Source organism: Panthera uncia, chromosome B1 (assembly GCF_023721935.1).
Source record: "Panthera uncia isolate 11264 chromosome B1, Puncia_PCG_1.0, whole genome shotgun sequence".
In the NCBI taxonomy this organism is placed as follows: Eukaryota; Metazoa; Chordata; class Mammalia; order Carnivora; family Felidae; genus Panthera; species Panthera uncia.
Genome location: NC_064811.1, coordinates 178,740,813 through 178,884,991, shown reverse-complemented (window position 1 = coordinate 178,884,991; position 144,179 = coordinate 178,740,813). Strand labels below are relative to the sequence as shown.

Below are 144,179 nucleotides of genomic sequence, written 5' to 3'. Positions count from 1 at the left end.
GCCCAGACCTTCGCTACCTTTGCTCACACCCAGCCTGGTGTGCTCATTCAGGTTTATGGAGGTGAGCATGCCGCGCCCCAGGATACCAACCTATTTGGCAAGTTTGAATACACAGACACACCTCCTGCACCCACACCGTTCTTCAGATGGAAGTCACGTTTGATACTGATAAGCCAGTGGCATCCTCGGGGCCTCTGCCTTCCAAGAGCTGGCTTGCAATCTGTACACGCAGCGTGAAAGCAACAGGTTGAAGATGAAAACCTTCGAGGCAAGATCTACTTTGGACAAACAAAAAATCCTCAACACGTGTAATGAGCCATTAACTGGCTTGATGAGAATCAGACGACAGAGAGGGATTCAAACATCAGCAGAAAGGGCTGGAGAAAGCCTGCAGCCTCAGCACTCCCACGCATCACCACAGCGCAGGAGGCATGTCCGGGAGGAATTCCTGGGGCTCCCCTGGGGGTGGAGCACCTCGGAACAATGGTGCCTCTCTCAGGCCCTTCACTGAAGAGATGGATTCCGCCAACCTGAGCAGGGGTTTACCCTTGTTCCACGCAAAGTATTGAAGGACCCAAACGTATACCAAGTTCCACGATAATTGTAAGGTTGAGCTGCCATAGTAAATAACCAGACATTCTTGATACTTAAATACAGAATACGTACACGGGGAGAGGAAATACCGCAACGTATAAGCACACTATCCTACGTGGAAAATGCAATGTCTTCTATAAAACCGCATTTAAAATTGGCACAAACGAACAACAAGCCATGTGGGTGAGCTGAGAAGCTGCTGCTCCAGCGCCGGTCAGCCTCTTGACTGCAACCCGGTTTTCTGACCCGTAGAGACTGGGGCACAATAAACACTGGTTTCTGAAGCCACTAAGTTTGGAGGTGATTTGTTGTAGAGCAATAATAAATAATATAAAACTGTATTAATGAGACCCTTTTTCAATAATTTGAATATTGAGGGACACGGGATGAGAAAAGCTTGGAGCTCACCTTCTGTTGGGGAGGGAGCCTGAAAGAAATGCCCTTCACTCTGTTGTCCACACCACTCCCCTGATTCGTGTCCTCCTGGAAGCCCTCTTGCCTAACTTCTCATTTGAGCTGCTCCATATTTTTCCAAGGAATTCCTTTGTACTTCATGTTATCCGGAACATATTTCTCGCGTACCCAGGACAATATCCAGAAGTACCAGATGTTGCTAACTGATAGCTTTAAAAGAGATTAACAATTTTTCTAAGCAAAAGAGAGAGAGAGAGAGAGATCGAATAATAGGAGAAATGAGAAAGACTTTATAACAATAAAGAAATTTTATAAACTAGAAGCAAATATAAAGCTCCTACTAAAATACTTGGATAAATTGAATGGAGGACTATCTGGAACAAATGAAACAGTCAAAAAGGCTCAGAAAGAATTCAACGCCTAAATGGTTAAATAACTGGCCTACAAGGTCAGATCATTTTATTGCTAAGTTATTTTAAATTTAATATTTTCCTTAAAATTCTGGCTGATTCCATAAACTCAAAGTATTTAATAAGGTAAAACAATTGGAAAATGGGAAAGAATTTTTAACTCATTGTATAATTATCTAAAAATCCCAGGAGAATATTAAGCCTAAAGAATATAAATAAAAGATCTACACAGACACACAATACACGCCCCAAACACGCCTCTGTGTGAATGCCTGTGATTTACTCAATATCTTTCCTATCATGAAGCAAAACAATAGTTGGAAGATATTTTATCAAAGCAAAACAAACCTTACATTCAAATTTTAAAATAACGTGCATGATTGCAGTGATAACAAGTTAATGCCCAGGTCTAACGGGATTCCAAGCAAAATTCCAATTACCTGAAAATTAACAAAATTATTTAAAAAATTTTTAAATATTTATTTTGAGAGAGAGAGGTGGGGGGCGGGGTGGGGGGGGAGGGCAGGTGTGAGGAAGGAGAATCCCAAGCAGGCTCCAAACTGACAGCACAGAGCCTGACACGGGGCTCAGTGTCACCAATCATCATGACCTGAGCCAAAGTCAAGTCAGATGCTTAACTGACTGAGTCAACCAGGCACCCCAGATTCTAAATTTTATCATGAATAAGAATACCTATAATTTAGAGTGATTACATAGTCTTAATAGTTTAAAAATATATAAAACTGTAATAATAAAATCATTTGTTGTCAGCACATAAACTAGTACATGAATTAATTGGGACAAATTTATATTATTATTAATATTGAGTATTATTTTATTATTTAATATACAACATAACCTTCATAGAACCAACTTATTTATTTATATATTTATTTATTTTTGTTTACTTTTGAGAGAGAGGCAGGGTGTGAGTGGGGGAGGGGCAGAGAGAGAGGGAGACACAGAATCCGAAGCAGGCTCCAGGCTCTGAGCTGTCAGCACAGAGCCCGACGCGGGGCTCAAACTCAAGAGCTGTGAGATCATGACCTGAGCCGAAGTCAGGCGCTTAACCGATTGAGCCACCCAGGTGCCCCAAACCAATTTAAAAACCACATAATAATCTCAAACAAAAGCTGACATTGTTTCTGATAAATTGTTTATGGCAACAAGACTTTCTATAGAATAACCATAATATGACACTCTTAAAATCAACTTCTTAGTTTTGAACGGGTTTAAGAAAGCTTCACAAACTGAGGAGGAAAAACAGTGGTACTCAACACTTTTTCTTCTGAAAAAAAAAAAAATGTGCCCACCATAAAAGAGGAAAATTCAAGTTAGTTCTTGGCTTGCCACTATATTCTAAAATATCGAGGTGGATTAAACATTTAAATGCACTGGTAAGCAGAAGCCAGCTTCCACAGGCTTGCAAATGCTGATGGTTAAATTTCCAGAAAGGTCATGAATGGTTTTGTTAGTAGCTTGGAATCCGTCAGGAGGGCAGTATTTATACCATGGAATCAGCAACCGCTACTAATCAGCCTACACCCCAAAGTCAGTTTTTAAACATTTGCCAGCATCCCAACCTCATCTTTCTATGTAAAAAGAGGAAATTGTTATTTTCTTAAACGTGGAAACACACCCAAGTAATTTTAGGAGCAGTGAAAAGTTGCTGAAGTGTGAAATCATAATAGAAATGACAATAGAAAATACTAATAGATTTGTAAATATAAAATTGTTTAAATTTTTTGGATGCTAAAGAATGGCAAGCAGTAGGTAGCAAGGAAAGCAATATGTAAAAACATGTTTTGTTAGTTTTTTGAAAAAGAAGAGAGTGCCAGCAGGGGAGGAGTAGAGAGAGAGGGAGAGACAGAATCTTCACCAGGCTCCACACCCCGCACCCGGCATAGGACCCAACTTCGGGCTCGATCTCATGACTGTGAGATCATGACCTGAGCTGATATCGAGTTGGACTCTTGACCGACTGAGCCACCCAGGCACCCCAATACAAAGCATTTTGCATTTAAGAGTTACTATAATACATGAAGATATCAGAAAAACACTAATCTTAAAAAATATTAAGCAAACAGAAAAATACTGAAAGTTCACATAATTAAAGCTTCAAATTAAATTTAAATTTGTGAAATACGAGGCACTGCATAGTAACCAATAAATATAACTTAAATATGGGTCACCCATCAAATTGGCAAGTACTGTTTGTAAATAATTCATGGTGTGAAAAACTGCTGGGTAAAACAGGCAAATCATATCTTGCTGGTTGAAATGTAAATTAACCTGAATATTCTGACATGAGGTCATGGCTTTAACCAAGAATTCAACTTTTAGGATTCTGTCCTAGTAAAATAACTAAGTGTATGTATGAGAATTTATGTGTAATAATTTTTATCAAAAAGCAATATTTATGCCCCAAAGCAATCTATTTATCAAAAAGAGAGGAATGTTAAGTAAATCAATAAAAATAGTGGCATAATAGCCAATAAAAATGTTTTTTTCTACGACTATTTAGAGATGTGGAAAAAGGGGCACAGTGCAGGATGAAATATAAAAAGCAATTATACACATACTGTGATCTTAATTAAATAATATCTTATGAACTAAAAAACGATGAATGCCAGAAAATATGCCAAAATATTAATCAAATTTATTTTTAAAGGAATGCAAATGAATATATAATATACACATTTGCAAATTATCTGTGATGTTCACATATTACATTCGGAACATAAAAATACAAGATAATTCTCAAGTTTTTAAAAAATACTGTCAGTTGAATATATACATTTCTATCATTTGCTCTTATACATAATTACAGAGAATTTTTCCATGTCAATTACAGTATTACTAGTTGTGAAAACATTACTCACAATATATGTAGTCTGTTAGATATCATAGCAATAATAAAATTTATCATTCTGCAACTATCTTATTTTCAACAATTTGTCTTAAAATATTGTAGTTTTGAGGCACCTGGGTGGCTCAGTCGGTTAAGCGTCTGACTTCAGCCTGGGTCTTGTGAGTTCGAGCCCCGTGTCGGGCTCTGTGCTGACAGCTCAGAGCCTGCAGTCTCTTTCAGAGTCTGTGTCTCTCTCTCTTTCTGCCTCTCCCCCACTTGTGCTCTGTCTCTTTCTCTCAAAAGTAAACAAAATGTAAAAAAAAAAAAAAGTTTAAAATATTGCAGTTTTAATACCATTTTCAAAACTTAAACCTACTCATTGTTTGAGGCCTATCTGCACACCAAGATTTGGGGAAGGAGGACGTTACTTTTTAACTTAATTTTGAGGCAAAACGTTTCAACTCAGTATTTGATAAATGGCTTGAATATTGCCCACCCAGAATAATCCCCCTCCACACTTCTTGGGATGTTAGTGACGGACAGCAGGAGAAGTTTTGTGTGATGCTCTCATGTGGACTTCGGAATCTGAGTTTCCATGATTGTATAACCAATATCGTCATACTATTTCTCATAAATAAGATATGATCCTGTAGAACAATTACCACTAGAATGATGATAGAGGGATACATGTCTTTATTGCTTCTTAATGAAAGCAGTTATAAGAAATAAACTTTAAACCATGGTGACAAGGAGAGTAAACATGTGTTGAACTAAATACAAAATAGTCTTTTATAAAAATGATGTGTATAAAAAGACAAGACATAAAACAATTTAGAGGAAAAATCAGTGATACTTGGATATTTTCAAAATAGATGTCTGAATGAAAATTAAGACAAAGTATAGTTGTTTAAATTTTTTTAGAGGTTAGATCTTGAAAGAAACAGAATCAAAACAAAACAAAACAGGGGCACTTGGGTGGCTCATTCAGTTAAGCATCCTACTCTTGATTTCAGCTCAGGTCGTGATCTCATGGTTGGGTCTGTGAGATCAAGTTGGGCTGAGTTGGGCTCCGCGCTGGCTGTATAGAACCCGCTTGGGATTCTCCCTGCCCTTCCCCTGCTTTCTCTCTCTCAAAATAAGAAATTAAACATTAAAAAAAATTAAAAACAGGGGCACCTGGGTGGCTCAGTCGATGAGCGGCCGACTTCGGCTCAGGTCATGATCTCGCACTTTGTGCATTCGAGCCCCTTGTCAGGCTCTGTGCCGACAGCTCAGAGCCTGGAGCCTGCTTCAGATTCTGTGCCTCCCTCTCTCTCTACCCCTCCCCTGCTCACACTCTGGGTCTGTCTCTGTCTCTCTTTCTCTCAAATAAATAAAAATTTTTTAAAAATTTTTAATTAATAACAAACCAAAAGGAAAACCGATGTGTTTAGCATCTTTTGCAATTAATGAAGAAGATTTAGAAGAAACTGATTACCTGTGAGAGTGCTGTAAACATAGGACTGTCATAAGAGAACATGCATTTCTTACATTGCCTTAAATTAACTTATTTCTGAGCAATCAAAAATATCTAAATTTTAAATTTAGAGGGCGAAAAAGGATCTTAAAATTTCCATTTTGTTTAAGTTCATTAAAAATAGAAAAAAACAATGAAGACAGGAAAGAAGAAGACAAGGAGATGTCCTGGAGCTCACAGGTTTACAAAGTTATTTCAGGATTCTGTTTTAAAGTGCCACTCGAACAGGAGATAAAGCACAGGATAGAACTCACTTCCTACATGGACAACCACATCGGACTTTCCAACTAGCTCAGGGTCTAGGTAAAATTCTAAAGTGAAATGTGTGTTCACCGTCTATTACGGCCTTTTAAATAGCTTCTTCTCCCATCAGGTACCCAAAACCATCTCTTGTTAACCCATTTATCCTATCTTTACAGCAGCCACAAGGGGGAGTCACTTACCTCTTGGATCCAAGGTCCCCAATTTGCCGTTAACTGCCTAGATCCCAACCGCTGCTGCTTTATTCAGTCATCCTGTCGCTCGCCCCGAGTTCCCTCCTGTTGCCTGTATTACTGATGCTGAACATCAAACATGCTGCACCTACTGTCTGTAGGGATTGTCTGTTGAATGTCTTCTGGGCTCTGAATTCTGTTTTTTATTGTGCGCGGTGTTCTCTTAGATTGTGGTCTCTTTCAAGTTCTTAATTGCTTTTTGAGAGTGTTTTCCTTCCTCTGTTTTGAGTTATTTGTACGGATTTGGTGTAGGAAGAGGAGACTTCAACATATGATCAGTCTGCTGTCCTGAATTGGAAGTATTGCCTATGTTTCTTGAAAAAGACACAGCTAAAATAAGACAAGGCATGGTAGCCCTGAGAATGTACCTCTCAGATCTCTGACTACAGTGATCAGAACAGACTGGGGTCTGAACTCCTCCGAAATCCCAGTGCTCACTCTGAGGCCATGCTTCTTACAGGCTGTTCCCCGTAGTCACTGGGCATGATGGTGGTACCAAGGCAGCTGTTCCTGGGAGAGACACAGGACTCCTCTGACACACAAGGTTGGCTTCATGTTTGCACCAATGGCCTCGTTGAGTTCTCTTCACAACAGCACTGTAGTCTCAGATGTTTCCATTCAACCTTCCTTCTCTGTCTCCTTCTCTGGGAGCCCTTGCAAACCTCTCTTGGCTTTCTTCCTATATTTTTCTCACAGTTGTTGACATAATACATTTTTTTAACAGGATTAAATCCTGTTTTGATGTCTATTTCTCAAGGATATGGACTAACACACAAGGAAACAAACTACACACACATATGTGTATATGTATATATGTGTGTGTCACACACATAGATATATACACAGTTTTTACAAGGGCTTGTTGGACTCTTAGTCCAGAAATATGCCATCAAATTTCGTAATGAGTAGTAGGGACCAAAGGTTCATATAACTAGTGTCCTAGAGAAGCCAGGCTTCTCTACTACAGGAGACTGAAGGCTGAGGAAAAGCTCCTCTTACGTGACACAGACCTGAAAAAGGCTGGAACCACTGCCCTGGCCTGTGACTACAGAGAGCTGTGAGCCTCATCGGGTGGAGAAAGAGTAAATGCCTCAGACAGGACTGAAGTGGGATCACAGACCGACAAGGTAAATGGATCCACTGTTGTTTGGATGAGAGCCCATGGCTACCAGCCAAAGGTCAGGTTTCATACTTTCTTGCTGGTTTGGAGGCAATGAGGGGACTTTTAGACAAGAGGGGAAGGTAGAAAAAGAAGAAGAATGTTCCAATCCAGATAAACTTTCTGGCTAAAATTACAAATCATGTGAGAAGACTAACACCAGGGAAGACAAAAAATCAGCAACACGAAGTCAAATCATTTCAAAGTAAAAACTTTTAAAAGCACAATGCTAAACAACTTGAAAATAAATGCACTTAAAATCTTCAGAAATACAAAGGTAAGAATAACATCTATGAAAATAAACAAGAAGATGTGAAAAATTACCCTGTGTCCTGTATGTTTTTATTTACCCCATATTTGTATAAGAAGATAAATAAATACGAAATAAATTAAAATGAGCAAACTTTAAAATTACATGGAAGATAGACTTAGAAGCTCCGATAGAAGCCTAAATGTAGTTCCCAGAACCGAAAAGCAAAATTGGAAGGGCAAAAGTTAGGGATTTCCAGAAAAAAAAGAAAGATGTGAATTTTCCAAGAACACACCAAGTAATAATAAGGAAGGATTAAAAAAAAAATGATAACCAGACACATATCATTGTCTACGAAACACCAAGAAAAAAGAGACAATGGTAAAAAGCTATCGAAGACAAATGAGAAAAAAAAAAAAAAAGGACTGCGTATTAGTCATCTTGGGCTGCTATAATAATAAAATACTGGGTGTCTTAATCAACAAACATTTATCCTCACAGTTCCAGAAGCTGGAAGGCTGAGGTCAGGTGTCAGCATGGTGGGCTCTTGCCGAGGGCCTCCCTCTTGGTCTGTCATCACATGACCCAGAGCTATGGTATCTCTTCCTCTTTCAAGGACACTTATCCCATCTGGCAATTAAGCCAAACTTTCTAGCGGTTTAAAACTCCCAGATTTAGGACATGGTAGAAAGCAGTATACATTCTTTTATTTGAGTTCTTTTTTTTTTTTTTAATGTTTATTTATTTTGAGAGAGAGAAAGAGGGAGCGAGGGGAGGGAGCAGAGAGGGAGAGAGAAAATCCCAAGCAGGCCCAGTGCTGCCAGGACAGAGCCCAATGCGGGGCTCGATTTCATGAACCATGAGATCATGACCTGAGCCAAAACCAAGAGTTGAAAGCTTAACCAACTGAGCCCCCCGGGTGCCCCAGTAATACTTGAATTCTTAAAGCCTCCAATGAAAACAATAAATTTTATATCCTTGATATGTGTAGACTTCCCGAGTCTACCTTGAATGTTTACATGAAAAGGAAATTAATTTTGTAATTGAGTGGGTGCAACATGTAAGAAATCAGAAGGAAGGAGAAACCTGGAAAACCACTACCACCTGAGCGAAAATCAAAGCTTGGCAATTCTGTGACATAAAGGGAGTCTAGGGCCAAAGCAATCTTAGAAGCCAGGGGATTAAAAGCTGACTTTTGTCTTTTAATCTACGTGCACACATCTGCAAAATGTTGAACAAATGCTGTAGTGGTGCCATGAGAACTGTCAAGATTGATCTTGCTTATGGATAAAGGGAGATCACAAAGTAAAACGGACTAAGCAAACCAACTTCACGGGGTCAAAGAATTCCAGCATTTTTGTACCCCCATGCAACGATCTATTCATTACGCCTTTCATTAAGTGTATCATTATATCTGTATCATTTTGTTCTCATTATAAATTGTTTGATTTTAAAAGTGATGTATTTGTATTTAGTTTCTTGACCATGCTATTTCAGATCACAACTTCTACCGTGATCCCATCTTGCTGGCAGAGTGCCATCAGACAGAGCAATGTGTTTAATTAGTTTTCTTCGTGTCATTCTGTCTGATGTTTTAGAAGGAAATTGTCTACAAATAACATTTTCGTTCACATAGATTGTCGTTATATGTTAATTGCTATTATGTGTTATGTTCACACAATATGTACAGACTGGCGGTTAGATAAGCCATCATCCCACTGTCATAAAAGCACCCGCTTTAAATATAAGCAGTCCTCACTTTGAATGACAGTGTGGGACAATGAAAATGACCATGCCAGTTGAAAATGCGATAGACAAGTTTAGTCAATGAGAAAAATTAGCATAGTTCCATTAACTTTAAAATTAACTTTTGTCCAAACATTAACTCTGTTACCAGAAGCTACAAATATACAGGAAAATTAAAAACAGAATAAAACTGTTATTTCTTTAATACACTGTAATTTTAAAAATGGAAACGAAGACTTAAGTGTTTTGCTCCTTTATAAAAAGAAAATATACCTGGAGTAGTATCAATAATGCTTGCTCCTTCTGATTGCCTAACATTCTACAGAGGAAGCATCTTTTTTTATATGTTGCCAATTTTTAGTATCATTTTCTATGATGGAATAGCTTCATGTTATCTTTTGCTTTCAAGCCATGAAATATCTCTGAGAGTTCCTTTAATGTGAAGTTTGAGCCAGTATCAGTTTCTCTAGAACATCGTAATTATTTTTGTCAAAAGCCACTTTCTGAAGTTTTGTTAGTAAGTTGGCCTTTGCTGTGTCCCTCTAGCTGCATCTCTAGTCTCTTGAATAGTAGCTGTTTGAACCCTCCCTACTCAACTGTTTCTCCTACAACTCTTTTTACACTTGATTTGAATTTGACTTCTAGCCTGAACACCTTTCATTTTCCTGTTCCTCCTTTCATCTTTCTTGGCCAGTTTCCTCGTCTGATATCCATTTTTGTAAACTGTCACGTGGACTTATCGCTAGGGAACAAAGAGGCAACACAACCATGTGCTTCGCTGCCTGTGCGTAAACCTGATACCAGATATGCGGGGATCGACAAAGACATTGTGGGAGATGTGCCTTTTATTTGATGTAATGGTATGTGGGCTAAAGATTTATTTATTTATTTTGAGAGAGGGAGGGGCAGAGAGAGAGGGAGAGAGAAAAATGGTATTTGGATTAGAGAGCGAGCTTTGAGGTGGTACTTTACAAAATTACTAGGAGTGAATAGACCACCGTAACTGACAGCTGAACCATGTTGTTGAGGGAGTAACAACAAGTGTATTTAAGTCAACTGTGGTGCTAAAGAACAAAATTTAACTCGGTAAATTTCAAAGATCTTATCAGCTTTATTCAGTGAGTCATAAATTGTGCAGTATCCAAAGGATGGAAAGGAGCTCTAGGGATCTGTGCAAGATTAGAGATGTTTATAGACCTAAAGAAGCAGGAAGAATACTGGGCATTTGCTGGTATGTTAAAGCAGAGTTACTTTTATTATAGAAAGCAAAGGGAAGTCTTGCAACAGAGTTAGATAATATGCTGAGCCCACAAGCACTGATTTATTGACACAGGCCTTCCTTTCCTGGAATATCTGAGCATGGAAATTCAGTTAAGTTTTGATTTCCTGATGTGGGGCTTAGAATGAGCAAGCCCATCGTGTCCCCACCTGGTTACTTCACCAACGGTAACTGAAAATTACTCATGTCAGAATTATTTAAAGTCAAGACAGCCTGTACAAGGACACAGACAGGTTAAAAGTTAAAGCATAGAAAACAATATTCCACGTCAGCACACACACGTAATGCACACGCACATACGCACATGCATATGCATGCTGGCTGTACTGATATCAAACAAGTAGATTTTAAGAAATATGAACAGGTTCAATAAAGCTCCTTCATAACAACATTTTAATACTTGTTTATTTGCTTGTCGTTTTTTTTTATTAAAATATTTTTATAGGCCAAGGAGCAGGTGCTAGAAAAACTGAAATAGTTGAAAGAACAGACAAGAGAGAGCACCAGTGATGGGGCAGAACCCAGGCTACAAAAAGGGATTGGATACAAAGATGAGATGCAGATGTACTTGTTTAATATCAGGGATTGGAGAGACAAAGCCACCCTCTGCTATGAGGGGCAGTAGACATCTATTGCTGTAGACATCTATAAGGAAATTTGCATGTGGGAGTCAGTAACTGGAGGAAGTTCAAGCTTCTGTTCACGTTTCTATCAGGGATGCATGAGTGTAGATAATTTGCTAGAATTTGCTAGAAGTTCATTAGACTCTGAGGGGAAAAATAAGAACAAGTAAAAAGATTGAGATTTGTAGTACAGCCTTCTGCAGCATCTTATCTGTCCCTCACCAACCCCACAGCCCAGGAAAAGGAGCTGAGGAGTTAGGTCATAGGTTTGATTAAACAAGGAGATTCGAGGGGCAGCCACTCAAAAGATAAAGGAAAGTTTGTTGAAAGTGTTAGCGATCAAGTAGTTCTAATAGTTTTTTTTTTTTTTTTTCCCTCCTGATCATCCACAATGATAAAGGCAGTGGAGACTAGTAAAATAAGGACCAAGGACAGCATTGCCTACAGAAGTGACATTAAGTCATGGGTGGTCTTGGGTTAACTTGACCATTTCTTTCATTCTTAATTATGCCCGATTATATTGATGATATCTGACAGACATTTTTAAATGAAGATCTGTCCTCTGAAATATTACAGAATTCTATTTTAAAACTTTTGTTTCATATCTGGAATATTTACCCTTGAATTATGAGATTTTTTAAAAAAATCACAGCTCTATAATTATTATATAGTCAATATAACTCACATGCAAATACAGTAAATTTGCACACAGGTGTCTCAGATCTCTGAAGGGCATTAGTGAATTATAAAATAAGAAATTTAGAAGTTGTCAACCCTCTAAGACTTAAATGAGAGCTTGAAACATGATATTGCAGTTTAGGAACAGCTAAATTGTTTATGTTTAACAGTAGTTGAAGGCAAAGGTAACAAACCATAACAGCCCTTTCTTTATGTTGAATTATGGAAAAGTACTCATTTTTCTCTTTATTCTAAATCTGAAGTTTCCATTTCTTTTTTTTTTTTTCTTTTTTTGAAGTTTCCATTTCTTAAACAATACTGAGAGTCCAGTGATTTAATTCAGAATCATTGTAAAACAGGTCTTTGTCCTACCTGGAAAGAAAGAAAATGTGTGTATTATAATATGAGTATTATACAACTATTTCAGCTTCTGACTTCAGAAACTGACTTTCAACTATTATTCAACTTCTGACTTAAGAAACTTTATATTTATTTCTGATATTGATACACATCATATGTCAACTTCTAGAAAAAAGGCTATTAACTTTATTGCCTCCACTTTAAAAGTCCGCAGTTTTTCAGTGTGTTTTTCAGCTTTCATATAGATTTACAATATGTCTTAGTAAGATATAAAATTACTACATTCAGGCAACAACCTAAAAGGAATCAGTATTGTTTATTAATGGTTGCAGAAAAAAAAATGAGATTATAATAATGAGAAGATTGAATTATCTGTTAAAATACTTTTTTTCCTCAGCCAGATTTTATTTCTAGATTTTAAAATATATCAAGAAATCACAATATATTCTCATAATTTGAAACTCCACAGGGTTTATGACATGACATAAAACTTGATATAGTTTGATTCGATTTACATTTAAATTCAGAAAATTTTTCAGAAATATTTACTTACTATCTTTACCAATATTAAAATAGGCTAGTTCATGTTTAATATAAATTTAAAACAGTGAGAATATTCTCTTCTTTAGAAAGACTAATGGCTCACTAATTTCAAGCTTGACACAGGTGTTAAAGGAACGATAACCCTTTTTGCTCAACTTCTGACTTATTAACGTTGAAATTCTCCCCTAACTTGAAGGTTAACAGGATCTAGCCAAGTTGTTACTCTCAGCGTCAGCTGAAATTTCAGTTTCAAAACGTTACCCAGGAATTATTTAATTAAAAACTCTTGTCAAATTGTATAATTAAAAGAAGACAAGTCACTCCTTTTCCTTCACTTAGAACAGATTTCTTTCATTTATACTAGGGATCTCATGGTAGTGAAATGTTACAGAAACTAGCGAAGGGATTTCTTTACATGTCCAGGAAATATTTTTAGTGACTATCACAGGACCGTGATTACTCAGCTTACTACAAAATCGCAGGGTGTGACGTCTCCACAGCAAGTGCACATCTCTGAAATCTTTCATTTTCCTCCTAATATTTTGATGAGTCCCTTCCTGAATCTCCATAGCCATCCTTTCAAACTGAATTGTTGAATTCGTTTCACAGCCTTATTCCGAAATCAAATGCTCTCCAATTCACCCTGTCTACATTCTTGCCTCCCTGCCTTCATACTATTGTCCTCAAGAAAGTCTACCTACTAGGTAAGAGTCAGTAACTGTTCATGCTTTGGTCTGGCCTAATTATCAATGATCTCTTCGTAGCATGTTCTATGTCAACTAACATGGCAATAATCATATTTCTATTAATTCTATGGAAATGCTCCTACTAATAATATTATTTTTTACTACTCAAGCTTGCAAGGGGACTTTGCATGTTTTCTGATTTGATCAGAATCAAACTACTTTTAAATAAAAGCTGTCATGACTATAAGTATGAACAAACGTACCAATGGATAGCATCACTGAAACCAGTACATATATGCCAATCGTTTAGATTAGGATTATTTGAACATAAGCTGAGGTAACGTTTAATGTAACCTAATAAATTCCAAATATATTACTGTTGAAAAGTAAGCAGGAACAAAAATGACAAGATCCAGTCCCTACCCTCTAAAACATGTTAGTAACTAAATGGTAGTAAAAATCATGGCGCCACGTTTAGGTTTAAACCCACTAAGGTCACCAGAGAACTCTCCTAATTAAACACATACATTGGTTTCCTTCTCTGAAATAAAATTTCTCATTTCTTTTTAAAAAAAAATTTTAACGTTTATTTTTGAGAGAAAGAGACAGAGCCAGAGCATGAGCCAGGGAGGGGCAGAGAGACGCGGAGACAGAATCTGAAGCAGGTTCCAGGCCCCGAGCTGCCAGCACGGCTCGCGGGGCTGGAACCCATGAACCATGAGATCATGACCTGAGCCGAAGTCAGACCCTCAACCAACTGAGCCACCCAGACACCCCTAAAGTTTCTCATTTCTAATGAATTAATGTTCAGGTGGACTTTACAAAAAATTAATAAGAATTAAAAATTCACAGCAAAACCATCTTCATATATTATCTTTTAGTTTTAATATTTATTAGTTTGACATTCACTAAAATAATTTTGCACTATTACCCAAGTTTTCATTTTATATACCCGGCATCACTTTTCCATATGAGCTCCAATAAAGTACATCATTTTCAGGGATCCTGTTTAATAAAATGAAGAGTAAATTAGACATTTGCAGTCCTGAATAATTAAGTCCTGAATAATTAAGTCACAATGATGATGTCACATTAATGTTGCTATGTGATCCATGAGATTTTCTCATTAACTAAGATATGTTCCTATACAACACCCTCCCAGCCGTGTGTCATCTAAATTTGTGCCTCTGCTAATTTACAAATTACTACATATTCTGAACCCTCAGGCTATTTATAAATATATATTTATATTTGGTATTTTGGTCAAATACCAAAAGTCTACTGTATCTTTTCTTATACAGGCCAGCTTTCTCTTGATCTTTATAATCTATCGCCAGAGAAGGGTTAAAAAGTAAGCTTCTTTTTTAGACACGCAAACTTACAGAACATATGGTTAAGGGGCCCTCATTATGCAATCTTTGGAACAGACAAGAAGAATATATGTGGGCTGCAATGGCCCATGATGAATAATAGGTCAAACAAATTAAGCAATAACTCTCTGGGCAAAAAAAAAAAATTCAACGTGAAGTAAGTTGACTACCACAACTATATGAAATTTTACTCCACATGCAGTGTTAGACATTGCTTTGGAAAAGGGAAGAGTTACAAAGATCATAAACGTTCCTTATGTGACTTTTCAAATCAGTAGAGAAAAAATAAATCATCTAAAAAGGGGTGGTGGGGCGTATGACTAATATTTGGGAAAGAAAGGCTAGACTCCTTCTCTACACCAACAAAGATTAGAAAATAAGAACAAAAAAAATGAGAATAAATGAGAAAAATGAGAATAAATGTCCATGCACCAGTTGTGTTACTTAATTTTGCATACGCTGCACATACAGAGAAGTAAATGAAATGGTATATATAGTTTAATAAATTATTAGCAAATGAACACGCAGAGCCACTCCTCAAATTTGGAAATGGATCGTTTTACAGCCTTTGAGAAGCCCAGCCTATTCCTGTCCCCATTCACAACTGCATCACTTTCCCAGATGTACAGAGGTAACTACTATGACGACTTTTGTGATGAACGTGTTTCTGCTTCTATTTTTTACCTCATGTATGCATCCCTAAAATAAGGGTTTACTTTTGCTTGTTCAGAACTTCATATGACTAGAATCATATGTGTTATTTGGATCTTGCTTCTTTTTTAAACAAGTTATAGGAGGTATACGATTAATCTGTACTATTAACCTACATCTTTAGTTCGCCCATTTTCATGGCCGACTACTACACCATTATGGTAATGCACTAAGAGAGTATACCACTTCAAAGTGTGGTCTGTGGATACCTGGGGTTCCCAAATCCCTTTTAGGGGGTCAAAAAGATCAGAGCTGTTTTCATTGTAATAATATGATGCTTCTTGACTTTTTCACTGTGTTTCATTTGCATTGATATGTCAAAGTCACAACTGGGCAAAATTGCTGGTGCCTTAACATAAGTCAGTGCAGTGGCACCAAATGGCCTTACTTCCCATTGCTTTCTTCACTGCCCCACATTCACAGGAAAAATAACCCTGGCACTTTCACTACAGCGTATCCTTGATGAAGCCCTTAATGTTATTATTTTTTTAAACACAAAGCTCAAGTACACTCTTCAAAATATTCTACATGTTAAAATGGGAATATGTGAAGCACTCTTTCAGATACCAGCATATGAAAGAAAAACACTTGTGCAGTTGTCTGTGTTGTTAGCTAAATTAGCCACTTTTTCATGAAATACTTTTTTACTGGAAAGAACTATCGGCAGACAAAATATGGTTGTTGAGACTTGAGTATTTAACAGACATGTTCTCAACAAAGAACAAAGTGAGCTTATACTTCAAGGGAGAAGGGGGGACATATTTGTTGCCAATAATATAATGAATACTTTAAAGCAAAAATTAGACATTTTGAAAATGTGAACTTGACAGATTCCCCAAACTTACTGACTTTTAAAATGAGACCAGCCGTGTGCTTGCTTCCGCAGCACATATACTAAAATGAGATCATTAGTGATCCTTTTAAAATGTATTTTTTTTAGAATACTGTATGAAGACAGGTATAGATATCTGGAAGATATGCATAATAAACTATATTTTCCAAATCACCTTACCTAATGTTACAAAATCAGGCAGAGTAAAAGTTTTGTTCAAAGGACAAGACAGGTTGGTCATTTTTAATCTAACAGAGTAAAAAAAAAAAAAAAAAAAAAAAAAAAAAAGCTCATTCCACCCTGCAGTTAATCATCAAGGAACCATCACTTATCAAGGATGTCTGGGTAGCTCAGTCAGTGAAGTGCCCAACTCTTGACTTCAGCTCAGGTCATGATCTCATGGTTCATGGTTGAGCCCCACATTGGTGTCAATGTGGAGCCTGCTTGAGTTTCTCTCTCTCTCTTTGTCTCTCCCCACCCCTTTCAAAATACACAAATAAACTTAAAAAAATGAATCATCACTTGTCACATTTTGGTGTAGTGTCAACATAGGATAGCAACAATAGTCTTAACAGTTTTTAAAATACTTTTCACTTTTCAAATGATATATCTGTATGAGACTGGTCTTTCACATACTTTATTACATGTAACATATTGCATCAATTGAATGCAGAAGCCGATATGACAGTCGCCAGCTATCTTCTAATAATCAGGCATTAAAGAGATTTATATTTGCACAGATGTAAAACGATGCCAGTTTTTTCCTGTGTGGAAAATATGCTTATTTTACATAAAATAAAATATCAATATGAGTGCATACGATGGATTTATTGCTATTTTAAATCATTTTTTAAATCGTCAATTTTAATTTCTGATATGATAAATACTGACAGATATAACTCACTAAAGGAAGCCCTGAGGTGATCAGTAATTTATAATAGTATGTCATAGACTCTAAGTCTAAAGTTCTCTTTTGGCCAGCAAAAGAGCGGTCGCAGGATTAAAGCGAGAGATGGCTAATGTCCGGGAAAAGACAAGAAACCTGAATAAGGGTCCTTGCCCCATATTTATTCAGATCAGAAGGCTTACAAGCGTGATGGGTGTGTACAAAGAGACAAAGAAACTAGGAACATTAACTTGCGGACATGAGGGGGGAAAAGGGGATTTTGAAGATATACAGTGTTTGGGGTTTGGGTCAATATAAAACAAAATCCAGGAGCTGGGCAGATGGGTAGGTGGTTGTTCACAGCAGACAGGAGGCGCCATGCCTGTTTATCTTTGCTGGCCTAAGGGATAAGACAGATAGGAAGGTAACCTCAAGGTTAATAAGGCACCTTTTCTTTTGTTAACGCTCTCCACTCCAGGCTGCTTTGCCTGCAGCACAGCGGTCCATAGTCCAGTTCACCAATTTACCTAACCTGGACCTATCTTCTGTGAAAGCAGCTTTCTGCCATAGTACTAAATTGGGGGTGCTTCCACTCTGAATATCTAATCTTCTTTATTTCATATACCTATGTATTGGGCACCTTTGCACCATACCTATTTTAGGCCTTTGCCTCTCCCTATCTATTCTGGGAGCTCTGTCCCCCTCTCTATTTGGGGGTGCCTTTGTACCTCCCTATTCCTGGCACCTTTACATCTCCCTATTCTCGGGGTGTCTTTGCACCCCCCTATTCTTGGAGTGCCAATCTGGTTTACCCAAACTCGGGTGGGAGCATTTTATGACTTTGTATTTCTTTATGCCTTGTTAACCCGGTATAAACCCGGGGGATTCCTAAGCTTATCCCCCACAATAGTATAAAAGTTTCCTGAGATGAAAGGGTTTGGGAATCAATGCACCACGATATCTGTTCATTTTATTCCTAATGGATGTTTCAGTTGTTTCCAGTTGGAGCTGTTACAAAACCACTTATTTGAAGATTATGGGTAGTTACATCTCTTTGTGCATATATGCAGGAATCTCTTTGAGGTATTGGGATGGTTAATTTTATGTGTCAAGTTGGCTGACCACAGGGTGCCCAGATTAAAGCTTATTGCTGGGTGTGTCTGCAAAAGGGTTTCTGGATGAGATTAGCATTTGAATCGTGAACTCAGTAAATTGCTCACCCCAGTGTGTCAGCTGGACATCAGCTAATCCACTGGGGACCTGAATAGTATTTGCACAATTGGCTCCCCTCTTCTCAGGCCTTCAGCCTCGGACTGAATTACACCACTGGCTTTCATGGATCTCTCGCTTACACATGACAGATCATGGGATTCTCACCCTCCGTAATCACATGAGCCAATTTCTCTTAATAAATCTCCTTTACATAGCCATGTTACATCTATATACAGAGAAATCTCCTACTGGCTATGTTTCTCTGGAGAACCCTGATTAATACAGGTATATACTTAAAAATGAAATTACTGAGCCAGAATATCTTCTATTCTTTCATATCTTTTATTTACCAGGTAATTATTTGTACGAATATTTCATATGGTCTGGATATCATTTTTTTTTTAATTTTTAAAGTTTATTTATTTTTGAGAGAGAGAGAAACAGAACATGATCAGGGGAGCAGCAGAAAGATAAGGAAACACAGAATCTGAAGAGCCTGACGCAGGACTCAAACCCTTGAACCGCAAGATCATGACCTGAGCCAAAGTTGAACACTCAACTGACTGAGCCACCCAGGCACCCCTGGGTATCAGGTTTTTTATATTAGGTACATCACAAGTATTTTTCTCTCATTTTGTGGCCTTTCTTGTCATTGTCCGTACTAAAACATTGTTTATATGACAATGAGTTAAGAATCTTTAAGAAAGAAAAAAAAAGCAGAAAATAAAATCATAAAAGACTGATAGATTTGACTACCCAAAAAGTTTTAAAAATCATATTATAAAAATACCACAACAAGCATAACCAAATGCAAAAAAAAAAGAAGGAAATAATTATAATAATAATCAAAACACAGGAAGTCATGGTCCTCAGTACATAAGATCTCATAAAATCAGTAAGGCAAAAAGAAAAACTTCAAAAGACTATCCAATGGGCAAGTGATTCATAAAATAAATGTAAATAACCAATGCACTGAGAAAATCATCTAAATGCACAAGACATATTAACAAGAAGAAACCTTACTTGTTAAGTGGCAAAATTAAAAATAACAGAACAGTGGCGCCTGGGTGGCTTGACTCTTGATTTCAGCTCAGGTCACTATCTCACAGTTTGTGAGTTTGAGCTCTGCATTGGGCTCTGCACTGACAGTGCGGAGCCTGCTTGGGATTCTCTTTCTCCCCCTCTCTCTGACCCTCCCCTGCTCGAGCTCTCTCTCTCTCTCTCTCTCTCTCAAAATAAATAAATATTTTTTTAAAAAAATAACAGAACATGGGAATGCAAGCTGGTGCAGCCACTCTGGAAAACAGTATGGAGGTTCCTCAAAAAACTAAAAATAGAACTATCCTACAACCCAGCAGTTGCACTACTAGGCATTTATCCAAGGGATACAGGTGTGCTGTTTCGAAGGGACACATGTGCCCCCATGTTTATAGCAGCACTATCAATAATAGCCAAAGTATGGAAAGAGCCCAAATGTCCATCGAGAGGGATGAATGGATAAAGAAGATGTGATATATATATATATATATATATAGATATAGATATACACACACACACACACACACACACACACACAATGGGGTATTACTCCACGATGAAAAGGAATGAAATCTTGCCATTCACAACTATGTGGATGGAACTGGAGGGTATTATGCTAAGTGAAATTAGTTAGAGAAAGACAAGTATCATATGACTTCACTCATCTGAGGACTTTAAGAGACAAAACAGATGAACATAAGGGAAGGGAAACAAAAAGAATATAAAAACAGGGAGGGGGACCAAACAGAAGAGACTCATAAATATAGAGAACAAACTGAGGGTTACTGGAGGAGGTGTGGGAGGGGGAATGGGCTAAATGGGTAAGAGGCATTAAGGAATCTACTCCTGAAATCATTGTTGCACTAGATGCTAACTAATTTGGATGTAAATTTTAAAAATACAAAATTAAATTAAAACAAAAACAAAAAAATAACAGAACAAACTTCAGAGCAATAAAGATTTAAGGAAACAGGTATTTGCTTCCATGAACTGCTAACAGAAAACAAAATAGTATAATTCTGGAACACAACTTTGGTACCTACCAAATTAAGTTTTAATCTTAACTCAATGAAAGCTATTCTTAACTATATACATAATGTGATTAAATGCATGTTTTTATTTCATAATGTTGAAAGGTAGATGAAAACCAGCAATAATTTCACCACATAGGCATAATCGTTATAAATATTTTGGTGTATTTACTTTTATTGTATATGTGTAATTTTCAGTGGAGGTAGCATTGAAACAGTATGGGGTGAGAAAAAAAGAAGGAAAAAAAGTAAAAGTGTCAGAATTGCCTGGGAAAATTTTAAATTCACATCAACTCTCCCTTTGCTTTGAGATTTTAATCTGTTGTGAGCTAAAAGCACTACATTAACTGAAAAAAAGCAATATGTTAACCAGAATATATGATTGCAATCCCACTGATGGAATATTAGCATTTGACTATTTATAGATGTAGGCGTGTGTGTGTGTGTGTGTGTGTGTAATTTTAGATATGCATTCTAAATATCCTGTAATATTTATCCTCTAATTAGATAATTTTAATGAGTATAATTGTTTTTATTATGTTATCAGGTGAGTTCTCCGTATTGTCTCTTTCAACAACTGTCCATTCCACCCTTCTTCTAGAAGGAGAGATTGAAAGCAAAAGACAAAAAAACAAAAAAGACACATTTAACATTTTCCAGACTCTCTTGCCTGGGTGCAAATTTCCCAATTAGAACAATTCTTTTGCAAATAAAGCAGAAGCAAGGTAGAGGCTGTCTTCCCAGTGTCCTGACCCATTGCTTCCTGCAAGCAGATACATGGAGCTTTGTACCCCATTCCTGAAGCAACGTTCTGAAGAATGGTGTTTATTCTTCAGTTCTCTGAGTGAGAGAAACAATTGAGGAGGCAGAGGCCTGCGCCTATTTCTTTGGGCCCAGAAACCTCCACTGGACACCTCCAAGGCAGTAGGTCCCCAGGGAGGTCGTTTCTAAATTGTTCTGGGAGAGGTTCCATGAGCCCCTACATAGACTTTTCCCTTTCAGCTCTTCTGGCAATTTTGTGGATACCTTATTCCTTGAATTAAATACTTTTCTGCTTGGGGGTGCCTGGCTGGCTCAGTATGGTAGAGCATGTGACGTTTCATCTCAGGGTCATGAGTTCAAGCCCCACATTGAGGATAGAGCTTACCTAGAAAAAACAAAAAAAACAAAAAAACAAACCGTTTTCTGCTTAAAACTCCTAAATACACTAAAGAGTATAGGTTTCTGTTTTAGTGCATCGAACTCTGAGTCAAATTAAAAATATTTAAAAGTTGATAAATTAATAAAAATTCTAAGTCTATAAGCAGAGCTAGTAAATTTGTCTCATTAAGGGTCATACAGCAAATATTTTCAGCTTTGTAGGACATACACTGTCTGTCACAAATACCCATCTCTGGAGTTGTAGTAAAAGCAGCCATAAATAATATGTAAGCAAATTGTCACACCTGTATTCCAGTAAAATTATATTTATAAAAACAGGCAGTTGGCCATAATTTCTTGACCCATACTATAAGGATAAGATCATTCAGGTTATAATAAAAATTTGAGTAAAATGTCTTGAGAAACTTAAATCTGTTTTTAAATGAGATTATTTTATTAAATTCCATGACTTAATATAGATACCCACATTTCTATAATTTTCCTTTTGTTTCAGTAAATAATAGAAAATAAGATTTTGAGTTCCTGTGATTCATGAACAAGATGGCATTCTTTTTCACAGAGCCTGTAAATATAATGAAGTTGCTTTCATTCTGAAGATATTTCAAAACATTTCTGAGGGTTCTATAAAACTCCTTTTATTTGGATTTTTTTAAACTATTCACAGTGACATTTTGCAAAACTAAGATTTTAAGATGTTCCATTTTTTTTTGAAAAGAGACAAAGTTGCTACTCTAAGAAATGGTATTTTTAATACTAACATAAATGAATTGTATTTTTATATGACATGTTATTTTTGATGTCATGTCATTTTCTTTGCAATGTGTAATTCATTATTGAATAACCTTTGCAACTGTAAGATTCTAGTGTGCTTTCCTACCTGAACTCACACTTTGCATTGCCTTAGTCCAAAAGTGACTCAGATGAAAGTATGATCTCCCAAGGAAAGTAAGGAGAACCTAGTGTTGATGAGTGCTAACACTGTCTTCCATGAACGTGTCTCCCTTCCAGATTTTAAACCTAAACACAAGGGTGTTTTATGGTTACAAGTATTTCACCCACAAGTCTTTCAAAGTGTCTAACTCATAAAAGATCCTCAGTAAACATATTTTTGAAATGCAGGTGATGTCAAAGAATTTGACATCTACCAAAAACTACAGCAAATATACATTCCAAAGGTCCAGGAGTGCATAAATCACACCAAGAATTATTATAATGATGCCAAAGTATGGATTATTCACTCTGTGAAAGTGATGAGGGCAGGCTGAGTCCAAGAATCTAGGGGAGGACCCCACAGGACCAGCCAGGAGGGTCCTTGGCTTCACACAGGAAGAAATCAAATGGGAGCCAGAGAAAGGGAAACAGAGTTTACTGAATGCTGTAGGTGACAGGTAGAGAATCGAAGCCAGTGTCTGGGAACTCTGAAAGGAAAGGAGAATGGGTCTTGTTACTGCTTGGGGCTAGGGGTTTATATTAGAAAAGGGTCTACAGTACACGCTCCTCGAGGAATCCAGGGTGGGTTCCAATCAAAGGGTAATGTCAGGTGAACGATAGGTGGTTCCATACCAAAGGTAGGGGTGTTCATGCCAGCATCAGGCAAGATTTGTTTGAAGCTAATATCCTGGGACATGTTTGGGATCTGGCTCTTCTTTGTCATCTGGTTTTGGAGCCTGAGAAAAAATTTTTTACTTCCACCTTGAAGTGGAAACATAGCTTCTTTGGCTACTTTACAGGCAAAATAAGGAACATGGGTAAATGGGGCCTAGCAGAAACATAGCAGAGACCAAATGGAGTCCCTTCTAAAGTGGGACTAAAATGGAGTCCCTTCAGATTCTCTACTACAAAAGCACAGCTGTAAACTCATTTATTATTATTATTTTTTTAACGTTTATTTATTTTTGAGACAGAGAGAGACAGCATGAACAGGGGAGGGTCAGAGAGAGAGGGAGACACAGAATCTGAAACAGGCTCCAGGCTCTGAGCTGTCAGCACAGAGCCCGACACGGGACTCGAACTCACAGAACGCGAGATCATGACCTGAGCTGAAGTCAGACACTCAACCGACTGAGCCATCCAGGCGCCCCGTAAACTCATTTAATTTTCACAGCACACCTATGATAAATTGCTCTTTTCAGTAGTTTCCATTCCCAGCATGAAGCCCAAGGTGAGGCCGAATTCAGGACCCTGAGATCAAGACCCTGAGTCAAGACCTGAGCTGAGATCGTGGATGCTTAACTTACTGAGCGCCACCCAGGTGCCCCAGGAGCTTGCTCTTGTATTATTTTATTTTAATTTATTTTTTAATTTTTTGTTAACGTTTATTTATTTTTGAGACAGAGAGAGAACATGAGCGGTGGAGGAGTAGAGAGAGAGAGGGAGACACAGAATCCGAAGCAGGCTCCAGGCTCTGAGCTGTCAGCACAGAGCCTGATGCAGGGCTTAAACTCACAAGCCATGAGATCATGACCTCAGCTGAAGTTGGACGCTTAACCTACTGAGCCACCCAGGAGCCCCTCTTGTATCCTTATTTTATAGATGAGAAAAGCAGAGACACAATGAAGTTAAATACATTGCCCAAAAGCACATAAGTAATAAGTAGTATTTCTGGAATTTGAAGCCATATAATTTGGTTCTAGAATCTGTAGTTTTTCCCATCACGCTAGATTTGATAAGCACATAAATCATGATGATTTACATAACAGGAATCTTTTCAACCATTATAAGATTTAAATCATTAATTCAAATTGCTGAGTTATCAAGGACAAAAAAAATTCTGTCAGAGGATAAAAGTAAATAAGAGAATAGAAAATACAACAACCCTTCATTTATAATTTTTTCAGTTCAGTTTACTCGGTAAAATGGCATGTCAATATTAAAAATCAGCTGCTGAAATTAAAAGAATATGACTAATTAGTTAATATTTCCTGAGAAATTGCTCTTTTGGGGAAAAATGTAATATTAATAAAGAAGATTCAATGCTGGTGTTACATTTTCAAATTTTAACATTTCAATTTGCTGTTACCAATTCAACAATGCACTTAGATAGGAGGTTCTAGAAGCCAAGCACTACTATATGTGCTTTACAAATATGAATTTATTCAATTCTAATAGTTTGTTTTAATCCTCATTTTACTGCTAAAAAAAACAGGTAAAATAATTTGCCTGATGTCACGGTCTGTAAATTCCAGAGGCAGGATTCAACTCTTGGAAGCCCATATTAGCATCCACACTTAATCTTGCATGCTATTTAAATAAGAATTCTGTGTATGATAATGAGTAAATTAGCATAAGAAAATAAAAATATTTAGGTCCTGGAAACAGTGAGGATTTCATAATGTGTTTCTTGAATAACTAACACCATATTTCTTTATTGACTAGTTTGTTACTAGCTGCTTTATATAATTTTGTCATTAGAGGTCTCACCTTGCTCCTTTTTTTCCTATGTTGTGTGAATATAGAAAGTTATCTGAATGCAGGGAATATATTTCTAACATAAATATAATGTTACTAATGAATTTCCTAACAACTCTCCTTAATCTGTGTTAGCTGGTCAATATTTTTAAATGTAAGTACTGTAATGCAATGTTTTTTAATGTACTTTTAAAGACCAGCTGGAATATTTAAAATGCCAGTGTCCAATGTAGTTGAAACACACACGCATACATACATACATACATACATATAAACGGAATCTCTTCCATGTGATGTAAAAACCGCCAGGGAAGATTGTTCCCTTTGGTGAAGATCAATGCCATGTGAAGTCTATGTAAATTTGTTGTAAGCATTATGACAGATGAGAAAGAACTCATTTAAATTTCAAAAAACTTTTGCCTCACAAAGGAATTTCCCTGAGATAATGTGTATTCGTATCTAAATAATAGAAGGCTCAAGATTAAGCACTGCAATTGCCATTTATGTTACAAAGAAAAATGCAATCTTGAGCAATTTACATTAGTTCTATTTCTTCATTTTTCTGAATCATCTGCTTCTTTGAACTATTATTCAAAAGATGATGGTGCTTTTTGTCCTTTGTGGGGTATCCTTCACTTTGGCTGATGATAAAAAATTGCTATTTCCTTTCATCCTTATTATCATATTCATGGTTCCCCTTAGTTGGGTGCTTTTTAGATGACATCTGTGTCCCACAGAGAGCTGCAGGACTCCATCAAATCTGTTCAGGCACCTGAACTAATTAACACAATTCTAACTATTCTTTTTATCATAGATTTGGTAAATTAAAGTGTTTACCTCTATGTTGCTAAGGATTGAGTATTTTTAAATGGATCATTACTAAAGATCACAAAGCATATCTCATATTCATATTATGTTTCTAATGAGAGGAAATAGAATATGACCAGTCTCCATGTATGAAATCCATTTTTTTCAAACTTGCCTATGATTCGGGAAAGATAGCATGCCGTTTATAAAGCTACAATTAGAATAGGGTAAACTATTAACATTTTAACTCTTTACAACAGATTGAAAAAAAGGAGAAGAAAGAAAAAGAAACAAAGAAATAAAGAGAGAGAGAGGAAAAGAAAGAAAGAAAAGAAAGAAAGAAAGAAAGAAAGAAAGAAAGAAGAGGAAAGAAGGGAAGGAAGGGAGGAAGGGAAACTTCTGGACAATGGTGATTACCCAGAGAAAAGTAATCAGGATTCTTGAGACTATCTGGTTTCTCTACATCAGCTTCTATTTGATTACATCAAGTATCATCACCATTGTAGTAGTAAGAACTCTGTTTAATGTAAGCAGCAATGAACTTTACTGGAAGACTATCTGGTCCCTCACAGAGTCAATGGGAAGGCTAGAGAATTCAGCTTGAGAAAAGGGCACAAAGCAAAGACTTAAGCACACAAATCCAAGCCTCTTTGAGTTAAGGACGATGCTGATAGCACTACCAACACGGGATTCTTGATAACAAATCTTCCTCTAGACCCTCAGTCCTTCCACTGCCATGGATTGTTTCTTACCTATCCTAACATCTTTGTCGTATTTTCTCAAGACTCCAAACCCAGGCAGGGTTCAGTCTTGCCCCGGCCTACCTCACAGCATACACCCTAGTGATCAAGAGACAGGGAGAGACAGCCTTGGAGCTTGCCTGGTTGGGGAAGCCTACCTGTTGAAAAGACACTCACAGTGGGGAATTTACAAATATGGAAAGGTTCTTTAATGCCATTTTGTCAGAAGACAGTGGCCCACATAGATTATCATTATCATATTTACAGATAATACAATGTGGCAAAGAATCATCAGTTATTCTGATTCAAACTGAATCCTTTACCTTCCTCGTGATTGTTCCTAAAGCAGTACCTTCTCTTAGACTTTGTTTCCTCAGTTTTAAACTAGGATTATACTATTCTGTCCAGAATATAAAGTCATTATAAAAAAGGAAATGAGATAAACTGTGTGCTTTCATTTTTTTTTCCATGCAAAAAAAGTATTAGGGCCTATTATGTGTGAGACCAAAAATAAATAAATAAATTAAATAAATAAAGGGATAGTAACCATTTATGCCCTAAAGAATGTATAAATGTGACATATTATTAACACTTTAAAATACATTGAGAATATGCATGCCTTTATTTATTCTGTTTGGAAAATAGGACAAAGAGATGAAAAGTCAAGTGACAGATTAATATGAAACTTAGGAGCACAGAACATTACTGCTGAAGTGTCCCCTCTACTAACACACCTGAGACATATTCCTTCTCCCAATCCAACCATCCATTTTTTTTGTGAGAGATCGTCTTACAAAACCCCACCTTTAGACAAGAGTGATTGGTCTAGCAGCAGGCTCCTCACCAAACTTAGCCAATCAGAGCTCATTCCTGAAGCCTTTAAACTTGGAACCATTCATAAAATATGCTCCTTGGTCAGAAGCAATATTGCGTGGCATACATTAGTGTGGAATAAGGGATCCAGTGTATCTGCTGACTTGGTACTGAGAGAGATGCTGAAAGCAGGAGAGGAAACTCCACATCCTAAACAAGTGTTTATCCCAGTGAGATTGGACGTTCCTCTCTGGAAGAGATCCAGTGTGATCAAGGTGCCCTCACATGACTGGTTGGGTCATATCATGATGCTTCAGTGTTTGCATCTGCTGTTGACATACCAAAAACCCAGCAGCAGCAGTATCCAGAGCAGCCCCGTTGAGAGAAAGCTCATGTTGTTCAGCCCATGAGTCACTTCCATCTCTGTTGCATTACTTTGTGTATACAGTGACTGGAAGAAAAAGCTGATTGACTTTCACCAAAGAAAGTCATCTTGTTAACAAGATCATTGGACCACCATGGTGGATGCCCTCTAGTGGACATTTACATGGGAAATGAATGTTTTCATGCCCTTGCTCATTCTGAAAATTTCATTCACATGTCATTCTCCCGAAATCACTGCTTTGCAGTGTTAATATTTGATTGTGCCCTGATCTCACTAGTCTTCCCAAGGGTCTGGAATGGCTTTTGGATTACCATCCTGGTGGAAAGGGAGAAGTCTCTAAGGCTTCTATTTGACCCTTCCTGCCATGAGAGTTTCTACCCCACAGATGAATAATATGTGGATTCTGCCAAATGTTTAATGTGTCTATTTTCAATACACATTTTGTGTCTGAGGAAATAACCACAGGGTAGATCTGTAGTCCTATAGTATCTACTATGAGATGAACTTGGGTCACGACAGTCCATAGGCACACAAAGTGGCATGAATTCTGAGCCTCTATTTAACAAGCTCTGGTAAGTCACCTTAGTATATTGCTTCAGGACCCTCTGGAGAGGGCGTCAGGGGAGGTTTATGATATAGTTGTCGTTATTAACTGAATTGTGTTCTCCTAAAATTCATAAATTGAAGCCCTAAGCCCTCATACCTGAGAACGTGACTATAGTTGGATATAGATCCTCGAAAGAGGTAATTAAGTTAAAAAGAGGCCTTTTTAAGGCCTTTTTAAGTTAAAAATCCAACATGACTAATGGAAACTTGAACACTTAAAGAGATATCAAGGGCAGTGTAAGCACCAAGGGATGACCATGTGAAAAAGAACCAAAAGGAGAGAGACCTCAGGAGAAATCAAATCTACCAACACCTTGATCTTAGACTTCAGCCTCTAGAACTGTGAGAAGTAAATTTCTACTGTTTAAGCCACCCAGTGTGGTCTTTTGTTATGGCAATCTTAGCAAACTAACACAGTCGTGTACTCGTTTTCTACTGTTGGAATAACAGACACAAACTTAGTGGCTCAAAAGAATGCAGATTTATTTTCTTACAGTTCTATAGGTTAGATGTCCAAAATGGATGTGTGAAAGAAAGGAGAGTTAGTTAGCTCTTCATATTAATGGTCCAGAAATGAAATAAATATTGATAGTCTAGGAATGTTGAGTGGCCTCTTAAGGAGCTACATGACCTACATAAGCAGAAAACTTCTTAGTCTGCTAGGCAGAAACCTAGGGATTTTAATGTCTAAATGGGCTAAACGGCAATGTGGGCTAAAACCACACTGCCAGCAGGGCTGCATTATTTTCTGGACACGTTAGGGGAAAATTTATGACCTTGCCTTTAAAAAAAAAATAAAGGTTTATTTTATTTATTTTGAGAGAGAGTGCACTGTGGAAGGGCAGAGAGAGAGAGAGACAGAGGCGAATCTCAAGCAGGCTCCGTGCTGTCAGTGCAGAGCCCAATGCAGGGCTTGATTTCTTGACTGTGAGATCACAACTTGAATTGAAATCAAGAGTCAGAGGCTTAACCAACTAAGCCACCCAGGCACCCATATACCCTGGCCTTTTTTAACTGCTAGGGGGCACCCCCAGTCTTTAGCCCAAGACCTTCTGCCTCCATTATCAAAGCCAGCAACCCTGTGTCTTTCTGGCCATTCTTCCACCATTACAACACTTTCTCTGATTTTCTTCTTCTGCTTCCCTTCTCTACTTTCAAGGATCCTGCTTATCACACTAAACCCACTCAGATAATCCAGATTCGTCTCATTTGAAGGTCAGCTAATTAGCAATCTTAATTCCCATTTACCCTGTAATATAACATTGTTCCTGGAATTAGGATGTGGATATCTTTCCGGGGGAGGCCATTATTCTGCTTACCCCAAGTCCTATGACCAGGTTTCTGGATTGTTTCTCAAGGGACCCATCGTTTAAAAAATAGTGGACTTTTGTTAACTATCATAGTTGTTGAGCTGGCTAAGACATTAAAATCCCTAGGTTTATGCCTAGCAGACTAAGAAATTTTCTGCTTGTATAGGTCATGTAGCTCCTTAAGAGGCCACTCAACATTCCTAGACAATCAATATTTATTTCATTTCTGGACCATTAATATGAAGAGCTAACTAACTCCGTTCTTTCACAAATCTGCCCGGCTGCCCACATGCCCAACCTCATCAAAAGCCAGAGGTCAAAGAAGCCATTTGTTTCCATATAAGAAGGATAGGCTCTTGGGGAAAATAGAAGGGGAGTGGGTTTGTAGTTGTACATGAGAAAAGCTCAGGCCCACCATCTCTCACCATCAAGTCCATTATCAAGTCCCATTACATTTGCCTTTTAATATATCTCTGTCTACTCCTCCCCGTCACCACTGACACCAACACGTCCAAGCTGTCATCACCTTCCCCTGAACTTTTGCACTAACTTTCTAACTTGTTGACATGTGCTCAAACTTCCCACTTTCAAGTTGTTCTCCACGTGGCAGAGGCAATTTTCAAAATCCAAATGTGTCTTATTCATCCCACCACAAAATGAATGTCTTTCCACTGCTCTTAAGGTAAAGGAAACCTCCTCCACCCGCTGGCCTCCTACCTAACTCTCTGCCCAATCTGGAACCTTGCTTGCCACCTTCCGCTTTTTTTCACCCCACCCACATTGGCCTTGCCTCGTTTTTGATGTTTTTCCTGTTCTTATCTTCCTTGGTCATTTGAATGCACAATCTCCCCTGTGAAGTTCTTTCTTTTCAGCAATTCAGCTTCTCCTCCTTTTCCGGATGGTAGGTGTAGCCAGACTAAGTGGGTCCGCAGTGTTGTTTTTGCCTTGTGACACTACACTACCACGCATGACCCCCTCCCCATTGTTACTGTCTTCTCTGTGCCCCAGAGGAGATGCCAGAAACTACACTGCTTAGAATCACCTTCCCCATATGGCTCCTGGCTAGGGTTTGTGGTGCTCTCAAGAGATGTGAAAGGTGAAAGACAAAGGGATCTTCATTCTTTGGCAGCCATGTTGTGGGGAGATCAAACAGCAAAAGAGCAGAAGCGCTTTGGAAGCACTTCTGGAAATCATCAGCAATAGCGTCTGAAGATATAATGGAAGAAAATGAAGATGTATAGAAAAGCAATTATGTGTGTTCACAAAAGTGAAGGATCTTTGTGGTATAGTGGAAAGAACATCAGAGAATATAGACGCTTGTTTGTGTTCTGTCACTAGCCGGATGCCCCTAGAAATATTTGTGAACAGTCTTTAAGTTCTGCATTTTAAATTGGAAATGTTTCACTCTAAAAACAGGCTATGGAACATGAGAAATTGCTATACAGTAAGTATCCACCTTGCTATAATTCCCTTGGCTAAGGTACAAATCCTGTTCTCTCGTAGAGTGCGTGGGCTCACATCTCGACAATGCCAGGAGACTTCTGGGTAAGAATTTGTTTAATGAACTTTGCTCAGGCTTAAGTTGACACTTCCACCACTTTTTTTTTTTTTTTTTTTTTTTTTCCATTTTGGAGAGAGCGCGCGAGCGCAGGGCATAAGGAGAGACTCTTCAGCAGTCTCCCCACTAAGCATGAAGCCCAAAGCGAGGTTTGATCCCACGATCCTGGGATCATAACCTGAGCCAAAATCAAGAGTTGGAGGCGCAACTGACTGGACCACTTAGGCACCCAACACTTTTACCACTTTTAAACCTATTTAAATCGCATGGGTTTGCCACTTTAATTCTGAAGCCACGCTTCCCTAAACCCCAGGCAATGTGCATTTGTGTTTTTAAAATATCACTTAAAAATGAGCTCACATTTACTTGTTTTCTTAGCCGATATCTCTGTGTCATTAAGACATGAATCACGAGGAAAGGGTGACTTGTTAATGTTGCATTGGGGAGACAGCTGAGATGGCCAGGAAATTAGTCACTAGTATTTTGTGCACACTCTACCCCCTCCACTTCCCTAACTACCCAAGGACTGTGTGACTTTTAGGACCTGGCATGCACTTTCTTGACTTTTAGCCTGTCTTTTAATTTTGTGTTGAAAGTTAGAGATGATATATCATGTAACAGGAACCGAGGCTAATAGGCCTGGTAGGGTGAGCTTTTAGGATGACCTGGATAGGAATTTGGTTGGGCTGAGTATTTGCCGCATCTGTAGCTGTCTTTCCCTACAAACTTCCCTTTAAAAAGAACTTTGAAGTTTTTTCAGCCATAATTCACTATTATCATAGGGGAGCCACATTGCTGGGTGGTGAGGTAGTGGGGAGGGAAGTGTTCCGTAATCCAGGACTAAATCCCAGGCCCAAACCATGTTGATAACTTGGTTTCTTAGCTCCCCCCCCCCCCTTAAAATGGACCGGAAGAAGCTGGAGTTGGGTAATTGCCCTTCAGCCTTCCCAGGTGAGATAAGTTTCTAATAAAGCCTTTATTGTGGAGAATGCTTCTGGGTGTGTTTTAAAATGGTTACTTTTCCCCACTCCCTCTGCCTGAGGCACCAGGTGATTCTCCTTGGCTCTGCATTCTCAGAACCTGAGGGGCGTTCTTGGAGGCAAAGCCCAGAGAATTGCAGAGGTCCACTAAGACCGCCCCGGGAGCCTCTGACACCAGCCCTCACTAGTCCTCCCAACAGTCTGTCAAAATTGCCACTTAAGTGTCCTCACTATTGTTGGATCCAGCGGCCTCTGCTCCAGGTAAGCTGCGAGTTTCTGTATTTACCTCTCTAAAATGTGGGTGGGAGTTTGCCCCAGGACCTCAATCCTCTGAGGGCTCTGTGAAAAGTCATTGATTTTCAGTTCGTTTGGCTTCTTCCTTGGTGTAGGGACCTGCATTCGAAGCTCTTTGGATATTGAGGCTGGACCTAGAAGACTTTCATGCCCTCCCTTAAAAACGAACAGTGTGGTAAAGTGCATTCTCAAAGGAAAGTAAATATATTGGTCCCTCCACCTCACTGAGTGTTGATATATTGTTTTATTGTAATTTTATGTTAAAACAGAAACAGAAATTTAGACCTAAATTGCATGGGTGTATAGCTCCTAACCAGCTATGGAAATACGGTGCATTTGTAAATTAAATTAAAATTCCTGCAAATATCCTAAAACTTTAACCAATAATAGGACTTTAAGATGGTGTGGTTGAACCAAAACATTGTTATTAGATTTAATAGAAAGAAGATACCGTTCAGTTCTGATACCACACTTAGTCCATTTTAACTTTAATGAGTACTTCTGTAGAAAATTTCTGTTTATATAAAGTTATTTAAAATGTTACTGATAACATCAAGGGTTTTTTTTTTTTTTCTTCTGTTTATAACCATCAAACAAAAGTCTGCTGGAATGAAAGTTTTCAATATCCGTTTGGATGAGGTATGATAGTTCCATAAATGCATTATATTCACATGGAGAGATGTGTCCATTGCAACATTATTGTATTTAAATCACTGCTTTGGGTTCTGAATAAGAAAAAAATAATATCTTTGCAAATTGATCGCATAAATCTGTGGTATAGCTTGGGCCCATGAGACTTAAGTCATTTTTTCTATTTAATTGTAAAACTTTATTTGAATATTGGCTTAATGTTATATAGCCTTCACACTAGATACGTATGTTCATAAGCAACCCCCAGCTGATAGTAAAGCCACTATGTAGATGGTCTGGTATGGACCCATGTTTGTGGTTTATTTTCCATATAACATTTGGGATAAAGACCCCTGATAATACATACACCGAGAAAATGAAGAGAAAAATGTCTATTTTGCTTAGTTTTGAAATCAGACTTAATTGGGTTTAAACACCAGCTCAGGTGACTCATAGTTCTGTGATCTTCACAGGTTTACTTAATATCTCTAAGGCCCAATTTCTTAATTGGGAAAACCACCTGACAAAGTTACTGCGGAATCAGATGGAATGATGAATGTTAAGCCCGACTCCTGGACATTCCTTCTGTTCTTTCAATCAATCATTAGCTTGACCTGAACATTTTCCACCTGATCCTCTGAGGAGACATCATACATAGAGTAAGCCCTAATAGCGAATATGTAATATAGTATAAGATTAATATATGCATATATATATAGTTCACCCTTAAATGATGTAGGGGTTAGGGGCACCGACTTTCCAAACCCCCCCCCCACTTGAAAATCTACATATAAGTTTTGACTCCCCCAACACTTAATCACTAATAGCCTACTGTTGACCAAAGACTCAGCAATAACATAAACAGTTGATTAACACATATTTTGTAATATGTATTATATACTGTATTCTGGCAATAAAGTAAGCTAGAACAAAGGAAATATTAAAATCATAAGGAAGAAAGATACATTTATAGTACTATACCTCATTTATTGAAAAAAATCCATGTATGAAGGAACCCATTTTATTCAAAGCCGTTTTGTTCAAGGGTCATATGTGTATGTGTGTGTATATGTATGTACATGTATATATATATTTGCGTGTATGTATATATACCAACACAGAGAGTCTGGCTGAAGATCGTGGAAGGAATCAAATAGAGAAGTGGTTAGCATTATGGCAGTAAAAATGCATACATATCAATATTATAGAGACATCCCAAAAATACAGTCCACTCTGACAGAAATAAATCTCATTAGCATAGAATTTTGGAAAGTTGATCTTAGCCTGCTATTCCCAGAGTCTGACTTCTAATCACATAGTGTTGACAGGGGCACATAAATTTAACAATATACAAAGGAGTTCTTAAGCTGCAGATTTTTTAAAGATGCCGAAAGGACCATATTCTATAAAATGATGTATTTACAAATGATTATAAAGGAAGTAGAGTGAGTTCTGATGTTCACCTCCAGTTCTTCTTCCCTAAGAATTTGGTGATAAATTTAAACTAACGTGGTTAAGGAGTAGCCTAACCACCATCCGTGTCTGTGATCCTGACTTCTTGTCTAAAGCTACCTGGCTAAGTGGCTTTGCTGCTTGATTAAATGTCTCTGTTACGATTACTGTTAGCCTTTAAGAATGGCTGTGCGACACTGTTAATTTCCGTCTCCCAAACACCGTGTACTGTTGCTGCACCTGCATTCTTTCCACCAGGCCTGTTGCCTTCTGAGCTCGAGTTCTTTGGTGTCCACGGGCATCATGGCAAGGCCGTTTTGGCGGTCTTTTGTTAGGAAGTATGATCCCTCCCTGTTGGGAGCACCAAGAAGTTTCCATGAAACATAAAGAAGCACTCTCCCTCCCTCAGAGGAATTAGATCTAAAAATTAATTCATTAATGGAATGGTGTATGCTTTTATGTGTGTGCTACTGGGATTTGTGATTAAGTGAGATGTATAGCAGAAATGCTGACAGGGCGGTAGAAGGTGAAGGCAGTTTTTTTCCTGGAACCCATGTGTGAGACCTCTTTGCTTCACTGCACTGCTGGGGAAATCAACAACTTAGGTGCTCAAAAGAGATCTGTAAATAATGTTAACATCACTATAGATAGAGCTGAAGTGAGCATTATTGGATGATTACTTTTACTTAGTAGGTGTCCATATTCCTTCCCTCCTATGTTTTGTGTTTGAAGCTCGAGGTGAGAGTTACAGGAAAGAGGGTGAAATAAAAATTACTTAAACATGGAGTCTTCCCTCATGTAGAATATGAAAGAGGAGATAATTAGAATTAATAGAAGACAGTGAGATTAAACAAAAATAATAGTGATAATGTTATAGAAGGCATACGTATTTTATAGAAAGGGAAAAATTAATCTGCCACACATCATGTATCCTGTTAACCATAACCCTTGTTTCTTTTTCCTTTTACTTCTCTTTTCTTTTGTAATGTCCTAAATGGGAAGAGGAATGAGTTATCTTACAAATTTAGATTTTGCAAACTTGTGCACTGATGAGAGTACTATTGAAATGCATTGTTAAGAAAAATTTTCAACACACCAATGTGTCATTTCCTTTCTTCATGGACCAGATGCTGAAATACTATGTGATAAAGATTTTAGGTCTCAATTGTAAAGAGAGGGAAGTGGATAAATCAGTGCTGCCGTCTTTAGGACAAACGGTAAAAGAAGTTTATTTTAATGTTTTTCCAAAATTGCTTCTGTTGATTGTATGTGTCTACTGTGTGTGTGTGTGTGTGTGTGTGTGTGTGTGTGAGATAGGTGACATGTATAAACGTGTGTGTATATATGTATGTGTGTGTGTGTGTGTGTGTGTGTATATATATGTATACACATATATACATGCACACACATACATATATAATTGATTTTTTATAGAATTTTTTATCCTAATCACAAATTATCTCGTCTGGTTGTTTCAGTGATTTTAAAAAAAGATTTCTGCTAGGTTTTCTGGGAGCAAAAAATGTGTGTGTACATAAATATATATGAAATATATTAAATACTTTGTAGGCTAAACTAGCAAGAAATTTTTGGCATGTAATTGTCCATATTTTGTTTAAGAGTTGTTGATTTTATTCAAAATGGGATTGAGGATATTTTAATTGGTCTCATTTCCTTTTCTTATAATACTTTCGGCTTTAACCTAATATTATTACCTGTTTTTGCTTATATAACAAATATTGGCCGGATATTTACTATAAGCACTTTACTGAACTATATGTAGGGAAGGGATCAGAAAAATATAATCTATCTCCGGGAAGTCCATGATCTAAGGCAAATAGGTATAATATGATTTGAGCACCTTAAGTAGCTGTAAGAGTGCCGTGGATAACTACTATGGTGAGGTAGGAGAGGCCAAAATCATTTAGGAGGAAAGGATTTGCAAAGATCTTCATGGAGATGTGTGAATTTAGGTTCCTCTTGAAGAACGGGTAAGATTTACACAGCACAAAATGGGGGTTAGCATTCTCACTGGCCATGTGAGAATAGTGATAGAAAAGTCACAGAACTGAGATTGTAAATGTTTTATGCAGCATTTAGGAGGCAATACTCTCTAAGACAGTGCCTGTCTTCAAATCCAAACCTCCCTACTTCCTAGTCGTGTAACATTAACTAGTCACTTAAACATTTTACGTCTTAGTTTCCTAACCTCATAAAATGGAGAAAATACCGTGTGTCTCATGGAGATACTACGAAGGTAAAAGAAGAAAAGTCCATATTAAAAAGCAAAAATGGTATTTAAAAGTGATTATGTATGGATATTACCCGTGTACCAGGAAGTGTATAAAAAATATTTTAAGTGTTCATAATTCTTAAACCGACACTTTAATCCTTTTTACATATACAAAAACATCCAATTAAAATATTTGCCAAAGGTCACATGGCTAGGAAATGGCACAGCCAATATTCAGACCTAGACTTCCAATTCAAGGATGAATTCACTGCCAAGGTTGGGTGTCAGTAGCATCAGGCACGATATGGATATGTCCATCCAGGCCTTAATCCCTTTTATGGATATATTCCCTAAGTGTAGAGCGCTTGGAAACCTATTAACTCTGTTTTCATTCATATATACTTTTGACTGTTCATACAACACCCAACTTTTTGTTTTTAAATAATAAGGCTACAGAGTTATTATTTACCCTGAATCTTAAAGATGAAATTAAGAGTTTGATGCTAAATCTGAATAAGGAACACTCGTAGAAGAAAGAATATACATTAAATATATGTTACATATGAAGACTTTATTCATATCTACACAAAGAAACTCCTACTAGGGATGTATAAGCAATTGATAAGAAAAATAAAAAACCCGAGAAGAAAAATAAACAATAATTACTTGAAAAAATCTCCACACTAATAGGTAAAACAAATAAAAGCCACTTTGAGGTATCATTTAACGCCTATCAAAATCTAAGTGATTCTAAAATATTATTACTGAATAATGGTAAATTTGCCTAAAAACTGCCATGTTCCTCTATGACTGGAATCTTCGTGAATTTGTATAACCTTTATTCAAATTCATTCATTGATTCATTCAATCATTCCCATGATCTTTTTAAAGAGTTGTCAGGCAATAGATACCAAAAAGTTTAAATAGTTTTTCTTTGATCTGGTAGTGCAACATATGCTGAATTATCCTAAAGGAACAAAAGGGGCACCTGAGCGGCTCAGTCAGTTAAGTGTCTGACTTCAGCTCAGATCATGATCTCATGGTTCATGAGTTCTAGCCCTGCAACGGGCTCTGTGCTGACAGCTCAGAGCCTGGAGCCTGTTTCGGATTCTTCATCTCCCTCTGTCTCTTCTTCTCTGCCACTCACGTTCTGTCTCCCTCTCTCTAAAAACTAAATAAACATTAAAAAAAACTTATTTTAATAAAAAGAACAATGCTAAATTATGCAAATATTTGTAATATCATCATCTATATTAGTGAAACATTGCCCTCCAAAGAGAAGGGAAAAATTTTTTTAAGTTACATTATAGGTAAATAGGTATATAAATAAGATACATACATTTGATGAATTATTATTTGGCCCATCTGTTTAATTTGAAAAAAATAATTTGAAGTATAAAAATACTGATAAGATTTTAAGGGAAATGTGTGAGACCAGATGGTAATATACACTGTGATATTAACTATATAACATGGCTACATATGAAGGTATTTTTTCTTATATTAAGGTGATGAGGTGACCATTTTTTTATTGAAGTATAGGTATAGTTAGTTGACATATGATATTGTATTGATCAGGTATACACTATAATGATTTGGCATTTATGTACATTACAAAGTGATCACCATAAGTCTAGTTACCGTCTGTCACCATACAAAATTATTACAGTGTTAATAATGACTGTATTCCCAATGCTGTGCTTTACATCTCTAGTTACTTAGTTACTTTATTTTATTTTTTTAAATGTTTCTTTTTGAGAGCGAGAGAGCGAGAGCGAGAGCGAGAGCGTGAACGTGAGCCTGGGAGGGGCGGGGAGAGAGAGAGATACAGAATCCAAAGCAGGCTCCAGGCTCTGAGCTGTCAATACAGAGCCAGATGTGAGATCATGACCTGAACTGAAGTCGATCGCTTAACCGATTGAGCCACCCAGGTGCCCCTTACTTCGTTATTTTCTACTGGAAGTTTGTACCTCTTAATCCCCTTCACCTGTTTTGCCCAAACCCCTATTCGCGTCCCCTCTGACTACTACTGGTTTGTTCTCTGTATTTATGAGTTTGTTTCTGTTTTGTTTTGCTTTGTTTGTTTACCCATTTTGTGAAATTATGGTAGTTGTCTTTGTCTGACTTATTTCACTTAGTATAATATCCTCTAGGCCTATCTTAGGCTGTCACAAATGGTAATATTTCATTTTTTATGGCTGAGTAATCATCATATATATATCTTAAGCATGTCTTCTTTATCCATTTATCTATTGATGGACACTTAGGTTGCTTCCATATGTTGGCTATTATAAATAATACTACAATGGGGGCTCCTGGGTGGCTCAGTCGGTTAAGCAGCTGACTCTTGGTTTCAACCCAGGTCATGGTTTCACAGTTTGTGAGTTCAAGCCTCCCATGGGGCTCTGCACTGACAGTGCAGAGCCTGCTTGGGATTCTCTCTCTCTCCCTCTTTCTCTGCCCCTCCCCTGCTTGCTCTCTCTCTCTCTCTCTCAAAAATAAACAGACTTAAAAAATAATACTCTAACAAAGTGGTGCATATATCCTTTCGAGTTAGTGTTCTTATTTTCTTCAGATAAATACCTAGAAGTGGAATTGCTGGATTATATGATACTTATATTTTTGATTTTTTGAGGAAACTCCGTACTTTTTCCACATTGTCTGAACCAATTTACATTCCCACCAACAGTGTACGAGGGTTCCCTTGTCTCCACGTCCTTGCCACCACTTGTCACTTCTTATCTTTTTGATACTCGTCACCCTGACAAGTATGAGGTGATACACTCACTGTGGTTTTGGTTTGCATTTTCCTAATAATGAGTGATGTTGAGATTGTTCTCATATGTTCGTTGCTCATCTGTATGTCTCCTTTGGAAAAATATTTATTCAGTTCCCCCACCCGTTTTCTAATGCAGCTGGTTTTTGTTTTCGTGGTTTGTTTTTGTTTTTGGTGTTGAGCTGTATGAGTTCTTTACATACATCGAATATTAAGCCCTTATCAGATGATAGGATTAGCAATCTTCTTTTATTTGACCCAATGTATCTTTCATATTGTGTTAATATTTTTAAAATAAACACAGGAAAAACTGAAGGGTATGTTTCCAAATAGATTAACATTGAAACACTTTCATTATGGTTTTCCTATTGTAGCTTCTGTAAACTTTTCCTGACTTTATAAAAAGCTGATATTGCAGAGATGTGTTTCACTTCTCATGAGAACATGCTTTTAATAGATTATACAAACTCAAAAGATTTCACAACCCTTTTTCAGTGCATTGACATTTGGTAGGAATTGCAACTTGAGTCAGTTTACTTTTTCTCTTAACGTAGGAAATGACATTTAAAGACACATTCGAATTGTTTGAATTGTTCACCGGCTACTGACAAAACTTTACATGAGTATGTTCTCTAACATGTCCAAAAAAAATTACAATGATAATAATCAGAGTAAAGAACTAAAGTAATCTGGCAAGTCTAATAAATGATTTGAAGGTAAAGTGAGAACGTTGGAGGTGAAAATTTTTGTTTCAGTTTCTTATGCACAATTCAGAGAAGAACCTTTCATTTCCCAATGTATAACAGAAGAACTTTTAAAACTTCCACATGAGTGAAGTATGAACTTATTTTGAGGAATAACCCCAAACATGAAAACTAATCATCTTGCAAAAAATTCTTTATTTCATTTATTTATGCAATTTCTTATAATGCATTTATATATGTGCGAAATGGCAGGAACTTAGTTTATTAAACCAAAGAGAGAAAAACTCCTGAATCCTGGATCTGTGGTGAAAGGAGACAGACAATAGACAAGATAAATAAGGAAAACGTATGGCATGTTAGTCGGTGATAAATTTGGGCAGCAGGGTGCCTGGGTTGCTCAGTCGGTTGAGTGAGTCTTGATTTTGGCTCAGGTCATGATCTCACAGTTTGGTTTGTAGAATTGGGCCCTGTGTTGGGCTCTGCATTGGGCTCTGTGTGGGTGGTGAGGAGCCTGCTTGGGATTCATATTCTCTCTCTCTTTCTCTCTCTCTCCCTCTCCCTCCCTCTCCCTCCTCTGCTCCCCTACTTGTGTATGCACGCATGTGCTCTTTCCCAAAATAAATAAAGAATAAAAAAAGGGGGGGGGAGGACTGGAATCCAGCCAGGAAGGAGAAGAGGAAGTGAAAGAGGTAGGTTATCATTTTAAATGTGATGCTCAAGAAAGGTATGAAACAGTGAGGTTTTAGTCAGGACCTGAGCAAGATGCGAAGGGGTTCACAAGTTTGGAGCGGATGAGTAAACCTTACCAGTTAGGGAGCTATTAAAACAGTCCAGGTGAGCAGGATCATGAAGCTTGAGCAAGGATGGTTGTAGCAGAGGTGATAAGAAGCGGTCAGTTTTTGCCGAGGATTTGAAAACAAACTGACAAGATGTGATGGTAGATTGGATGGGAGGCTAAGAGAAGGTGGGGGACAAGGAAGACCTCTAGGTTCGGGTCATACTAGAAATCCAAATAGTGACGTTATTAGGCTGTTGCGTATACACGTCTAGACAGTTCCGGGCTAGATATTTCTAGGAGATAAAGAGGGGATAGGTTGGGAGATGAGGAGTGAGCAGGGAAAGTAAAACTCCCCTCAGTGTACGGTCTTAGCGCCTTCATTCTTCAGTTGTCCCTTCTCAACAGAAAAGCTTGGCTGTGGCCAGATTTCTGATGTACACTTAACACCTTTCATTTGTACTCATTACTCCTTTTGGATTTCTCAAGTCTGCTTCTGCCTCTACCATACAACCAAAACAGCTCAAATTCCACGTGGCAGGTTATGGATGTCCTTTTATGTCTTGAAATTCTTTTTTTTATTTTCCATGACTCTGACTTGCTTTTTTTTTTTTTTTTTTTTTTTTACCATGATGTCAAAGGTTCTTGGCAAAAATACTTGCTTTTCTTCCTTTACTTGCCCACTCAACCTGTTGGTTGTCAACTTTATGTCCCTCAAATTTTTTTTTTCCTGAAAGATATTTTCTCCTCTGATTTTTTTTTTTGTCCCATTCTTTAAGTGCTACATTCTTGTGCTTGTTCATCAATTCTTTTAATTTCCTCCTCTTTTCTAATGCCTCTTGGATTCTCCACTTAATTGCCCACCCCATTGCTACTATCCAAGATGCAAGGCTGGGGTAGATAAAAAATGAGCTGAAATCGAAGAATTGAGGTAGAGACGAAGGAATGGCTCCAGGGAAGTCAGAAGTTGTTTTACAGTCAGATATGGGTCCTGTGGGTAACAGTAATCTGGAATAAAGCCCTAACTTTTGGTTTGGGTTATCATGCTTTGCTAGCACCTCCGTATTACCAATATATATACCCATATGTCCAGCTGCATCATGTATGTCCCAGTACACAACGAATAGAAGGTTATAAATAATTATAATAACAGGTAATATGAATGGATGATATGCCAACATAAAAAATTCTAGAAAAAAGAAAACTTAGGTTAATGTGGAAAATATACCATTGTGACCAGTTGTATTATTTTTAAAAATATGATTCTGAGACTTGAGATCTGAGCTGAATATACTGGCTTGGTCAGTATGCAGATAATAGTCTAAGCCACAGAAGTGGATGAGATTCTTGGAAAGAGTATGGAGTCTAAGAACAAAAGAAAGTAACAATAGAAAATACCAGCAGTCCTATGACAGCACCATCTATGATTAGCCTAAGCAGCTTTTTAACATTTTTTTTCTGGAAAAGCCTACGCCAGTGTTTCATACAGTTCAAGATTAACCACCATCTCTCATACACTGTCCTGGAAAACAAACAGAATTTCCCATGGTGCACAGGAGTAGCCAGAGGGGAGTATTTTCACTCACCATTCTACTCCACAGATTTGAGTGTTCATCTCCCTTCCAGCCCACCACCCCCCCCCTTACCTCTCAGGGGTTTTATGTAGCCCACATATGGTCACTTAGACTAGTCTACTTGTAGATACATCTTAGAGGATTTTCTTTTTCAAGGTTTTAAAATATCGACTCAAAGAAACTATACTTTGAAATACAATAACTTGTACAATGTCATCTGCATAAGTCCATAAAAGGTAGATGAAAGGTTAGAGGCCTAAAGAAAAACAAAATTGAGCCTCAGCTCTATTTCAGTATGAAAGGGAGATAAATAAGATATTTAATGGGTGGTGTGTATTTTATCACTTGTAAAGTAAACCAGATCACAACTGCCAACGCAAAGAATAATTTTTTACTTAATTTGTATAGGTACTTCCTCAATAATATATTTTGGGTAAGTTGTGAAAGCCAGATAAATTTATGCAATCAACAAAATTAAAGAAGAAATTGATGAATAGAATTACCCAGCCACATGCTTCTCTAGGCTCGTCTGCTCAGCTGTCCAGAACTGCTGCTTCTGTGATGCTGATCCACTCAAGTCTCAATGCCGTCCATGCCCTTGTGCCCTTTAATAGATTTGCCATCCCTGGGATATTCTTCTAATTCCTGCTCACTTATCAAAACTTGGATAAAGGCATCATCTTTTCTGTGTTCTCACCTTGACCACCCACTTGATGACGAATTAATAACTCCTTTTTGGACTGTGTCTATGGTGTGTGTGTGTGTGTGTGTGTGTGTGTGTGTGTGTGTGTGTATCACTGTCAGAATATTACTTCTAAAGATTTTACTCTTCCATATTAATGCATAAGAACTTTAGTGGTTGTGAATATTCTATACACGTTGATCTTGGCATATTAGTGCTTTGCACAGTGCTTGATATAAAGACACAAAATAAGAATTTGTTGGACTGGCCTACATGAAGCGATAGGTATTTTGGGGGGAGGAGCGTGGGAAATAGGTATTTCTGCCTTAAGGTCATTGATTGAAGATATCCTAGAGGCACCTAGGGTGGCTCAGTCCATTAAGTGTCCAACTCGATTCCCTCATCCGGCTCACTGTGCTGAGTAGAGCCTGCTTGAGACCATCTCTCTTTCCTTCTGCCCCTCTCCCCTGCTCACTCATATTCTCTTTCTCTCAAAAAAAGAAAATAAATAAAAAAAGAAAATATCCTAATATCATCTTTTTTTTGTTTGTTTTCATGGTGTAGCATCTAGCATTCTAGAGCCACTTAAAAAAAAAAAAGTGGAATTTTTTCTTTCTCCGAAGAAAAGTCCTTTAAGCCTATGGGTTCTAAATTACAAATTTAGTTGAAAGAACATGTGGCACTTCTAAACAAGTATATGGATAAAAATAATTCATCCTGCTTTATTGAGGGCAAACTTAGATCAGTAAATTATCATTCTGGACTTGCCACCTTCTTTCCTCTTGAACAAAATGTGTACGTTTTCTATAAGAGCATTTATATAGACATTAAGAGTTGTCGTATATGTATACATAAACAGGGAATGATTTGAGAGATACCTATCTCCAAAAAGCAATTTGAGCAATCTGTGTTGTTGCTGAAGTTCATGAAGATGTTTTTTTTTTTTTTTCATGAAAACAAATCTTCATTAAAGACATGTTAACAGTCAGATTGCTCACGGCAAATATTGCAGAGAGAAAGTTCCCGACCTTCTATCCACATTGGGGATTTATGTTGAAGAGCAGTTCTCCAAGACAAATTGGTATTTGGAAATGTTATAGGGATAAAATTTTTGGAATTGTTTTGGGGGGGGCGGGGAAGCAATAATATAAGGACTAGGAAACATTATTGACACGGAGAGGGTGGCAACCAGGGATGATAAACACCCTCTACAGCAAAGATGGTCTTTTGCAAAGAAGACTTGTCCCAGCCACGATGCTCATAATCCTCCCTTGAGAACTACAATGAGGTGTGGCCGTAGCTAGGTGCCTACTGGAGCTGACAAAATAAAAGTGGGTGCTGATGAGGAAAAGGGTAGGATGAATGGCAGTGTCTCAACAGCATGACTTAGTCACCCAGCCCTAAGATGTGGTTCACGTTCAAGAAAGCTATCAAAAGAGTAGGAATGCAGGAAAGGAAGGAAGTGAGGGGAGAGAAAGAAAGGAAGGAAGAAAGAGAAGGAAGGGAATGAATCTGAATCGTGGACACAACCTATTTTACTAGAAATTTCTCTGTTGAAAGAAGCACATCTATTTTAATTTATTTTGAGAGAGAGACTCCCAAGCAGGCTCCGCACTGTCCGTGCAGAGTCCAACGCGGGGCTTGAACCCACACTGTGAGATCATGACCTAAGCCGAAATCAAGATGACTGGCCACTCAACGGACTGAGCCACCCAGGCACCCCCACCTCTTTTTAAAAAAAATTTTAATGTTCATTTTTGAGAGCGAGAAAGGGAGCATGTGAGTGGGGGATGGGCAAAGGGAGAAGGAGACAGAAGATTCAAGCAGGCTCAGTGCTGTAGCACACAACCTGATGTAGGGCTTGAACTCTCCAACCATGATATCAAGACTTGAGCTGAAATCACTTAACTGACCGAGGCACCCAGGTGCCCCAGAAGCACATCTTTGTGGTCTCAATAGCTACAAACCTCCATCTTGTTTAAAAAACAAAACTAGTATGTTTAAGTCTTCCACCTTACCAAAAAAAAAAAAAAAAAAAAAAAAAAAATCTAGACCATTCATTTAGCAAATATTTATTTATTCTTTCTTATAGGTTGCTATAGGTTCTTGCTAATTCAATATTGAATGAAAACAGACATGGTCACCCCTCTTATGTAGCTCACTGTCTAGAGAGATATATCAGATTCAAGAGGTTTCATCTTTTTTACAAAAATATTCCCATCTAGAAGACCAAGTAATATAAGAGATATTTCTTTTGCATTTAAGTGAAAATGAAGTTGTAGTACCACAAATATTAGGGCAAAGCCATGGTCATGGCCAAGGACAAGGGGACAGTAAGCAGCCTGACAGGACAAGATTTCTAGTTAAATGGCAGGGTATGTATAAATGTGTACTTTTTGAGCTCATTCTTTATAAGCTGAGTTAAAAGATAAAAACCTTTGCTACATAGTCCCAAGTGCTTTGAACTATAGTTTTAAAATGAATTCAGCTAAGCTTTCTTGTCGTCTCAGGTTTTAAAAGTGTTTGTTTTGCTTGGCAAGTAAAGCTATCCTCCCAATCAAATAATAGAATAAATTAAAACCAGGGAAATAGCAGGAGAGGCTCCATCTGAATTATCCAGTTTGGGTTTCTATAATGGTCAATTTTCCTAGATAATTGTCTGTTTCTTTTTCTTTGTCTCTGCCCTAATGAAAGAGGATCTAGGGCCTTCCCTTCCACCTGTGTACCCTTTGTCCCATGGCCAAACCATTTAAAGATGGTCCTTGGTCAAATCATCAGGGTTTACAGGAACTACAACCAATCCAGAGAATGATGCTTACACAAGGAGTGTCATTGCAAACTGCAAAACAAAAAATCACCTGAGTAATCCTTAAAAATATATATTGACAGTGAAGTCACATCCTTACTTGCCAATCTCCCCAGAGCAGGATGAATGTTTGCGTGTGAATGATTACCCTCCATTTCCCGGACAGGAGATGAGTTTGGTGCCCCAGAGATGCCTGTGCACTCAGTTAAAACTTCAGCTGTACTAAATCCCTAACTCAGCATTACAGAAAATAAGAAATGATCAGAAGATGTTGACTTTATGCTAAATTTATCAATCAAGTGAACTGAACTGTTTCCAAGAAAAAGTCACGCAATTTTTTTTTTTTTTTCCCCTGCAAAATGTTCTTCAGATGTGGTCCTCAGAATGGTGGCTGCAGCATCATTCAAAAAACTGGTTGGAATTGCAAATTCTTTTTTTGTTTTAATTTTTTTTAATGTTTGGGAACACAAGTTGGGGAGGGGCAGAGAGTGAAGGAGACACAGAATCCGAAGCAGGCTCCAGGCTCTGAGCTGTCAGCACAGAGCCTACCTGGGGCTCAAACTTACGAACTGTGAGATCCTGACCTGAGAAAGTCGGACTCTTAATGGACTGAGCCACCCAGGCCCCCCAGAATTGCAAATTCTTGTCCCCCACCTTAAATATCAGAATCTTTGGGGGTGAGGCCCATCAGTCAAGCCTCTCAAATGATTCTGATGCATCTTAAAGAGACATAGGCATAGGTTGTGTTACAGAATATAAATGTGCTTAAGCTGAAAAGACACACTTGTGTTGCTACCAGTCTATAACGAGGGAAGCCCTGAAAGAAAACAATATAGAAAAATTCCGTTTTTTTCCTGTGGTTCCTACTCTAGTGACTAGACTTTGTCTCTCTAAAGTGATAAACAGATGTCCTGGCCCAAGAAAACCTGGCTCATGAAGCTCTGATAAAAGATCACTGGAAATACTTGCTATAAATCATTCATAACTCTTTGTTCTATCCAGAACCTCTAATAAAAGATCACAGGAAATATTTGCTCCAAGTTTTGCACAACTATTAGCTCTAAGGGAATTTTTTTTTTCAGCTAAACAGTTGTTTTCTGTCACGTGAGAAAAGTTGTTTTTTGTGTTTTGTTTTTAGGTAAGAAAGAAATGTCACTTCTCACTCTCGAAAAACACACATCTACAAACACAGATACACATCTGTCCATAGAACGATACATGAGTAGATTCCATGTAGGGTAGGTCTCTCTTTAGTGTTAAAATTAAAACTTGGTAGGTACAATATATTGCGGTGGATATGTAAATTTAAGTAATTAATGATACTTGTTTCCTTGCTAAAATTGAACTGTAAGTATAAATTTCAACCTGAGACATTCTGCCCAAGGGCCCTAGACATTTCATGGGTAACGAATGTCTTTTTCCACATGTCTGCTAGAAGTATGGAACCGTGGGATAGGTTTCCCGATCACCAGGATGATGCTGATAGCTGCTCAGAATCTGTGAAGTTCGACGCCCGCTCCATGACAGCCTTGCTTCCTCTGAGTGAGTAGAAGGGTGGGGTGCCCATGGAAGTTGTGTCCTTGTAGTTAATGACACTACGTAAAACTATAGCCCTGGGATTTACCTTACTTGTGCATGAGTGTTAACATAAGACTTATTGGATGAGTAGATCTTCTCTTCTTTTGAGACAGACTGGAAACTAAGCTTAGGTTCGAGTAAGGAAGCTTTGTCACGGGTTAAATTAGTCCACAGGTTGATGGAGTCCTCTGATTTCTCAGCCACTGACTGGACTAGGTCCTGGCAATGGCAATACCCTTTGCACCATTAATTAATATTTGAAAATCAGGGGTGGTATGTACTTGTATTAGTTTCCTAGGGCTGCTGTAACCAATCACCAGAAATTGGGTGGCTTAAAATAATACTTATTCTCTCATAGTTCTGAAGGCCAGAAATCTGAAGTCAAGATGTGCAGGCCGTGCTCCTTTCAAGGCTCTAGGGAATAATCCTTCCCCACTTCTTGCTAGCTTCTATTTGCTTCTGCCAGTTCTTAGTGTTCCTTGCCTTATAACTGCATCATTCCTGTCTCTGCTTCCATCTTCACTTGGTCTTCTTCCTGTGAATTGATGTGTCATTTTCCTGTAAGGACACCAATCATTGGCTAAGGGCCCACCTTACTCCAGTATGACCTCATCTTAACTTGATTATACCTGCAAAGACCCCATTTCCAAATAAGGTCACATTCACAGGCAACTAGTGTTAAGTCTTCAACAGTAACTTTTGTGGGGGAAACAAGTCGCTGCACAACAGTACTGCACCATTTTTGCACAGGTTACAAGAGCTCAAAAGAATCCACATTCGGCTAGGTCTGGACAGGCTCTCTTAAGGCAGCAGGACAGAGTTGTGTATGATTCTGCTGAGCTTCAAAGGTTGAATACATTTCACCAAAAGGTTTGGGTGGGTGAAAAGGATCCACAGAGAAGTCTGAGTCACCGGAAGGAGCATATGCAAGTGACAATATGTATGAGTTCTTCTATAGACAAACCTGAAGTACAGACCACAACCCCAAGGCGCGACGGATACGGCACCACCAGTGGATGGGAGAACATGGCACCCATGAGGCAAAAGGAAAAAGACCCTAGTGAAAGCTGTTAAAGGTAGAGACGCAGAGAGATTGAGGAGGGAGGACAGAGGTATCGGAGACAGAGGAAAGACGACAGAAACTGGAGAGCTACTGAAAAGGCACAATGCAGAGGACTGATTGTAAATTGAACATAAGGGAGATGACTGGGTTTCAGGCTCATTCAACCTGACAAAGCGATCGCCCATCTTACCTGTATTGTGGGTTGTTCTTTTTCTTTTTCCTTAGATCTTTCTCTTCATAACTTTTTTTTTCTTATTTTTACTTTTAAAAATTTTCTCTAAGTTTCCTTTCAGTCTCTCATAGAACATTATCAAACAATAGCTAAACTTGAAAACAAAATATTGTTTATTGTGTAATGAAAACAGTAGCCACAGGAAAGAATTTTTTAATGGACGTTTTATTCACTAATCAGAGAAAATGGCTTCGTTTTCTAACATTCCCCTCTACATTGAGTTAACTTTTCCACAGTTAGTATCCCACTATGTGAATCGCTGTTCCAAGTAAATGGATAATATAAAAACATTTTCTGAAACACCCAGAGGATCAGCTTCATCGATCCATTCCAAAGTTTAGTCAAAATGTGAATAGTTTTCTCTTTTTTTTTCTTTTTTAGTGTATTGAAATCAAAAGAGATCTCCAAATACAAAATTATTGAGATGAAATTGGAAAAGAAAATTTGCATAATTACCATTGAAAACAGATGTCTTTTACCTGATTTAAACTCTGAAAAAAATGCATAATTATGTAATGACTTGAGAAATGTTATTTTTACTCAGAATCTATTCCCCAATGAACCAGAAGAATAGCATTTATGTTTGAGTATGTTGGTATCATTATTAAAATTTATCAACTAACTAGTGCCCCAATATGAGACAAGTCGTGGAGGACACTAACTTTGTCATAGATATTTAGTTAATGGAAAGTAAATCAGATGTTCATAGTGATAGCTGTATTGGCTTATCCGGTGACTGTTCGTTTTGCTTCCTAGTAAATACACAACGACCTACTTTTGTGTTTCCCTGTCATTCCAACAGGCTTGGTAGTAATGATAGAATTGGAGATTGCAAAAATGTTAAGTAAATAAGAAGAGTAAGTTTTCTAACAGTAGGTTGGGCTTTTGTTGTTTTAGATCCTAAAAATGGTCCTACCCTTCAAGAGAAACTGAAGTCTCTCAAAGCTGCACTGATTGCCCTTTATCTCCTTGTGTTTGTAGTTCTCGTGCCTATCATCGGGATAATGGCAGGTACAGTATTCTAGAGTTTTGAAACTCAACAACGCATCTAGTTCTTGTAGAAACAAAAGAAAGCATTCAGTCTTTCACATATGGGAGATTCATAAGGGAAACATCATATGACAAAGTATTCCTCAAATTCATAAATAAAAAGATTCTTCAAAGTTATTAAGTAAAAAATATGAAATTGAGAATGGAAGATGAAGGTAAAATATAGATATGTAGAAAGGAGATGGGATGGATTAGACAGTTTCAAAAAATAGGTTATCCTCTGGAGTTTTATGCACTTCAAGCGGTGGGGGCACACATTTTATGATCAGTATTTCAGGTGCCAAGGTGAAGATATAAACAGGATCGTTTACATGAACAGTGCCTAGAACAAAACAAAACAACAACAAAACAAGCCAGTTCGAGAAAAAGCTTTTTTGTTCATAGCATTGGGAGGAGAAAGAAATATTCCTATAAGTCTTCAAAGGGAGTAAAGCTTGTAAAATAATGGTCTACGCTTCAGTAAAATCTTTGTGGTTTATGTGGTCACATGTTTCATAAGGCTATTATTTTAAATATTTCTAAAAATAACCTGATAGCATCCCTCAAACTACTTAGGAAGAATATTTTATAGGCACATGTTTCTTTGGCAAGTCTGACTTGAGTTGGGGATAGATTTGAGGGTTTCCACAGGGGTGGGTGGCCCACTTATAACTGAGTCAGATCCGTAAAAATGACTCCCTTTGGTAGCCTTTTTGGTGGATTTGATTGGCATTTGAACTTCTGTGCCTTGTGGCTGTCCTCATCTCTATGACTGGCAAAATGTCTGGATGTAGGCTCTAACAAGCGAGGGGTAAGATACATTTTTATGTGCATACTACTCAGCTTAACAAGAAAGTGCTCCTAACACAAGGCCAAACCTTCTTGGCTAAGGGGTAACCTAAAGGAATATTCTAGGACAGAGCCAAAATTTGCTAAGAAATGATGATAAAACCACAACAGTTGTGACAGTAGCTGTCATTTGGGAGCATTTACTACATTCAACGCACAGATTATCTTAATACACCTTTACAATTATCCTTGAGCAGACATACCATTATCCTCGTTATCCACAGAAGGAAACTGAGACTGTTGAGTAGTAGAACTGGAGTTCTTATCCATGATTCTTGACTCCTAACCTCTTATGGTCTACTATCTCCCAGTATAATTAAATTTTTAGAACAAAATGTGTCTGGCCAATTAAACACACACACACACACACACACACACACACACACACACACACACAAACAGAACAGTCTCCATAATTTTAGCTGAGAAAATATTTCCGCAGGTAAAAATTAATTAATTCCTATTTTGGCCATTAAAAACAAATAAAAACAAAAAACAACCACAAGAAACTAAACTGACCAATCAAGCCAACCACAGCCATCTACATAAAAGGACCTAATATAGTACGTCTGTCATTAAACAACTGACTTCCTGATGAATTTAGATTATCTGTATGTTGATCATGTATATGCTTGTTCACTCAAAATGCACAATTGAAAGGTACTTCACTGCTTGGAATAATTAGCTATAAGCCAGTTAGAATTTGGGTAAATTTCATCACTTTTATACAAACCATGGCCTGCAGAGTCAATGGCAGGTAGTGCAACTTCTGCCTAACAGGCATGTGCAGAATGGATCCATAAAGTCTGGAGAGAATTCAGTATTCTAACCAAGTTCAAAATCTTTGGGCGGTTCGAAAATACTACCAAGTTTCCACATTCATTGTTGGGTTGAAATGACTGATCTAAAGTACTTTTGTTTCCTAAAACTAAGCAGGCACTTGTAGGATTGACAAGAAGTTAAAAATGTTCAAATCTCCTATGTTCACATTAGCATTCAAATTCACCAGAATTTGGACTAGATGTCACTATTTCTATCATACTTGAATAAACAATTGACAATCCATTTTCAACTTAAGTTACCGATCAGAATATTTTCCAAAAAATAAAAAACACCCAAATGTAATACAGATCTCTACTTGAGACAGAATAATTACAAATAAGGGCAAAATATATTCCTAAAAGATAAAAATTACTCTGTTTTTGGCAAACAGGAATTGATGGATGAAATAAGATGTTGTGCATAAAAACTCTTTTCAAATTGAAAATGTCTTACACAGTGGAAGATACTTTTAATGATGAAGTCTACTCCATATGCTGTCATCTCTTAATGAAACTACTGGATCCTTGTCCTAGTACAACGAAATAATATCTCTGGACAATAAAATACAATCTAGGATTAATGTATACATAATTGTTGCTGAAATACTGAAGATTCTTTAGTTCATAATAATACAAATTTTTGGCAGGAGAAGATATTAGCGACATGAAGGAGTAAATGTGATCTGTGAAATCAAATATCACTCTCTCCCTGGGGGTTTGCATAAGCCATAAAAGTTTGTCTCCTTTCAAATGTGAAACAGAAAAGTCACAAAATGCCATCTCCCCAGTGATAATGAAAGAAATGAACATTTGAAAATCTGAACTCTGACGTTTTTTACCTAGATTTATGATACAGAGTTAAACAGTTTTTTGAGAACTTAGTTCGAAATTAGTTTTTATACAGGATTTGGGAAAACAAGCAGTGTTGTGTTTGTAAATCTGTAAGCAAAATGTAGCCTTTATTGTCAACTGTATGTTGAGCTCAATGTCAGATAGAAACCCTTGATCACATGATACTCTGTCAGCTCAAGTCTTCCCTTTCCGTACTGGGGGAAAGATTTGCTCTCTCCATATGAATTAGAAGTCATTTTCAGTGAGCGAAGAATTCCATGGTTGAGCATTAGATCACTACGCTGAGTAAAATAAAGTGCAGAAAGTACAATGCTCATTGCAACGCCCCACCTTCCCCCCTGCCATGTTTCAATATTAAACGATATTAATTCCCCCATCGATACTTTCAGTATTGTACATACAGATACATAAGTCACAGATTTGGAATCCAAAATATTAATAACAAAAAAGCTCAAAGTTAACAAATGCTTGTTGTATGCCCGGAAGTAGTGTAAGTACTTCACCTCCATTAGCTCATTTAATTACGTGAACTCTGACTGGTCGTATCCTGTCACACAGGTAGTAAAATAGAAGCATTGACAGAGGATCTTGTCCAAGATCACAGATTAAAAAGAAAAGAGCAGGAGTTGCTAACCCAGGCCATTCTATTCCAGAAACTGGATTCTTAGCTGCTACTTAAAAAAGCAATAATCATCGTGAAATGAAAATTTTTAAGGGACATCTTTGAAATAGTTTTGTAAGAATTGTTAGTTTGAGTCTCTATTACAGTCAAAATCCATTCCCGGTATGATCCTCCCAGAGTTGCTCAGACAATGCTTTATACGTAGCAGGTGCTTCATAAATAAACCAGAGAATTAAATGTATGAATGAGGCTGTCGGTCCAGAGCGTGCTTCCCACACTTAATGTAATAAATGCGATGAGATCCAACTAAAAAATACACTTTTTGTCCACTTTCTTGATAAATTAAGTATAAAATAACACACACTCTGGGATCTTGTCAAAGTGTAGTGCGAGAGTTCATTCAAATAAGCTAATTTTGAAGAGAGCATAATGAGGAAAATATAATGTGCTTTTTAAAATTGGGATTGGGGCACTTGGGTAGCTCAGTGGGTTTAGCGTCTGACTCTTAATTTTAGCTCAGGTTGATCCCAGGGTTGTGGGATCGAGCCTGGTGTTGGGCTGCACACTAAGCATGGAGCGTGCTTAATTAAGATTTTCTGTCTCCCTCTGCCCCTGTCCCCACTTGTGCGCACATGCTCCAAGTGTATGTATATATGTATATGTATACACACACACACACACACATATATATATAGTTTTTAGAATTATATATAATACTTCTAAAAACTAACTTGGGATTTAATTGCATATATAGTTTCATGCTTATTCCTCATATGATAATAGTTACAATAACAAACATTATCAAACAGCTTTTTTTTTAAATTTTTTTTTTTTAATGTTTATTTATTTTTGAGACAGAGAGAGACAGAGCATGAACAGGGGAGGGGCAGAGAGAGAGGGAGACACAGAATCTGAAGCGGGCTCCAGGCTCTGAGCTGTCAGCACAGAGCCTGACACGAGGCTCGAACTCACGGACCGCGAGATCGTGACCTGAGCCAAAGTTGGCCACTTAACCGACTGAGCCACCCAGGTGCCCCTATCAAACAGCTTCTTTAAAGCTAGTGAAGACAGTCTCTAAGATCATATCTTTCATGGATAAGGCACTTTAATTTGAATAGAATTTTCATAGAGGCCATTTATATGCTATGAGATTTACATGCCTTATCTCACCCATCCTCCATACCACTTAGAAGTAGTTACTACTTTTCAATCTTCGGGGAACTTAAGCAAGAAGAGAACTTTCCCAGAGTGCCTAAGCTAGTCATTGAGAAAAGGAGCTAGATTCTAGAATCAGGCAGCTTGTTCCTGGGTAAATACCAGCCTCTCATTTGTTTAAGTACCCTTGAGCTTGGAGTGGAAATAATGATCTTTTATATGTTATCTCACTGAATTCTCAAAAATCTATAAGGCTGATCATATTGCCATATCATTTTTATTAAAAAAAAACTGGCAAAAAAAAAAAAAAAAAAGCGGGGGGCACCTGGGTGGCTCAGTCGGTTAAGTGTCTGACTTCCACTCCAGTCATGATCTCACGGTCCATGGGTTCGAGCCTTGCATCGGGCTCTGTGCTGGCAGCTCAGAGCCTGGAGCCTGTTTCGGATTCTGTGTGTGTCTCTCTCTCTGACCCCCCCCCCTCCCCCCGTTCATGCTCTGTCTCTATCTCAAAAATAAATAAATGTTAAAAAAAACATTTAAAAAAAAACAACTGGCATGTCAGGTATAGCTATTTATGTAGATCTATTTTTAAACTATATGAAGTTACTCTTTTTATTGCTCAGTAATGGCCACATATGAAAAATCAAATGTATTCCAAATAACACAAAAGACTGAGAGACATGTACATAAAATAATATAGATAGATACAGAGGGAGATAGGGAAAAAAATCTCACTGGCAGGGATCAAATGATACTTAACATTTTCTTTATTAGGTATAATTTTGTATTATTTTTGTCTGCAAAGCTAATGTTTATGCTTTTCATTATTTGAAACTATAAACATAGTGCTCTAGATCCTTTCAGAAGGACAGTTAGCTTATTTAGAGAACATATGCCAATTTGGAAATCCATATCAGCGGCTCTGTATATCTCCCAAATACCATTTAGTAGATTCTTTTTTTTTTTTCTTTTTCAGGAAACGATTACTTAAAAGATTGTTTGTCAAAGCATTGGATCTCTTAGTAAAAACAGAACAAATGAAGTGTGGGGGGGGGTTGTTAAATAAATCTGGGAGTCCATTCAGAGAATATGGCGTAGGTATTAAAATTATGTTTGTAATAATTGTATACTAGTGAAAAAAGACAGATTTGGTATACACACACCAAAATGTTAGCATTTAATTGAGGATGGTGAGATTAGTGGTCGATTATTCTTCTTCATTACCTGTCTTTAAAATTTTTTCTGTCATGAGTATATATTTTATCATAGGTAAAGAGGAATCTTAAAAGAACAACATTTTTTAAAGTGAAAAAAATTATTTGCCCAATTTCCTGTTCCACCAATAATAAATGAGGCCTGTATAAACTGAAAATGACAATTCTCTGCCCGCTGAAGCGACTGGATGAGGAAGATGAGCCAAAAATTTGTTCATACAGTGGTTAACACTGATACTTCTACTTTTACTATATAGTGTTTTTGTCACATCATTTATCTTAGTAACAGCTAATGTATTCAACATACTTGCTTCCGACATTGTGTTAAGCATTATCTCATTTTATCCTAACGTACCTTGAGGAATAGGATACAATGCACTTCACAATCTGTAGAATTTACTCCCACTGTCAAAGCCAAATGCGGTGGCTCGGAAGATGCATAGAAGCAGCAATTCAGAAAGAATGACTTGATCCTGGAATAAATTCTAAAGTAAAGTGGGAGAAGGAGAGTGTCTTCCTCTCGGCGATAGGTGTAGTGTGGTTCACACATTGTGTATTTAAAATAAACACCTGGTGGGGCGCCTGGGTGGCGCAGTCGGTTAAGCGTCCGACTTCAGCCAGGTCACGATCTCGCGGTCCGTGACTTCGAGCCCCGCGTCAGGCTCTGGGCTGATGGCTCGGAGCCTGGAGCCTGTTTCCGATTCTGTGTCTCCCTCTCTCTCTGCCCCTCCCCCGTTCATGCTCTATCTCTCTCTGTCCCAAAAATAAATAAAAAACGTTGAAAAAAAAATTTAAAAAAAATAAAATAAACACCTGGTTTAGTTTGGATGGCTTTCGGAATGTTACAGTGGATTGGAACGATATGGAATGGAATGGTGTGTGCATTTAAGGCTACTGGTCATGACTTTGTGTATTTTTCCTTAAATATACAGCACAAGTCCTGAAGTGGGAAATGAAGAATTGCACAGTTGGTTCAATTAATGCAAACGATATGTCTCAAAGTCTCGCAGGAAAAGCAAATGACAGTGAAGAAGAAATGAGATTTCGAGAAGCTGTAATGGAACAAATGAACAACATGGAGAAGAGAATCCAATTTATTTCAGATACAGAAGCCAATCTCATAGATTCAGAGCATTTCCAAAATTTTAGTCTGGTGACTGATCAAAGATTCAATGATGTTCTTCTCCAGCTGAGCACCTTGGTTTCCTCCGTTCAGGGACATGGAAACGCAATAGATGAAATCTCCAAGTCATTAATCAGTCTGAATATCACATTGCTTGATTTGCAGCTCAATATTCAAACACTGAATGGCAAAGTCCAAGAGAATACATTTAAACATCAAGAGGTAAGAGTTTTTGTATTAGAAGGTCACATGCCAGCACTGAATCCATCTAGATTCTATCTCCTCAGTTCAAGAAAACACAATATGTAAGCCCTGTTTCAACGTCATCTGACTTACCCTGATTCCTCTGGTAATCCTACCAGAAGATTTTATGTGAATTTACCTAGTGCCTTCTCCAGATTCCCAACAGAGGGTGATTTTTTTCCATTAGATATAGACTCTCTTAAGGTATTTTAATTTGATAAATCCTGTTATACTATCTCTTGAGACTGTCTAAGCCAATTATAATTTTTAGGTGATCTTTGTAGCTACTCTGTATTTGTGAGTTTTACAACAGACCCAGATTTCTTCATCATCAAAGAAATGGAAACATCATAGATACATACAACATCTAAATTTAAAATAGTCTATTTTGTCATTCCCAAGAAGTATACATACGTTTTAATGTGTAAAGATAACTATAATTAGAGTTGAATTTGGAATGATAGATACAACATCTTATTTTTATCGTAGGATCAAAGACACAGGATAAGAGAGCAAGACGTGTTTAGATAGACCAGCTTGTCAGCAAAAGCTTTTATGCAAAGAGCCAGATGTAAACATTTTAGCCTTTGGGGACTCTAAGGTCTCTTTTCAACTACTTCACAAAAACAGACTTTGACCCTTGGATTGTAGTTTTCTCACCTCTTCTATGGACTATTGTGTGGCCAACCTGCTGGATTACTTTGTACTGATGAGAAAGAAATTAAGCAAGCCCCTTATTTCAAATTGTGGGGGGGTTTGTTGTGAAATAATTATAATTGCTCCATCCCATGAAAAATAAGTAGACGACTAAAATTTAACTACTCATGTGAAAAAATGATCTTTACATCACAAAATATCTAGGACCTAAGAACATAATTAACGTGAAGCCTATCAAATTTCTACCCTTAGCGAAGCAATGTTGGCATCTTGGTAGTAGATTTTATTTGAATAGAACCCTTTTTGATTAGTGAAGTTGTTTTCTGTATAGATACAGTATTAGCTGTAGTGATTTTTTAAAAAATGGATTATCACTTACAGAGCATCAGTAAGCCTCTAAAGTTGTAACATTAAATGAAGATCAACTAAAATATTGACTAGAGCATAGACGAAACAGTTTAAGGAAAAATAGCCTACATATTTATTTGCCAGGTACAATCACTCAGAACTTTTGAATTTCACATGATCCTGATCTTAAGGTGTCAGAAGACAATGGCATGGCTATATAATTAGGAGGACTTTGTTGGTAAACCTCATGCCAACACCAGCCTTGATACTCTGTTTCTATTCCGTATCATCTCTTCCAAATCTCACTGTGTTTCCCACACTGTTAATAAGTATGTAAGGATATCAGCCACTTTGAAATATCATTGACTTGGGCTACAAAGGGGTAGAGATTCACTAAGAAGCAGCTGTCTACGGCGTAGATGAGTATGGGAGACGGATAAGTAAAATTTCAATGGTAAGAGTAATAACTGATTAACTTGGGGGAAAAGAGGAAAGGAGAAGGTATATTACTTTATGTAAAAACAGAAGAGCAGTGAGGTAGGCCCCCAGATTCAGTAGAGACTGTAGAATATCTATGAATTCACATCAAGAGTGGAAACCAAATTGGAAACCATATGGAAGACAGTAAAAATCCTGAGCTTGTTTAAAGTGATAATCACTGGAAGTGATCAAAATGTGATGATCAGTGAACTGTTTGGGTTTGGATAGATTGCACTTATGTTTTGGACTGGGTCCCATCATTAGAAACGAAGGTACAAGGGAATGGGGGGACTTCCAAAGCTGTTTATTTTTTTAAGGCAGTAATCACTTGTAGAGATTTAGAAACTAGGTCACTACGAGCGTGTGTGTGCACACGTGTGCTCACGGAAAACAATATTCGGCCTCTTATCCCGTGGCTTAAACACTTTTACCATCTTTGAATCTTTAACCTAATTCAGGAATAAGTAAATTAAATGAATGCCCAAATCAGTAAATGTTGTTTGAGAGAAAGGCTTCCAAAAAAAAGCGATACCAGCATGATGCCTATCAAGGACAGACCAGACATCAATTTGAGGGAAAAAAAGAACACCGGCACAAAATAAGAGAGGTGGGAATTCATCATGTCCATTGTTCATAGAAAGGGCTGTAAGACTGCAAAATTAAATGCCAGTTTCCAGCAGGGCCACTGGTGGTAGAGTCTGGAAGGTGTGTGTGGCCGCTGAATAGGCTTCTTTAAAAAAAATAAAATGCACTTTCCGTCTTCCCCCTAGAAACAATTGCAAGTGAAATCTGGCTAATATGAGCACCATATGCAGTTTTCAGAAAAGGGAATAAAAGACAAAAAAAACAACTTCAGCTTTGTGTGTGAAGAACGTGGGCAAGGAGTAACTTTTTGGTAGCAAACTCAGCTGCCAGTCCCCTGACCTCTGCTCCATGGGCATCTTTAACTACCTAACCAGCCTACAGCAATCTGTAGGCACCCAGATTAAGCTGGGCATGTTTTTATGTTGCTATGCTTTATGAACGTCCTTGTTCACTATTCTACTTTTATACATATTTTTCCAAATTTTATTTCTTTTATTTTACTATCGAAGCACGGTTGACATACAATACTGTACAAGTTTCCGGTGTAGAGCAGAGTGATTTGACAACTCTATACGGTACTCAGTACTCACCATGAGAATGTAGTCACTGTCGGTCCCCATACATCATCACAGTGTTATTGACTATATTCCCTGTGCTGTACTTTTCATTATCATGACATACCATATTGCATGGGAAATGCCAAATAGTCAAGGAAGGAGGACACAGAGGGTAGAGATAACAAAGAATAGGGTTTTGGATGGGGGAAGGCAGAGTTAGAGAGGTACAATTGGATAAGCTTCTCTGCTTGAGTATAGTGCCACTGAAGAGACAAATCTAGATATCTGTTCATTTATCTCAAAGGCTTTACACCCGGACTGCCTTGACCCCCTCACCTCAACTTGTCAAGTCAAGGCAAGTGTAATTTTCTCTTTGTACTAGGATTACAGAGCAGTGTGTCCCTGGTTGATTTCTATATGCCAGTGGGAAATAAGAATACATCAGCAGTTAAGTAGAGATTTCCTTAGAAAAGTATAGAGCATACCATGAAGACAGAGGATGCGACCAAATTAGAATGGAGAGACAGAAAATGTAGCCAGAATGGAAGAGAAAGGTTGCCGCATCAGAAACAAGGCCCAACACCCAAAGGAAAACCAAGCCAATGTCTTGAAAGGAGAAGTAATAAACATTGTGAAAAACTTTATGACTATATATTTAACCTCATCATAATTCAAAAACCAAATAAATAGAATGATGTATTATGTATTGACTCTTAACTCTGCAAACCTAAATACGTTGAAGGTACCCAGCATATTTGGGTGCAAAAGTAGACACTGATATATGATGAATAAGGTTTAAAAAATAGTGCCATATATTTGGGGACACTGTGGCAGTATTGAACAAAAAGCTTAACATTTAGTCCCTCTGATCAGACCTACTTTCAAGCAGCTGTCCTATAGAAGCACTTGTACAAATGTGTTTAAAATATATATATATATATATAAATATATATAATTCATTACAGCATTGCTTGAAGAAGTAAAAAGAGAGTATGCAGCTCAAAACTTGATCTCTAGGAATCTTGCATTATGAAAAATATATAAATATAATTCCACTAAATTGTTGAACATAATCTAGTCTCTGAATATTTTAATAGGTAAATATCTTTAATATGTTATTGAGTGAAAAGTGAAAGCATATTCTAAAATGTATGATATCGTCTGTTCACAATCTATGTATACACGTATGTATATAAATACAATATATAGGGGCACCTGGGTGGCTCAGTCGGTTAAGCATCCGACTTCAGCTCAGGTCATGATCTCGCGGTCCATGAGTTCGAGCCCCGCGTCGGGCTCTGTGCTGACAGCTCGGAGCCTGGAGCCTGTTTCAGATTCTGTGTGTGTGTCTCTCTCTGCCCCTCCCCTGTTCATGCTCTGTCTCTCTCTGTCTCAAAAATAAATAAACGTTAAAAAAAAAAAAAAAAATTTAAATACAATATATATATGTACTTGAAAACAAAATGATATCTGAAATACATAAATAATAAACAGTGAAAGTAAGATATTATTAAAATTCTAGTTGGGATTTTACTGAATATTTTTTTAATATATTTAAAAAAAATTTTTTTAATGTGTATTTTTTTTTAATTTTTTTTTCTTAACGTTTATTTATTTTTGAGACAGAGAGAGACAGAGCATGAACGGGGGAGGGGCAGAGAGAGAGGGAGACACAGAATCAGAAGCAGGCTCCAGGCTCTGAGCTGTCAGCCCAGAGCCCAACGCGGGGCTCGAACTCACGGACTGTGAGATCGTGACCTGAGCTGAAGTTGGACGCTTAACCGACTGAACCACCCAGGCGCCCCGAATGTGTATTTCTGAGAGAGAGACACCAAGCAGGGAAAGGGCAGAGAGAGAGGGAGGCACAGAATCCAAAGTTGGCTCCAGGCTCCGAGCTGTCAGCACAGAGCCCGACGCGGGGCTCGAACTCATAGACCGCGAGATCATGACCTGAGCTGTAGTCGGCCGTCCAACTGACTGAGCCACCCAGGCACCCCGAGATTTTACTGGATATTAAAACCTATCTTGAATGTTCATTATCACTGAGATAATGAAAATCATAAAGTTTTCATTAAACTCATACAAAAATCATATAAGTTTTTGTTTCAAATCACACAAGTTTTTATTTCATTTTCAGCATTTTGACATGTATACATTTAGGAATCAAAGCATACCTTGGATATATTCAACTAATTTTGTAGGGACATAGGGTGTAAAAATTCAGCCATTCAGTTAAAAGAGGAAATGCTTCAAAGCCAAAAAATTACTGGCTTAGCACAGTTCTCTAATTTCTACATTCTTATTCCATAATGTTCTATAGTATTCTTGTTTAAAAAAAAAAAAAAAAAAAAAACACCTGACTTCCAGGGCTTCTTAAACTTACATATTGATAATTATGTATGTAATAAAAATTGTGGGTGCTTGCTTATGTTTCACAGGACATGAGTAGATTAGAAGAGCGTGTGTACAATGCAACGGCAGAAATTGTGTCTATGAAAGAAAAACAAGTGAATTTGGAACAGGAAATAAAAGGAGAAGTGAAACTACTGAATAATATCACTAATGATCTCAGACTGAAAGATTGGGAACACTCTCAGACGTTGAAAAATATCACTTTAATTCAAGGTAAAATATTTTCTCATTCCTCCAGAAAATGACATATTAAAATGTACTGATATGTGCAGAGATTTGGTGTTTGAAATCTTATGGTATAAATTAGTTTTTGAACATATGTTTACTACAAATGTCCAGAGAAAGGAAGTTTGAGATCTCATCGAGACATGGTAAGATATCAGCATCTTGGTATTCTTTAAATGAAAAAGTTAAAAAAAAAAAAAAAAAAAAAAAGTCTTTAAGGTCTAATGAGTCATTATTCAAAATATCCCATATTAATGAAAATGAATACGAGTTTTCTGTAAGGCACCAAATTCTCTTCCTGTCCACATATCAAACCTGTTAATTCTGTTTTTCAAAACTTCCAGATTCTTTTTTACTTCTTACCTGACTGTATTCTTTTTTTCAACGTTTTTTTTTTGTTTTTTTTTTTGGTTTTTTTTTTTTTTTTTGGGCAGAGGGAGACAGAGCATGAACGGGGGAGGGGCAGAGAGAGAGGGAGACACAGAATCAGAAACAGGCTCCAGGCTCCGAGCCATCAGCCCAGAGCCTGACGCGGGGCTCGAACTCACAGACCGCGAGATCGTGACCTGGCTGAAGTCGGACGCTTAACCGACTGCGCCACCCAGGCGCCCCTTACCTGACTGTATTCTTAATTAGAAAGGCTTTTGAACTCGGCAAACTAACAATAAATTTGTCAATTTCTTCTTTCGTTCCTGTTGGTAAACCACAGTAAATTGAATCTTACTGATTTTTAAATTAATATATACATACTATATATTTTTACTCTAAATTTTATTTCTTTTTTAAATATTTTTCCATATTTTACTTTGTGTTAGGTTTGTCTTCTATAAAGAACACTTTTTTTTTTATTAAAGATTTTATTTGGGGGACACCCGGGTACCTCACTTGGTTAAGCATCTGACTTCAGCTCAGGTCATGATCTTGTGGTTCGTGAGTGTGAGCCCGCCTACACTGGGCTCCCTGCTGTCACCACAGATCCTTGGTCTTCCTCTCTCTCTCTCTGCCCCTCCCCTGTTTGTGCACACACACGTAAATGTGTATGTGCACGCACGTAAGCATGCTCGTTTTCTCTTCCCCTTTCTCAGATAAATAAACTTTAAAAAAAAAAAAGAAAGATTTTATTTTTAAGTAATCCCTATACCCAAGTGGGGCTGGGATCGAGAGTTGTGCGCACTACCCACTGAGCCAGCCAGGAGCCCCAAGAACTCTTAAAAATATGCAATGTAACCTTTCTTTTTTTCACTGTATCTATTTCTAACATCTTATTTTGTGCTGCTTTTGTCCAGTTCTATGGTCCTTTTGCTTTCCTTTCTTGTCTACTTTCAGATTGAGATTTTTCTCAATGAATTTTTCTTTCTGCAAAAGTCACCAAGAAGATTTTGGAGACTTTTTAATCTATTCCTATTTTGTTGATAGTTGTTCTTGAGTTTTATGTTAAAGTTTAAAGTTGATGTATAGCTTCACCTCAACCCTAAAGATCCGAAGAACTTAAAACAATGTATCTGATGACCCCTTTCCCTGGTTTCCTGCTGTTTTTCAGTATAGTGTATTTCTATTTTATCCAGTTTAAAAAGTTAGTCAGTATATACATACAATATTTATTAAAATTTGCACATAAGTGGATTAACTTTCCCTTCTTCTAAATGCACTTCAGACATCTCTTCTGGGATCATTTCCCTTCTTCCTAAAGTATATCTTTCGGAGGTTCATTAAGTGAAAGTCCAAATGGTGAGATCTTTGGATTTCATTTTCTCTATTTTGTCCTTGATGTTTAAAATTGTTCTACTACATACATATACAACAGCTCTTCCGGTTATTTCTACCAGTATTTGGAAGACATTTCCCTGGCTTTTTGGCTTTCTTTGCTGTGTTAAAAATGATTGCTCCGAATCTGCTCGTCATTCTTCTTGTCTTTATTACCTGCCGTTTCACTAATTGTGTTTCTTATATTGAGAATTGATTCATATCACGTTTGTTTTACTTCTCCTGTTTGTAAATTTAAGTCGATCGCAAGTTCAGGAACGTTTTCAGCATCGGTCTCTTCCAATACTGCTTCTTCACAAACTTCTGTACTCTTTGTTCTGTGATTCTACCTCAATTCATGCTAGGTCCTCGAATAAGAGGACTGTTAATTCGAGTCTGTTAAACTCTATTTTATGATTGTAACCCTTTTATTTTATTAGTAATTAACAGAAATCCATGAGGTTTTTATTACATAACACTAGGAAAAAATATTTTCAGCCTAATATACAAGTACTTACAGGGGAAAAAATTAAAGCAAGTCCCAGAAGACTATATATAGTATAATTTTTGTTTCTAATGCTCATAATTTAGCAAAAGTAAACCATGTGTATTTATAGCTGCATACATATGTAATGAGAATTGGTAGCTTTTCAAGTGCAGGAAAGTGGGAACCACAAAATTCAAGTTAAAGTTTAGGTCTGGAAAGAAACAAGATGAATGTGATTGGGAAGCACCCAAATAGATACCTGTTTCTTGATTTGTGACATTGCAGGAGTGTTCTCTTTATTATTGTGCTTTATAGCTGACTTATATAGAACACGTTGCTTCCATTCTTTAATTATTACATTAGAAAAGCTGATAAAGAAAAGTTTGAATGAATCAACATTCCCTCTAACAGTTAGATAACTCCACTTTGGATTTCAAATCAATATCCAAAATTTTATAAATCCAGAGCCAAACCCTTGATTCTCGAGCATCCCTCCCCATACACTCTGCCAGTCTGTTGAGTTCCTGGGCTTATGTGTCAGCTGTATCATTATCTATCTAGTTACTCACCCCAAGATGTCAGAAGCTGTCTTTGATGTCTTTCTGTTGCTTCCTACGTGTGATCCATGTATGAGTCCTGTTAACTCTTGTTACATACACTATTTCAAATAAAACCACATCTCACTATCTCCTCTGTCACTATTATAATTCAAGCAACTGTATTTGGCTGAGGCACTGCATCAGCTTCCTACTCATTCTCCCTGATTCTACTTTTAATCCATCCTACATAACGTAGAGCAAAAGAGCGGTGTAAGAAATTAGTAGATAGTTTAGCTCTCATGCTGAAACCCTCCAATATTTTTCCTATCGACTTAGAATGAATCTGAAATCCTCCTTGGTTTCACACCCACCTACTTATCTGCCCTCATTTTCCCACTTCCCTCTGGTATTCTCTCTGTCTGGCTCGGAAATCTGGAAGAATGAAAGTGCTAAGTGTAAGTTAGCATAGTAACTTACATGGTAAGTAAGTTACATAGTAGCTTACAAAGTGTAAGTTCCTGAGGAGGAAGTGCTACTTTCATTTCTTACTGTCCATCATGTACACTCCTGCCTTGTCTCTTGAAACGTTGTTCTCTTAGAACGCCACTCCTTGGATCCACTCAAGAACACTATTTTAGGGCTAATTTTTTTCCCTCCTCTATTCTCATTTTCCTCCCCCCATCTCTTTATGTCATCATTTGCTTTAGCTTCCTCATAGTACTTACCACTGCGTGAAATTGTTTCATCTGTGCATTTGCTTATTTGTTTAGGATACATCTTCTCTAATAGCTCGTGAGTTTCATGAGGTTGAGTTTCACCTTTCTTGTCTATCTGTCTGTCTCTAGTACCTGTTAGAGCGCTTTCTGTGCAGTGGGAGAGCAATTATATACGTGCTGAATAAATAAGCAAAACTGGCACTTTCTTCTCCTTAAGTCACACTTTGTAATAGCAGTGTCTTGGGTAAACTTTTCTTACCACTGCTCTACCAGACTATTGAAATAGTCTCCCAATCATTTCCTTCCCCAATCTTTCAGACTGTAATTCTATCTGCATTCTTGGTAAAATGCAGTCTTCCTGAAGAGAAAAAACCCTCGATTATAAGCTTCTCTATCACTTCCTCATTCTATGTTTCTCTCTGCAGCACTCAGGATCTTGTCTAATGTGTATTTAACCACTTTTCAGTACCTGATTTCGTCCTTTTCCCTTTGTGATACCAAATACTTCAATTGATTCAATTATGATTCTAACATACCAAGTACTTTTTATATCCTGACTCATGCCTTTGCCTTTGCTTGAAATATCTTCTCTTCCCTTTGTATCTGAAAATATCCTATCTTTCATTCAATGCCCATCTAATATCTGAAGTCTTCTCTAGTTCCATCAGAGTAATACTTCCTGACATTTACATCTTGTTTAATATCGAACATTAGGTATTCTTTCATAAGAGAAATCTTCAGGGGCGCCTGGGTGGCGCAGTCGGTTGAGCGTCCGACTTCAGCCAGGTCACGATCTCGCGGTCCGTGAGTTCGAGCCCCGCGTCGGGCTCTGGGCTGATGGCTCGGAGCCTGGAGCCTGTTTCCGATTCTGTGTCTCCCTCTCTCTCTGCCCCTCCCCCGTTCATGCTCGGTCTCTCTCTCTCTGTCCCAAAAATGAATAAAAGACGTTGAAAAAAAAATTAAAAAAAAAAAAAAAAAAAAAGAGAAATCTTCACATGATAGTCATACCTAAAAGTATCTCACATCGTCTTCTAGTTCACTGTTGCCGCTTCCTGAAAACAATACATCCCTTAAAACCAGGGACTATCTTTTATATTCTCTACCACATATAAGCATAAAACAAATGTTGAATAAATACCCTTGAAATTATAACCCAAGAAAAATGAATTGTCCACGTTAATGAGTGCTTTATCACTTGCTGGTTGTAGGATTTGCCATCTTTGGGTCCCTCCTCTTAATATCAACACCTGCTATGTAATCATGAAGATAAAAGAGACAAAGATATTTTAACATATTTATCAAGTAATTACAGTCATTAGCGTCTTAAGGACTAAGTGGAATTTCATCATTGAAATCATGAAGTAGAGTTTGGTAGGGAGTGAGGCATAGCATGATTTAAAGAATCAAAGTCAGTGAACATTCAAGGAGAGGAGTTAAGAGAAATAAACTACAATATGGCTCAGTGGTGAGAAGAGAGAATGTGATGTTTATTTGAAATGAGATTTTAGACAAATGTTCCTTGGAGGATCTAAAATCATACATATATTCAGACATGTATATATTCATATCAAGGAAGAAGAATAAACAATTGGTAGAATTTAAACTTGGATATTTGTACACCTAGTTACCGTGATTTTAAAAAACTGGTGTGTTTTTCACCATGAGGTAAAAGAAAAATTCATCCCAGAAAAAAAGTGGGAAAACAGAGCCAAAAGTGAAGTCAATTAAACACGGAATAGTGTAGCCTAGAATGTCAGGAAAGAAGTGGTCTAGTTCTGTTTTTACCCGACTAGCCTTTAAAACCTTGGACAATTTACTCTCTCTGACCTCTCTATACGTATGTTTGACTAAGAAACCTCTAAGTCCTCTTCCAGATTAAAGATATCTAAGTCAATGAGCATGAAAACTAAAAAAAGAGAGAGAGAGAGAGAGAGAGAGAGAGAGAGAGAGAGGCAGGTTTAAGAACCAATAGCCAAGAAGATTTGGCAGATTTTTATGATGATCTAAACAGAAGGCAAGATTAAGACTGAAGTAGAAAATATATGATCATAATGAATAGGACACGGAGAAGCATAGCTCTGGAAATTTAGGCAGACATTATTAGTTCTTTGGTATCATCTGAGGATTTTAAATGATATGATATGCCTGGGTTTGCTTTTCCAGTGAACTGTATAATTTTGATCTCTGGTATTTATGGTTACTGAGTATTCTAAATCAGTTCTTTTTTGTGGCTATCTAGAAATCTTAGTTTTCGTTTAAAAAAAATCATAGGGAGGGAGGTAAGTAATGGATTTGGTATGTGTGTTTTATAGAGGGAATTGTCCATGGCAAATTATCGCTGCAGTGTTTATGAATTATCCCTGTAACTCTGGAGTTAGGAGGCATTAAATTTGAAGAAAAATAGTGTGAATTCTTATATGGCTTCTTGAACTAGAGCAAATCAGACATTTTGGGCAATATTAATCTAATCTTGACATCGGTTAGCAAGGGAGCTGACAGGTAGCATTATGTCCATTTATTGATGTACAGAGGTGGTTATTGATGTGATTATGGAATAGAATTTTGAGAGACTAATAATTCAGAACAAAGAAGGCAACTGCAAAGAAACTAAGTCTCCTGACTTTAAGTTCTTCGTTCTTTTTTCCATAACATGGCGGAATAGATAGCTGTATTTCTGTATAGTTGATGGAGATAGTATTTTTTTTAAGCTGGAACTTAAGGAAATATGAAGGTGAAATAGACACAATCCATTCCGACCAGATTAAAAAAAAAAAAAAAGTCTAGAATACTCCAGCTGCAGGATGATTAGGATGTGAGCTACAGCAGGGATAGAGAGGAGATACCACTTTTGTAAGGTAGCATGAGAGCATTATATTCACAGTGTTCTTAAAAAGTCTACACACAAAGCTAAGAGAAAACTGGTATATGATCTGTATACTTCTATCCCACCAAAATATGTAAAAGACACTAAAAATATTTATTGAGATACTTCCCACATTTCGGTCTAGGCAGTGCAAGAGATATAACAATGTATAAAAATGAAACATAATAAGTGAGATTATTGTTACATGAAGAATAAAATAACAATAAAAATGTAACATCCCACACACCCAGGTAGAATTCTTTAAGGTTTACTTGGTTTTCTTACTCTGGCATTCAGAAACTTGGTATAGTATTTTATATAAAAATACAGAGAAGGATCTTTGACTCCGAATTATATAAAATAACACAGAGGTGTTTGTTATGATTGGATTAATTCTCCAACATTAGAGCTGTATACAGTTACTCTACACAGTTACCTGCAAAATAAGTGTGAGGATTGTGTTTGTGAAAGAGTTCTATTTCCTACTTGCTGAATAAATGGTGAGCACTTTTTTTTTGCTTTTAAATGTTTATTCTTGAGACAGAGAGAGACAGAGCATGAGCAGGGGAGGGGCAGAGAGAGAGAGAAAGGGAGACACAGAATACAAAGCAGGCTCCAGCTTCTGTGTTTCAAACTCTTGGACCACAAGATCATGACCTGAGCCAAAGTCATATGCTTAACGAACTGAGCCGCCCAGGCGCCCCAAGTGGTGGGCACTCGTAATCACAGAGGCTAAGAGCCTAGATATACTCTATGGGTCCCTTGTTTCTTGTCTCACACATTCCCCTTTTTTCCTGAAATGTCTGTGTCTTGCTCTAGAGCTCTAATTATTAAATCAGAATCTTTCCTTGTGCACTTTTTTTTCCTTGAGTACTGTGGATTTGCTTCCTTTCAGTTTGCTCAGCAAAATCTGGGCTGCAGATTGAGTCTTTCCATCCTGCTTGCCTTAACTTTGTCACTGTATAAAGATGACTGAACCACAGCTGTGTTCTTGGTGGTGGACGTATAACCCCTGCTGTTGGGAATGTCTGCCTTCTGCATGGAATGGAAGATGTGTACAGATTGATGTAAAACCGTGACATTTCTTGTGCAACATCAAAATATGTGTGTCCAACATTAAGCCAAAGCTTAGGAGAATTTGTTTACGTGATTATATGGAAAAAAAATAGGCAGGCAAACAAAACAAAACAAAAAGTACAGACACAGGAAATAAATATTCTCTCAAGATGATAGAATTATGGGGGTGCCTGGGTAGTTCAGTTGGTTGAGCATCTGATTCGATTTTGGCTCATGTCATGATCTCGTGGTTTGTAGGATCGAGCCCCACATTGGGCTCTGTGCTGACAGCATGGAACCTGCTTGGGATTCTCTCTTTCCTTTCCCTCTGCTCTTGCTCTCTGTCTCTCAAAATAAATTTCTAAATAAAAAAGATGACAGAATTATGAATTATATTTTTTCTAGGCTTTTATATTTCTTATAATAAGTTGCATTGCTTTTATAACAAAAATGCAATGAAATATTACTGCCCCATGTTGCATTTGAAGAGAAAGGGACATTGTGCCATTGAGAAGAACAATGATGTCTTAAAAACCGGGGAAGGAAGGTTCTAAAATCTAAGTTGGACCTTGAAAAATGGAACAGATCAGAGAAAATGGAGAGAAGCAGGGATGGGACTTCAAACAAAACAAAGAAAATGAATAGAATATACTTTTTCATGAGACAGTCTTTATTTATATGGCCCTCTCCAAATTCTTCAGGTATTTTATTTCCCACCTGAGTAAAACTTGTCAACAAATGCTCTCTAACCAGTGATGCAAAATATAGTTGTGTATCATCCTTGGGCTATGTATTTGGCTGAACAACAGCGATTGAAAATGCCTCTTTTAGTTTTTTAAATAATGTTTTTAAATGTTTGTTTATTTATTTTGAGAGAGAGAGAGAGAGGGAGAGAGAGAATCCCACGCAAGCTCCACACTCACTACAGAGCCTGACATGGGGCTCAATCTCAGAACCGTGAGACCATGACCTGAGCCGAAATCAAGAGTCGGATGCTTAACCAACCAACTGAACCACTCAGCCACCCCAAAATGCCTCTTTTAAAGGATCTGTATTTATTATTCTATGGTATATCCAAGATTGTTTCTTCCTTGAAACAAAGGAAAATTGTAGAGTGTTCTGCATTAAGTGAAGGGGTTAATACTTGTCCTGTGCGGTCCATGTAGAAGAGGGGATACTAGCAGTGTTACCTTAAATTTCCAAAGTGCCATCATTCTAAAGAGGTGATCACTAGGTTTCTGTTTTGCTGGGCATAGAAAATTCAAAGACTACATCAGTATTGATCAAATTCAGTATTCAGGGGTCTTTGGGGAAATTGTGAGGCCAGGCAGTCAAACTTTTCCCTGAGACCTCTCCAACTTATTTTGTAGTGTCTATATCTATTTGGTCATTCTACTTGATACAACTCTATTGATCTATTTAGTCATTCTACTTGATACAACTCTAGTTGAACAATACAGGGGTTAGGGGCACTGATCTCCTGTGCACTTGAAAATGAGTGTATAACTTTTGACTCTCCCCAAACTTAACTACTGATAGCCTACGGTTGACCAGAGCCTTACCAATAAAAATCAATTGACACACGTTTTGTAAGTTATATGTATTTTATACTGTATCTTACAACAAGGCTAGATAAAAGAAATTTTATTAAGAAAATCATAAGCAAGAGAAAATATATTTGCAGTACTGTAGTGTATGTGTCCAAAAAAAAAGTCTGCATGTGAGAGGACCCATAGTTTAAACCCATGTTGTTCAAGGATCAACTGTGTTTTACTTGAAAAAGTATTCTTTTACTCATTTTCACCTCCCTACCTTTCCCCATGTCTCTCCCACTTACCCAGAATTCTCTTTCACCTCATTCTATCCATTCTTCAAACTACCTTTCAACTCCTACTCTATCAATAAAGGCTTTTCAACCATTGCCACTCCTGCTGATTTACATCTCTCTAACAAATATCTGAGTTTGCTATTTTCAACAATATGGGTTTTGGTTGTCTACTATGTGTGGATCACACATGATTGATAGGTCCTTACTTACACATTTTCCAGATAGCAACTAACTGAATATAATGAAATCTGCCTAGTATGTATAGAGTACTGATGTGGGTTTATGCTGTCATTGACTCAGTGTCTTTCTCTGCTCCTGGGTTCTAAGAACCTCGAAAAGTGGTAGCCACACATAATTATGTAATACATAATTAGGTTGTCTATTTTAGGGCTATCTCCTCCTTATCAGGATAGAACATTGCACTCCTCTGTAGCAGGGCATGCCTCCATTCTGGAAGGTCAGTCTTATTCGTGTTATTGCACAACAAAGAAAAGACTTTGGATTTACTTACAGAATTGTCTTTTTTTTTTTTTAATTTTTTTTAATGTTTATTTTTGAGAGAGACCACAAGTCGGGGAGAGGAAGGGACAGGGGAATAGAGGATCTGAAGTGGGCTCTGCACTGATAGCAATGAGCCCAATGTGGGACTCAGACTCGCGAACCGTGAAATCATGACCTGAGCCAAAGTCTGACGCTTAACCGACTGAGCCACCCAGGCGGCCCTACTTATAGAACTGTCTTGAAACGTGACAGATCCATTTTACCTATGTTTTCAAACTTTGACCAATAATTGTAATTTATTTTTTAAAGGTCCTCCTGGACGCCCAGGTGAAAAAGGAGAGAGGGGTCCTGCTGGAGAAAGTGGTCCACGAGGCATTCCAGGTGCAATAGGTATGGTAATAGTAACCACTTAATCATACACTATAGGGCCAGGTAATATGTATGTGTGTAGGGGAAAATGGTTATTCGATTTTTCTCCTGTGGAGCATGTGCGTGTGTGTGTGTGTGTGTGTGTGTGTGTGTGTATTAAGGGGGATATTAAGTATTTTCCAGCAGCCTAATCACTATAATGTACCATATGTAACTGCTTTAGGTTTTTGAAACAAGTTAAATGCTTTAGCCAGAGTTACCATATGGGGTTTTCAAGAAGTCTGGGGAGTGCTGTCCATGTCCTTGATCACACATAGTGTATGGCAGACCTAGCTTTAGGTCACATGAAGAGAATATGAAAATCATCTTCACATTGAATATATTTGCATTATATATATAATGTGTGTGTGTGTGCGAATATATATATACGCACACACACACACATATACACACATATGTATATATACGTGTGTATATATATGTAAAATGTAATGTATATATGTAAAATATATATTAAATTTATATAAATATAAATAATACATACACTATAGATGTATATATACGTGTGTATGTATATGTGTGTGTGTGTGTGTGTGTATATATATGTATACATGTGTATATATACACACACACACATATATATACACATATGTATATATATGTGTGTGTGTGTATATGTAAAATGTAATGTATATATGTAAAATATAAAATGTATATAAATATAAATAGTACGTATACTATAGATGTATATATATGTGTGTATGTATGTATATATGTGTGTGTGTGTGTATGTATGTGTGTGTATGTATGTGTGTGTGTATATATATACGTGTATGTATACACACACACACACACACACGCACACACATCTCAAAGGAATTTGGATTCCTTGTATAGTCCTTAACTGGAATATATCTGCTTAAACTTAAGAAATCTAAATGTAAGTATTGACTAGAATACAAATGACTTCTACCTTCATTGTCAGCCACTCTGTATTTTGCTTCAAGCAAAATAGTTTTAAATTATTTTCCTCTGTTGATGTTGTAATCTTGAAAGCAGTATTTTGAGAGAAGATAATAGAAGACAGAAAAGGAGAAAGAGCATGAACTCTCCTTGCTCTCAAAAACATAAAGGAGACAAGAACAATAGCATGATTGTCATGTTATTCTTCACTAGAAACCAAATACCCACATGCTCTTTGAAAGTGGGGAGTATACCGCTTGGCTTAATTATATCTGGGAGGGGCTGTGCCGCCCAAAACATGTCTAAATACCATGTAGTTCATCCTATTATTCTGTCTGTTGGTTGTATAAAATGTTCTTCTTTCTGATCAATATATTGACCGGCCCGGGTTACATCAGAAAACTAACGTTTAAAAATGAAAAACCTGAGGGGCGCCTGGGTGGCGCAGTCGGTTAAGCGTCCGACTTCAGCCAGGTCACGATCTCGCGGTCCGTGAGTTCGAGCCCCGCGTCGGGCTCTGGGCTGATGGCTCGGAGCCTGGAGCCTGTTTCCGATTCTGTGTCTCCCTCTCTCTCTGCCCCTCCCCCATTCATGCTCTGTCTCTCTCTGTCCCAAAAATAAATAAAAAACGTTGAAAAAAAAAAAAATGAAAAAAAAAAAAAATGAAAAACCTGAATGTGACACCTCTGACCTTGGCATCATTATACTTAAAAGGCCAATGCATAGTTTACATGAAAAAGGCTTTAAAATTGTTTAAAATCTATTTGTGTATCTATTTATTACATATGTATACACAATATATACATAATTTTTTCTATTAGGCAGGTTGCTGGTATGCCTTTGAAAACATTGCCAGGTAAGATTCTTTATTCAGAAAAATCTTTCTACTTGACTAGCAATCCGGAGATCTTACCAATGGCGCGTTAATGTCATAGCAGGGGAAGTAACCAGTATTCTGTCAGCTGTCAGAGCTGCTGTTGTCAAAGGTCTGTCAGCTCCTCCATTACAGACTGCAATTGTCAAAGCTTTATAACTCAACCATGTAAGTTCAGTCTGGGCTACAACTTGCTGTGCAAAACTTCATCTTGGGAGAATCTTTTGCAACTGTTTCTGAACTATGGATGTATGAAATAGAAAAAGGGATTTAAAAGTTTCAGCTTTCGTTAATACCCTGAGCAGATACCATTGCAAAGCTGCTGATTCTTTTAGTGAGGGTTTAGTCTGTTGCCGTTGGTACTGCTCTTTTACGCAAGTAGGCGTTATGTAGTTTCTCACGTAAGAGAGTTAGATTTCATTGTTGGGGTATAAGTTGACTCTGGTAGATTATTAAGTTGCCATTTGGTCTGGTGCACTGCAGCAAAAGTATTCAGGTTACCAGGCATCTCTCTTAATGGATTCTTCCTCGCTTGATTGGTACATTCTGTTTTGTTCGCTGCCAGATTACCTCATTGCTCAATATGGGTACTAGAATCAGGAAGTAAAGAGTATATGATGAACAGTGATGATAATTCTACTTCCTGATTACAGCAAGTTCGTTGACATCTCACGAATACGTGCAGTCGAGCTTATTAAACTCCGCTTGACCAACTAACTCAAAGTCCTCTAGATTCACAACCGTGATCTCTAAACCTGACAAACTTTAATGATTATTCTAGCGGCCTGAATAACCAATTCATTAATATACTGCAGTAGATACTCAGGTACTGGGCTGGGTATTATGTTCAAATTTGCTGTATCTCAAATAACAGAAATTTCAGACTGCCAGTTCCTTGGAAGCATGCCAGGGAGAATGACCTATGCCTTTTACTCAACAAAATCTTTGCTGAGCACTTTTCCTGTTCCTTGTGCGCTCTACAAGGCCTTGTGGATCCTATACTCAGAGGTTGAGAATTTCTGCCTGCACAAAACTTCCAGTATGATAAATAATTCTATAAACGATAAATGTCGTGGTACAGGATTCTTGACATCCTCTGAAATCCTTTGGGGGCACTTTCTGGGTTATTCCCCCATGACAATAGTGCTTTAAGGAAAGGACGCTGAATTAGATCCTGAAGTATCCTTTCTGTAGCCATCTACTAGGTTGTTTCTGCCCACTGCGATCAATAACAGAGTAGCCTGACCTGTAGGCATGGGAGCGCTACCTACATGAGACGCCTTGAGAGGGAACCACAGGGTCCACTGGCTACAAAACATTGATCATTATCCAGTGCTGTTTACTTTTCAGACATAGCTTGAATTTTCTTCCATAAGAATCATGCTTCTGGAAGAGAAAATGAAGTCCATCTAACTGTGGTTATTGAAGGACCAGAACTGTATTTCATTAATCTTTATATCTACCCGTGTCTTTACCCCACCCACCCCTCTTCTTCCAGTCTGTGGCCCAAAAAGGTTTCTCCCCCAGCCTGGAACCAGGACAGTGCTCCCCAAAATATGCATTTGAGTAAGGAACATTGCTGGCTGCAGACTCTTGCTATGAGTGTAGAAAGCAGGTTTCTTTGGGAGGTAACTAATTATGCCAATGAATCCAAAAATGTCTGCAAATTATGTACATGCCATTAAATAAAATTAAGTTAGCAGCCTTGACAAAAAGCTGGTGAAAATAATGATTATATTACAAAGAAGAACATCGGGGCACCTGGGTGGCTCATTCGGTTAAGTGTCCTACTCTTGGTTTCGGCTCAAGTCATGATCTCATGGTTCATGAGATCGAGCCCAACATCAGGCTCTGTGCTGACAATTTGGAGCCTGCTCAGGATTCTGTCTCTGTCCCCCCTTTTCTTTCTGCCCCTCCCCCACTCACATACACAGATGCACGCATGTTCTCTCTCTCAAAATAAATAAAAATAAAGAAGTATCATTAAATACACAAGTCACATAACTCTATAGGTCATATAGAGTCTGCCTAAATATCTCCCATCATGGAGGTCTAATGATCAAGTGATTTCTATGAAAGTATCACATGGCCTTCATTTATGGATTCATTTGTTCACCCCCTGAAAATGTGACATAATTCCTAGTTGAAGAGCTGTATTCTAAGCGTCACCGAAATGTATTCAGTAAGCCATTATTGGAGAGGTTTTTCCTGATCCCCTTGCTAGGCATCCTCTATTACATTTCTCTCTTTTTTCTAAAATTATCATCTCCAGGGGCGCCTGGGTGGCTTAGTCGGTTAAGCGTCCGACTTCAGCTCAGGTCATGATCTCGCGGTCTGTGAGTTCGAGCCCCGCATTGGGCTCTGTGCCTTGAACCTGTTTCAGAGCCTTGAACCTGTTTCAGATTCTGAGTCTCCCTCTCTCTCTGACCCTCCCCCATTCATGCTTTGTCTCTCTCTGTCTCAAAAATAAATAAACGTTAAAAAATTAAAAATAAATAAATAAATAAATAAATAAATAAATAAATAAATAAAATAAAATTATCATCTCCAAAATCACCTTCTTTCTTGATTTGTTAACTTTCTTGCTGTATGTCTCCACAGTGGAAGATCTGTTCAGATAAGAACCTGTGTAACTCCAAGAACATATAGGGACTGACATAATATGTGTGCTCAGTGTACCTTTGTTGAATTAATGGAGAAAATTGTAAAAATGGGAGTTACCCATGAGCAGCATTCTATAAAAAGTGGGCAGTGACCTAAGATTTAAAAAAAGAGAGAGAAAGAATTTAGAGTCAGTGCTTTTATATGTAAATTTGAGTGACCTTTTAATAACTGTAAGTACAGATACTGACTATCTTCCTTGGGTAATGAAGAAAGGTATAAGTATTAATCAATTAGCCCATCTTGAGAATTGACGATAATTCTTTTTTAGGCTGTATGCTATGAAATCCAGCTAGTAGATACTATAAGGTAGAGTGTGTTTGTGTGTGAGTTTGTGTGTGTATTCAATATATGAAAATAGCAATTTATGTATCATATATTGATATAGTTAGGTATATATAGATTTATACATATACATTTATATATATAATGCATATATACAGTATATCTATATTTATGTAAAGTAATGTATATTGAATTATTAAATTGAGATGCCCTGACTTTACTCATATTTCTAAACATAATTTATCATTTTATTGCTTTGGATATCTGCTTAATATACAATGGAAGCAAAGTTTAGGCTGGCATAAATAATATTTCTTAACTATTTAAGAATGTTAAATTTTAACTTTAAACTTTAACTTAAATGTTGAACTTAACATTTCTTAAAGAATATTTAGCTCAATTTTAGGTATCTATATGAATGTACCTCAAGAAAAGTTTTTTTTTTTTTTTTTTTTTACTGAATTAAGTATGGATAAGTCCTGCCTCCTGGAACTTGTAAACTAACAACAATATATTAACAGATTGATATTGGAAAAAGATGTATAGTTTTTAAATTTTTCATAGTGTGCTTCCCAAGGAGTTAACTGAAAATTGAATTAATAGAATCTCTGTGAACTGATAATAACATCTAAAATGAGATTTTTACAATAGTTTATTTCAAAACTATTTGAAATCCTGCTGGACTCCAGGATGAAATAGTTTATTCTACTGGAAAATAACACTTTCATGTGCAGTTTTCATGGTCACTACAGTAATGGTGGGGGGCTATTTTCATTTAATCACATAAAATCCTGGGTTTGTATATTTATATAATATGCACCCATAAATGGAAGCTTTGTATAGTACACACACACACAAATGTGTATATATCACATGTATATGGTCACATTATTGTTTGGGATTACAATAGAATGTGTAAAATCAAGTGCATGAAAGAAAGCTTAATATATTCCAGCAGTAGGACCCAATTTTTTAAATATTTTTTTTATACTTCTCATTGCTTGAGTTGTGTTTTTTCAGGAACAAATCTTAAGAATTGCGTTTTCACCTCGTACATTTCAAAGTTACCATTTCAGCTACAGGCAGAATCCTGCCATTTGAGGATTCCTGATTGGATTACATAAGCCTTCTGGTTAAAACTCCAAAAATTTTTTTCTCATATGCTTTTTACTTGTAATAACAATATGTTTTTTATTGAGTATCTACATTGTACTAAATGCACTAATGTCTCTACCAACTGCTTATATTGTTTATCAATGGCACCCATGAAATGTTATGATCGAATATTATCCCTACCTTTGGAAATTTGCCTATTGTATATTCATTGATTTTCTTATACTCACAAACCTATATGAAAAATGATTTATTTCCACTGTGTTTTTCTTCGTTAACGACATAGGTCCTCCAGGTCCCAAAGGTGATCGGGGAGCAATTGGCTTTCCTGGAAGCCGAGGATTCCCAGGACCAATGGGGAAGACCGGGAGGACAGGTGTGGTGATCATCTAGATGTTCTTTGTAGATAATGTAATATATACATGGAGCAGAGATACTTTCCCATAGTCTTGCATAACAAAAACAGTAGCCATCCCAGTATGAACAGCTGATGCACATGTAGTTTGTCTTGTGGTCTGAAACATTTAGAAACTAATTTCTGTCTACCTGAGCAGTTTCTATGTCCCAAAGGAAAAGTCTTAAAAAAAAAAAAAAAAAAAGACAACAGAGGATTTATAAACTCTACCCAACCGTAAATCACATGAAGAATGGTATCTATCTTAGAAGAAGAGAGTGGAAAGGCTCACAAAGGAAAACAAAGTATAAATATACTTTTAACTAAAATGGGCCAAACCCTGGGAAGTTACAGTCAGCAATCCACAGATAGGTCAGAAATCTTAGTCTCTGTAAGATAAACTGGCTGCTATTATATATTAGTTCTTAATAATCTGCATGATTCAGGCTCTTTAAAATTTACATACGTGATGACGTTATTTCTACTCCTTATAACAGTAGCCTAAGCTTGAATTGTGAGCTTTACAAGGAAATTTTAGAAGGAGAGAGGCTTCTTGTTTCCTAATCTCAAAGAAAATTATGACAAAGGGTCATAATCACCTTATCATTGAGGTGGGTTTTTTTTTTTTTTTAATACATTTTCTTTTTTGGAGTAGTTTTAGGTTTATAGAAAAACTGCACAGAAAATACAGAGAGTTCCCATAAACCCACATCCAGTTTCCCTATTATTAACGCCTCGCCTCAGTGTGGTGCATTTATTAGAATTGATGAACCAATACTGATACATTATTATTAATTTAAGACCACAGTTTATATTAGAGTTCACTCTTAGTGTTATACATTCTGTGGGTTTTGACAAATATATAAAGACATGTGCCCACCACTGGAGTGTCATACAGAGCAGTTTCACTGCCTTAAAGATCCCCTGGGGTCCTCCTACTCCTCACCACCCCACTCCCTCCCAGCCCTGGCTACCACTAATCTGTTTGCACTCTCCGTGGTTTTGCCTTTTCCAGAAGGTCATACAGTTGAAATTATACTGTATGTAATCGTTTCAGATTGGTTTATTCCATTTAGCAATACGCATTTAAGCTTCTCCACGCCTTTTTGTGGCCTGAGAGCTCATTTATTTTTAATGCTCAGTATATCCTGATGTATGGATGTATCACAATTCGTTTGTGCATTCACTTATTTGAAGGACATCGTGGTACTTTAAAGTTTGGGCAGTCATGAATAAGACTGCTGACATGAGTTTGCCTAGAAGTTCGACTGCTGCATCAGGTGGTAAACCTGTGTTTAATTCTGTAAGAAACCGCCAGACTGTCTTCCAAAGTGTCTATACCGTTTTGCACTCCCACCGCAATGAGTGAGAGTTCCTGTTGTTCCACGTCCACACTGGCCTTTGGTGTTGTCAGCGTTTGGATTTTAGCAGTTTTAATAAGTGTGCTGAGGTGTTGTTTTTTGTTAATCTTTATCTATGTAGTTTTGAGAAAGGGAGGGAGGAAGAGAGGGAGGGAGAAAGAGAGATCGATCGATCCAGATCCATCACGAGTGAAGGAGGGGCAGAGAGAAAGGGAAGATCCATCATGAGTGGACGAGGGGCAGAGGGAAACGGAAAGAGAGAACCCTGAGCACACTCCACGCTCAGCATGGAGCCCTGTGCCCATCGATCTCACAACCACCAGATTATGATCTGAGCTGATATCAAGAGTCAGACATTTAACTGACTGAGATGCCCAGGCGCCCCAAGGTGTTTTTGATGGTGTCAGTGGCAATTAAGCTTGGAGAAAAATCAGCTAGCCACCAATAAGCAGCCTTCAATCAGACCCAATTACCTGAACTGAATGGTATATTTATATACCAACCATCTCTAAAACTGTCTAGCTTTAATCAGGCCTTTTTGGCAAAATGGGAAGTGTTCGTTTGTTAATTTGTTTGAAATTATCTACATCCTTCAGGAATTGCTGAATTTACTAAATGAGCAACTTGTGTGTGATAAATATATTTAAAAACCCTGAATTTGACAAAATTGCAAAGCTACTTATAGTTTCCGAGATAATTTAAAATAGTTCCATGAAATGTGAAAACATATTTTATCTGTATTCTAATTTTAAAGCTAAAATGGCATGCTAATCTACTATCTCATTTATTATCCCTGGCAAAATCATGGTAATAGTTTGTTTGGGACTCTTTCTGGTACAGACTATTTGTAACTTTCTATTTACATTAAATCATAAAGGGTAACTTCATAAATGAGTATCAATATGAGCTCTGAGTAAATCAGAGCTATTAATTTGTCTTTCTGGAAAGTCTACACAAAAAGGGGAAACATGGGAAAAAATTATGAATGTTAAGAAGGCTTTATTCTTTTTCACACCCATCTGTTATGTATAATCTTCCTATGTGGTCAGGGATGATGTTAGAAATAAACCACAGAAGAGGCCTGTAACTGTAACGTAACTTAGCTGATTTAATGAAAACTAAGCTTCCTCATTTATTGAGTGCCTATATTTCCTTCTACACCATGCTTGGAGCTGGGAATACAAAACTAGCCGGCTCCCCACCCTTGAGTTTTCTCCCAGAAATTTCCTCACAATGGCTACTCTTCTAAAACTTAGTCAACAAGATCATTCTGTAATGTGTAGGTGCACGATCTAATCTTACGTGGTTCATTTGAGAAGAATGAATGTTTGTCACAGTGGTTTGCATTTGAATTTCACATTGGCACCTGGTTACTCCATGTCTGTTATTTATTTTACCCTCTTGGGAAATACAGGGAAAGCATAGTATGGTAGGTACTTGACAGAAATAGCATAGTGTATCCTTAAAAAAAAAAGAGCACCTCCCCACACATTTAAGCCTCTCTGTGCCTCAGTTTCCTCATCTAAAAACAAGGCTGTTAAGAAGACCCATATTTTAGAATTTCTGTAAAAATAAAATGAATTAATAAATGTTTTAAAGTACTTCAAACAGTTTCTATCAAAAAGAAAGCTATATATACAAGCTATATAAACATGTTAGTTATTAGCTGCTGCCTATACAAGCTCTAGTTTGTTTCTTTTTCCCCACTATCAAGCTCCTACAGTTCAACACATGCCCTCTAATCAAAGTATTTGAGAGAGCATTCACTGATTCATTCACCCAGTCAGCATAATTTTATGAGGGTTCGTTGTGTGCTGCAGATAAAACATAGCATATCCCCTAAGGAGCAGGAATAAAAAAATGCAGAAGCAATTAGCTATAATGCAATGTGGTAGGTAATAAACATTCGTGAATTAGGACCGAACACTATGGAAGCAGAAAGTAAAGAGTGATTAATTCTGTAGAGCAAGACAGGGTGTTACAGAGGAAGCAGTGTTAGCGCTGGCCTAAAAGATGTATAATAGGTTTTATACCTGACACTACTAGAATATTGTATGCGAAATATACTTAGGTTTAAAAAAAAAATGCATACAATTTCTTTAGGTCGGAGGTTCTCAAGCTTTACCAGGCATTAGAATCGCCTGTAAGTCCTGTTAAAATGGCTTACTAGGCTCTACCCCAGAGTTTCTTTTTTTTTTTTTTTTTTTTAAGTTTATTTTGAGAGAGGAAGAGAATGCATGTGGGAGCAGGGGAGGGGCAGAGAGAGAGAGGGAGAGAGAGAATCCCAAGCAGGCTCCACACTGTCAGCACAGAGCCTGACAAGGGGCTCAGTCTCTCCAACTGTGAAATCATGACCTGAGCCAAAATCAAGACTCAGATGCTTAACCAGTTGAGGCCACCCAGGCGTCCCTACCCCCCAGAGCTTCTAAATCAACAGTTTGGGGGCTGGGGGCTGGGCTCCCTTGAAAATTTTTAGTCCTCACAAGTTTCCAGGTGATAGTGATGATGTTGTTTCGGGAACACACTTTGAGAACCATATGTTCAGGTAAAGAAAAGGAGTGGAGAAAGAGAAACTCTGCAAAAATAAAAGCAAGGGCAGAGGTAAGAATTCCTTTGACAAAAGATATCTTTAGGATATCACTGCCTTATTTAAAACCCAAATTCAGTAGAAATGTGAACCAGTCATGCCTGGTACTACTTTAGTTATACTGTAGATTAAAACAATGAATAATAGAGTCTCTCCTCCAAAATGATCCAAAGAAGGTAGTAAAACTAGAAATAAAATCCAGTAATTGTCATATTCTAACCAATGACACGGCCTGGACTATCTGAATAATATTTAAAGCACTGACAGATTTAAAAGCAAAAAGCTTAAGAAGGAGCACCCTGTCGGGGCGCCTGAGTGGCGCATTAGGTTAAGAGTCTCGCTCTTGATTTCGGCTCAGGTCATGATCTCACAGTTCGTGAGATTGAGCCATGCATTGGGCTCTGCACTGACAGCAAGGAAGCTGCTTGGGATTCTCTCTCTCCCTCTTGCTCTGCCCTCCCCTGCTCGCTTTCTCTCTGTCTGTCTCTCTGCGTGTCTCTCAAAATAAATAAACTTAAAAAAAAAAAAAAAAGAGCACCCTATTTATTTTCTCTTCTGCTCTCCTTTTCTTCCCCCTCCCCTTGTGTCCTTCCTTCTGCATGTAATAATTACTTGCTGTATATACACTGCAATGCTAGATCCTGGGAAATGAGGGGTAAATAAGACACGGTCCTTAATAGTCCTTAAGAGAAAGGAAAGACTTTATGTTGTCTTGATATCTAACAGATCTATAGAGTAGAGCAGTTATAATCTGACATACGTATTTCAGAAAGCTTTGAAGATTTAACTGAAATGTAACCTTACCCATCTTCAAAATCTCTGAATGTAACCTCGCTGAATGAACTAGGTTTTAGAGCCTGTAAATAAGGTGCCTCCCTTCGGCTGGAGTCACACAGCCCATTCAAAGTCCGACTGTAAGGGTGAGTTATGGTCTTTCTTCAGAGTATCTGAAACTCTCGACCGTAAATGATCCATGTATTTATTTGACAGATAATTACTGAACATTTTCTCTGTGACATTCATGGAAATAGTCACAAATCAGTGAATATATGGGTTTGGAATTCAGAGGAGAGGCTAGAGGTAGACACACTTGTAGCTATGATTATATAAAAGTTTATTGGAATCTTTGGTTTTAATACTCTTTCATGGGCAGATGGTGAGAGGAGAAGGGGCCTAGGATGAAGCCTTAACCAGCGAGGTACAGGATCCGCAGTAAAAGCCAAACCGTAGATTGAGCAGAAGCAGCCAGGGTGATTAAGAAAAGCTGGGGGATGTGGTGAGAAAAAGCCAAAGGCAAGACGAGTTTCACAAGGCGGTCAAGTAAGATGAGCTCTAGAGAAGTCCCTTTGCTGTTGTTGCTGTTGTTGTAAGGATGTCACCTTAATTGAGAGCAGTTTCCGTGGGGTGAGTGGAAACCAGACGGGGGGATGCTCAGAGGTGTGGAGGATCCAGGATCAGCTGGAACGTGGAGGTAGAGTCAGTTCTTGAACATTCTTGACTCAATCGTGAGATTGAGCCATGCATTGGGCTCTGCACTGAGCCTGAGTAGATATCAGGTTTTTCTGTGTTGTGGTATTCATTTGATTTGTTTTGTTTTTCTTTGAAAGAGATTTGAATACCACTTAGATGCAGATGGCAGGATAAAATAAGGGAGGGGTTGAGGAGACCCAGCAAGAAGGGGGGAGGTTAATGAGAAGGTCAAAGGTGAAGCCTTCAGGAAACAGGAAGCAGTCTTCGGCTTAGGGCGGAGGATGGTCTCATCTAAAATTGAAATACCTGAAGACCTGGGCTCATAGAGCATGTGTGGCAAAATAAGTAATCTAGTGTTCCAGCCCGTAGCAGGGGCACTAAAAATACTTGAAATCATAATGTGATTGAAAATACCCCCTCCTCTACATAAAGTTAGAATGTCAATATATTACATGCTATTTATTTCTTGTTTTTTAATGGCTTTCAGAAACATAAGCTCCTTATTTTTGATTGAAGGGTGCCACTTATGAAAGGAGATTAACTCCAGGTTTTGACAATTCTTGGGCTCCGTTTTAGCCAAAGGTCTCCTTATAAAGGAGGGATGCACTCCTCTTCTCTAGCAAGGATGTTTCTGATGTGTTTACCTGTGAGAAAAAAATCTCCAAGTAACTTCGTCTGTGAGATCTTTGAGTCATGCTAGAGTAACCTAAAACATTTGTATTTACTTATAAGAAGGAAAAAAAAAAGTTTTGTTTCATTTTATCATTTTTAAAAAGTGGTATGAAATAAAAAAGCAAAATAAAAAAAAACCTGATTTTTTATTTATCATAAGATCCTAGAGCTAACAGGATTGAAGTGGGTCGTTCCCTCAGGACTCTGGCTGGAGCATTTCTATTTTTAAACTATCCAAAACAAATTGTAATATAAAAGGACTGCCAAGAATAGTGTACAGCTCTTTCTTTTTTCTAAATAAAGCAAAAATGATCAAATTAAGCTTGTTTGTTACATTACCTTCTCTGAAAAGATTTAGAACTGATCATTACACCCTTTTAAGTACCCCTGTCCCAATTTTTGTTTAATATCTTAGACTTTTCCTCTTGGGGAAATGGAGATACAATATCTCATAAAAGTATATCATCAAAAAAATTGGAAAGGAGTTGAGTACTTTGATAAATTAATGATTTTTGAAAGTTTCACATTACCTGAAATGACTGACTCACAATTAAAAAGTGAATATAATTATGTACAGTGTAATCATGTATGGAAAATGGTTAGAGACAATCTATTCATACTCTAAAAAGGAATGGTTGGCATTTCATGAAATCTTCACAATGAAATTTTAATTGGAAACAGCTTATAATTTTTAAGTGTTAAATCTCAATTCTCATGTTACTTATCAATGTAATTTTATATTTTTAAATCTGATAAATTGGGGCTCAAAAAGTCTTCAAATGATGAATAAGAACAAATGTTCAAAAACAAAGGTGAATACAAAGTAAACTAAATGAGGGAAACAAAAAAAATAAAAACCCAAATAAATATTAAAACTTTAAAATTAAAAATAACTGTATCATATTCCCTCTCTCCTTCCTTCTGTCAGAATAATAAATAAATAAGCATTAAAAAAATGGTGCCATAAAACGTGAAGTGAGATGAAAAAGTCCTTTCTCGTTCACTGAGAATAAAACCACAGGGGGACCATTCTAGCTAAGCTTTGGGAGATGTTGTAAAACGGTAAGAGCTACCGTCTCTTAATTTATTCATCTCTTATGGGCAAGAGGCTTTATAAACATCGTTGCTGATTTTCAAGGTAACTCTTCAATGGAAGGTGTTATTTTTTCATTTGATGGAAGAATAAACTTTTAGTTCAGAAAGATTTGAGGGACGCCTGGCTGGCTCAGTCAGTTAAGCATCTGACTTTGGCTCAGGTCATGATCTCACCGTCCGTGAGTTCGAGCCCCGAGTGGGGCTCTGTGCTGACAGCTCGGAGCCTGGAGCCTGCTTTGGATTCTGTGTCTCCCACTCTCTGCCCCTCCCCTGCTTGTACTCTGTGCTTGGTTGCTCACACTTGTGCTCGCTCACACACGGGGTCTCCCTCCCTCCCTCCCTCCCTCCCACTCAAAAATAAATAAACATTTAAAAAATGAAATAAGGGTGGAGCTGTGGTTGAATAGCAACCTTTAGCAAAGATTTTAACATTGTTTCTGATACCTATTTAAATCCTGACCCTCCTATAAAATGCTAGCCTTGTACCACACCCCTATGTAAATAGATAAGGTTTCTCAAAGCCAAAGTAAGTAGGCTTAGAGGTTTAGATGCCCCTCAGACCTTCTTACCTTCCCTCAGAAGGAGGCGATCAGGATCTTAGCACTCTCAGAAATTCATTCCCAGATGTTTGGGATTTTCCCCCTTAACAAATAGAAAAACAGATGAAGTATAAAGGAAAATACAGAAATCAAGGCTTAAGATGGGATAAAAGACACAAGACATCCTGGGGGGAGAGAGAAAGGCAAAATCAAAGAAAGAGGGAAAACAAACACAGAAGATGAATAAGCACAAATTGTGCTTATACCTTAGTTTTGCCTGCTTTAGGAAAATCGGATGTTTAATGCCCTTGTAGATAATTTGAGATTATGTAACGGACCTAATAGACTTTTAAAATGATGGCCATCATTGGAGTGCCTGGATGGCTCAGTTGGTTAAGAGACAGACTCTTGGTTTCAGCTCAGGTCATAATCTCAGGGTTTGTGAGTTCAGGCTCGAGTTGGACTGCTTGGGATTCTCTTCTCATTTCCTCTCTCTCTCTCTGCCCCTCCCCTCCTTGCACTTTCTCTCTCTCTCTGTCTCTCAAAATAAATGAATAAACATTAAATTTTTTAATAAAATAAAATGATATCCATTGTTATTACCATCAACATTATTGTATTTGAGCATCTGTAGGTTGTTCTAAGTTGAGATTCCAGGTTACTTTGTGACGCTCTGTCTCCATTTAAAGCAATTAATTTTTGTCTCCATTTACAGCAATTAATTTTTTAATTAGTTACAAATAAAATTGGTGCTTTTTTTGTTTATTTCCAAGGAAATCCTGGACCCAAAGGCCAGAAGGGGGAAAAAGGGAGCGGAAGCATGCTAAGTAAGTTTATGGTTCATTGTTTTATGTGTGCCTTGTAATAAATAAGCTTGTGATGATAGTGGTCTGGGCTCAAGGCAAATATTGGGAACTTCAGTATTGAGCCATAGAGATTCTTTGCAAGCCAGCCACAGTGTTCTACAAATAAAGCTTGCTAATTGGAGTAAAACAAATAGATTAAATTATTCAACTCTAAGTTTCATTACCCATTTGTATTTTGTTTTCTTGAAGAGCACAGTTTTCTAAAAGTTCCACATAGAAAACTGTTCACTTTTCAAGCCACTTTCAATCTGCTGAAGGAAAACCAAGTTTATGAATAGAAACAATTATAGCCTCCTTGCCTACTGAGTAAATTTACTGAAAGGCTACCTGTAGGAATTTGGACAATCTGAGAACCCTGACCCGTCAATTCCCTGAAGGCTGGGGTTTTTGTGTTTTGTTTTGCATCACTAAAAACTTGAAAGGTTGTGTTCTACATCACAACCTCAACAGAATACATTTCACACTGGGATCCCTTTTGTTAGGATTGTTAGAGGAGATGTCTTCAACGTACCAGGCTGTAAGTCAGTTGAATGTCTGGGCTGCGTCCACAGGGATCCAGTGAAAGGATTATGAAAAGGGATTGAGGGACCCTCCCCTGCATCCCCAGTAGGACCTGTGTGTGCTGTGTGTGTTCTCTGGGAGTAGCTGCTCGCACACACAGTGATCATAATCTCTACCCAACCAGGGTCTGTTTTAGATAGATTATGGCTAATCCTTTAATGTACCAAAACTCTAGCACTTTTCAGTCGTAGTTATTTTAAAAACGTAGTACCAATCTCTCTGCCTTAGAGCAGAAGGAATTATTTTCACCTGTACCGTGCACGGATGCCACACTTAGATAACTGAGGGTCGGCACTGTGAATGCCAGCCACTAAAGCATCACGTAGCTACAGGATGCTTTTCACAGTTGTTGCACTGTTGATCCCGTTGCCCCTAAACTGAACAACATTTAGTAGTGTGTACCTCCCCCACGAGCTTTGGCGTCACTCGGTGATTATTAGCGTTGCTGTTATTATATTAAGATACGGAAACATTAGTATACATTTTCTCCTTTGTGTTCATTACTTCTGGAATGTGATCACTTCTGATGGCTGGAACACTTTTTTTTTTATCCCACTTACCTTCCGTGCTCCTTTTCACTCCAGTTATTTTCACTTAAGCTCTTTGTAACTCTTTTCCCTATCTTCCTGTTGATCTCTGTCTTTATCTCTGCCTTTATCTCTGGTTCTTTTTTTTTTTTTTTTTTATCTCTTTTGCTCCCGTTCCTGAGACTTTTTCTGAGCCACTTAACCTTGACTCTGGGGAAGTTTGGCAAGGAAAGAACTTCTCTGTTTTGCGATCTATACACTGAACACCCACACTGCCTTCTGTTACCTGGGGTTACCAACGCTTTGAACGTGTTTTTCAGATACGTTCAGAAATGTTTCACTTACAGATATTTTCATGGCTGTTTTGAACTTAAGTGCACACTTGCTTTGTGAAAGCAATGATAGAGACATTTCTGTGTATGAGTGTTTATGATCTGCAGACTTCCCTCCATGCACTCCCCCCGCCCCATAGAGAGTATGTATAACTCCATAATGTTTCTAAAAGAGAGAAAAAATCATATACACAGACATCTATACAGTATGTTCTTCTTTTTCCTCATTTAAGTCAACATGTCAGTGGTCTGCCCACGTCGGTCCATGTGGCTTTAGCTCTTTTTTCTCAATGACTGTGCATTGTTCCATTATATAGCTGTGCCACAGTGACTATAGTATTCTATCCCCTAGTCAGGAGCGCCTGATGATTTCTTGCTTGCCATGGTTTGGCTTTATTAAGCAATGCTACATTTAGCAGTCTCGTACATGATCTTGTGGAAATACTCTATAATAGACTATTTGCTAGAAGTAGAATCAGTCCAAAGGTGGCTTGCAGTTGACAATGTGATGGTTTCTTGTAAATGGCTCCAAAAAGGTTGGGCCAATTTATTCTGCATGAAATTGCCTGATTCCCCACATCTTCAGTTACTTCTGATAAATAAAACTTTATATGAAATTATGAAATATTAAATGAAATGCATTTAATATTTTTTTAGGCATGATTTAAATATAAAAGGAATAATCACTGATTTCCTCTTTTGTACATTTGTCAGGACCAGTGCAACTCCCGGATCATATTTGGGCAGGGCCCTTTTAAGATCAGGCAGGTTGGGCAAGACACCCTCTGCTACCATCTCATTAAAAGGCCCCTCACCTCCGGACAAATCATCCGCACAACTGACTCCAAGATCCCTTTGTGGCTCCTTCAAATGACTCTGGTTCCTGTGTCGTACCCAGCTTCCACATGGCTTTCTCTCCGGGTCTTTTGTGCTGTTTGGACCTCTGTTCCTATGCTCAGACCTCTTCCCACTCCAGTAACCCACCATCGCCACCATCTGCTGGCACCCTTAGCTGGGTCACCTCCCATGTACTGACTGGCAAGCTGCTCCTACCAGTTCTCAGAGCAAGACCAGGAGCCCTCTGCTCCCCACTCATCTGATGTCTTACTGAACCCAAGTTAACCCACTGGGTTCCAGGAGACATCTCATGGATATTGATTATATTTGGGTTCTTTACATTCAAAAACAATACTCTCAATAAGTGATAGGGATAACATAAAAGAAAATTCGTTCATTCATTCATTCACTCTGCACATGTTCATTGTGTGCCTACTGGAGCCGAACATAACAGCTAATAAGATAACTATTGTCTCTGGCCCTCATAGAGCTAATAGTCCCTGAAAGCCTAGACATGGAAACAGGTGATTATACAATACAACAGAGCTATACTGGGGGAGGAACAGGGCTGTACAGGTGTTCAGAGGAGATCAAGATTATTAAATTCTTTAAAATATTAAAAAATATTGATTTTGATTCGCTTAGTTTACCTTCTTACCTGCTTACTCTACAATTATACCACCCTCCCCCCCCCCCCGTTTTTCCCCAAGTTTATAGTGAGGTAAAGTAGAGCTTGAACAGTTCATTCAACACATTTAGACCAAAACACAGAACTTACTTCCTTCAATTACCTGGCAATTTCAAGAAAATATTTTGATCGTGAAAAAATAATGCTGAAGTTTTCTATTGCAAAAAGCTCTTTTGTATTTTACGCTTTAAGTATCTAGTATAGATCCTGAAGATAAAGAAATATTTCCATAGAACTGGAAATATTTTATGTAGGTGAAGAAAGGGATAAAAAAGAGGGGAAAGAAAAGAAAAGGCAGACCGAAACAAGGAATAGGAAAAATATAGGCTATCATGTTGTTTTTGAAGTTCTTTCTGTTTATTAGCAGATGACGTTTTCACACCTCTCATTTTCTTCACGTTTTACAAATAGTCGCAGGCGTCCCAGTCTTGAATTTCTGGTAGAATTTGAGCGTGTCCGTGGGTCCCTCAGCCCTTCCATTCCCTCTCCTGGGAAAAGCGTTTCATGACACCTACCTCACAGGGTTGTTGTGAGGGTCACGTGAGATACTGTGTGTGTGTGAAGATGCCCTGTAAAATCATCAAGTGCTTTAAACACGCAAGGTCTGCTTCGCCGTGGTCTCTCTGAACCGGAATTGCTGTTCCGTGCCGGAATCACGCAGACATTTAAAACCGGTCCTGAGGATAGGAGCGAAAGCAAAATGAAAATGCAAGAAGCCAAGTAAATGTCACGGACAAAAAGAGAGAGATGCTAGAGAAGAAGATGAGATTTTATGCGAGACAGAGGAATGAAAGTGTGACCAGATCACAAATCACTGAGTTTGTCTGGGCCGAGCAGAAGAGCGTAAGTTGTAAATAAAAGAAGTGACTAAACGGAGTGTGTGCCAGAGGCCAGAAGCTGTCAACAGAGGTCCGAACAAAATGTCAGTCTAATAAAACAAGAGAGTCCAGGCTCTGAAGGACGAAGCGTGAGCCCAAGACTCTGCTGATGAGAAAGCTCCAAGAAGGGTTGAAACAAATTAGAGTTGTCAGTGGTCCTCTGGGTCTGCCCCTAATGACACCAGAGTCTCCAAGAATAAAAACAAAAAAGAGGAGGGGGAGGAATCAGCCAGTCTCGAGATGGTCCTTAGTATTAGAAGACTGGCCGGGTCGACTAGCCAGTTAATGCAAACACCTGGAGGGGAGTTGAAGCTCTTTGTCCAGGGTTGAATTAGGTGTCACTTCCTACCCCACTCTGTACTGCGGGCCAACTAGAACCTGGGAACCCGTCTTCCCTTGCCATCAGGCCGTGGTCCACACTGGCTACAGAATGACCCTGATCCCAGAGATCGTGGCAGATAATTGCAGGGCACTCCATTCACAGGTTGCTTGACAGCCCAAAGTGCAAGTAGATTCTAAGTGTGTGAAATACTGATCCAGACTTTGCAAATTAGGGGAGAAGGATTTCTCTTTTCTCCTTAGACAGAAATAGATCTGAATGCCCAGCTCAGATGCACAAATTATACCACCCTGAGTAATGTGCGAGGAAGAGACAGAAATCTGCCTCGAGCTCTCCTGCCTATCACAGGATTCCTCTGTTCTGTTCTCGCCCGACGTGGAAGTGTGTTTCAGTCAAGCAAAAACAATTCCTACTATACAATTAAACACTTCGTGTGAGGCTCTGTCCTAAACACACCGATGACCAATGTGTCATTGGTTAGTATTTTTTACCGTGCTTTATTCATGCCCAATGAAACTATAATTAGAATGTGAATTTACAGTGTCTTAAAACTCGTGCAAGGGTGTGAAATATCAGTTTGACTTCCAATTGATTTCTACTGAGGACAGCACAATCGCAAATGAATTTTGGTCTTTCTCAAAGCATTCAGCCAACCGAAGTAAAACCTTCTCCTCCAAACACTAAATAATGATAACAGTGAACATTTAGACAACACTGGGTGTGCACCAGGGGCTTTTGATGCATTATCTCATTTAATCCTCAGAAGAGCCTTTGAGGTAGGTACTTTGTTATTCCCATTTTGTAGATTGGAAACTGAAGCTCACTGCTGATAAATGGAAGGGCAGAAACTCAAAGCCAGGTGTATCAATCTCCAACGTCCCATGTTGTAACTATGACTGCATTCAACACCCCCACACTAGTTTTATCTTTGCTAAATATAAATGCCGCAAATGCATAGCGTGGAGGGTGTGGGGAAAAGAGGGAAAGAGATTTGTAATAAGCAACTTGGTTTTCCGGAATGGGCCTAATAATTTGAAGACACAAAGCAGGTGGAAATTCTTAGAGTATGACTTCCATTATTTCAAATTAAAAAAAAAAAAAAAAAAAGCATTGCCAATTAATCTTGATTTGTGTATGTTTCTACCTTCGCATACCATGTCGGCTCTTGCCTCCAGTTCTGCCCCACATCTATTATTCAGAACCATAGTCTCCCCGGAATACCTGTGAAGTTTACATTGTCGGTAATAAGAGTTATTTACTTATGGGCGTGAGGAGAAAGAACCACCTGTCAATACTGTTTTTATTTCGGTAACTGGCTCACTCTTAACATTTTTTCAGTAACTGGCTCACAGATATATTTTTGAATATAATCTGGCTGCTTTGATGTCCCTCTTCTGTTATTGTGTCTCTTTTTCCAAACCCAGTTGTGTACTTTTCTCGGCAGCACCCGTTATGATTGAGCAGAATACGCCATCGGGAGCCACGTGGCTCCAGGTAACTTAGCTAAGCCTTCTTGTTCTTGACACTCTGTGGTTTTTAAAGCTTTATGCGAGTCCATGAGGTGTTGTCAAAACGTGTAACGTTCCGTTAACACAATGGGTGTGTTCCCGAATAGTGGAGATGACTAATACATCGTGTAAGTTGAAATAAGAGATTTAAATCGGGGATGGATCCAGCGGTCAGCGTTTACCCTGTTGGGTCTCTCTTCCGAGCTGACTCAACACAGCCCGACTCCTACCTGAGCCACTTAAGAAGGAAAGGGAAAAAAAATAATAATAATCAGTACAGCTCCACCCAGGTCTCTCACACCAGCAAAATTTGAAATCCATCTAGTTACGAGCCTGAAAGTGGTGGACTAGACCCAACACACCGGTTCCCATCATCCACAGCCTCAGAAGACCAGATGGCTTGCCTGCCCCGCTTCAGAGAACCGGGTGCTGGCTTCCCACTCTGCAGTCACTGTGGTCTCACGCCAACACGAGATCGTTTCCTTTGTTCCAATTCAAGCACCGTCCGACATCGGGCTCACAACCATACTCGCCCCCTCTCGCCCTGGACTTCTCTGGAAATGCACCATCCTGCAGAGGGAATCTCAACACCAGATTCCCCAGGACCACACAGTTGCTGGCTTGCACGTGAAGTGCCCGAGAAATATCTCCCATTATGGCTTAACCTACAGACTGGCCCCTTCCCAGGGGTGCTCTGTGTGATTTCCATTCCCTGCTTCCCTGAATTATTCGCATTCTGCCTGACCCACTCACTGCAAAATGGAACACCTGAATCCCAGAACTTTTCAGATGCTCATTACCGGGAACTATTTAAAGGAATCTTAATGTGAATGATTTAGCAAAATGAAAACCACCCTTCTTCCTAATGATGTTCTGTGTAATTCTGATTTTCCATTTCCTAGAAATGCTGAAAGGTAAATTGCTTCACCTGAACACAAATATTCAGTCTCTGTGCACAATATTTTTGCAAAAACTCCACATGGCTTATAGCATAATTCATTTATTCCCTACAAAATGATTATCTGTTCTATTCCAAAACAAGCTTTCATGCCAAACTCTCTCCTGTTGTAGTCTCCTGTTATATTCTGTTACCTTCTATTTCACTCGCACATAGAAATACTATGTCTATACCAAAAGAACATGTATTATATTAATCACAGAAAGTAGCCAAATGAGTATTATTACTGTAGTAAAACATCTAGTAAGCCCTTAATAAATACTTTTGCAGGTTTTTTAAAAAAAAAATTAATGTTTGTTTATTTTTGAGAGACAGAGAAACAGAGCACAAGTAGGAGAGGGGCAGAGAAAGAAGGAAACACACAATCTGAAGCAGGCTCCAGGCTCTGAGCTCTCATCACAGAGCCTGATGCAGGGTTCAACCCCATGAACCGTGAGATGATGACCTGAGCTGAAGTCGGCCACTTAACTGAGCCACCCAGGTGCCCCTTTGCCGTTTTCTTTCTTTCTTTCTTTTTTTTTTTTAAATAGACTCTGCTAAGCCTTTAAATAAAGTTGGCATTTCAGTGGCACAGTGATTTTGTTAAAGGGAGGTTTTTACTGTGCTCAGATCATGACCTAACAGGGATGGCTGCTTCTAACTTATAAATTAGAGAAAAAGCTGTATTTTCAAATTTATACCCATTGAGGGACTCTGTTACTCATTTCATTTGCAGCTAAACACAAAACAGAGAGGAAAAGAGAGGAAGACGTGGATTAGTCTGATAGGGTTGTGAGAACAAAGTACGACAGACAGAGTGACTAAACCCAAATCTGTTCCCTCCTAGTTCTGGACCCTGGAAGTCCAAGATCTAAGTGCCCTCAGGACACTAGTCCTGTTGGATTAGGCCCCACCCGTATGGCCTCAGTCAACCTGAACTATCTCCTTAGAGGCCCTATCTCTATATACAGTCACATGGGTATTAGGATGTCCACAGTTGTATTTTGGGTGGATGTAATTCATCCTATAACAGGAAAGTATCGAGAATTGATCTCAGTGTCTGAAGTCTCACATCTAAATCTTCGCGGGGCAAAGCTGGAACTTTCAGAATGAGGAAGATCTGCTTCAGGTGTCTCTGCCCATCTTCCTGTCCCTCACTTCTCAAGGCCTACATTGTATAGGAAGTAAATGTGAGACATTCTGCTGTTTTTGTAGTTATAAAATCAATTTCACTTTTATTTGTTTCTTGTCAATGTTTTGTTTTGACATTTCAGGGATGTTCTTTTACATTACGGTGTTTTCATGGAATAATAAAGATCGCCAGGCTAATTCAGTTTAAGTAGACTGTAACCAATGGTGATTAATTAGATCATGAGAAAAAGAATGACCTGGGAAGCTATTTCTTGAGAATGTTTATTCTCAAATAATCACCATTTATGCCTTTGTAAGAGTTTTTTTAAGTAGAAAGTAGTGGAAACTTGCTTAATGGAGACACAGAACCTATTGATTCACATAATGGAGAATTCCAAGAGATGGTTTTGCTTCAGGCTTAGTGGGATCCAGGAGTTCAAACTAAGTCATTTAGATTCAGTATCTCTCTCCTTCTCTCTCTCTCTCTCTCTCTCTCTCTCTCATCCATTCATAGTCTATTAGGCTCTTGCTGTGCTGCAGAATCTGCACATTTATCCATGTCTGAGAAAGAGTGCCACCTTTTTCCTTCAAAAGAACTCTTGTGGTCTCTTTTTGGAATCTGAGTTTTCCCTTGACTAAGTACTGTAGTCTGTAAAGGATCAATACCAAATGATGGGTTGGGCAGGATCACCCCTTCAGAATCTCAGAGTGCAGGGCTAAAGTTCCTGAAAAAGTGGATCAACTGCGCTGCTAACTAATACTTAATAATATTCTTGTTAAGTGCTTATTGGACAGCAATATTAGGTCATTTCTTCCATGATGCAAAAAAATTCTTTTATTGGTCTGACATTTGTTCTCAGGCTATGGTGAGCATCAGAATGATCTCTCAGGCTTTTATCCCATATGGATGGCTGGACTCAACATACAGAGATGTTTATTTCAGGAATTTGGGTTGTGGGCTGCTATGTGCGGTTTCCAGAAGCTTTCTTTGGAATTCTGAAGCACAGTGTAGTTGAAAATTTCTTTTATACGTGATACTTTTGTCGTATCATCACCGATTCCCAATTAGGCCAGAAATCTGAATTTTTAAGAAATAATAATATTCATAACAATATCTATAACAGAAAGAGTGAGTCTTCTGGGCCAGGTGTTCTACAGAGCCCTATGTATATACCTACTTCATTTAATCCTCTCAAGAAACCTATCTGTCTGCTGTTTTTCCCATGAGGATTTAGAACAGGTCATTAACCTGTGCAAAATCACACAGCTAGCATATATGAGGCGGAGTGTGAATCTCGGTTTATCTCATTTTAAATCCTATCACATTAGAGTCTCTTTAGTCTCTTTTGCAAACCTCTTCAAAGTACATTCATGGACTAAACCAGTTCTCACGAAAGTCCTAGAAGGCAATTCCACAAGATGTCATAACAAATGAAGAAATGAAATACAATGAAAGCAGGCAAAACAATTTGTCCGAAGTCATAAAGGAAGTTTGCAGCCTGACTTCCCATCTAAACAAGCTTCCTGTTTTATGATACAGATCCTCACCGCCCACCCCACCCCCCCCAGCCCCCTCTGGTAAATAAGCACTAGGACCCTCTCATGTGAAATAAAGCATTTAGTACCCTAACCTAAGGACCCACATTTTGCATTATTTTCTGCTTTTCTTTCTGTTATTATCCAAACAAAATTTGCTATCCTGTGCTTTTTTTCTTGTTTCTAAGAGTATCTACTTTGATTACACCAAAACAGCCAAAGTTTAAGCTAAGCAAATGGAAGCAATGAGTCCTGGAGGAGAGAGAAACAGCTTTTTTCGTTGGATATTTGAGACATCAAGTGATGTGTCCTCAAATATTGTGGACACAGCTTTCGGACACAAATCATGGCTTCTACTATCAAATGCAGACTGTCTATGCTATTTTCTACCAGTCCCGGCAAGTCAGTCGTGATGGCCCCCTGGAGCTCTGAAAAGTTATGAGCCTAAACAAAATATAGCACACAATGACAAAGAGAATGTATATTGGCTTTTAATTTACCTCCTGATCCAATTCAAGGGGCAAACACTCAGTTATTTTAGAAAATAATTTTCTCTTCTCTAAAAAGTCAAAGAATCTGTCCTGGGTTGTCAGCCTTGCCAATAACTGGACAGATAAATCTTCCTTGGGCCAAAGTTAAGACATTTTTCTCCACGAAATCCACAACTCAAAATCCCCACAGTCTATGATTTCATAGTTTCCTAGAATAACTTTCAGAATGAAATAAAATGAATAATTCTATCACTACCTTTTGTATAGTACTTTACTATTTAAAATACATTTTTTCCACATAATGTCATATTTGACACCTCAAATGTAGGAGGTACGTGTTAATATATTTATAAATAGTCAAGGCTCAAATAGGCTAAATCACTTATCAATGTCTTAACAGATTATAAAGAGGGACACAAGGACATTTATGAGGTCTGACTGATGTCTACATTTTCAGAAATCAGAAAGAATGATAATGTAATTAATGCTATTTTGTGGTGTGAGTTTTCTAAATTAGCTCCATTCAATATCTTAATGGTTTTAAGTGAAGAGCAAATTGTAAATAGTCTAAAAATAGGCAAGTAAAATGCACCTTTATAAATTTTTTGCAGTTCTCCTCAGCAACTCCAGAAACTAAGACCCACGTAGAAATGAGATATTAAATAATAACAAAATTGGTCTAAAATGATAATCAATACCCTAATATGTGGATACGGTCCCTTGAAGAAAACAATATGGTCTTTGAAACACAGACACGTCTGTTTAATTGACAATTTGGAAATCCAGTAGTAGAAGCAACATTAGCGCCCAGGATACTCACAGACAACTTACACTCCCAACCACACTTGCTTTTCTTGTCTTACTCAACCTTTCCGTTTTGTCTCCGCCCCCCCCCCCCCCACAACATAAACTTATTCTTAACCATCATATCCTTGTGGGGATCTGCACAACAAGAGAGGTATTCTTTTTAAACACAAAGTTCTTCCATCTTAAAAATTTACCACTTCTTCCAGCAAGATTCTTTTAAAGCTATCTCCGATGAGAAAGCTCAAAAAGTGACAAATGAAATACAGGCAAGAATAGCCTTCTGCTACTTTTTAATTTGCACACACTGAAGTAATTCACTCCCACTCATAATTAAGTTAGATTTACTCAGTGCTATGTGAGTTTGGTATCGCGGATTTTGAAGCAACAGATTCTCAGTCTTTAGTTATTCAGCAGTTGAACTATGAGTGTTCAGTATAATCACGGTGGAGTTTGCTAACTAATTTCCAGTGAATTTCCAATGTCGCCAAAATATCTACTACCTGCCTCTTCTGCAGTCCTCAAATCTTGGGCCTTTAGTTTGTTCTTCAATGTTAAAATAAAACTGAACACCAACCTCATGTTCTAAGGCAATTTGAGTGCCTCCTATCTGAAATAGTCTGATGAAAATACAGAAAAAATTACCTTCCATCATGTATCTTCCCTGCTACCTCTGTAATACTGGGTTTAAGAATGTGAAAATTCACATCCGCATGAACCCTCAGAATATGACCTTACTTGGAAGTCGCATCTTTGCAAGTGGAATTAAGCTAAGATGAGGTCATATTGGATCCAGGTGGTCCCTAACTCAAATGACATCTTTATGAGAGGGACACACAGACCCAGGAAGAAAACAGAGGCAGAGATTGGAGTGACACAGTTACAAGCCAAGGAACATTAATAACTGCCAGGAGCCACTAGAAGCTAGGAAAATGTGAGGAAGTATTTCTCCGAAGAGCCTTCAGAAGGAGTATGACCATGTGGACATCTTGATTTCAGACTTCTGGATTCCAAACCTGTGAGGGAATAAATTTCTTGTTTTAAGCCACACGATGGGGATCATTCGTTGTGGTTGGTTTAGGAAACAACCTACATACCTTTCTTTCTCTCCACACTGCTCATTCCACAATGAGCACTACATCTCTGCCTTCATTTGAGGAAGAAGCCTAGTGCTGCCTGGGGATCTGAGAGGATTTTACTGAAGGCTTAGTTATAATAGGAAAATGCAAGCAGAACAGTCTACAAGGTAAAGGTGAACCTCAGATTTCATTGTCTTGAAATTCCCAGCCAGTGTAGACACTACATTTTCCTCCCTGGCCGCTCTCAATCTCTCCGCTGTCATCAGACTACACTGCACGCCTCTTCTCCACTAAGACCCTCTCCATCTACTTTGTGCTCTGCTCTGTCTCGGATTTCCAAAATGTTTGTCTCCTTCAACTTCCAGAGTAAGATTCAAAATCTGTTACGGTAATTTTCCAGAGAGGTTTAACTCTGTTTCTCCAGACATCTGATATCAAGGTTGTGCGGTTCATAGCTAACTACCTCATGAAGCTAATTATCATAAAGAAGACATCACTTTCCTTTCTAGAGGAATTTGGCCACATTGTGAGGACTTCCAGATCAAACTGCAATCAGATTTTTTTTTTTTAATTTACTGAATTTGGAAATAAATATAATAATTACCATTGTAATAAATTTAACCCTGAATTCTAATTCTAATAAATGATATGAATAAAGAAAACGTGACCATGAAGTAAATGATACGGTAATAGTTGAGATAACTATACTCCTCAAGAATTGTTTTTAACCTCCGTTCTTGACTTCTACGCAAGTAGCGGTGAGGGACACGTGCAAAGAAGCCCCCATAGTTCACGTCCTTCCTGATCTCTCTTTTCAGATTAGAATTTTCCCTATCTAATAGAGCCTAGTAGAGTTAGAATCCCTTTTTTTTCAAACTCTTAAGACTGGCACTGAAGCACTTTTGTAACTTATTTAGGGCTCACGTGTGGCTCCATCAACAGAGCTGTAGATGTGTTCTCTTCTTTAAATAAAATATATTTCAAATATAAAGGGAAAAAAGATGAACATTTATAACAAACACCTACCCAGTAGTCATGTACACATCACCTGGATTTTGGAGAATTTGACGTTTTACCATACCGACTACAGGTATTTGTTTTTTACGAAACAGAATGTTAACTAATACAGTTGAGACCCTATTTATGCCAGCGTCCCTAGCTTTTCCAGGGTGAACCTTTATCTTGGAATATATATGTCTCTTTCCATTTCTGGTTTTATACATTTGCTACATATGTATTATGCACAAACAGCAGACAATATTGTGTGTGTTCCTTCCATGAATGGCCTTATATCTCGCTCATTCTGAGCTTGTTCTTTCCTCTCAATTTTGTGAATTTCAGCTTTGAGTCATTGACCCTTTACAAGAGTAAGGACATTAGTGACTCTCCAGCCACAACTTCTTTTATGAATCTTAGTTTTTAAAATAATGCAATTCCAGAAAATAAGAAAAAGATTATATATTCAATTTCTTGCCCCATATACAAAATTACTGTAATTTCCTTGGGTACTTCTGGTCTTTTTGTATAATACTTGTATTATCATCTTTGTTTTTCCATTTCTACATGATCTTTTGATGTTATGCTTAATGCCCCCAAAACTCTTCATTTAATGTATATATAATAATCAACTCTTTTTCTATTCTAAGATATTTATTATAGTTATGTTTTATTTCCTCCTTTCAAAATAAGCCCACAATAAACAAAACAGAAATAACCTCCAAAGTTGTTAACTTTTATTATGTTTTGAATTATTTCTTCACATTACATTATAAAACTTTTTGTAAATTACCTGCTCTATGACATACTTTTCTTTTGAAAAAATTTTCTTATGATCATAGAAATATGAGTGAGCTATTAGTATAATAAATATCTTATATATTGGTTTTATTTTATATACAGACTTTTAAGAATATATAGAAATGATCAGTACTATACCCTTCCCTTCAGAACTGGGAACTAAGAATAGTCAGATTGCCTGTAGGAAGTTAAACGAAAATGAATCAGAGCAGAGATATGCCAAATCACCTAACCTGATGGAATGTATTAACATATGTAAAGAAAAATGTATTAACCAAACAGTGTTGGCCAGTCCCAGAGGCAAAATCTCATTGCTGTGTCTCATTGTAAATTAATAAATTAATTAAAGTAATAATTCACTGATTGCAATTTGACTTCCTGTGCAGATTGCCCACGGGGAGAAAATGGCCTTGTCAAGTAGATACAAATATTCCAGTTTTTGAGGCAATTACATTTCTTGCTGTAAATTGAATTGACATTTAGTCCCAAGATTCTGTTTAACGTTAGTCTGCCACTAAGAAATAAATCCTCTGAACCTACAAAACTGGGTTTTAGGATATATAAAGGCTTCTGATCATCCCTCCCACCTTGGGGGGCTCTCAGTAAATAGCCACATCCTTTCTTCCCAGAATGGGACTCGTTTATCTCAGGTAAACCAGCATCTTCCCTTACTGCTACTACACGTAGGAATTATAGTCCCTCCAGACACCTGTGAAATATTGAATTCTATGTCTTCTATTGTTTGATATTTTCAGCATTTACTAACTCCATCCACTCAGGAATGCACTTTGCACATCAGGAAGAGCTCACGGTGATTCATTCACTCACTCATACCTTAACTCTTCATCAAGTGCCTCCTAAGTGAAATCCTGTGCTCTGCCAGGTGCTGAAATGTTAGCGGTAAGGATCTCAGTTTAATGGAGAAAACAAACTGGTTTAGAGTGCTTTGGTGGGTCATTAGTGCTGCTGAAGCTTCAAGACGGAAACCTATCCAAACCCTGGGACTGGAGGCGGCACGGGGAGAACTGGATGGTGTGTGTGTGGGAGAAAGGGTGTAGGGGGTTGAGGGAGCATTTCCAACAGCGATCAAAGCTCCAGAAATAAGGGAGAGCAAGGCTTATTTGGGAAATGTGACCAGTTATGTAACAGAAGTAAAAAGCAAGAAGTGCATGGATGGAGTGGTTCTCAGCGGAGCTGGAAAGGAAAGCAGAGATGCGCCATGACCTTATTTGTTCCAGGACCACTTAGCAAAAGTATCCCTACCGAAATCCTCTGGCATTCTAGTCCATGGATTGTGTTTTCAACTACACCAGGGGTTGGCAAGCTTTTTCTGCAGAGGGTGAGATAGTAGATATTTTTGGCTTGCTGAAAAACTTGGTCTTAGGGTAGTTAAACGCTTTCATAAGGTCATAGAAGCCATGTGAGAGGCGGAACTAAAATCCAGATTATCTGATTCTTGGGTTTTTCACTTCAGCTATACTCTACAGTGACAGATATAAAAAAGAAAGAAAACACATCTAAATATATAGTATAATTAATATTACATAACTATATCAAGATTTTTTAAATATCTATTATGAGCTGGACTTACTGTCTTTGCTCAAAACTCACCTTCAATTAGGAAATAGCTCCCCTACTCTTTCTTACTTGACAAATGCATTAACACTGTCTACATGCCAACAAAGCTGGCCACACCACCGACCAAATCTGTCACCACCTTGGTCTTCGACTTCCAGGCTCCAGAACTGTGAAAAATACCACGTTGATTGTTTAAGCCACCCAGTCTATGGTGTTGTGTTATAGAGCCTGAACAGGCTAAGACGATACTAATGTTTGAGAAATACTACCCCAGGATACACAAGGCTTCTTAATGACATTTTGGGAGGGGTAAGTGGTAAAGAATACACAGCCATAACACTTTCCTACGCCTATTTGGGTAAGAAGAACATCAAGCTCATGTAATCAGCTGTTTGAATATGATGTGTTTTGTCACAGCATCATGATAAATATATTATGTGTGGGTATATTTGACTTCTGGAAAGACAAAACCTTTGGGGGTGGTACTTGTTAATACTACATGACTCTAATATTTTAAAACATTAAACAATCCACGCCTGGATTATTATTGCCCATTTTCTTAAGCAATTATAACGAATGACTGGGTCACATGGGTATTTTACTTGGTAATTGAAAGTGTGAATACTGTAACAACAAATTATTTTGCCTTTAAGAATGTTTTAAACTCATGTTTATTAAGTGAGGAATGGCTTATGCACTTGGGCCTGATTACATTAATTCGGTATTTAGCACTGAATTCTATTTTGGAAGAATCAAGAAAATAATTATAATTATAAATACCACATATTAACATGTTAGCTTTTTATGTTTTTGAGTGGCTCAGTCAGTTTTGTTATAGAATGTTATAGAAAATTGTTGGTATTCTTTACTGGATTATGGTTTCAATAAAATTTAGAAAAAAAATGTTGCTGAGTATTTCTTCAATTAATTGAGCTTTGTAAACCCATTCCCTAACACTCCATTTTCGTATGACAGGGATATATTTGGTGATAGTCACATCTTGCTTTTTTCACTATAGTGTTTCTCAAACTTACATTAAAAAGATACATTTAAATAGAACTGTACTTATTCGTTGGCTTTTATAATTATTAGAGAATATTGTTATTTTTATTTAGCCATGAACTAAATTTTAAAAGTATTTTCTGTCTCTGCCTTTCATTCTATTCTTCAGCCAAATGATTTATAAATGAAAACTTACTAGAATAATAAAGGTTCTTTAAAGAAATTTTGATTCTCTGGGGGCACCTGGGTGGCTTAGACGGTTAAGCGTCCAACTTCGGCTCAGGTCATGATCTCGCGGTCCGTGAGTTCGGGCATTATGTTGGGCTCTGTGCTGACAGCTCAGAGCCTGGAGCCTGTTTCGGATTCCGTGTCTCCCTCTCTCTGCCCCTCCCCTGCTCACGCTCCGTCTCTCTGTCTCTGAAAAATGAATAAGCCTTAAAAAAATAATAATAAAAATTAAAAAAGAAATAAAAAAAGAAATTTTTATTCTCCAAGTGACTTGTTTTTATAATATTTACATACTTTTATTTATCTGTCCCTAAGTTCATTATATATATATATATATATACAATATATATATTGTATATATATATATATATATTGTATATATATATATGTTGTTTTCTTTAAAAATAGGAGGCACGGGGCACCTCAGTGGCTCAGTCTGTTAAGCGTCTGACTTTTGATTTTGGTTCGGATCATGATCTCATCGCTGAGACAGAGCCTTGTGTCTTTGGATTCTGCCCTGGGTGTTCTCTCTCTCGTGCTCTCTCTCTCTCTCTCTCTCTCTCTCCCAAAACACAAAACAAAACAAAAAAACCAAAAGAGTCATTTAATAGTCATTTAAATGTGCACATGATCAAAATTTTATAAAGGTTTATCATATATAGCAATTTGATTAATTTTGCGAACAAAATTTTTATAGTTAAACACATAGTATATTTCTTCACAAAGTTTATTGCCTTAGTAATTTCTCAAAATATCCAAAATAATAAATATTGTCACTATAGTTATCTTGATTCTCTTGTAAAAGATAGGATGTTTGGTCATCTATTTTTATGTTTATAATTTATAAAATATCTTCCACTTCCTACATCATCGAAAGTCACTGGATTATGTGTTCCGGTTTGTGTGTTAATGTGGCAAGAAAATAACCAATTTGTTATTATTTTTACTAAGTAGTATGAAAAGTCTTTAGCATATTAATAAACTTTTAGATGTTGAATTTTAAAGTCTTTGGGGCATAATATTTGAAGTGTTCTCATATATGTAACTTATATAAATTGTATATGTCACTCATAGAAGTGTTGAGACCGAAGAAATTCGACTTCAGTTTTGACTAATGCAATATCTGCAATTAAACTCTTTACCAACAGGTGGTGCTAGAAAGTTTAATATTTGTTTCAGTAGTCCTACTTCTTGGGGGAAAAATGTGGCGATTTTTTAAGCACTATAAAACAATAGTTATATATAATTAACCCCTGCTTGCTTTTGTTCCAGCTCCACCTAAGACCGTACGATTGGTTGGTGGTAGCGGTCCTCATGAGGGCAGAGTGGAGATTTTCCACAGTGGCCACTGGGGCACAGTCTGTGATGACCACTGGGAGCTACGAGGTGGACAGGTCGTCTGTAGAAGTTTGGGTTACCAAGGTGTTCAAGCTGTGCATAAGGGAGCTTACTTTGGACAAGGTAATTAAAAAATATATTTCATATATATATATATATATATATATATGTATATATATATGTATATATAGTTTTTTTATATGTATATATAGTTTTATATATAAATATATATGGTATATATATATATATATACTATACTATATAGTATACTATATACTATAGTATACTATAGTATACTATATACTATAGTATATAGTATATAGTGTACTATATAGTATAGTGTATATATATATATATATATATATATGTATATATAGTTTTTTTTAATGAAATGTTGGCCCCTCTCTAATACATAGGATATAGTAGCAGCAGGAACATATAAAATAGGAAGAGATATCCTATGTAGGAGTTTTTTTCAAAATCCCTTCCTAGAAAGTAGAAATGAAAAGAAATAGATCTTAAAAATAAATGGCATACGCTCTCAGGCGATCTTTAGTGTTTAAACGGTGTTTAGACTCATTTGGTTCAGTAGACAACACCAGAGGAAAATAGTGATTGGTGCAGTAGAAGAGAACTAGGGACAAGTGAACCGTAGGCCGTCCTGGGAAGCTCAGTTTATGGATCCGGGTCTTGGGGGGCATAGGAGCATTTCCCGGTGCTTGCTCACATTCTCTCCTCTGCGGAACTGGAGAGCCGGGCACCGGCTTGTGCATCTTCCTCGCAGTCGTGTTCCACAGCAGTGAGATCTATCCTTGGTCCCTGATGGAGCACCTGTATTCTAAAAGGACAGTGAGGAGCCATGAAAGAGAAAGAAGCGATTACATAGGCTCTCCCTACCTGCTCCTTATGATTTCTCTAAATCCTTTAAGAAACGTGATGAGAAATAAGGGAAGAGGTAGGTTACTTTCCCCTCTATTTGAGGTTCGTAAAACACTGAGTAATTCTGTTGCTGCATGCATATTTGTGTATTTTTACCCAGCTGACTCCATAACCTGCTCTATGAATGTATTAAAGAGCTAGGAAGAGAGGCACCTGGGTGGCTCAGTTGGCCTAGCGTCCAACTTCGGCTCAGGTCATGATCTCGCAGTTCTTGAGTTTGAGCCTCATGTCAGGCTCTGTGCTAACAGCTCAGAGCTTGGAGCCTGCTTCAGATTCTTTGTCCCTCCCCTCACCACCCCCCCCTCTCAAAAATCAATAAACGTTAAAAAAGAATTTTTTTTTAAGAGCTAGGAAGAAAATTTGCAGGGGCCAAAAGTATTTGAATGTATACATCTTAACATTTTTACTGTCTCATTTATTTTTCCTAAGTGGGTACCTTACAACAGGTTTTATGTATAATTAAACATATGAGCGTTTCAATTCTAAATGATAAAGAGATTAGAAAAAAGTAACCATATAAATTAGACTTTTAAAGTCACTATTTTTTTCCTTATTTACTCTACAAATCTGACAAATACATAATTAGTTTCTCTGAAATTGATGTTGACAAAAAAAATTGGCCTTCTTGATTTTATTAAGTGTTATTTTAGATATGGGCAAGAAGAATTTTCATGCAAAGTTATAAACATAAGATTATCTGGTAATGCTGCTATTTTGTCTATAGCAATAAAATAAGGGAGTGTGTCAAGATAAATAAACTTTAAAAGAAGAGATAAATTGGGGCGCCTGGGTGGCTGAGAGCCTGCCTGGGATTCTCTGTCTCCCTGTCTCTTTCTGTCTCTCTGTCTCTCAAAAATAAATAAGCATTTAAAAAGAGAGAGAAATTTAAGCAGAGATCCAGGTTCCAAAGTCTTCAGGGGTCAGAAAAATCATTTAGTCTCATATGAAGAGGTGAGATAAGACAAAAGAGTGTGGTGATGGCAAGAATTTCTGTACCTAGGCTCAGCCCCTGGCCCCAGTTTTTAATTTGTGTCTTACAGCTTTGAACAAAAGAAACAAAGGAAATAGAAAAGATCCATAATTTTCTACAACCATACATCTTTGAAATTTCCATATGTTTCATCTCTACTGAATTTTCAGAACTTTCTCCCCAGGTTGGAAAGTATGGGACTAAAATCATTCTTGCACCTCTAAAATGTACCTCCTAAAGCAAAACGTTTTAAATATCAATAAGCCAGATAATTGTTTTTTCTAGAGAAGAAAACAAAATTTAAAAATCCCCAACTCTTGGTCACTGGAGAGTCAAATGAATCAGTCAGTCGTTTAGCAAGACTGAGCTACCAACCTTGGTTTCAACAACATATGAAGAGAGAATTTATTTCTGTGGAAACTAAGACCAATAGCATGAAAGCCCATTTATTTCAAATATTTAATCATATAAAATATTTCAGATGACTGTTAGCATCTATGAAGTGAACAACCACAGTGCTTAATGGATGAAATACAATTTTCATCGATGGTGACTTCTTCACCTGGTAGATGGATAAAATTATTCAGTTGTAAGAATAACAACATGTAGATTATTTGAATTATTAGGATGTGCCTTTGTTGACAAAGTGAAATACAGTTTGCCATTTTTCAGATAATTTAAACATGGGCTAGCTGAATAACTGAATCCAAAAAGAAAAAACTATCCTAAAACGGGCGAAAACTCACCTTTCCTCAAGATGAGTGATTTTATAGCTTACATTATACAGAGAGACATTTAACTTTGTGTCTTTAAGAAACAAGCCCCACGCACCCAGGTGACTCAGTCTGTTTAGTGTCTGACATGGGCTCAGGTCGTAATCTCAAGGTTCGTGAGTTCAAGCCCACCTCAGGCTCGCAGCTCTCAGTGGAGAACCCGCTTCAGATCCTTTATCCCCCTCTCTCTGCCCCTCCCCTACTTGTGCTCTTTCAAAAATAATAAAACATTAAAAGGAAAGGAAGGGAAGGAAAGGAAAGGAAAGGGAAAGGAAGGGAAAGGAAAGGAAGGGAAGTGAAGGGAAAAGCCCCTCACCCCATGGGATGCCTGGGTGGCTCAGTCAGCTGCGTGTCCAACTCTTGATTTTGGCTCAGGTCATGATCCCAGGGTCAGACTTTGCACTGAGCATGGAGGCTGTTTAAGATTCTCTGTGTCCCTCTCTCTCCCTCTGCCCTTCTCCCCTGCTCGTATGCGCTCTCTCTCTCTCAAATAAAAATTACAAAATCTATGATTAAAAAAAAGAAACAAACCCTGTAGGTGCAGTTTATTAATCTCTTATACCTTGAAGTATACCTTTCATCTATTATAAAGGGTAAACCAAATTCAGAGCAACAGCAGTAGCATATGTACTGTAATTCGCGGAAAACGAGTAATGTTTGGCAGAATATGATCTGTGGAAGGAAAGCAAACAAGATGCTGTTCCCCAGCTTCATTTCCTCACTGAATATGAAGCCTTGCCCTACACTTAAAAGCTTTTTTCTCTTGTTGTGCAAGTTTGTATTTAAATTTTAGTTTGTTGACACATAGCGTAATATTGATTTCAGGGGTAGAATTTAGTTGACTCGTCACTTACATGTAACACCCAGTACTCATCACAGTAAGTGCCCTCCTTAATGCCCATCACCCACTTAGCCCATCCCTTCGATGCAACACTTGCCAGCAACCCTCAGTTTTTTCTCTGTATTTAAGAGTCTCTAATGGTTTGCCTCCCTCTTTTTATTTTATTTTTCCTTCCCTTCCCCTATGTTCATCATCGTGTTTCTTAAGTTCGACATGAGTGAAATCATGTGATACTTGTCTTTCTCTGAATTATTTTGCTTAGCACAGTACATTCTAGTTCTATCCACATTTTGCACATAGCAAGATTTCATTCTTTTGATGGCTGAGTAATATTCCATTATATATATATATATATATATATATATATATATATATATATATGTATATACATATATATACACACAAACCATACACACACACACACACACACACGTATATATATATATATATACACATATCTAAATATATATACACAAACCACATCTTCTTTATCCATTTGTCAGTTGATGGACATTTGGACTCTTTCCATAATATGGCTGTTGTTGTTAATGCTGCTATAAATATCACGATGTACAAAGCTGTTTTCCATTGAGTTCCAAACATAGGTGGTAAACACAAAGTTAGAGATGTCTTAAGCTTGCATTAACATTAAGGCCTACTCTCACAAGTAAAGTATTCTTGTCCCTATAGCCCTTCTTCCTGCTTGTATCTTCAGGGATTAAGAAAAGACAGAAATAAGTATTCTGAAATCCTGGCAAGAATATGTTTTCCATTTAAATAAGTAATAAAACAATAGAATTTAGTCTAATGTGAAATGCATCATTGGGCTGTATGGAGACAGTTCTCTCATATTTTGTTTGGATAACTGACTACTTCTCGAAGATGAGGGTCCGTTTTTAGTGAGGCTGTGTTTTCACGGTAGTTGGTGATTCTATACATGATACTAGAGTGTTGTTACAATGAAACAACCAGGCATGTCTGAATTTTGTTTTCCTTTAACATTCTTAATTGCCTACTGAAGTGAATTGGAAAGACTAAGAATTTTATAACTGAGGAGATATGAGATGAAACCTTAACTCTGCTACTTCTGTCTCAGATTGCATTTTTTCCCCAATAAAATGAGAATCATAGCACCAACCCCATCAGATTTATTCTGAATCTTAAATGAGTTGGCATACAGAAAGTACTCAACACAAAGCCTGGCTCATAGCATCGCTCAATATGGTGGCATAGATCACTGTAAGCAACAGCTCCAACTGTATCATTCCAAAGGTATTTACCATCTTCTTTGAAAAGATCAGTACCATATTGTCGATGACATCAGGGGTATTCCAGGGCTCAAAGTTGAATGTGACTTTGTACTCCACAGAAGTGTGACTGCAGGAGTGTCTTCTGTGGGGAAGCCAACCCTGTCCTCACTCTTCTCAAGACCCTGCTCTTTTCACCTCTCTGTGGATACTTCAATACCAAACAATTGAACGATGATTATGAGAATTTTAAAATAAGGAAGGAAGCTGATCTGGGAGACATAATAGAACTGAGGTTATTTGTTCTGAAGAAAAAGACCCTGAGCAATAAATTTCATGATCTGCTTCATTGTACGTTGTATTTTAAGAACCGGGCTTACATTGTAAGCGGATTTGGGATTAGACACGGCAAACAACCTCTTTATGTGAAGCTGTTTCAACTCCTCCACCTTAAATTTACAGTTTCACTCAGGAGGAAAAGAAAAGGCAATTCCGAACGCAGGATAGAGACTGGAAAGGAAACTTAGAAATATGAGTGGAGGTGGGCGTAGGGGAGAGAAAGAGAGAGATGCATTCAGGTTTTAATTACTTGTTCCCTGGGGAAGTAAGAAAAATCAGATCAACACTATATTGTACATTACTCCCAGAACTGAAACAAGAAGAAAAAAGTTTAAATTTATACCCTTTGTATTTTCCCCCTTAAAGAAAAAAACACAATTCTGGACAGTCATTCCCCTCCTCCCCCTTCTGGTTTTAAAACAGCAAACCTGACTTACCCAAGATAATCCTTGTTAGCTTTAAAAACAATTACTTTTGCAGCTGCAGGCAAAATGTTTTATAGGAATAAAGCTTAAAGCTCACTCCTTTAAATAGGTTCTTTTATTTGGATGCACCTTTTGCATACAGTGGAATGTTTTGTTTTTTTTTTTGTTTTTTTTTTTTTTTTTTGAGTACACCAAGAGGTTAAACTTAAGGAAGCACTGAGTGGCTCCTGGTCACTGCACGGGGCAGTGCAGGGTGAGGGAGTCACTTCTCTGCCTGACAGGCTTTCCAGTCTCTTGTTCCAGTGGCCTCCCAGCAGCGAACTTGAACGAGCTTTACCGACCATGGTGGTGCTCCAGGAGTTTGTCCCATCAGTTCTTGCTGATGCAGAAAGCTGGAGCTGGATTGGGGTAGCCAACTCGTCTTCTAAGTTTACAGGAGTTTGAGCTGCCGCTCCAAACGTGAAAGCAGAAACTAAAGAAAATTCTAAACATAAATATCATCTTTTTTTTTTTTTTACTACCCCTTTCACATTTCATAATCAATTTTCCAAGTGGAAGTTTTTAAATTACAAGAATAAATGGAAGGAGATCAAAAATATCACTGTACCTCTGAACTGACCCTTCAGTGAATGCGAGTAAAATCTCAAATATAAAATATATCAGTGACTCAGAACTCAAATTCTTACAGACTGACCCCTGCCCACTGGAAGGAAGTTTTAAAATGTAAATGTTTAGGTACACTGGGTGGCTCAGTCGGTTGAGTGTCTGACTTGGGCTCAGGTCATGATCTCAGGGTTTGTGGGTTCAAGCCCCGCATCAGGCTCTGTGCTGACAACTCGGAGCCTGGAGCCTGCTTCGGATTCTGTGTCTCCCTCACTCTCTGCCCCTCCCCCACTCACACTCTGTCTCTCTCTCCTTCACAAATAAATAAACGTTAAAAAAATTTTTTTAATGTAGATGCTTAGGGCCACTGGGTGGTTCAACCAGTTGAACATCCAACTCCTGATTTGGGCTCCGTTCATGATCCCAGGGTCGCAGGATCAAGCCCTGCGAGCCCCTGCACTGAGCATGCAGCCTGCTTAAGATTCTCTCTTTCTCTCTCTCCCTCTGCCCCGCTCCCCTACTCATGCTCTCTCTCTCTCTAATAAAAAAATAAAAAAATAAATGGAAATAAAAATAAAAAATAAATAAAATAAAAGGTAGATGTTTGGCTGCTGGGTATTATGGAACCTGATTTGGAGCCCACTGAGTTCTTAACACATCTGTTTTGTTACTTATGGTAACAAAGACAATACGAAGTACGGGGTAATATTGTTAATCAAGTACACACTATATGATATCACTTAGTGCTCACATTGCCTGTGAGAATAGATATTATAGCCCCAGTCTGCATAGAGAAAGTCAGTCAACTTAACAGAGCTGTCACAAAACCTGCCCAAATTTGCTCAATGGTTATGGTGGTTGTGGGGGGGGGGAGACAAGATTTGCACCTTAACCTATTTCTTTCCGCTAGACAGAATATCCTTCTAAGTTCGTTATCTTGAAGAATTTCCAAAGAGCTTCTTTAAAATCTTAGAATCACAGAATTTTAAAGGTAAATGAAATCCCAGAGCTATATCAGCCCACCTCCTTATTCTGCATCTATGCTAAAACAGGGAAAATGCGTGTCTTCTTCAGAACCACTAAACTAGAATTGATAACTATAGTCTAAGTTTACCCATTCTCAGTTCTGATTCCCATTCCGTTTCCACCTTTGATTTTTAACCTCACCAAAAAACAAAACAAAACAAAACAAAAGCCTTTTTTCTTGAAGAAGTTGTTGACTTCTCAACCAGAAGTCTTTTTTTTTTAAATTTTTATTGTTTATTTATTTTTGAAAGAGAGAGAGACACACAGAATGTGAGTGGGGGAGGGGCAGAGAGAGAGAGGGAGACACAGAATCTGAAGCAGGTTCCTGGCTCTGAGCTGTCAGCACAGAGACCGACGTGGGGCTTGAACTCACAGACCCGGAGACCATGACCTGAGCTGAAGTCGGACGCTTAACCGACTGAGCCATCCAGGCGCCCCACAACTAGAAGTCTTTAAAGTAATCCAGACTGAAATCACCCAGCCATGACTAGATTTAATTAAAATTCATTCAGACTTTTAACCAACAGCGGTTTTTGCTTCTCACACACCTATTCGGCAGCTGCTCTGAAGTCTCATCACTATACTACCTCTCATGAAATATGATCACCTTTTTGGTGTTTGTTGTTTCCCAGAAAAGTGGTGAGGGACTGGACAGCAGATTAAATCTGAATCTTTGAAACAGATATCCCTATCTGTAATTTTTTAAGAAGAGATTATGAGGGAATGACATCATCGGTTGAGCATATTCCCAGGCATCACAAACCAAACTCATAAAATTTCAGAAGCCGTGGACAACACAGTGATAGCTGTCTGCTTTTGGAAACACAAAATCAGTCAATTTGCTCTCCTTCCAGCCCCCGAATGGTAAAGGGAATTGTAGATGTGTACGTGGTTAGGTAGATAAATAGATAGATGGATGACAAATAGATAGGAGTATAAAATAAACTGAACACCTCAATTTTGCATAGTTTGCCACTAGCCAGAAAGAAAGTTCAGAGACAAACAATAACAGCGACGGCAGCAGCATCCAAATTCCTTGTGGAATAGTTATTATGTAAAGAAATAAAAATAAAATTTGTTTTTTAATCTTTGAGGTTTACATCAAGGTAAAATTTTATGAATCTTATGCTACGTTTGAATTAATTTTTAATGCAGAAGACAATTTGGAATGAGATGGAAAGATGCATATTAAACACATGTTTCCCTTAGGCTCAATAGTCCTGAATATATTAATATAAAATTAAAACAAATCTGTGAAAATTATTTTTATAACTCTCTTTGGGCTTCTGTGCAGTCAGTGAATTGTACCTAGTCTTAAATGTCATCATGTTCTGTCTCTTGGTGTCATTCTGTTATTTTGATAAACGCAAACATTTTTCCTGAGTCTCAGTTGATGTACCTGTGAAACGGAGATAACCGCCATTATTTTACAGCGTTATTAGAAGACGTAAATTTTAAACATCAGGTGTAGAAAAGACCTAGGATGTTCACTGTGGCTGAATCTTTTCTACATCGCTAAAGACCAGAGTTACTGAATCGCCCAATATGTCTATCATATCCGGGTCCTTGGTGGAAAAAGCACCGGAATAGGAGGTAGGGGTTCTAGATACGGGTATCAACTCTGCTGCCGATTACGTATGTGATCTCAGTTGCCTCATCTACTCTAAAACATAAGCTGGAAGTCAGTGCAAGAAGGAACGGATTTCGATTCCCTTCGTTCAGGGAGGCAGGCAAAACAGATCTGCTGAACGACTGACTCTAACGACGCAGGGGATTGCAGTGAATCATTTTTTAAAGGCACTGGCTCCACGCAGATGCAGGGTGGAAATTAGCTACATGACCTTGGCCCAACTTACTTACTCTCTTCGATTTTCCCTCTCCTCAACAGTCAAATGGCACTAGAAGAGCACTTAACTTCTTAAGGTTATTTGAGGACTCAACGAGATAACAGATTAAAAGTACTTGGAACGTTTTCAGCCACATCATTAATTCGTCACAGAGTGGGCTTAAATGTTCACGATTACTACTACAGCTTTGGCATTCTGACATTTGTGACTTCCTTTACGGAGGCTGCTCAACATTTGTGTTCACATATCAGCACATGAATGGACTCTTTTCCGTGTTGTGCTACCCCTGCGGGGCTGTCCTGCTGGTGCTCCAGCCACCGGAGGGGAGGGATTCTCATTCTTAATTCTCTTTTCCCCGGATTGTGAAATGTCTGCACTGCTGAGATCGAAATCCAGTGACTGAACCTACAACATGAGGACTGAACGCATCACATTGCCCTGGAACAGAGACTCTCATAGAGCCATCCCGTTCTTGGGCTCCCGTTATGACAGACCCATGCTGTCCCCAAAAGTTTTACTTACATTTGTTGATACACTTTATGAATGTCTGTATGTGTAATAGACACAATGTAGAAATGTCCCACTGTTTTGGCTCTCTTCTACGTGGACATGGGCAGAGCTCCATGATTTGTGCAGTTGTGATTATTTGCATATATTTTTGAGTCCCTTTGGGGCTTCCAAAAAATTTAGATAGACTTTATACATTTACAAGGAAGCACACGTGTGCAGACACGCCCACACATACGAACACTCACAAACACAAAAAAGATGGGGCTATACCTTGGAAGAGCCCCTTGGGAACAAAAATGTATTCCTGGCAAGGTTTCTGATTTTGAGGTCATATTCCCCTAATCTTTTTCTTTTTTATCTGCCTTAAAATTTTAAGTCAAACAGGCTCAATACGGTTATAAACATTTCAAAATATACTTGAGTTCTCAGGTTACTACTTTTATAATTGATCAGCCCAGGAAAACCTTTCTTTTCTAATAGAAATATTGTTTGGGCCCGAATGATTTAATTACTACTATATGAACTGAACAATGCAGTGTTCCGAATTACCTTGAGAACGTGAACCCAAATATAATTTTGTCTCATGTTTGGATCTTTCTAGTAGAGGCACAAATTATCCAAAGATTAAGAGAATGCCCCAATTTTGTTATAGGTGGAAATAAAAATTTCCTATCTAATTCTGAGAGTAAATGAAAACACAAGTCTTCAGAGAAAAATCTCTCCATACACATCCTATTAACTGTCCTTCTAGCTTACAGACTTTCTTCTTTAATCCAACTTCTACATTTCTGTCAGATATACATGTCTAAAATGTAGTTCTGATGATAACATTTAATTTTTTTTTTTAAGTTTAAGAGAGAAAGAGAGAGTTGGGGAGGGGCAGAGAGGGGAGAGAAGGAGAATCCCAAGCAGGCTCCACACTAAGGGCAGATTCCGGTGCGGGACTCAAACCCACCAACTGTGAGATATGACCCTGAGCCAAAATCAAGAGGCGGTCTCTCAACCCACTGAGCCACCTAGGTGCCCCAATGATGTCACTTCTTTTGGCGACTCACAATATACAATTCAGAGTATTGTAAACATGGTCCTGGCTTTCTATACAGGCTTCCCCTTGATTGCTCTCCCCTCATTAATGTACTTTGTGTTTTAGATGACAGGATCCTGGTGACTGTTGTAATACATCAAGCGTTACCTTGCGCCCCCACTCTATGGAATAACTTCTTTTATACATGTGGAAAACCTCTCTCCATTTTTTTTTAAGTTAGGTCAAATGTTATCCACAAAGTGGTTCCAAAATTCCCAATATTTGTAACTTATTCATATGTACACACACCACTATATTATTATGCACATCACTCACCATGTATATAAACTTTTATTTATTGAACTCATAGAATATTTGAAAAATCAGCATGAGTAATGTCATTATGTATGCCATTATAGAGGCCTCTTTGAAAAAAAAAAAAGTCTTCACTTAATACCGTGTTTTATAAGTCACAAGGTCTGTTTCTAAGCTGAAGTGATTTCTAATTATGTTTTATATAGCTCTTTGACCGAAAGAGAACCTTTCAACATCACATTGATCTGAATTGAAGAAAATGTATTATTGATTATGCTGACGGTATTAAGATATTTATTTACCATCCACCAGACTTGCTAAGGGGTTTCTGGAAATTTAGCTGCTAAATCATCAGTTTCTTGATAGCATGAAATGTCCTTAAAAACACATCAGGAGGTTTGCATTATGTATATTTAACAAAACCCCACATCTTTCATTTAGAAGTCTTTCAAAGGTTCCATTTCTTACGTGTAAAAGAAAGGGGAATTTTTAAATGTGACACTCACAGAAAATCTTTAGAGTGTACCAGGAAAACATTTCTAAACATTATTTTTCAAATGAGCTTCTCCTGGCATGCATGGATTCCTTTCAAAAAGCAGTTGTTTTCCTTATTCATTGATAGAATAATGTCCTTCTCTTGAAAGTGGCAGTGAAGTCTGTGTATTTAGTTGGTTAAATATCTTCCGAGGAGCCTACTGCTGATGGCCATTTACCCTTTAATGTGTCTGGGGAAGAGTTCAAGATAAAGAGAGTATTAGCTCTGTCATTTTGTTGTTGTTTGTCTGTGTTTGCAATTAATAACCCATGGTCTTTTTGCAGGATAGTTTGTAAGCCCTTTGCTGATTGTATTAGACTTAGTTTAATTAAAAATAGATAATATGCTTTTTGATTGCCGATGGAACTGGAGGGTATTATGCTAAGTGAAATTAGTCAGAGAAAGACAAAAATCTTATGACTTCACTCATATGAGGACTTTAAGAGACAAAACAGATGAACATAAGGGAAGGGAAACAAAAATAATATAAAAACAGGGAGGGGGACGAAGCATAAGAGACTCATAAATATGGAGAACAAACAGAGGGTTACTGAAGGGTTGTGGGAGGGGGGATGGGCTCAATGGGTAAGGGGCACCAAGGAATCTACTCCCGAAATCATTGTTGCACTATATGCTAACTAATTTGGATGTAAATTAAAAAAAAAAAAAATAGGTAATATATTTGGTAAGCCAGGCACACGTAAATAGCATTACACCAGAAGCTAAGAAAAGAACTCCAGTACCTGTTAATGTTTCAGAGAATGCCTCATACAGATGGCCTCAGACCATCAGGTCATTGCACATACCTATGATTAGCAAAGCTTATTTCCCTTCTTATTTCTAAAAATAAAATGAATCTGTTAAAACCAATCATTCTTTTACCTGTGATTTCATAGAGCTGTGGATATACCTTTGGTATAGATCTTATTACGTTGTACTCTTACTAGTTTACACAGTGACAGAATATCAGGTTTTCCGGGGCAGATTAATTTTTGAATCCAAATAGAAAGCACGGCACTTGGATGTAGATAATAAGCAGCACCTTTGTCTTAAGTTAGAGGGTCAATTAATGTTTTTGTCCCATTCAGACATCAACCCCAGACCGTGTTTACTGATGCATTTGTATCTGGTTTCTTCAGGTACCGGTCCAATCTGGCTGAATGAAGTGTTTTGTTTTGGGAGAGAATCATCTATCGAAGAATGTAAAATTAAACAGTGGGGTGCGAGAGTCTGTTCACACTCTGAAGATGCTGGAGTCACTTGCGTTTTGTAATGTTTTGTTTTCTTCCACATTTATGAAACCACTGTTGCAAAATGATTTTATAAGTTTGCTGCATTAAAATCAGTCCAGTGAATGTTTAAGAGATTAGGAATCTTGTCTAAAGAAAAGGAATTGTTTAAAATCACTGGTTAAACATACTGAACGCCGTCACACTTCCTATATGTCTATATTTAAACCATTTCAACTTCTTTAGGTTTTTAAATGGAATTTCTAACATAACGACATGCATCAAAAGGAACGGATTAAAGTCTAAGGCTCGTGGATCATAAATGCCAATGATAATGGAAACACCTTCCAATCATTGACCTCAGCTGATACCTTCACAAGATGACAAGTTTTGTCATTTTTGTCTTCTCTGTAATCTTTTGAGTTGATTTTAATGAAATTACTGTCTTAATAATGAGAGGATTGGGAAGAGGTTTTTTGTGCCGAGTTCGCAAAATCTCTAACCACACACGTTTGTTGAGGAAAAATTTTACCCGGCCATCAAATTCTCTGAATGTGCAATAACTTGGCTGTTAGAGAGCAATGTTCATGACATACTTTGGCCATGATGAAAAACTTATCAGGAGATTTACAGGTCAATACAGGTCAGTAATATGATGATAAAGAAAAACAACACGATTATTTTACGTGTTCATGTATTGACAGTTTTACTTTTTGTTTGTTACTTTGTCTGAACCGTAAATTAGTTAAAAGCAGAGCATCTGAGAAAAGGTACAGACCGCCATCACTATATGTGTGTTGATAATTGGCGGATCAAACAGGTCGTTTTCAACATGGAGCTCAGTTTGTTATGCATTTTAAATTAAGTTGAATAGTTGTTATAATTCTAAGACACTGTGTTTGAAATGTAAATACATGCAATCATTCTATTTTAAATAATAGCATGCACATGTCTTGAGCACAGAAGCAAGTTTCAGCCACCCTTCTTTGGAATCTTTCATGAAGTCCCTCAATGGTTACAACCAGCAAAAGAGAGGTAAGACAGAGAGATAAAGAGAGAGATCCTCAGCCCTAAAGGGTCAGTGACCCTACAGGTCTGTCTATGCAGGTCTAGTCTGTCTTAGAGTGTGAAAGGCCACCAGGAACCCAGGGCCTGTATCCTACTAAGTATACAGCCAGAAAGACCAGTGACTGCTATCGAAGCCAAGCCAAATCCAATCGAGCCCTGAGAAGAACATACTCTTTCAAGTTTCCTAAGCCCAACCCAGAGGGACACATGATTAGATAGTGGTACTACTATGGAATGGCTCTACCATTCCCTCTGTAATGGTGATAAGCACAAAAGGGCTTATGTATTTTTTCATATCCTGAAGTCTCACTTCACAAATGGTAACCACGTAGTAGATTCCCTACTTCTCACTTGCAAAGGCAAAAATGTTGTCTTGGAAATGGCCTGCTGAAAATGGCCTTTTACCACATTATGTCCTTCTGCTTGTTAAACATAGGATGATTTTCTCCAGTGTAATTGTGACTAAGAGAATGGATTCTCAAGGTAGACAGACTGTCTCTAGAGCCTTGCTCTGCATTCATCTGGTTATTAATTCCTTGTGCTCAACTGCACCGTATTTCCTTCATACAGGAAACAAGATGGTATGAAAAAGAATCCTTGGGGCACATGGGTGATTCAGTCAGTTAAGCATCCAACTTTGGATGCTTGATTTCGGCTCAGGTCACAATCTCGTGGTTCGTTTGATCGAGCTCCACGTTGGGCTTTGCACTGACAGCATGAGGTCTGCTTGGGATTCTCTGTCTCCCTCTCTCTCTTCACCTTCCCTCTCACTTTGTCTCTTTCTCTCAAAATAAATCAACTTATTTTTAAAAAAAGAATCCTTTGCATATCAGCCTATATGAGATGTATGAGATCAGTGCCTATGGGTGTATGTGCTGTACTGATGTCGACTGTATGGATACTTATTTTCCATGGAGGTATAGACATTTGTTTCTTGAAAACCAAGACAGGCCTTTTTGTAATTGAGGTAATCCATTACACTCTGTCCAGTCTAGAAATGGGCTTAACTGTGCCAATATATTTGGGAGTTTTACTTTGGAATGCTAAATTGCATTATCTCCTTCAAGAAGCAGTACTTTGTGATTTGGTGAAGGAAGGAAGGGAGGGAGGAGGGAAGGGAGGAAGAAGAGAGGGAGGGGGGAAGGGAGGGAGGGAGGAAAGAAGGAAGGAAGAAAGGAAGAAAGAAAAAGAAAGAACACCTGACCACAATCATTGCATCCTACTTGTCTAGCCATCTAGCATCAAAATAACTGCAGTGTGAATTAATTAAAAAAAAAAATTAAGGAAGAAACAGAAAGAAAGGAAAGGGAGGTAGAAAATAGGAATGCCAGTTGATATTTGAGAACCAAATATATTTTACCTCAGTTGCCTGAATAAATAATTTCAAGTAAAAGCCTCCAGTTTTGCAAAACCTTATGAACTATGATAGTCTGTATTCAAAAGATTTGATGAAGGCATATAGCTGTCACAAATCATATAGTAATATTTGTGATTAAGGGGGAATGGAATATTTGAAACCTCAGTAATTTATGTGTGCTGAGGATTGCATTTATACTTATATCTAAGCCAGTCACTGACAAGAGATACAAACTTAGCATCATTGGATTTGCATAATAAGAATTATTCATGGGGGCGCCTGGGTGGCTCAGTCGGTTGGACGTCTGACTTCGGCTCAGGTCATGATCTCACAATTCGTGAGTTCGAGCCCCGTGTCGGGCTCTGTGCTGACAGCTCAGAGCCTGGAGCCTTCTTTGGATTCTGTGTCTCCCTCTCTGTTCCTCCCCTGCTCACACTCTGTATCTCTCTCTCCAAAAATAAATAAAGACTAAAAAAAATTAAAAAAAAAAAAAAAAAAAAGAATTATTCATCTCCAGAGTTGGAAAAGCTCAAGGTTCATGAAAGCTCAGGGGCCCATGTTAACTAAATGAAATCCCTGTTCTGGCAGAGAGCGGGAAGAAGTGAATGGTTATGAGGTAGACCATTAACAGTGTTTCCAGAGAAAGTACAATTAGGAGATTTTTATGTTGAGATATTTTTTAACACATTGGAATGGAATATAGGAATTTTAGGAATCGCTGTTTGGCACTAGATATAGCTTTCTATCAGGCATATAACCACAGCATAGCCTGACATTTTGACTCTATTTTTTCTTTAGTGAATGTTAGGTACCATATCTTTAAGTGGTTTTGTTTAATCGAATCAGTCTTCTTGTCACATCACAACACTATTCCCATCTGGTATTTATCAGCTCTTTTGTTTTACAGGGTACTCTAGATTTAGAAGTTTAGTTATGTCATTTACAAAAGTTATTTTTATGCTTCTATCTCTTAATGAAAGACCTGTTTTAGGTATAGGTTATTATTTAGAATATTTACTTAATCAAAAAGAAAAATGGGGGAGCATGACGTCAGCAAAATGGTAGAATAGTGACTCCACGAGCTCATTCCCCACAGAAACATTGAAAAACAAGTACAAACTGTCAGAACCAACCACGTCAGGACTCTGGAACACAGTCAAGATTTTACAGCAACTAAGCAAATGCAGAGTCAAGAGAAAGGCAACTTCCAAACAGCAGGGAAGTTTTGGAACATTTCTACTCACCCTTGTCCTACCCACCCTTGGATTTGGACTTCAGACTACCACAGCCTACATTCTGAGTCTGGGGCCCTGGTCCCCGATTCCAAAGACGCAGGGCAAACCTTCTCCGCAAATGATTGTGTATGTCAGTTCTAACTCGTCTGAGTTGTTCCTGAAGGACTAATGCCAGCGTTCGTCTCTGCTGTGCCTCGCTTGAAACAAGCTGGAAAAGCAGCATGCCTTGATCGAAAACTCTGCAAACTTAACACCCCTTAGGGGCCGGGCACCAAAAGTTACAGTCGAAACATACAATAGACTGCATAAAGCCTGCTAACGAAAGCCAGAAAGAGTTTCTATGGACATTTTTTAAAAAGCCACGTACACAGAGAAATGTAGAAAACTGTGTCCATGCCCAAGGCAAGATGTATGCACATCTGCCAAGACCAGAGAGGTAGCTTTTGTTGTTATTGTTGCTGTTTTGTGTGTTTGTTTGGTTGGTTGGTTATGGGGATTTGGGGGGTGCCAGTTCCTAGCATTCAAAAACACTAATGAAACACAAGCTAAGGAACAGAGACTTCAGTGACCATGCACAACAAGGGATGCAGTCTCTGCAGAATTAGTTCAGGGAAGTAACTAAACAAATAGACTACCACAGCCTTCAAGAAACACAAACAGAGCAAACCATAGGGAAGGGGGAGAATCTGCTTTTCAGAGTCACCACATTATGATATTCAAAGGTCCAGTGTTCAACAACAACCCAAAATGACAAGGCATAAGAAGAAACAGGGAAGTAACCCACTGAAAGGAGCAAAATCAATGGACAGAAATGGCCCCTGAGAAGTCTGGATGTTGGACGTACTCAACAAAGACCTTAAAACAACTGCTTAAATATGATTTAAAAAAAACCAAAAGACAACTAAAGGCAATCAGAAATACTGTATAAAAATGAGAATATCAATTAAAAGATGGAAATTACAAAATGAGAAAAAACAGCCAAACCAGAATGTTGGATCTAAAAAGCTCCTAAATTACTAAAGCAAAAATATTCAGTAGAAGACTTTAGCAGCAGCTATGAACAAGCAGAGGAAACAACCAGCCAGCTTGAAGATCAAGCCATCAAAACTACTGAATCTGAGAAGCAGGAAGAAAAAAAAAATGGGGAAAAGAAAGAAGAGCCTGAGGTATCTGTGGGATACCATCCTATGGACCAAAATATGCACTGAAAAATCCCAGAAATATATATACAGAGAGAGAGAGGAGAGAGTCGCAGTTCTATACTAGAACTACATTTTCCAGAATTCACTTCCCTGCATTGATTTATCATGGACCTCAAAAGAAATTTTGAATGGGAGTTTAGCAGGAGACACTTATTTCTCCGTTTTTGTTTTCAGAGTTTATTTATTTTGAAAGAGAAAGAGCAGGGGAGGGGCAGAGAGACAGGGAGAGCGAGAACCCCAAGCAGGCTCCACGCTGTCGGCATGGAGCCCGAAATGAATCGCATACTCATGAACCTCGAGGTCATGACCTGAGCCAAATTCAAGTCGGATGCTTAACCTCCTGAGCCACGCAGGCGCTCCCACTGTTCTTTTTATGTGCCAAAAGTCACTGCAGTGATAGCAGGGCCTGTTCCAAGCCTATACCGATCGTCACTGCTCTGCCAGCTTACGAGATTTGCAGGACAGCAGAACCGGTAGCTCCTAAGATCCTTCAGGAGCCTCCCTCAGATCCCCTCACTCCTGAGCCGGATACATGAACTCCATGATGAACTCATCACCTTCTCCAGTAGGCCCCCTGGATCATCAAGTTGCAGGCAGCGAGAAACATGCAGTTTCCAGCTCACCCACATGGTTTCATTTTCTCCTTGCACTCTTTCCGCTCCTGTCCAACTTCCCTTCGAAAATGCTGATGCTGCTGACCTCAGATGTCATGGCACCAGGCACAAAAACGGTAGACTGGCATAGACTACTTAACCAGCAACCCAAATCCCCCGGTGCAGAAGGTCACATCTCTTCAAGGGAAAACAGGAAGAGTTAGCTCTGGATTTTGAGACATTGGCCTTGGGCAGAAAAATGCACAGAAGAACGTAGGGCCTTTAATAATTGTAGTTGTGACCTTGATATTTAGAGTCTCTTCCAGTTTATATTAATTTTTTTAATGTTTATTTATTTTTGAGAGAGAGAGAGACAGAGTGTAAGCAGGGGTGTGGTAGAGAGAGAGGGAAACACAGAATCTGAAACAGGCTCCAGGCTCTGAGCGGTCAGCACAGAGCCCGACGCGGGGCTCGAACTCACGAGCTGTGAGATCATGACCTGAGCCGAAGTCAGACGTCCAACCAACTGAGCCACCCAGGTGCCCCGAGTCTCTTCCGATTTATAAAGCAGACAACTAAACGATGGAATTATTTTTAGTTACTTTGGCTATTGAACTGTGCTCTCTGAAGGCAACGGCTCTGAGAGGAAAATACATCAACCCAGGTTTTAAGAGTTAGGTAAAGTATCAAACCTTTGTGCTGTGGGTTTTTCTACAAAAATGTCAACTGTGCCAAGAATTTTTTTTTTTTTTTTTGGGACAGAGAGAGACAGAGCATGAACGGGGGAGGGGCAGAGAGAGAGGGAGACACAGAATCGGAAACAGGCTCCAGGCTCCGAGCCATCAGCCCAGAGCCTGACGCGGGGCTCGAACTCACGGACCGCGAGATCGTGACCTGGCTGAAGTCGGACGCTTAACCGACTGCGCCACCCAGGCGCCCCATGTGCCAAGAATTTTTAAAAGGGTATTTACTACATTATTTCAATAACTCTGAAATTCAGTTGTGACCCTTAAGCTCTTTGGGGTTTCCTGAATAAAAAGCTTTAGGATTGCATGCTTTTAAATTTTAGGTTAGGGAGAAAAACAAGACTGAACTGTATTTGTTAATCATCCATCATGAACCTCCCTAGGGCCAACTAATTTCAACCAAACCTGTAAAACATTGCAATTAAAAAAAACAAAAAACAAAAAACAAATCTTTGATGCTTCATGCTTGGAACATCACCCTAAAAAGACTGATAAGATGACTGATGTAAGTTGTTCATTTATTTTATTTTGTTAAATTGCATAGAATCGTCCCGTTCTGAGGGTTCTATGGCAGAATACAGTGATACAGAAAACAGAAGAGCTACTATTCTGAATAAGCACCTGTTAGGGAAATCAGGCCTATCTTTTAGAAAGCTAATGAATCCTGTATCCAAGTCAGCTGCCAGAGTGATTGCCGGATAAAAAGGATAACCTGAGAAAGTTCCGAACCAAAAAAGAGAAAAGGAAGGAAGGAGAGAAAGAACGAGAGAGATCTGAGGAACAGCAAATCCGTTAATCATCTCTTCATTATATGCTGAAAAATTTGAATGAGAAGGTAAGTGGGTTTCTGGTATTTTTACACATCTTATGCTAAAGAAACAAGGTAACAAATGAGTTGGGGAAAAAAAAGGCTGTGCAGCTGTAGTATCAGACAATTATTTTTATCTTAGTGCTCAAATTCTAAATTGAATTCCTGCTCAAAAACACTTTCACTCCACATTGCGGTAGGAAGGAAATCGAGAAATTGAAAGGAACAACTTTATCCTAAAATTTTTTGCCAGTGACTGGGCGCTCAAATTATATTTGGGGCAGCAATCCACCCGTCAACTTGACCTATGCTCATTCACATAACGACCACAGAAAAGCATTTCTTCTTATCGTTGTGTTTTTCATTTTAAAATAGAATTACAGTATTGTTTTCTTTGATGGGGGAAAAGTTGCATCACATTAAGATAAAGCACAAAGACATCGCATTCTCTGTGGCTTATGTTCTCGTAGAGATGAACTTAAACAGTTGAGTATTAGTGGTCAAGTGCCTTCTCCGCGAACAAGGACGGCTGTGTCATTTCAGGAACGAAGGTTTCTGGGAAGCCGTGGGATGTGGTCAGTGCAGCGGGCAGGAAGGGAAGACCCCCCATTTCTGTCCGGGCTCTGCCTCGTGCTGGCAGCACGTTCTCTAGGGAAGTCAGCCTCTAGTCCTCAAACCCTAGCACGGAAAGTGGGAATGCTTATCCGTGACCTTGTTACCCTCCGGATGTGCGTGTGAGGACCAGATGACAGCATGAATTCCTGACAGGTCAGAAGTTAGGCATTTTCAGGCAGTCCTCATATTTATTAGCCTCCCCACATTTGACAAGGTTAAAAAAAAAAAAAGTAAAGAAATGGAATTATTTTGTAGTTGGTTTTGTTACCTAGGCTGTTCCCTTTTTATTTTGATGTGGCTCCGAGACCTCCACACGTCATAGCTTCGTTAGGGTTAAAACTGTGATAATGCCCTGTAAATAAACAGAGGGTTTACTGGGTATCTAGAACTTTTCACTGACTCAGATCTGTAGGGAGGAAGAAATGCTGGGTGAATCAGCTGTGTCTAACTTAGTGAAGGAATTATGTTATAAACTGAAAAACACATAAAACAAGGGGATTTTCCAAAGCTGCCTGGGGGGGACTTTGGCTTTGGTGTAGACACTCAGCTCTTGACATCCACAGAAGCTCTGAGAAAGAGAAGGGAAAGAAGGAGGAATTTTCACAGAGACTGATCCTACGTGGAAACCCAGCTGAAATCCCAGATCAAGAAGCCTTGGCCAAAATACTCCCAGATGAATCTGCTTCTTCTGCCTTCCAAAGATTTGATCCCTCTCCTGAGTAGTTTGCTCTCTTTACGTAGTTCTCTCCCATCTCCCCTTTCTTTACTTTCCCCTCTCGCTCCAGAAAAGGCTTGGGGTTTAATTTAAAAGCTGTTAGACTCAAACTGGCCAGTCCTCAAGAATGCCTGCCAAAGTCTTAATCCAAAGCACTTACTCATTGTCGGTCAGCCAGCATCTGACACAGCACATGCTCACCCGGACAGGCTGTGGAAAGTTACAGAGCGGTAGAAAACGAGAAAGCAAAAGGGAAGCGACTTGAGCCCTTCTTAGGAAGTGGTTATGATCTAAGGGGGGGAAAATGTGGTTTGCCACAGAGGGGATTTTATTAGGGCCACAGAAGGATAGAACCTGAACAACCTGAGCTGAACACCAAGAGCTGCAAACAAACAAATCAATCCCTCCAAGAACAAAAACTCCAACTCAGGAGATTTTAATTGGATTTAAGAGGCATCTGGGAACCCCTGTAAAGTCGTGGAAAGGGAAGTAATATCTAACGATGATCGTGGCTAGAAGAAAAGCTGGTTATCTTGAGGCTTGAGGGGATTGGTGGTACATAATACCAGGCATCCGTTAAACTCAATTATGGGCTCGTTTAAGGTGAAACTGATAGTCCCCTCTGTTGCTCTATAGATTTAGCTCACCACATCCAGATTGAAGCCTCCCGATGACCCTGGTGATGAATTAGCATGAAAGTAAGCCAATGACCCTTTCCATGCTTAGCATTTTTTTCATCTTCAAAATAATATATTTACCCCTTCTATCAGCGTCACTGTTGTGATAAAATTAGAATCTGATACAAAAATCTGTACAAGTTGCACAGCCTAGTGTCCAGGAAGAGAAGGTGAGAGAGAGGCAAAGAAAATTTGTTTCTATTTCATACTCAAGGAATGAGTCCAGCTTGGTATAATTCTGAGTATAGAATTAGGTGTATAGGATAAATTTTTAATATATGGTAATAGGAGTTTCTTAGTGGTTCTGATGAATCCCTGTGGCGTCCTTACCTTGCTTTATTGTATGATTCATGTTATGACATTACCAGGTGCTGCCCTCTTTAGGAAGAGAGGCGCTGCGTTCATTTCCATATATTTTTTAAAAGGCTGAAGCAAGACCCACCTTGACGTATTAAAGGTGCAGTTTTGTGTGGAAAGTTTTAGGGAAAGAATTTTGGGCACGCTGACCGTGATGGCTGGACTCCTCTCTCTCTCTTACCAGAACCTCCTGTTGTTCAGGCCTCCTGGTCAGACCTGAGTTTAAAATCACACCGGGGTTAAACTCCGCAAACATCAGCCCAGGGGCATCGAGTTTCTCGTGTGTATATAGGCGGATGATAAATATACTTCTAGACTCCTGTTTAAAATCCCTAAAATCATGTGAGAGCGAGCGGTGGAGGGTAATTTTTAAAGGTTGGTATAATGTACAAAATCGTTTTGAAAGAAGGGTTTCTCAACATCAAAATACTGAAGGGGACTTTATGAAAACCTTCAATAACGAGGTCAGTGGACAACATTCTGTACACCCACTTTAATGCTTGGCGTTGAAATTCTGGCTTCCCTCGTCTAGACTCTTAAAAAATACACTTGTATGATATGAAGGTACATAGTAGGATGCTGATTTAAGGAATTCGTCATTTTGAAGGATTATAATTGTGTTTTTATGGTGGTAAGTTCTTGATGATCCTGATATATATTATTTTCATGCCAGATCCATATTAAATTACAAAGCAGGAAGATACAGCATGTAGAGTTTCTTTTTGCTCTACTGTTCTTGGAACTGGGAAGTCTTTCAAAATTAAATGCTTTAAATTTACAGTAAATGGATTGATTTCGCTCTCTACCAGCAGAGGGATACCGAGGTCTGTCCCTCCTAGTCTCTCCAGGACTTTTACTGGTGTGAACAATCAGCACTAATGTTTGACCTGTTCGACCCAGAGTTCCCATTCCTGATTTCTCTGAGTTCATTAAATTTAGGATTTATCTTCGTGTTCCAAGAGTACCTTTTCCTTCATTGCCTCATTATGGACACCATATGAATTCCATCATTTCCCAAATATCACAAACACAAAGCCTGAGAATTCAAACACATGAGCTTCCCAATAACATCAACTCAGAACCCAATATTAAATACCCCTGTTGTTGACGCTCCCAACCACTGGGAAAGTCTCCTTGGTTGACCTGACTTCCCCTTTGCTTCTCAAACACCTACATCTTTCTCTTTCCTCTAAGGCTCTAATGTACAGCCCGATGCCTATTAATTTTTGTGCATCTCAGATGATTTTATTTCATTTTTTTCCCCACTCTGTCCCTGACCAAGGAGTCTTAATTTTTTTTAAACCTATGGACAAACATTCACCCAATAGAGTTACCCTCTCTGAGAAGATCTGTTATGAGCTGCTAATCTTAGAGTTGAGTTTTGAAGAGCGAACACCACCATACATTTACTAAAAACTCAAAATAGGCAAGCATTTATCTGGGTTCTATGAGGAAAACAAAGATGAGTAAAATAAAACTGTTGAACAGAAAGAACGGACAGAAACAATCAGCACAGTTACACACGTAGGAGTTCATCATTTATAATCTGCCGAAGGCTTTAGCAAATAGGCTCGGTGGCTTAATGACTCGGCCTGGGTAGCTCTTGAAATAAGACTGAACACACGTTAGAAACCCCATGTCCATCAGGCAGGTGTGATGTCAAACTAGGAGAGCAGCCAGAATCCTGGTACAAAGGCTTCCTGGGACCTTGTGGGGTGGTGTATGATGCCACTGAGTCCCTGCCAGCAACCTCTCTGTTTCACTCTAGCTGGGGCCACTGGTCCAGTAAATGTGAATGCACCCTTGCTTGTATCAAGAGAGACCGTGAAAACTACAACCTCTTGTGCCCTGATTTACGGCATTATCACTTATTATTTGGACTCCAACGGAATATCCATCTTCTTTACCCCAGTCAGCATTCAAAAGGGATGGAACTCTATTTAACTGGACCCCATCACTCTCACGCACCAAACTCATTGATCCTGCAGTATCTCTCCAGCTATCATTTGAAAGTAGTTCAACTCTTTTATCACTTCATTCTACGGGTAATGTAATCCATAATACTACAGTCCGGTGCTTCTGGACAATGCTCCATTTACAAGATAATGTGAATAACTACTAGTTCAAGCACAGAATTGCTAATAGACCATAAAAAGGTATTTGTTCATATAAAGTATCACTCATTGCTTTCCTATCATACCCTTTATCTAAGCACTGCATTAATGTCTCTATGCAGTAATAATTTCATTTTTGAACTTTAAGGTAAGTCTTTAAATGACTTATGCGTCTGCTTAGCTGAGGAGGCATAACCTTCCCTGAGTGTTGCTGCCAGGGCAGATTAACTGGGCTCTCTGAACGTTTTGTGACTCCTCACCGCACATTTTAACAAATTAAAGCCTATGGAAAACAATTTACAGCTTAAATAGTAGACAACTATAATAAATAAATATAACAGCTTAGTTACGCAACTTTTTCTATAGCTGAGTATGCGCTCAAATAATAATGGTGGCAACTCGGAATCAATAGCTTTCATAGAGTGGAAATGGATAGATGAAACTTGAAATAAATAGAAATGTAAAAGAGAAAACTGATGATTTCTCAGCATTTGCAATTTCTGAGGATTTATCAGGAAGGTAGAGTAGTAGGAGAAGGTGAGGGGTGACACCCCCATTTCAGCCATGGCAGCTTGGGATCCAGGGTGGGCCTGGCTGAGCAAGCTCGTCAAGGTTCAGGAACACACTTTGTATGTAGATACCTGAAACGATGCATTGGATGGATGAGCCTTAAATGGGCCTTAAATAGGCCATTTGAAGGCATACCATTCAGGTTAAGTTAAGCTAAGTTAAAAGGCACAATGGAAGGAACACAGAATCTGAAGTGCAGGAAGCCTAGGTTCAAATCCCAACTCTTCATTTCATGGGTTTGCAACCCGTGTAGACTTAGGCGAATGACTCAACCTTCCTTAAACTCACTGGTCTTATCTCTCAGAGTGATGTCATAATAATTATAAAGAACCATGGTTATCTTCGGCCTCATTGGATGTCTCACTAAGTGTTGTGTGCTATAGCGTGGTTCAGGGCTTGGGAGAGCAGACCAGTTGGTCAGCATATTTGGTCAGAAATAGAATTGAGGCTCCCAGACCAAAGGTGAAGCAGGGAAAGGGGGAGGGGGAGGGGGGTAGCGAGAGAATAGGGGCTGCTAAGACTGAAACTGCTGTTAACAGTGGAATGAAACAAATGACTCGGGGCCACCCAGGAGCCTGCAGAGGTGGGGCAGAACCTGCGGGTGGTGAGCAATTGGAGTCCTAGCATTCCGCCTTGGCGACCATGAGCTGCTGAGCCCTGCCGTGAAGATTGTAAGCACAGTACCCTACAGGAGCTGAGTTGCTGGTAGTGTTGCTGTGTCCCAGCCTAACCTAACCACGGCAGCAGCCATATTCTAAGAGATTTTCTATTCTTCTGCCTGGGGGTTGTTCCAGAAGAGTCTGTCTCAAGGTTAGATTAGTATTCAAACTAAAGGCTGTTGGGTCAGCAAAAAGAGAAGGTTACTCATTCTTGACTTCCTTTATAGATGGATGAGCAAACTCCTCCAATAATTCTCTACTAAGTCCTTAGATAAGGGTCTTCCTTACTTAGAGGTCAGTTGCTAGGCGGTTTCTCCTAGGTTGTATTTCCTGCAATAGTTCCGTGTCTAGACAGCTAGATATTGCTGTAGTGCCGTCTCCAGAATTTCAGAGACAGAGTCCAGAGGATCTGTCTGCATATGATGGCATCCCCAGAGGCTGAAATGTTGAAAGGCCAAGAGACCAGTACTCGAACTCTAGAGGTTCGATTCCAGGTTTACAGAACCAGGTTCGTATGCCCTTCCTGAGCTCCGCTGGTGTGTGATTCTTGGTCTGCTTGTTCCTTAGTCTCTTTCTGGAGGCAGGACTCAGGAATCCTGCTCTTGGCCCTTTATTTCCCCACAACTTAAATCTTAGCTAAACGAGGATGGTGGAAGATGGCCAGTGTGCTCCCACTTTAGTGTACCCTCGGGGACTCTGGCCTAGCATGGTTATGAAATTCTTTCTTTCTGCTTCTTTTCACACCTTTTGGGTATGGAATGGCATGAATTAGGCAAGTACACAAAAATATATCCTAGTCCCTGTGTTCAACCTCTCTCCTCCAATAGCAATCTTAACCTTAAATATTTATCAAAAAACTCATAAAAATCTGATAACTTTGGAAGAAAATTTGAAAGGTGTTGTTTTTGTTTTGTTTTGGGTGCTCTAAGAGGCAGATGTCAAGATACAATTGCAGTGAAATAGATGAGGAAAATGTCTAAGGCATAAGGGAGAAAGAAAGTAGGAGAGCTGTAGACTGTATTGATGGGCTGATACCTGTGGAGGGAAAGCAGAAGGAACAAGGGTTGGGTAGGAATAGTCTCAGATCACAAAGCAGTTTTAAGAAAGTTTCTTCCAGGCCACTGGAGAGTCCCTGAGCCAAAGAAACCCATCAGAGGAGACCTGAATTAAGGACTGCGTTAGGACACTGCAGTGCTCAGTCATCAGCTAGGAGCAACCTGGGGCGAGTGCAACATCACCTTCCCAAACATGGTGCTAGATCCAGAGGGGTAGCAACTGGGGCCTTCCTCGATCAACTACATCCTCTAGTAGACACTAAGAGAGTAGAGAAGTGCATGTTCACGGTCACTACAACATAAAGCCACAAAAAAGTAACAAGAGATTTCATCTTGATGAATAGAGAGATTGGATTTCACACATAAATCTCAAATCTTCCCAGACTAATCTAGGGTCACATAATTCCAATTCAAATGGCAACAAGATTTTAAAATCTGTTTCTTGTTGGTTTTTATTTTTGTAGAACTTAGGCTGACTCCAAAATTGCATGGAAGAGAAAAATAAAAGGAACACACACCCTTAAAGACCAAAGAATGGGTGGAATCATTTGTTTCTCCAAATAACAAAGTATCATAGCACTATACTAATGAAGAAAGGTTAGTAATGGTTCTGGAATAGACAAATAGAACAGTGGAATAGAATTTAGAGCCTGGAGTATACCAGCACATAAATGGAAGCTTGATATATGGTAGAAAGTTGGAGAAGATGTTCTTAATTATTAGGCTGAGAAAATTAGTCATCTGTATATGGGAACAAAAATTGAAATCAGTTGGTGATTTATACTAAACACAAAAATTGAATCCTGGTCAATTAAAGTTTGAAATGTTAAAGCCAACCTGTAAAAAGGCAAAGAAAAAAATAATGCAGACAGATTACCTTTATAACTTCCTTGTAGGTAAATACTCCTTGAGTGAGACAAAAAATATAAATTATAATGAAGAGAATGATACATTTTACTGCATTAAAAAATATGGGATTATATATATATATATATATATATATATATATATATATACATACATATATGTGTGTATATATATGTGTGTGTGTGTATATAAGACAATAAATCATTGGTCTCCATAGAACTACAGCACATGTAAAGTCAGTATGAAAGAAAACAAAGGACTCAGAAAGTAGACTGAAGATACGACAGAGAGCAAACCAAGTGGTAACTAAGGAAACAAACTAACCCACAATAAAATATCACTTAACGTTGGGGAAATTTTAAAAAGTCTAATAGTTGCAAATACTGGTAAGGGTGGAGAAAAGACAATTCTCATAATTCCAGTGGGAATTGGAGTTATAACAATATTTTTAGAGCAAACTTTCATTACTGAATAAATTTTAACATGCACATTCCTTATAACCATCCATTATACTTTCAGGTTTTAATCTTTTAGAAAATAGTATCACAGAATGGTTCATTGTAGTATTGGGGGAAAAAAAAAATCAACGGACAGATACAGTGACTTTTAAAAACTTGTGAGAATTTAGACTCAATCCCATCACACTGAGTTAAACAATACTTTCCTGCCCTACAGTTAAATAAAAGTGAGCTACATTAACACTAACCCTGTAAATGATATTGGGAACAAACAAAGTAAGTTAGCTTGCTCCAAATAATGCTTGCTCCTGGAAATAAGCCTGTGACTCATCTAAAATAATCTGCTTTTAGAACTTAAGATTTTATCATTTCAAAACCACCAGACTCCTGAAGATTCACTTCAGGACCCTTGCTCTGTGCCCCCAAGGCCAAAGACATAATGCCACAAACCCTGTCTAACATCAAACTTTTCTGCCTTGCAAGGCCCACCTAGAATCATCCAGCCCTGTTTCTACAACTATAATCTTTCTTTGCTTTCCCTTCTGAAATACTTTTAAAACGACATCAATCTTGTCCTTTACTGAAGTAAATCCAATAAATTTTGCTTGATCAACAAGTTTTTGGGGTAGTCTTTGGAGCAGTCAACAGTAGTATATTTAAACAAGGAATATGCTGTAAAAAATTGTCTAGAGTTGTAGATATCAATATGAACAAATTTTACATAATATTGACTTAAAAATAATAGCAATAAAACAAAAGTTGCTATAGAGAAATACAGTTTAGCTCCATGTATATAAAGTGTAAATAAATAGTAAAATTTAAGGAAGCATACAAATATGATCAAAGTTGAGGGCACCTGGGTGGCTCAGTTGGTTGAGCATCTGACTTCGGTTCAGGTCATGATCTCACGGTTTGTGGGTTAGAGCCCCACATCGGGCTCACTGCTGACAGCTCTGAGCCTGGAGCCTGCTTCGGATTCTGCGTCTCCCTCTCTCTCTGCCCTCCGCTGTTCACACTCTGTCTGTGTCTCTGTCTCTCACAAATAAACAAACGTTTTAAAAAATTAAAAATATCTGATCAAAGTTGAGAAAATACAGATACTGCACACCAAATTTAGGATTTGGGGGATGACAAGTGAAAGACATAGGATTGCAGTCAGGAAACGGATAGCAAGTTTGAACTGTATTTGTCATGTTTTAACTCCCAAGATAGGTGGTGGCCTCCTAGGTGTTCCTCAGAGTATTATTTAAACATTTTCTACAATTTTAATTATTTCATAAATAATTTTAAAGGAAAGGTGTTGGGGTATGATACTTGGAGGTGAATGCAGAAAGAGGGGACAATAGTGTCAAATGCTGTGTTAGGATGTAGTACGTTCTGATTAACAAGGTGGCCGTGCACTTGTAGGAAGGGAGCATGAGAAGAGGCTGAAAACTGTGGACGAAGAGACAGGGAGTGTGTTAAAAAAACAAAATTTAACCAAATACATTTGAAGAGCTAATTGGCTTTGTCAAATGATTCATGTATCAGGCAGCACCCCATCTAGCCAGTAAGGGAAGTTCCACTGGGCTGTAGAAAATTATAACCATTTAATATATTTTTTAAAGCTCATAGCAAGTGAGAGTGAACTGTGGAGGGGGAGAGAGACAGGGAGAGAGGATCCCAAGCAGGCTCCGTGCTGTCAGTGCAGAGCCCGACATAGGGCTCCGTCTCACCCACTGACCATGAGATCATAACCTCATCCAAAATCTAGGGTTGGATGCTCAACCCACTGGGTCACCCAGGTACCCAGGAAAGGTTTTTAAAGCCAAAAAGGAAGCTGGGCAAAGAACGTATTGTTTTAGGCAAGGTCACCCTCCAAAGGGAAACAGAGGCAGATGGATTATCTCCTGGTGTTGACCAGGAAATTCCAATTTGTCCATTCCAAGGTTGTATTTCTCAGGAAGGGGGGCTTGGTTGAAGCTGTAGTTGAGGTATTAAGCCTTGGTTTACTGCAGTAGGGCGTGAACATAAGTGACTCCATCTTGGGGCTGCAGTTTTCTTTTAACAATAGAGACAACTTTTAGGAAAGAGCTCTTTTATTCCCACTGGACTCTGTTGTAAGATGGTCTGGGCACAGTTCAAAAGCAAACCTGCCGTGAAGAGGTTTATCATGTATGCTTTTCTCTGTGTATATCGCCACACTTTAAACCAACAGGCGGTGTAATTGCCCCTTTACTGAGAGGAAGTGGAAGCACAAGTGTTGGTAGTGGACTGTTTTGCATTTTTAGAGACCATAATGGCTTTGACTACAGGCCACTTTACATAAATGACACACAGCCAAAAAAAAAAGGTCAACAGGATGGTTACAGTGGAGTAAATTTACTTAAGAATTTGCAATTGTTGACTTAGCTGTAGGGGGATAGGAGGCAACGGAGAGCCAGAGAGGGATAGATCCAGGAATCAGGAAGAGACAAGAGAAAAGCAGGAGAAATAAAATCATATGAGAAGTGAGGATTAGGAAAAGCCTTCCTCAATTTGCAATTACTGACCCATGAGAGCACATTTAATACTTCCTTCGCCTTCAATAAATACATTCACAATTAAAAACACATTATCTGTGCATAACACATTGTAAAACTATGTGCTCTCTTCTTGAAGCAGCCAAGCTCAAGTATTTAACTAAATGCTTACAAAAATGTTAATCCTGTGGCAACAATGTCTGGAAAGTTCTGTATACCAAGCGAAGTCAGAAATAAATTATCACAAATGAAGGTTAAACCACAGCATGGTACTCACATATAAAGGTGGGAAATAAGAACTTAAGAGCACTAATCAGTGAAATACGGTTGCTGATAGGCTCTTACTAGAGCTACTGGGTTTAACAAACAGTAATACAGAATGGCCAGTTAACTTTGAATTTCAAATAAACAACAAATACGTTTTTCAAGCAGAAGTATGCTCCGTGCAATATTTAGGACACATTTAAATTAAAATTGAAATTTGTAGGGGCGCCTGGGTGGCTCAGTTGGTTAAGCTTCTGACTTCGGCTCAGGTCATGATCTCGCAGTTTGTGAGTTCGAGCCCCTCACCAGGCTCTGTGCTGACAGCTCGGAGCCTGGAGCCTGCTTCACATTCTGTCTTCTTCTCTCTCTGCCCCTCCCCCACTTGTGTTCTGTCTCTTTGTCAAAAATAAATAAACATTAAAAAATTTTTTAAATCAAAATTTGTGGATTACATCAAGTTCAAGTTTAACTGAGCTTTCTGTATTTTATCTGGCAGCCCTACTTTGTACATGTTCCCCGCTGGCTTTTCAATCTGCGTTAAACATTTATGCTCTTTCTCTTTCTCACCCTTAATTTCATTTTCAATTTCCCCGTCATATTTTTCTGGTTTTCCTACATTGTATTTCTTTCAGTGAAGGAACAAACTAAATAAGTTTCATTTCTCCAAGATGTTATATTTTAGACTAATTGCTTTACTCACAACCTTCTCTGAATTGTCTAGTCATGCTTTATTTGATGTATCTGGTAATAAAGTTCATTAGCATGCTAGTCCTCTGCAAAATTAATTTTGTTCAGAAGACCCAGGCCTGGCTTTTATGGCTTTGAATTGAAGGGAGGAAAACAAACTTTTTTCCTCTACCTATCTTAGGGTCACTGTCTGGGGCGCTGCAAATTAGAGACAAAGACAAATTAACAAGAGAAAAACAAACACGAGTTTATTAACGCCTGCACTGCAGGTACACATGGGAGTGCCTGGTGATGACTATCTCAAAGGGGTGGTTAGAATCTGATCTTATCTAGCATCTTTAAAAAAAAAATTTGTGGGGCGCCTTGGTGGCTCAGTCGGTTAAGCGTCCGACTTCAGCTCAGGTCACGATCTCGCGGTCCGTGGGTTCCAGCCCCGCGTCGGGCTCTGGGCTGATGGCTCAGAGCCTGGAGCCTGCTTCTGATTCTGTGTCTCCCTCTCTCTCTGCCCCTCCCCCGTTCATGCTCTGTCTCTCTCTGTCTCAAAAATAAATAAACATTAAAAAAAAAAGAAAATGTAGGAAGTGATAAGACAAACAAAAAGGACTTTGAGTTCCGAACGGTGACAAATTGTAGCAAAGTAAATATATGGGCAAATTAATGGAAGGTAAGGGCTAGTTAGTCAAATTGATCACGTAGATGGCTCTGGTGCATCTGTGGGCACAGCAGGGTCTAGAGTTGTCTTCGGTGATTAACTTCTGTTCTCTCCTTGGGGGAGGGGGCATCTTTGCCAACTCATGCCCTTCTTGTAGGCAAATATGGAGATGGCACAGAGTTCTTGTTTCTGCTTCTTCTGAATTTCCTTCAGTCTAAAATAGTACTCAGGCCAAAGTGACATATTTGGGGTAGTATTTTGGTTCCCTTTAAAATACTGGAATTTCAGTAAATGCAGTTGAAAAACACTGTACAGTCATACCGCCATTGTCTTTATTAAAGGAACAAGAAATGCTATTTTACCAGAAACAAGAAATGTTTAAGATTAAAACAGGGACACCTGGGTGGCTCAGTCAGTTAATCGGCTGCCTCTTGATTTCAGCTCAGGTCCTGCTCTCACGGTCGGTGGGATCAAGCCCTGCATCAGGCTCTGTGCAGACAGCGTGGAGCCTGCTTGGGATTCTTTGTCTCCTTCTCTCTCTGACCCTCCCCTACCCTCTCTCCCTCTCTCCCTGAAATAAACACTTAAATAAAATTAAATTAATAAATTTTTATAATGTTTAACGTTTACTAATTATTGAGAGACAGAGCATGAGCATGGGAGGGGCAGAGAGAGGGGGAGATAACAGAATCTGAAGCAGGCTCCAGGCTCCAGGCTCCGAGCTGTCAGCACAGAGCCTGACGTGGGGCTCAAACCCACGAATGGCGAGATCATGACCTGAGCCAAAGTCGGAGGCCCAACTGACTGAGCCACCCAGGCGCCCCAAAGTTAATTAATCCTTTTGAGTCTGCTCTGTGAAATATACATGGCTAAATATGTTAATAAAGATGAATTTTTCAAACATAGCTTGTATGAAACTATGTACCAATTTTCATCATTCCTTCTTTATAATCTGAGGCACAGTACAACAGAGTCAAGATACTCATTTAAGGACATCATCACTCCAAATACGAATAGATTTCATCACTTAATATTGTAGTTTAAGAATATGTACGTAAAAATGGATACAAATTCTCTCTACTAGAGTGACAAACTTCTCCTGGTAAATTTTAAGTATACAATAAATTTTTCTTTGTTGCATGAAGATATTTTAATATGTTGGGTTTTTCTAAAACTTTTCTTGTTTTGTTACTATACTCAAGTCTATTTCCTCTGAAAATGAAACAAACTATTATAAATTGATTTACACTGAATACCAACTATTAACATTTTAAAGTTTCTTTTTTAAAGTAAATCTTTCTTAATAGAGTCTTCTATTCTTTTCCAAATAAGGTGTACTTCCAAGTAAGGTGTAATAATTGCTTATTATTATTATTATTATTACTTTTTTTTTTAAGAAAGAAAGAACACATGTGTGTGGGTGCCAGGCAGAGGAGGAACAGAGAGAGAGGGAGAAAGAATCCCAAATAGGCTCCACGTTGTCAGCACAGAGCCCAGTGTGGGGCTCAAGCTCACAAATGATGAGACCATGACCTGAGCTGAAATCCAGAGTTGGACGCTTAACCCACTGAGCCACCCAGATGCCCCTAGCATTGCTTATTTATTATAGAAGACGAAAAACTAATAGGTAAGTCAAGGTGAATCGAAATAAGTATATGTGAACCCAGATGTGAGGACTACAAAACTAATATATCTTATCGTTATGAAAGAGTGAAGTGTCATGGAAAATTAGAAGGAAGAGAGAAAATAATTATTGGAGTTACTGAAATGAAAATAAGCAAATGGAATCACACTAAAACGACTTTCTGGAAGAGTTTAATATTTAAGAGTTAGAAGGGGAAATTTTCCAGGTAGTAGAGAAGTACACAGAACTGACTTAAATGCAGTGTGTGTGCAGGGGTTGAGGGCACCAAAGATGATTATAAAGCAGAAGAATAGCTTTAAACTGGGGAGTAGAAAAAAGAAGTGTTCGTGCCCACTCTGGTGACTGAGAAGGTAAAAAGAGTTGGGAGTCGTTTTAGAATGTTTAGCCAGAGGTAAAGATGCCCATGTCTTCATCCCCCAAAGCTGTGAATGTGTTACATTACACGGCAGAGGGGAACTGAGGTTGCAGGTGGAATTCAGATTGCTATTTAGCTGACCCTAAAGTGTGGGAACTCAGTCTGCCATTGCTGGCTTTGGAGTGGGGGGGGGGGGGGGGGGGGAGGGGGGGGGGGGGGCAGGGAGCCCTGCAGCAAATAATGCCGCCAGCCTCTGGAGGCTGGGAAGGGTGAGGAGATGGGTTCTCCTACAAAGCCTCCAAAGCATCTCTGCCAACACCTTGGTTTGAGCACAGTGAGACCCATGTGACACTTCTGACTATACTATGGGCACATAATAACTGTCGTGGGAGGCACCGGGTCTGTGCTAGTGTGTTATTCTTCAGGCTTCAGGGAGCTGTCAGCCTTGCATGACTCGTAGCTGCGTCCCTCCAGTCTGCCTCCAACAGCCCATTGTCTCCTTCCTGTGTCCAATATCCTTTATGTCAATATTTGTTACTGGGTTTAGGGCGCAAACTGTAAAATGCAGGATGATCTCCATGCAAAGCTACTAGGAGGGAAAAAAAAAAAAAAAGAAGATCCTAGGGGCGCCTGGATGGCTGAATCTGTTGAGCATCCAACTTCGGCTCAGGTCATAAACTCACAGCTTGTGAGTTCGAGCCCCATGTCAGGCTCTGTGCTGCCTGCTCAGAGCCTAGATCCTGCTTCAGATTGTCTCCCTCTCTTTCTCTCTGCCCTTCCCCTGCTCACACAGCTCTTCCCCTCAAATATAAATAAACATTAAAAGAAGTTAAAGAAAAAAAAAAGATCCTGTACTTGTTGGATTCTAAATTCTAAAAACATATTGTATATTACTGGGATGCTAATATCAAAATCCAGATAACAGTGAATGAGTAAACAGGAAACATGAGTGCCAAATACATAAATGAATGAATAAATGACTTTTAAAAGAGAACCAGTTCTTTGGACATCAACTATGTTACAATTTGAGAAGGCTATCAATTGATTAAAAAAAGAAGAAGAAAGCAATGGAATGAAGGGAAAAGAAACAACCCAATACAATATTTGGGGAAGACTATTTGTCTTAGGGGTTTTTTGTTGTTATTGTTGATTTCAGAAATTAGATTTTTTTTCTTATTTGTTTTCCTTATTTGCAAGAGATCACAATTACTTAAAAAATTGGAATTTTTTAAAAATTTGCATTAACGTAAAATACCAGTAATGGATATTTTGAAACATTTGAACTGAGATTTCCAATCCTGCAATTTGGTAAGAGCTTGTGTTATCCTTAATTTAGAAAGAAAAATAAGTAAACGGAGGGTTAAGGTCATACAGAATGTAGACAGACTAAAACTTGACTCTAGGTAAAAGAAGTCTGAGTTATTCTGTATTATACCACACTGCTTTTTATAAAGTTTGCAACCATTGAACACTGTTATTTCAAAAAGTAGAATTTTTTTTTACATCTACAAAGTTAAAGTGCAATTTGTACAAAGCTTTTACTGAGCTAAACTATAGTCGATATCATCATGCCTATGCCTCTGATCAAGCACTTTGAGCTACCTTATATTTCTACACCTCTTCTAACTCTTTTTTAAAAAAGTTTTAATGTATATTTTTATTTTAGAGAGAGAGAACTCATTTATGGTATAAACAAATTTTTTTAACATTGTAATTTAACTTTATTTTTTATTTTTTAAAATTTACATCCAAATTAGTATATGGTGAAGCAAAGATTTCAGTAGATTCTTTAATGCCCCTTACCCATTTAGCCCATCCCCCCTCCCACAACCCCTCCAGCAACCCTCAGTTCGTTCTCCATATTTATGAGTCTTTTGTTTTGTCCCCCTCCCTGTTTTTATATTATTTTTGTTTCCCTTTCCTTAGTTCATCTGTTTTGTCTCTTAAAGTCCTCATATGAGTGAAGTCATATGATTTTTGTCTTTATCAGACTGACTAATTTCACTTGGCATAATACTTCCCAGTTCCATCCACATAGTTGCAAATGGCAAGATTTCATTCTTTTTGATTGCCAAGTAATACTCCATTGTATATATATACCACTTCTTCTTTATCCATTCACCCATCGATGGATGTTTGGGCTCTTTCTATACTTTGGCTATTGTTGATAGTGCTGCTATAAACATTGGGGTGCATGTGTCCCTTTGAAACAGCACACCTTTATCCCTTGGATAAATGCCTAGTAGTGTAATTGCTGGGTCGTAGGGTAGTTCTATTTTTAGTTTTTTGAGAAACCTCCATACTGTTTTTCAGAGTGGCTGCACCAGCTTTCATTGCCACCAGCAATGCAAAAGAGATCCTTTATCCACATCCTCACCAACATGTGTTGTTGCCTGAGTTGTTCATGTTAGCCATTCTGACAGGTGTAATGTGGTATGTCATGGTGGTTTTGATTTGTATTTCACTGATGATGAGTGATGTGGAGCATTTTTTCATGTGTCAGTTGGCCATCTGGATGCATTCTTTGGAGAAGTGTCTATTCATGCCTTTGTCCATTTCTTCACTGGATGATTTGTTTTTTGGGTGTTGAGTTGGATAAGTTCTTTGTAGATTTTGGATACTAACCCTTTATCTGATATGTCATTTGCAAATATCTCCTCCCATTCTGTCAGTTGCCTTTTAGTTTTGCTGATTGTTTCCTTCGCTGTGCTTTGCTTTGCTTTCCTCTGCTCTTTATTTTCATGAGGTCCCAGTAGTTCATTTTTGCTTTTGTTTCTTTTGCCTCTGGAGAGATGTTGAGTAAGAAATTCCTGCGGGCAAGATCAAACAGGTTTTTGCCTGCTTTCTCCTCGAGGATTTTGATGGCTTCCTGTCTTACATTGAGGTCTTTCATCCATTTTTGAGTTTATTTTTATGTATGGTGTAAGAAAGTGGTCCAGGTTCATTCTTCTGCATGTCGCTGTCCAGTTTTCCCAGCACCACTTGCTGAACAGACTGTCTTGATTTCATTGGATAGTCTTTCCTGCTTTGTCAATGAGTTGGCCATACGTTTGTGGGTCCATTTCTGGGTTCTCTATTCTATTCCATTGATCTGAGGGTCTGTTCTTGTGCCAGTACCATACTGTCTTGATGATTGCAGCTTTGTAGTATAGCTTGAAGTCTGGGATTGTGATGCCTCCTGCTTTGGTTTTCTTTTTTAAGATTGCTTTGGCTATTCGGGGTCTTTTCTGGTTCCATACAAATATTAGGATCATTTGTTCTAGCTCTGTGAAGAATGCTGATGTTACTTTGATAGGGATTGCATTGAATATGTAGATTGCTTAGGGTAGTATCGACATTTTAACGATATTTGTTCTTCCTACACAGGAGCATGGAATCTTTTTCCATTTCTTTGTGACTTCTTCAATTTCTTTAATAAGCTTTCTATAGTTTTCAGCATATAGATTTTTCACCTCTTTGGTTAGATTTATTCCTAGGTATTTTATGGTTTTTGGTGCAACTGTAAATGGGATCGATTCCTTGATTTCTCTTTCTGTTGCTCCATTGTTGGTGTATAGGAATGCAACTGATTTCTGTGCATTGATTTTATATCCTGCAACTTTGCTGAATTCATGAATCAGTTCTAGCAACGTTTTCGTAGAATCTTTTGGGTTTTCCACATAGAGTATCATGTCATCTGCGAAGAGTGAAAGTTTGACCTCCTCCTGGCCGATTTGGATGCCTTTTATTTCTTTGTGCTGTCTGATTGCAGAGGCTAAGACTTCCAATACTATGTTGAATAAGAGTGGCAAGAGTGGATATCCCTGTCTTGTTCCTGACCTTAGGGGGAAAGGTCTCAGTTTTTCCCCGTTGAGGATGATATTAGTGTTGGGTGGCTCATATATGGATTTTATCATCTAGAGGTATGATCCTTCTATCCCTACTTTCTTGAGGTCTTTTTATCAAGAAAGTATGTTGTATTTTGTCAATGCTTCCTCTTCATCTATTGAGAGGATCATAGGGTTCTTGTCCTTCCTTTTATTGATGTGATGAATCACGTTAATTGTTTTGCGGATATTGAACCAGCCCTGCATCCCAGGTATAAATCCCATTTGGTCATGGTGAATAATTTTTTTAATGTATTGTTGGATCCGGTTGGCTAATATCTTGTTGAGGATTTTTGCATCCATGTTCATCAGGGAAATTGGTCTATAGTTCTCCTCTTTAGTAAGGTCTCTGTCTGGTTTTGGAATCCGGGTAATGCTAGCTTCATAGAAAGAGTTTGGAAGTTTTCCTTCCATTTCTATTTTTTGGAACAGTTTCATGAGAATAGGTGTTAACTCTTTCTTCAATGTTTGGTAGGATTCCTCTGGAGAGCCATCTGGCCCTGGACTCTTGTTTTTTGGCAGATTTTTGATTACTAATTCGATTTCCTTACTGGTTATGGGTCTGTTCAAATTTTCTATTTCTTCCTGTTTCAGATTTGGTAGTGTATATATTTCTAGGAATTTGTCCATTTCCTCCAGATTGCCCATCTTATTGGCATATAATTGCTCATAATATTCTCTTATTATTGTTTGTATTTCTGTTGTGTTGGTTGTGATTTCTCCTCTTTCATTCCTGATTTTACTTATTTGGGTCCTTTCCTTTTTCTTCTTGATCAAACTGGCTAGTGGTTTATCAATTTTCCTAATTCTTTCAAAGAACCAGCTTCTGGTTTCATTGATCTGTTCTGCCGTTTGTTTGGTTTAACATTAATTTCTGCTCCAATCTTTATTATTTCCTGTCTTCTGCTGGTTTTGGGTTTTATTTGCTGTTCTTTTTTCCAGCTCCTTAAGGCATAAGGTTAGGTTGTGTATCTGAGTGTTGATTCCTTCTTTAGGAAGGCCCGGATTGCTATATACTTTCCTCTTATGACTACCTTTGCTGCGTCCCAGAGGTTTTGGGTTGTGGTGTTATCATTTTCATTGACTTCCGTATACTTTTTAATTTTTTCTTTAACTGCTTGGTTAGCCCATTCATTCTTTAGTAGGATGTTCTTCAGTCTCCAAGTATTTGTTACCTTTCCAAATTTTTTCTTGTGGTTGATTTTGAGCTTCATAGCATTGTGGTCTGAAAATACGCACGGTATGATCTTGATCTTTTTGTACTTACTTGGGGCTGATTTGTGTCCCAGGACATGGTCTATTCTGGAGAATGTTCCATGTGCACTGGAGAAGAATGTACATTCTGCTGCTTTAGGATGAAATGTTCTGAATATATCTGGTAAGTCCATCTGGTCCAATGTGTCATTCAAAGCCATTGTTTCCTTGTTAGTTTTTTGATTAGGTGTTCTGTCCATTGTTGTGACTGGTGTGTTGAAGTCTCCTACTACTATGGTA

The 144,179-nt window shown here is 38.2% G+C and overlaps 1 protein-coding gene across 4 annotated transcripts; it reads left to right on the top strand.

Moving 5' to 3' along the window:
- The first annotated feature begins 35,886 nt into the window (after positions 1–35,886).
- Positions 35,887–119,468, top strand: MSR1 (macrophage scavenger receptor 1). Of its 4 annotated transcripts, none has more exons than XM_049631698.1 (10): positions 35,887–36,044; positions 47,816–47,919; positions 50,148–50,261; positions 56,725–57,137; positions 62,224–62,410; positions 72,465–72,545; positions 78,707–78,796; positions 87,312–87,365; positions 104,931–105,119; positions 117,530–119,468. In XM_049631698.1, the coding sequence occupies exons 2-10, from the start codon at positions 47,817–47,819 to the stop codon at positions 117,661–117,663; spliced, it is 1,365 nt and encodes a 454-aa protein (XP_049487655.1). In that variant the 5' UTR covers positions 35,887–36,044; position 47,816; the 3' UTR covers positions 117,664–119,468. The 4 variants fall into 4 exon arrangements, with proteins under 4 accessions (XP_049487655.1, XP_049487654.1, XP_049487656.1 ...); XM_049631697.1 differs by having other exon boundaries at positions 47,813–47,919; XM_049631699.1 differs by lacking the exon at positions 104,931–105,119 and having other exon boundaries at positions 47,813–47,919.
- The last annotated feature ends 24,711 nt before the right edge of the window (positions 119,469–144,179 follow it).

Bases quoted from the DNA above. Each gene is read 5' to 3' on its own strand.
- MSR1 (XM_049631698.1), top strand. From the start codon at position 47,817: ATGGAACCGTGGGATAGGTTTCCCGATCACCAGGATGATGCTGATAGC. The intron at 62,411-72,464 runs GTAAAATATTTT...TATTTTTTAAAG, and splicing joins AAATATCACTTTAATTCAAG to GTCCTCCTGGACGCCCAGGT. The intron at 72,546-78,706 runs GTATGGTAATAG...TTAACGACATAG, and splicing joins AGGCATTCCAGGTGCAATAG to GTCCTCCAGGTCCCAAAGGT.